This window comes from Drosophila mauritiana, chromosome 3L (genome assembly GCF_004382145.1).
Source record: "Drosophila mauritiana strain mau12 chromosome 3L, ASM438214v1, whole genome shotgun sequence".
Taxonomy (NCBI): domain Eukaryota; kingdom Metazoa; phylum Arthropoda; class Insecta; order Diptera; family Drosophilidae; genus Drosophila; species Drosophila mauritiana.
In genome coordinates, this window is record NC_046669.1 from 24,678,092 (window position 1) to 24,822,270 (window position 144,179).

Sequence of the window (144,179 nt, forward strand, 5' to 3'; positions counted from 1 at the left end):
TTATTAGGCGTGGTGAGGTTCCCCACGATTTTCCAGCAATTTTTCTACACGTGAAAAGTGCTCTGGAGCACTTATCAATTTTGTTATCAACATGAGTTTTGAAGCTAAGTTTGGAGTCGAGGGTTATCCCGAGATACTTAACTTCTTTGCTGGCCTCTATGCGACATTCTGACAGGGTTACTGCCTTCATTCTCTATAGCTTGTACCTATTTGTGAAAGGAACAATAACAGTTTTGCGCTGGTCATATTGAGGCCCAGTTGAATGATATCGCAGAGTGTTTCCTCATATTTACCTCTGGCTCTTATGACAATATCTTCAGCATAGCCTTGGCAAAGTATACCTCTGCGGGTCAGTCTGTCCAGCAACTCGTCTACCAGTAAGCTCCACAAGAGAGAGGAGAGGACACCCCCTTGGGAACAACCCCTTGTGGTAGATACTGTGGACGACTGTCCTCCTGTAGTGGCCATGGCTCGCCTAGATGCCAGTAGTGAATTGATCCATCTGCTGGTTGTTGCATCTAGTCCTCTTTTTGCCAGGGATGCGTTGACCGCCTCATGAGAGGTATTGTCGAATGCACCCTGTATGTCTGAGAAAGCACATAACGCCACTTCCTTATGAGTAAGTTAATCCTCAATAAGGCTTTTCAGGTGATATAGGGCAGTATCAGTTGATCTGCCCACCCTATAGGCATGCTGCATCCGTTGGAGCGGATGCTCTACAAGCAGAGTGCTTCTAATGCTGACATCCACTAGCTTTTCCAACGTTGTTAGCAAAAACGATGTCAAGCTGATGGGTCTGAACGACTTGGGATGAGTGATGTCTTTGTTTCCTGCTTTTGGAATGAAGACCACTTTTGCTATACTCCAGGCAGTAGGTATGTGTCCTAAAGCTAGGCTGATGATCAGTATTTTCCCGATCGGCACTTCGAGCTGATTTAGCGCTCGTTGTAGCAGGATTGGCTGAATGCCATCTGGACCAGGAGATTTGTAGGGCTGGAATGTACCCATTGCCCATCTTAGTCTCTCCGTTGTTACTATTGATTTTGCTTTGGCCCAATCAGTAGCACACGGTCTACTTTGTGCCGTTACCGGGGTATTCCCATCCGTTTGTAGGGTGCTTCCGGGAAAGTGAGTTGCCAGTAGTAGCTCAAGTTTCTCCTTACTTCCTATAGTATAGGAGTTATCCTCCGTACATAGTGCCTGATTTGTATTCAGCTAGTGCAGTGATTTCGGGCGGTGGGCACGCCTCGTCACCGGCAAAGTATACCGATGCCACCACAGTCTTCTTGGCTGCTCCCACATCTTCTACCACGATCGGTACCCAGTCCCGCGTGAGAAATTCTGTAAGTATATAATAATTAATACTTCTACATGCCAGGATACATGCTCTAGGGCTAGAGGCCCGTTGATCCCAAATTACCTTGGCGTTCTTTACGTACAGTCCTTTTATGCCCTGGTCCTTTTATTCCCTACAGGAACCCTGTTATCCAGGGCTAGCCCAAGATGTTGTTTGGTGAACATTCTTGCCAGCACAGCCGAGGCCGCCTTGGCGCGATGGATGTTCACCTGAGCTATCCCTGTACTCCCGACCATTAAGGCTCTATCGTCGGCGTTGCTGATCTGGAGATACCCAGATCACCATCCGCCGGTATCGCTTCTTCCTTACTCAGTAGGTCTAATTCCATGCCTATTTCCTGAGAGGATATCGGGGTCTGATCCCCCATCTCGATGATGGTCCCAACAATATCCTCATCATCCGCCAGATCCTCGCTGGATTCAGAGAGCTTATTGGGTTTCTCCTTCTCCGCGGAGACTGGTAGATTTCGAGGAGTCTCGACCTGTCTCGTGTCGGCTTTGATCGCTTTGGCCTTCTTTAAACCACAAACTGAGATGTCTCCAAACCTGAAGCTCAGCTTGTGGTCACTAGAGATAATCTTGGCCAAGGCTGAGGAGCGAGCCACCACCCTCATTCTTCCTTGATATGAGACGCCAGTTCTCAGTCAGTCAGTTCTCACTGACGACTCCATCTGCTTCGCTGTAAACTTCCTCCACGATGTCCTTGCACCACTCTCCATCGACAAGGCGAGATCGCAGACGAAGACCACATCACCCTGGTGGATGGGCTCAGTTCTTCGGCACCACTTCACGCGGCGCACAATCGTAGGCAGGTACTCCATGACTCATCTCCTCCAGAAACGGTCTCGCAGCATGCAAGCAATCCTCCACTGCTTTCTTGTAGAAATCCCCATGGACAGCTCCTAATCCAATCCAGGCGTATCCAGCAGATTGGCTACTCCCTTGAGTAAGTCGTTCGGCGTCAACGGCGCCTCCTGTTCGGCATCCACAGGGACATGGGTGAGCGGACGCGAATTCACATCATTCTCAGCTTCGCACTGCACCATGCGCTCCCATACTCCGCCCTCAGACGGGTTTACTGGGCAATTGAAAATCCATTCGATGCTTCTGCTTGACAACTCACTCTGAATCTTCTCCATCTCGAGCACGTCACCAAAGCGTCTGGCTTCCCTGTCAGCTCAAACGAAGTTCTTGCCGTTGTCGCTGCGCAGTCTATGTACTGGCCCTCTACGGCAGACAAAGAGTCTGATCGCAATTATGCAGGAATCCGCCGACAGGTCATGCGCCATTTCCAGATGAGTCGCTCTTGTCGTCAAGCACGTGAACAAGACGACCCAACGCTTCTCCTTGTGACAGGACACAGTCACCAACAGTGGCCCAAAGTAATCCAATCCAGTGTACTTGAATGGCCATCCAACCGCATAGAATCTGTCCTCTGGATTCGGTCCCATTACAGGCGGCTTCGGCCGCGCTCGCAGCGGTTGGCAACAAACTGCTTATACCGGCGGTGGGTGCTGCCGATCCATCTTAGCACCGTCCTTGAGTCCGTCCATAACACCAGGTCCGTGATGGCCACACTGTGCTCCTCCTTGACGGTTTTCATCAGCTTAGTTTCGAGGACTGCTGCCTGCAGCTCCAGCCGTGGGATCGTCATTATTCTCATCGGGGCGCACTTCGTCTTTGCACATACGAAGCTCACCAGCACGTTGTCGTCTTCGTATCTACCCCTCCAATATGGCACCGCCGCGAATGCTGCCTGACTAGCATCCACGAAGACGTGCAATTCGACGGCCCGGACTGCTCCTCGCCTAAAATATTGGCGAGAACATCGGAACTGTCCAACGACGTCCATATCTTTGAGCCAAGTCGCAAGTGCTTTGCCTAACTCTGGTAGTGGTTCGTCCCACTGGATCTTCTGCCTCCAAATCTCTCGCAGCAACAGCTTCGCTGTAATCATGAGGCAGCACAGGAATCCCAGAGGATCAAACGTCGACATCACCAGGCTCAAATATTCCCTCTTCGTAGGGGCTCGATCTCCACTCAGAACGCTGCTTGGCACTCGATGATACTCCACGTTGAATCTGAAATCATCCATTGCTACCTGCCAACGCATTCCGAGGATCTTTTGCTCAGCCTCACCCCACCCGATGCTCTGTGGCAACACAACGTGGTTTCCTTCCAGAGTAATCCCGTCTGGTAGCGACGCCCCACTCTCACCGTGGTGCCTTGAAGCATCCTTTGTGCCCGCACATCGTCGCTGGCTGCGACCTGTGGCGCGGGCTTCACTCCAAAGTTCTCCATGTCGAAGTTGTCCTCCACCATCTATTCCATCGCGTCATCCACTGTCACGGCAAGGAGGCAGGACCTCGGTGATGACGTAGTCGATTGTCCACTTACAGGCCCAAACGCAACCCAGCCCAGCTAGGTTGCGGCCGCGTACAGTCCATCTCTAGCGAACCGCCTCGTTCTAGGTGGCAATCCGAGATGTCCGTGATCCAGGCCGATGAGCAGCTTTGAAACCGCGTTGCTGTAGGGCTTCATCGGCAGGCGTGCATCTCTATTCACGCCTTGGACATCCTGTCGACTCAATTTCTGCATCGGCAGACTCAGGCTCGATATCGTATACACGTTTCTCAATACGTGACGAGTGACTTTTCCAACCCCGCTAATCTTTAAACTCACCACGTTGGTAGGCTCTCTGGTTGTTCTACCTCCTAACCATTGGATATTTAGCTGACGACGCTCTCCTTGCACTCCAGGATCTCTTCGCAGCTCGTCATCGATCATCGTGACGGAGGAACCATCATGTTATAGCGCTTACGTATCCACTTTCCGCCCAGTTCAGTAAAGCATAACTGGCAGTATACGGAACAGTAGCGAAAGCATCCTGTCCGGGCTGCGTCTGTGAACTGTTGGTTGCTGGTTCCCTCCGTGGCGCTTAAAACCACCTCGCTGCTGTGGCCTTCGGTCCTCGTCAGCGCCATGTAGCAGACGGTGATGCATCTTTCGGCATCCATTGATCTGGCACTTACCCTGCATGTAGCAGGATCTAGCGATGTATCGTAGGCATGTGAAGCAGAGTCGGTGGCTCTTCACAATCCTCCACCTTCCCGTTGGCAAAGCTTGAACGAATTCTCTGCAACTCGTGATTCCATGTTGTCCTCCACAGATGGGACAACCTCCATGCCGATCATCCTGTTTATCGCATTCGTTATGGTCGGTACTCGCGTGCAGAACTCGACGCCTCGGTTCCTTTCCCTCGACGTCCAAAACCGTGCATACCACGTTTGCGTACTCCTGTAGCCACGCGCTGAAGTGGACAATAGTGGGAAAGGGCAAAATCGTTGCAGCATGCCTGGCCAAGTCCGCTCGCTTGCTCGTAGGAAGCTTGGTCACAAGTTCCTCCATGAGGGTTGGGTTCTTCAGGTGTTGCTCCGCCTTCGCTGACTACAAGAAGGCCACGAGCCTACTCACTCGGGTGGCGAAAGGAGTGATCATCGCCAAGTTGTGCTCCGAAATTGGCTGCACCTCTCGGACGCTGATCAGCTGGCTGCGTATAAGCTGCTCCGGTCGGACGAACCTAAAGCGCAGCTGTTCCATCACGGCGCTGACATTACCAGGATGAATTAGTAGCGCGTTCACTGTCTCACGAGCATCCTTCAGCGCCTTCAGTAATCTTTCGTTGTTCTCCAGATCCGTGCAATTGTACGCTCGGGTCGCCTCCACGAACGCACAGCTGACGATCGGCCACTCCTAGGCGTGCCCTCCAAATACTGGCAAATCCGGAAGCTTCCTTGGCCCATATGCTCCCTGGGTTCCATTCGGCGTCATCGCGGCGTAGGATCCAACAAGTGGCGATGCTGTTGCCACATTGTGGACGCCCACGCCCGGTAGCACGAATCCATGCACTGGCTGCGCGGAGCTTGTTGCAGACAGTGGCTCCACAAATTGGTTGCTAGTTGCTAGCAATGGCGGTCCACTCCTCGACGGCGGCAGCGTGCAGGCCGCACCGCTTGCACCGACACCGTTATCGGGCACCGACCCGACCCCGTTTTGTAATGCCTCTCCGTTAGATGTGGGTAATGGCGGGCCGCTCTAAGATGGTAGTCGATACGACGCTCCACCAACTGCGCCTGGGCCAACTGCGATTGGCGCGCAATTGACGGTGCTGAGACAGGGCTTTAACCTTTTCCAGCTCCTTCCCCAACGCTGCAATTATCTCCATGAGGTCCAAAGTGAGGGGCTAGTTCCTCTCCGGCGCTGGGCTCGCAGCTGTGACGGCAGTACTTCCACGTTGGAAAGCTACTGTAGGCAAGAAATTCCTGCTCCACCACTCACTGGCTGCTGATCCGCTCTCGTTGTTATAAGGGTGGCGGGAGGGTAACTCCATTCAGCCGGGCACTCTTCCTGGGAGAATGCTGCATCTTCCCCAGCTTCAATATGGCGGCGCTTGTGCGCGTTCCAAAATGGCGCCTCTGCGGCCGTCGATGCTTGGCGCTCCTTGCGCCTCGTGACCGCTGGCTGCGCTCACAAATCCTCCTCGCTGGCCGTCTTTTTTTTTTTTTGTAAATTTTATTAATTGGAATTAAACAAGTTTACTGCTACCTATGTGGCAGCTTTACCAGGTTTTACATAAAATTTTACAGCATAGGCATACCAATATATACATTACTTATACATTACTTTACAAATTAAGCTACTCTAACAATATTTAATTGATTTGTTTTCCATGAACAAATAATTATAATAATCTCGATGAGAGATCGTGTGGGTGGAATCTTTTTAGCCTTTTTTTTTTTTGGGGATGGATAAGCCTTCCAGGGTGTTGGGGTGGGAACCTAGTCGCCGCATATAACTTTCCGCATGGGTCCTCAATACATGGCCTATCTTTGGAATATTTATATCTCTTTCTATATCTCTGGTTCTCATGTACCAAGGGGAGTTACATAGTGATCTTACTACTTTACTTTGAGCAACTCTTATTTTATTCAGATTAGTTCTGGCCGTAATTCCGTATACTTGCAACACATACTTACAAATTGGGCTCAGGATGGATTTATACAGGCGAACATTATTTGCCAATGAGAATTTGTTTCTCGGCGATAAGAGCCACGACATTTTTGCAGCCTTTGAAAGTACTGCTTGCTTGATCATCGTCGTATGCCTTGAAACGTTAGTCCTCTGTCCAAAATGACCCCGAGGTATTTGTAGAAGGTCTGGAGAAGGTGTGGAGCCGAGCATGAAAATTCCTGAGCAGTTCAAAGGCCTTTTTGTGAATGTGACACAAGCAAATTTGCTGCAATAAATGCCGATATTCCATTCCGTTGCCCACTTCTCGAAGGCCGTCACATATTCTTCTAGGCCCCTGGTTGCATCACTGGTTGCTTGTACTCCTGACCATTACCGCGGTGTCATTCGGGTAGGTTGCAATAAGAACGTTTTCGTCTTCAACTTCTGTACAGCACCAGGAATCCGGCATATCAGAAGTATACAGCGAATAAAGAGTCGCGCCTAAAACACTGCCTTGGGGTACGCCTGCTGAGATTGTAAGCGTGAACGATTTGTCTCCATCGACAACCACACTGAACTGTCTGTTCGATAGAAATCTTTTGATAAGAAGAAATAGCTGTGGCGTCAAAATGGTCTTAAGATTACTTAGAAGACCATCATGCCAAACTCTATCAAAGGCTTGTTGTACATCCATGAATACAGCTGTTGTATATGTCGGCGCATACTTTTGTAAGCTGGTGGATGTGCTAGAATATTTCACAAGAATAATAATTCCATCAGCTCGGGGAAATCATTGGTATGTCAGCATATTGTATTATGTGTTAGAATATTCCAGAAGTACAGTAATTTCATCATTTCGGGGAAATCATTGGTATTTCATCATATTACAATATTGCATACTGCGTTGCTATTGGTCGGCTGTATTTTTGTAGCTTTGGCATCTCCCGTTACAGCGCGGCGGCAGCGTGTGGTCGCTGTCGTCGAGTGTGGTTCGAAGGTTAGCACGGAGAAGAAGTGAGTGACACGAATTAATTGTGTGTAGAACTTCGGTGCGTTCGAAACTCGCTGCGCGAAATGGAGAATAATAATTGTGCTCCGACATCAGAAGTGGGATCTGGCTCGCTGCCTAACACTATAGATGGGCCGTGGCGCGTTTTAATGGAAATACAAAATAAAAACTTGATCGAACTTGTTACCATAAAGCAATACAATCAACTGCATCCGAAACAACAAACAAAAATATTGTGGTGTTACCTAAATTCAACGCGGACCTTGAGGGCGCAGACGCAACGGCGTGGTGCTCTACGGCAAATATTATTTTGGCTAACGCAGCGCGTTAGTTATGGCCTTAAGTGCAGCGATGGAAGGAAGCGCGTCGCAGTGGTTTGCTCAAATATGCTATCCGGAAATAACTTGGGCCGAGTTTAAGGAACTTTTCGTGCAACGTTTTGCTAGTGTGGAAACTCCAGCGGCTATGTTTTTAGCAATGCTAGCAGGTTGTCCAACTGACGGCGAATGTCTCTCCAATTATGCTAGTCGCATGATGACGTCGCTTATTACGAAGTGGCGTGAGATGGATGTGGAGGAAATAGCTGTTTCTGTGACGCTTGCTAAGTTGGCTCATGTAGATAGCAGGCTGCAACGATTAACATTTACTTCAAATGTGCGCAGAAGAAGTGAATTACAAACTGGGCTTAAAGCATTAACGTTTAATAAACGAAAGAAAACTCCGCAAGAAGAAATGCGTCCAGCTGACATAAAGCGCCAGCGACTTTCAACAATGAGATGCCATTTCTGTGGAAAACTCGGTCACAAGATGATCGAATGTAGAGCTAAACAGCAGCAGCAATTTTCGTCTAATGCCAAGGACAGCAACGACAGGAACCCTTTTGGTCACCGTCAAAAATCGGATGTGACTTGTTTTAATTGTGGCGAGCGCGGTCATATTTCAACACACTGCAGCAAGCCCAAAAAGGACAAAGGCACGCATCAAGTGAAAAGGTTGGAAGTGTCGAACCCAAGGGAGAGATGATTCATCAAGGCGAGACTTTTTCGACAACGTTTGACTCTGGAGCGGAATGTTCTTTAATTAAACAAAAGCTAAGTAGCAAATTAGTTGGTAAAAGAATTAACAATGTAGTGATGTTAAAAGGTATTGGCAATGGTAGTATTTGTAGCACATTGCAGATACTTAGTAACGTAATAATTAACAATCATTGTATTGAAATATTGTTTCATGTCTTGAATGACATATATTTGAAAAATGACATAATTATTGGTCGTGAAGTATTGTTTCCAGAATTTAATGTTATAATATCACCTGGTAAATTTGAAATTGTCAGAGCAAAAACTGTAAACTATTGTTCTAATGATGAGAAATTTTCTGAGTTAAATACTGATCTTGTTGGTGAAGACAGAGATAAACTAAAAGACTTAGTGGAAAAATACTCAAAATCTTTTATTGCCGGAATTCCATTGACCAGAGTTAGCTCGGGAGAAATGAAAATTAAATTAGTTGACCCAAAAAGAACTGTTCAAAGACGACCATATAGACTTAGTCCAAATGAAAGGGAATTGGTGCGAGACAAAATTAATGAATTATTAGAGTGTAACATTATAAAACCAAGCTGTTCACCTTTTGCAAGTCCCATAATGTTAGTCAACAAAAAGGACGGCTCTCATCGTTTGTGTGTTGATTATAGAGAATTAAATTCTAATACGGTATCAGACAGATACCCCTTGCCCCTTATATCAGACCAAATAGCGAGACTTCATGGAGCGAAATATTTTTCATGTCTGGACATGGCAAGTGGATATTATCAAATTCCATTACACCCAGATTCAGTAGAGTGTACAGCTTTTGTCACCCCAGATGGACAATATGAATTCTTGGCAATGCCGTTTGGGCTCTGAAATGCTCCATCTGTTTTCCAGCGTACAGTGATGCAAGCTCTCGGAGACCTTGCAAATAAATCTGTAGTCGTTTATATGGACGATGTAATGGTGGCTGCTTCAACGAAAAGTGAAGCTTTAGAAAGGTTGCAGATTACTCTTGATTGTCTCACAAAAGCTGGATTATCATTCAATATAAACAAATGTTCTTTTTTAAAGTCAAAGGTTCAATATTTGGGATAAGAAGTGAGTGCAGGTGAAATCCGGCCAAATTCGATAAAATTGCAGCGTTAACTGCTTACCACCTCCTCAGTCGGTCCCTGCTTTGCGACAATTTATCGGATAAGCGTCTTACTTTCGACAATTTATGCAAGGATTTTCTTGTTTTATGAAGCCGTTATATCTTTTGACTTCAGAAAGGAATGAATTTATTTGGAAGCCAGAGCATGAAGAAATAAGACAAAAGGTTATTTCTATTCTTACCCAGAAGCCTGTTTTAGTAATTTTTGATCCGCAGCATCCCATCGAGTTGCATACAGATGCAAGTTCTCGTGGATACGGTGCCATCTTATTACACAAAATTAACAACAAGTCTCATGTCGTTGAATATTTTAGTAAGGCAGCTTCTCCGGCTGAGTCACGTTACCACTCATATGAACTGGAGACTCTTGCTGTTGTTTTAGCAATGAAACATTTTCGCCATTATTTACTGGGTAGAAACTTTGTTGTCTTTACTGACTGTAACTCTCTTAAGGCCTCAAGGACAAAACAAGACCTATCTCCTAGAGTACAGAGATGGTGGTCTTATTTACAATCATTTACATTTGATTTACAATATAGGGAAGGCAAACGAATGGTGCATGTTGACTTCTTTTCAAGAAATGTGCCTTCAGCTGATTTGAGTATAACAACTCCCAAAGTTCTTGAAAAACGAATTAATTTGGCTGAAATATCAAGTAATTGGCTTTTGGCTGAACAGCGTCAAGATTTCGAAATAGTAAATATTGTAAATAAATTGAAAGACAATTCCCTGGCTGAGGACGTTGCAAAAACTTATGAGTTAAGAGGAGGAATATTATATCGAAAAATTCAGCGAAATGGTAGAACTCGATCGTTATCAATTGTTCCCAAGGTATTTAGATGGTCTGTTATAAACCAAATTCATAAGTCAATCATGGGATGGGAGAAGACGTTAGACAAGGCCTATGACTATTACTGGTTCGATAAGATGTCTAAATATATTCGAAAATTCGTTGAAAACTGCATTACGTGTAAAATGTCAAAGACCTCCTCGGGCAAAATTCAAGCTAGCCTTCATCCAATACCAAAAGTAAATATCCCTTGGCACACTGTTCACATCGATATAACTGGAAAGTTAAGCGGCAAGTCTGATCAGAAAGAGTATATCATCGTTCAAGTGGATGCCTTTACTAAATTTGTTTATTTAACTTACACGCATAAAATTGACGCAGAGATTTGCGTAAGTGCAGTGACGTCGGCTATATCTCTGTTTGGAGTACCAAATCGCATTATTGCAGATCAGGGTAGGTGTTTTGCCAGCAGTAGATTTAGTGATTTCTGTGAGCAACAGAAAATAAATTTGCACTTGATTGCGACTGGTGCAAGTAGAGCAAATGGTCAAGTAGAACGCATTATGAGCACCTTAAAAAACTTACTAACCGCAGTCGAGACTAGCAGTCGCTCTTGGCAAGACGCATTAGGTGAGGTTCAGTTAGCATTAAACTGTACGGTTAGTCGAGTGACAAAGGCAAGCCCTTTAGAAATGTTTATTGGCAAAGTTGCTCGGCCGTTGGGGTTGGTTCCACCTTGCGATGAGGTAGATGAGGTTGATCTAGAAGAAGTAAGAGCACGTGCAGTTCAGAGTATTTCAGCTGCAGCAGCATATAACAAGGCGCAATTTGATAAAAACAAAGCTAAAGTTGATAGATGTCAAGTCGGAGGTTTTGTATTGTTAAAGAATGAAGAGAGGCATCAAACAAAATTAAGTCCGAAGTTCAAAGGGCCTTTTCAAATAACTGAATTGTTAGACGGAGACAGTAGCGAAATTGTTGAAGCTGTTGAAAGAGACAGTAGCGAAATTGTTGAAGCTGTTGAAAGAGACAGTAGCGAAATTGTTGAAGCTGTTGAAAGAGACAGTAGCGAAATTGTTGAAGCTGTTGAAAGAGACAGTAGCGAAATGATTGAAGCTGTTGAAAGAGACAGTAGCGAAATGATTGAAGCTGTTGAAAGAGACAGTATGGATGCCTGAAGGGCTAATAATGAAATTTTTAAGTATAATGTAAGCACAAGTGCAAGGCAAATGTCTTCATCATGGCGTGTTGCGCATTACATATGAATAAGAAGAAAATTAATTATGTTAAAGAAAAGAAATTTTTATCGGAAATTTAAATTTGGAAATTTGATTTGTCAATTGGCTAATATTTATTTTATAATGATGTAAAAATAGTTTTACAATAAAATTGTAGAGAACGAATCATTTTGGTAATATTTCACGAGGACGTGTAAAGGTCAGGATGGCCGTGTCGGCGCATACTTTTGTAAGCTGGTGGATGTGCTAGAATATTTCACAAGAATAATAATTCCATCAGCTCGGGGAAATCATTGGTATGTCAGCATATTGTATTATGTGTTAGAATATTCCAGAAGTACAGTAATTTCATCATTTCGGGGAAATCATTGGTATTTCATCATATTACAATATTGCATACTGCGTTGCTATTGGTCGGCTGTATTTTTGTAGCTTTGGCATCTCCCGTTACAGCGCGGCGGCAGCGTGTGGTCGCTGTCGCCGAGTGTGGTTCGAAGGTTAGCACGGAGAAGAAGTGAGTGACACGAATTAATTGTGTGTAGAACTTCGGTGCGTTCGAAACTCGCTGCGCGAAATGGAGAATAATAATTGTGCTCCGACATATACATCTTGTCCTCCATTGCCTCCAAAGCAAAGTATTGTGGTGTAGCTGTTCTGGAGTGCCATGACTTTTTCGGAAACCGAACTAAGCTTGGCTCACGCTTGGAAGTTTGAGGATGCGTTCTAGTATTACCCTTTCCAACATTTTCCCTAGCGAGGGTAGAAGACTAATGGGCCTATATGCACCTACCTCAGTGGGTTGTTTTCCAGGCTTCGGAATCATCGTTATGATTGCTGATTTCCATTTGCTTGGAAAGTGTCCCAGCCTTAGAGCGCTATTGAACAATAGGACTAAGAAAAGTACAGCTTTGATGGGAAGGAGTTTGAGCGTTTTGTTATCTAGGAGGTCCCCACCAGGCGATTTTTTAGGTTTGAGCTTTTTGATTTGCGTTACTACCTCTTCCAAAGTAAAAGGGTTTGTGGGAAGGGCCATTTGAAAGGTTTGGTCCGAGAGTGTTTGCACCCTGTTTCGGTGTTCTGCCGGAGTAAGATTCCATGGCTTAAATCTATCCTCTAAGCTGTTTGCAAAGATATCGGCCTTCTCCTGACTGGAGCCGCACCAACCAACAGCCGGATGTCTGATGGGAGCCTATGGAATAACTTTTCTTTTAAGGTTATTCGTGAGTTTCCACAGCGAGTAGTCGATGCATCAGGACTTGCATTTTCCAGCATTTGGTCAAAGTAGTCTTGTTTGTTTTTCACCAGAACCTTGTTAAGACGATTTGATAACCTTTTGTAAATGTTGTGGGCGCGTGCGTCTCCTGTTCTGGAAAATTCTCGTCTACCTCTTCGTTTGAAATGTATGAGAACTGAAGCGTTTTGTGGAAATATACTGCGTCTACTCTGGGTAGGAGAATTTCTGCTTCCTGGTGTAGCAAGTGTCGCAGCCACGTGAATTTTGTCCATGAACATGACTATAGCATCTTCGATGTCTTCTGGATAACTTATGTCCATGTTTAGGGTAATGCTTTTGTCTAGGACCTTCCTAAATGTTTCGACAGAGGAGCCGGGAGTTAGTAAGGATTTCTTTCTGGACTTATATTGGGGAGTGTGGCTTAATGTTGCTACTATAGGTAGGTGATCAGAAGATAGATCGTATTTTTTTTCAATTGAAAGTTTATTTATTGGCACCCCATTTACGATAAAAAAGTCCAAAGCTGTTGGCGTCAGTCTAGTGTTAGATGAGTAAAAGGTAGGTTCACCTGTAGCTAGAACTTCGCTAGAACTAGTTATGATGGCCTCTTGTAGTCGTTTTCCTCGACTGCATAAACTTAGGTTGCCCCACCATTGGTGCTTAGCATTGTAATCCCCTCCTGCTATACACTTGGGGCCCAATGTGATCAGTAGCTGATCAAAGTCGTTTTTAGTCCAACGCTTATTTGGAGGAAGATACAGAGAAGCTATTTTGATAATACTACCAGTCGTTGGTACATCGAGACTGGTGACTTGTAAATCAGTGCGCATTGTTGATTTATTTTGACTGTGGCGAATATTGAAGATTGCAGAACCGTCTTTTGCGGTGTTACTTGGATGATTGGCATAATATTGTTCATAGCCAGGAGTGTATACTTTTAGTCCAGGGCGCATATGAGTTTCAGTAATTAGCATGATGTCTGTAGAGTGGGCAATAAGAAAAAGTCAAAGTTCTTCTTTCTTCTGTACTAATCCTCTTGCGTTCCATAATCCGATTTGTAAGTTTAAGACTATAATTTTTTAGAAATCAGAACGTGGACTAGATCACCAAAAGCTTTGTTGGACTCAATTGTTTCCATGACTAATTTAAAAAGTTGATCCAATTTGGCGTTAATGTCCAAGATTGCCTTCTCGAGAGTGGCAAGGTTCCTGTTAGAGTTGTATTGCTCCCCAGTATTTAGAGTGATTGTGTTCTTAGTAGGAACGCTGTAGTTGTTTTCAGCTTTAGTTAGTACATGGACGATTTCATTATATCTGTTAATGGTGTAGTTGGGTGGTCTAGGCCCTGGCTTTAATTTTTTACTCAATTCTATTCTGACTTTGCAGCCTTTAAAACTGGCAGGGTGAGTTTCCATGCAGTTTGCACATACTTAATGATTGTTTAGGTGTGTCTCACATGATTTAGAACCGGTAGGATGCTCACCCACACAATTCCCGCAAACTGGGCTTAAATGACAGCGATTCCGGGTGTGGCCAAAATTTTGTCAATTGCAACATTGAGCTATGTCCTTGTTGCGAGTAGCCTTCTCCACTGTAACCCTGTGCCTTCCAATACGGCTTACTTTTAGAGACTCGGCCACATTCGGAGTCGGCTTAAGATTTACAAAGAACAGATTTTGTCTAGTTTGTGCGATAATGGCTTCTTTGTCGTCATTAGCTTAGATTTTATTCCAGCCAGGCTTCCTTGCGGAGTAGATGTTCAGTACAACGAAACCTTTGTCTGTGAAGCAGCGCTCTATTTCTTCTCTTGGGACAGTTGAGTGTATGTTCTTCAGCACCAGCCTATATGGTTTTTCCTCACAGAGTTGATGATGCCAAAACTGGCAATTCAGAGCAGTCAAGTTACAAACCACACTTCTGAATGACGTTGCATCTGCTGTGTAGATTCGAGAGATTCCTGATCTGGAAGTACGTATGTCATATTTTTCTTCAGAGATTACCTGGTTGAGGGTGCTTTCTAGCTTACTGATACTGTTAACATTAGGAACACATATTAGAGGAGGTTTTGGAGCTGCCTTTTGACGCGGCTGGTCACTATTTGAGTTGTCAGCGCTAAATTCAATTGATTCCTCATCAGTATCCATATCATCGGTAAGGCTTATTTCTTCAGCTAAGGGTGCGAAACGGTTGTTGCGCAGACTAGTTGAGGGCGAAGCTTGTTTTGTTTTTCCCATAGACGCACGGAAAATAGTTTCTTTGCTTTTTTTAAAAATGGTGTGGTTTCTTTTCCAGAATCGGTAGGGTTTCGCTTCCTGCGTCCAGAAGGGGGGATGGTCTGAAACGACCACCCAGGACGGGAAACCTCTGGTGAAGTAGTATAACCTGTGGACATAACTGAAGCAGTTCTTGTCGAAGCAGTACTTGTCGGAGCAGTACTTGTCGAAGTTCCCACAGTGTACGTTGATGTTGTTGAACAAATAAGAGAAGTGGTAACTGTATTAGTTACTGTTGAAGCAGAGCTGGTTTTACCAAGACTTCCTTGTGAAAGGCCATAAGAATCGTATTGCCTTGTGGCAATCATGGCTCGTATCTCTGATGGAGTATGTCCAGCGATTTTCTTCATCTTCTCGAATCGGTTCAGCTCTTCCGAGAGCGGTGGACTAAAAGGTGTGTTTTTATCCATTTAATAAATAACGTAATTTTCAACTCGGAAAAAATAGAAATCATTTTCTTATCTCGCGCCGGCCTGTGCGTTAACAAGTGAGAGACAAGTGAGCCTAATGGGCAGGGTCGTTTTCAGTTTCGCTCTGGTGTTTACTGTTTTTGAGAAGTCCACAGAGAGATGGGCCCAATGGGCACAAATTGCAAGTTTAACGCACCTTATCCACTGTTGTTTCTTATTGTCCATATGGCGACTGTGCAAGGCAGAGTCCAAAGTTTAGAATGCGTGCTGTTTTGCACAGCAATGACTGCAGGTTTGCGACTAAAGTTAAAGAGATTTATAATCTTATTTTCGAAATTTTTATTTGATTTTGATTACCGAACTTTACTGACGTATCGATTACTGGCCGTCTAAGGCGTCACTCCAGCTCCTAGCAACTCTCTAACTGGCCGTCACTCCAGCGGAAGTTGCCCTTGCAGTCTCCCTCGGACTGCGAATAAAAGATGTCGTCGCTCGATTGGAGTTGCCTTCAACGGCTACTCCCCTTGGATCCCGAAGGAAAGGAAAGATTCTTCCTGGCTCGCTCGTTTTATTCTATGATCGTTATTTAAGATTATTCAGTACAAATTATTCTAATCTTATCTTACCGGAGTTTGCCCTCCAAACTCTCGATCGACAATGGACGCTACGTTTTTCGCGCCACGCGATGGCGGCCATTAGTGTGCCCGCACACATTTATTCACCAAATCTTATCACTATCAGGAAATACTGACTACGCCGTTCGATCCGCGACACTTAATATTCCTACTAAATTTTCTGGTGTATAATATTCGATATATTATGACTCATGTATTGTATACCTCTCCGTAGATAATAATAGTTGTTGCTGAAACTAATTTAAAGGATTACGGTTCTCTTGTATTACATTTTCGAAACTACTTTCAGCAGAATGCTGTGTATTTTTGCTTTATTGTTCTATATCGCTGTTTGTAATATTATTTATTTCTACGACATTTGTTGTTCCGGGCTTATATATTATTTTTGGGGTGAAACTGTCGATGAAAGGATACCATCTTTTCATTTCTACATTTGGGTTTTTATCTGAGATTGTAAAAGATAAAGATTGATGGTCTGTTTGTATTTTTATACCGATTACTCCATATAAATATTTTCTGAGATTTTTAAGAGCCCAAACTATGGCTAACAATTCTTTCTTATGTGTTTCGTAAAGTTGTTCGGTTTTATTTAAAGTTTTAGATATGAAAGTAATTGGTTTATCACCTGTGATAAAACCTTGCAACATTTAATGCGTCTGTTGTAAAGGTAAATTTTTTTGTTATAAACTGGTTCTAATTCGTAATCCTAATCCAATCAACCTCGGCCATAACCTTTTTTTAGAAACTTCTTGAACTTTCAATTATGTTTATTCTTAAAGCTTTATGCTGAAAGAATTTCACTGCATTGTGAAATTGAGATATGCTGACTCATGCAGTTTGGCAAAGGGAATGACAAAAACACAGACAAAGGAAATGCTGCCGAGATTGGAATTTGATATTAGTTTATAGTTTAGTTTTAGTTTAGTTTACTGGGATAGAGTGTTTTGTTTACGGGGGGATAACTCTTCACTTTCAAAAATCACGCGCCCGCTTCATTATGAATTTCGTTTAAACGCTCTCTTAATTCTGTTAAAAATTCTTCCTCAGTATTTGGTTGTTCTAGTTTTGGCCCTTTTTGTTTGGTTACAAATATAATATATATGAATTTTATTATTAATGTAGTAATCAAATACAAAATGATTAAAAATTGATTGAAATTGATATTTTCCAATTGTAAATTTCATTAAATGGTTTAAAAATATTGATGTTGTCAAGAGTAAGTTCTGAGTTGTTGGATTTTATATAATCTGATATTTCCAGATTCTTAAATTGGTTAATGGTTATGTACTCAAGTATTTTGTTTTCCAAATTAGTGTATGAAATATTATTTATTGTACAATTTTTTATTTATCGTAAACAATTGTGCCGTTTAATGTTATTAAATATGACCCGCCAAAATGAGAATTGTTTAAAATATTATTTCCATTAATATTCCATTCCATTTTGTTGTATTTCTGTCTATTCTTCTTATATGACGCATTCCTCGTTAGGGTTCTGATCTAAAAAATTATCTTCATCAATGTTATTTATTCTCTTACATTTCTGGGCTGGTTGACTTACGGTCCCAGTTGCTTTCCTTTTTAATGGGATTTGCGGTTCCGTTTTTTGTGCTAGAAATCAATTAAAACTATTTCTTTGCGAAAAATTAATTTAATTCTGTCTGTTATTATTATACCACCATTTATACATAGTTATTACTCTGACGATTGTAATTTTTATTCGGACGATTTTGGAACCTTATAGAACTATCTACCTACATTGGTTCTGGTGGGGGTTGTACATTAAAATTGTTATTTGAATTCCAATTATTATTTTGTCCAAAGTTCGCGTTTGGCGGCCAATTATTATTCGAATTAATTTTTATTCTATATGATGTATTATTATTCTGTCTGGGATCTACTGTATTAAATATTATGTTGTTTCCCTGATTTTTATTTTCATTCCTAAGTCCTAATACCTATTTGCAAATTGGGCTCGAAAGTTGTTTTTTTTTATATATACTTTGTAATCAATTGTTAGTATTCATAATAATTTATACTACAGAGACTTATAATTTCTAGCGATAGAAATATCTAGAGATATGAATTAAATTAAGCCATTATTTTTTATATTATTATATATTATTATATTTTTAAGGCCTAAGACTCCTTCTAGTCCTCAGTCCCATTACACGTCTCCTCGTAAGGAGTTTTCTAGCCAACTGTTTCGGGTGGTTTCCCAATTTGTTTGTTTATGACATCGCCTGTCCGTGGTACTTTTCGCTCTTGTTCAATGTCTTTGTTGCGGATGTACCAAGCCGCTCCAGAGAGTTTACGCAAGATTTGCATCTGCGCCACACGAATTTTGTTGACGTGCTACCTTGCCTACCTACAGCCTTATAAATTGTGGCCTTAATTCTGATTCGAGAATATGGATTGGTCTTTTATCGTTATAAAATTCTTTCCAATCTGGAAATAATTGCTTAAAAGTTTAAAACTGTACCATGGTTTGTTAGGGCATCATGTACTGCCCATGGTTTTATTACGTAGAATTGTTAAAGCGATAAAGTATTGTTCGTATTGTTTGTATTTTATATAGACTCATGGCAGTTTCTGCCGCTTTTCTTCAGCCTACATATTGGGTTATTTCACCTGTGAACTTTGGTAATGATCTAACTACCTCTAGGGTAGTTTCGGATTTTATAATTGGGTCAATTGTTTGGATTTTATAGTCTTTCACTTAATTTATGCTAGCGTTTAACTGCTCTTCTATCCCTTCAATTTTTCTGGTCACTTCACCCAATTGTACATTTATTAATCGGTTAATTAATTCCAATGTCAGATTGGTGGCGCTGGATATCCCTCCCGCAGAAAAGCTTGGTGCTGAACCTGTGGTTGCCATTTTAAAATTTAAATTTTCAAAACTATTTATTAAATTTTCCAGACGGTTTTCTTTAATTAATTGTTAAAATTGAATTTTGTAATTTTAAGATTTATAGTATTCCCTGTATCTTGCTCTCATTTTCTTAATTTAATATTATTTCTGTTCACGATACTTTCCGTTGGAATCTTCCTTCCGTTTAGTTGTCCTGATTACTTTCTGTAGGGGTCTTCCTTCAGTTAAACTGTCCAGATTATTATGTTTGAGTTTTCCTTCAATTTGTTGTATTTAGTTGTAGGGAGGGATTGCATCAGCTCTTCCTTCTTGGTGTTGATTTTTTTTTTTTTTAATATTTTTAATTATATTTTTAGTTTGGTTTTTTTTGTGTTTCTTATTGCGTTTGATTTTTATTATTCTTGTGTTCTTGTTATTTGTATTAAGTATTCGGTCCAAATTTTTATTTATTAAATTCTTAATTGGATTATTGCATTTATTAATTTCCAATTCAGTTTTACCACAATCACGGTCACAGTAGTTAGATGTCGTTGGATTATTGTTGATGTTTTGATTTTTCCACTAAAATTATGAGTTGTTGGCTGCGCGAGTTCCATTTATCGATAATTTTTTTTTGGTGCCAAAGGCAATGACATAAACAAGGATAAAGGAAATGCTGCTCAGATTGGAATTTTAAATTTGTTTATAAACTGGGGTAGAGTGTTATGTTTATGGGATGGATAATATGCACGTCAATTTGCCGCATCAAAGGAAATCCTAGTTTTTAAAATTAAAAGTGACTCAATCGGTATCCGCCCGAAGAGCCCATGTGTCCTTATTGTATTAAATACTTTAATTAAACGCCAGCTTCTCAAAGTGAGAACACGACTAAGCTATAAAATAAAATATCAAAACGCACAGTGTTGTTAACAAAAGACATTATACTCGGCTTACTGTAGCAGTCTGTGAACAATAATAGCAATCCGCTTAAACAAATACAATTACAAAAACGTTTTGTAATCAAATAAAACGAATATGGCAATATCCGTTGATAATCTATCCCAACATCTTCGATAATTACGCCGAGTGCCGAAGATCTCTGGAAAGCAAAGTAGCCTTAGTTCGTTTATTAGACGAATTGAATACCTGCTCAGCCTATACCCAACAAACGTTACTCGACAGAAATCAGTTCAGTTCAGAATTAAAAGTGATTGTAGATGCCGAGAAGGTCTGCCAACCAGGATTTCACAACGAGTGGTCAGGATGGAGAATTTGGAACTTAAAACAAAAACCCCCTTGGTGGAACGCTTGAGACGTTTGTACTGTACACGCTACAAAGGTATTACCGCCAAAAAAATGGTACGGCCACACTTTTGAAAAATGTTTTGATAGTTTGTAATTTTTGTATTAGTTTTGTAAATTTGTATCGATTTGACAAAAACTTTTTCCACTCCCATTCTAACGCCCAAAATCCGTCCAAAACTGACACTCATGCACTTCTAAAAAATGTTTGGATTTTTCTTCGTTTTATAAACCGCATACCATGTGGGCCTATAGCACATCCCCCACTTCAGCAGCGTCGCTCGGCGACAATTCATGAGTGTCAGTTTTGTACGGATTTTAAGCGTTAGAGTGGTGGTGGCCAATAATTTTTTGGCGAATCGATAGAATTTTAAAAGACCAAGTACTGCAAGTACCGTTGGAGCGAGGCGACCGAGTGTGGATTGAGGGTTCGTATAGGCTGTTAGAAGACGAGCAGGACAGTATGCTTGAGTGATGGCCTGTGAATAGTTCGAAACGCGCTACGCTCTAATGGGAGACGAAGATAAATCGACATATATATATTCTTGACCAGGATCAATAGACGAGTCGAACTAGTCATGTCTGTCTGTCCGCCTGTATGAACGTCGATATCTCAGAAACTAAAAAGATAGAATGTTGAGATTAAGCATGCAGATTAAGCAGCTTCCAGCGACACAGACGCATTTCAAGTTTATTTCCAAATGTTTCCACGCCCCATCTAAAGACCAGAAGCCGTCAAAAACTGCCACGCCCACACTTTTGCAAAATGTGTGAGGAGTCTTAAAACTCCCCACAAATCGAGAGGAGTTTGGAGCGGTGTGTCTGAAGGATCGAGATGCCACGTCAAAGCGGCAAAGGACAGGGTCTACTTGTCTGAGACGTCAAGGCTGAGATCAGGAAGGTGCAGGACAACAGAAGAGGATGTAGAATGGCGCGAGGATGTTTGAGACGCCCAGTCGATAAGCTGAACAATGGCTGAGACTGCCAGGCTGAGAACGAAGGGCGCAGGGTAAGCTACCTATTCGAGGAGACACAGGAGCGGAGGACGGCTGGAATGCAAGAAGAGTCAAGGGCGGTCAGGTCAACGGGAAATATTGGACCTTGGACCCCGGCAAAGCGGAGAGACCGTGAACAAACGGTACCGCGCTGGACCTTGGACTCGAAACGTCCAAGAGCACAAAGGTCAAATGGTAACGCTTCGGACCTTGGACATGCACGAAGAGGACGCACCGTGAACAAACAATAAATTAGTTGGACCTTGTATAACCGCCAAAAACTTCCACGCCTACATTTTTTAAAAATGTTTGGATATTTTTTAATACTTTTATTAGTTGTGTAAATTTCTACTAATTTGCCAAAAAAAAACCTTTTCATACTCTAACGTCCTAAAAGCGCACAAAGCTTTACTTACTTTTGAAAAATTGATCATTTTATTCTACCACTCCTTATTATACCACTCCTCACAATTGCTCCTGCGATCCTGTCAGTGAGGTGCATTGCATTTATTTATTACGTCATATCCAGGGATTTTGTTCGAATCATTTTGCTGAGACTGAATTTGTTTGGTATACATTAAAAATTGCTAATTAAGAATTACGATTTGCTTAGCGTAAGTTAGAACCGGGCATTATCGGACGCTTTTGTATATATATTTTGTAAGTACAGACAATTCTTCTATACATATTTATAATTATTTTCTTCTAGATTACAACTACAGTCCGTCAAAAGAAACCTTTTCTGGCTAAATTTTATTATTGTCTTAAAAAAATGTACCTAGTTACATTTTTAATAAGCGCTGCATGTATCGCCGCATTGTTTACCAATGTATCTCCGAGTGGTGAAACAAAGCTGAAAAAATCATTAAGGTAAATGCCAAAGTATTTAATATAATATATATATATTGATTGATCAAAATGACTTCAAACTTGGTTCAATTAATTTGGATAATTTTAACACCAAAAATTATAAAAGAGGTATATATTTTGGGCGAAACTATAAAAATTGTTCAAAAGGGTGGGCGTGGCAAATCTGGGCGGTTTGTGGGCGTTAGAGTGGGTGTGTCAAATTTACAATAAACGAAGAAAAATAAAAACCTATTTTAAAAGTGTGGGAGTGGCAGTTTTGGACGGGTTGTGGACGTTAGAGTGGTGGTGGCAAATAGTTTTTTTTTTGGCAAATCATAGAAATTTACAAGACTAATAAAAATATGAAAAACTATGACAAAATTTTAATAGTGTTGGCGTGGTAGTTTTTCGCGGTGTGCGGGCGCTAGACTGCGCTTGGCAACATGGGTCACTAAACGTGCGCTGCGTCTATGTCTCTTTAATCTGTATGCTGAACCTTTTATAGTTTCTGAGATCTCGACGTTCATATGGATAGACAGACAGACGTACAAGCGGACAGACAGGGTCAGATCGACTCGGATATTGATCCTGATCAAGAATATATATACTCTTTAGCTATTGAGCTTTTTCAATAGCTGTTGCGAAAAATAAAGACAACCGAATAAAGTTTGTTTATATTACGACACTGTTTATTTTGCGAATTGTTTAAGGCAGCTAGGGCCTAAGCTAAGTCTTTTCCGAAACACGACGAATTGGCAATTGGCGGGCAGACAGCCGAAATGCAGCGCCCAAGCTTAACGTTGGTGGCTAACAACAACAAACAAGGAATGAGCGCCGTACAGATAAGTGCGTGCGAGAGCAGCGGTTTGCACTATGGGCATCGCAACTGCTACCACTGATTAATTTGGCTTATAATATTAAAGAATATCATGCGGCTGCATGACCCAACATCCTCCCCCCATTGGAAGCTTGGCTTCCAACAGAGTCCTCAAGGGGAAGCAGACACAGCTTGTTCACTGCCCGCCTTATTACTCCAGACGCGGTCCTCAATTCTGGAACTCGAGCGACGCCGTCTCTGCCAGGAATCAACTGCATGACTCTCGCCAAAGGCCATCTCATTGCGGGTAGATTATCGTCCTTAACAAGAACGACGTTGTCCACGGCTACGCCAGGCTTTGGGGTGCGCCACTTGGAACGCTGCTGGAGCAACGTCAAGTACTCTTCCTTCCATCGCGACCAAAATATTTCCTGAAGAAAGGAGATGCGCTGCCAAGAGTCAAGCCGATTATAGTTTAGGCCCGTTATATCTGGCTCGTCAAACGACGAAGGCGGACCACCATTGAGAAAATGCGCCGGAGTGAGGACATCCAGATCGGCAGGCTTCTCTGAAATGGGAACTAAAGGTCTGGAGTTAATAACTGCCGAGATGTGGCACACCAGCGTCCTCAGCTCGTCGAAGGTCAGAACCGCCGTACCCACAGCGCGGTAGAAATGATGTTTGGCCGTTTTCACCGCTGCTTCCCAAAGTCCACCGAAATGGGGCGACCGTGGAGGGATGAACCGCCAGTCAATCGTCTCCGAAAGGCAAAAATTCTGAACGGAGCCTTGATGCTCGCTGCTGAGAAATAACCTTCGAAGTTCCAGAAGTTCATTTTTGGCGCCGACAAAGTTGGTGGCGTTGTCTGACCAAATTTGCTTCGGCTTCCGCCGGGTGCATATGAACCTCTTGAGTCCGCACAGAAACGCAACTGTCGAGAGATCCTTGATCAGCTCCAGGTGCACTGCCTTGGTTGCAAAGCATATAAATACGCAGACGTAGCATTTAACCGCGGGCTTGTTGCGACTATCCGATTTGTGAAAGAAGGGTCCACAGAAGTCTATACCAGTCACCTCAAAAGCGTGAGATCCTTCCAAGCGCTCCTTGGGAAGGTCCGCCATTATGTGCTCTATCAGCCGCGGCTTACTCCGAAAACATCTGATGCACCTGTTCACGGCCTTGGTAACCGTCTTCCTCCCCCCAATAGGCCAATATTGGGATCGAATTGCACCCAGAAGAGCCCGAGGTCCGGCATGAAGATTGCTTTCATGGTAATGCGAGATAATTGCTAGAGTCACCGGATGGGACCTTGGAAGGATTTTCGGGTGGCGGCCATCAAAGTCCAATGACGAATTCCGGAGGCGACCGCCTACTCTAAGAAGTCCAAATTGATCCAGGAACGGCGAGAGCGATGATATGGGACTAGACGACGAAACTCTTCCCAGCGTTTTTAGTGACTGCAGGTCCTCCCATAAATGCGCGCGCTGCACCAACCGCAGCATCATATGAGTACCCTCTTGAATGTGTGCGACGGTGAGCCCAGGATGACGAATTCCATTACAAAATTTGTAAATGTATGCAAATACTTGTTGCAGTGAGGGGTAAGAATTTGCGAATTTGGAGCTAGCAATTACATCCACGTACGGCGACTTTACGATGAACACACTTCGACGAAGCTCAAGCACCGGTTTGTCAGGACAAACAGCTGTTGGCCAATCTCTTTCAGGCTCCGTAAGATAGGTGGGTCCATGCGACCAGAGTGACGATTCGCTAAGCTCAGACGGCAGGGATCCTCTGGATAAGATGTCAGCCGGATTTAACGCTGTTGGAACAAAACGCCAAGCCGTGACATCTGTCAGCTCCTGAATGGCAGAAACCCTATTTGCCACAACTATGTTTTCCTTGCTGGCTGAAGAAGGAACGCGTGAAGCTATTAAGGCGCTACCGCAAGGGCGCGCGCAGCCTCCAGACACAACCCAGCCCAGGCGAGTTTTTTGAAGCAGGGGTAGTCCTGGCAACAACTTTATCTGACCTACGCACAGCAGCTCATAAAACAGGCTAGCTCCTATTAACATGTCAACACGCTGAGCTTTATGAAATTCCGGGTCGGCGAGCTGCAGGTTTTCTGGAATCTTCCAGTCCCCAATGTCCACATTAGAACTTGGCTGGCGATCCGTGATATTGGGAGCGATAGCTGCTGTTATGTTCGTTGAGAAGTCCGAAGTGACAGACCGAATCGCAATTCCTACCGAGAATCCATCAGTCGCGAAGTTGGAATCCCCGATTCCAGTGACGGAGCCGGACGACTTCGACCTCTTAAGTTGCAGTTGATTTGCAAACCGAGAGGTGACCAAGTGCAGTTGAGAGCCAGAATCTAACAAGGCCCTGCAGGGAACGAACAGTCCCAATCGATTCTGCACTAGAACGGTTGCAGTGGCTAGCAGCACAAGGTCACTACCGAGATCCTGGGCAATTAGAGTAGAAGAATTCGAAAGCGGGGCAGAAGGCTCAGTGTGGGAGCTTGAAGACACCGGAACACGTGGCTGCGAGGAAGGCCGACCATCTAGATAGAGCAGCGTATGATGCCTGATTCCACAGGTGCGGCAGCGGCTCGAGCTGCATTGCCGTAGCTGATGACCTGCCTTTAGGCAATTTAGGCAAAGTGCTAGTCTCTTTGCCTCGCGCAGACGATCTACTGGCGCTAAGTCTCTAAATTGCGGACAATTATATATGGCATGCTCTGCACTATGGCAAAGCATGCAACCAAGAGAATTTTGGGTGGTAGCAACTAGCGTCGAGCGATTTCTGCCCACCTGAACGCCTGGCGCATAGGTTGCCATGGCGCAATCCACGGCCTCCAAAGTCCTACATCGCTGTTCCAGGAATGCAGCCATCGATTCCCACGACGGAATAAGGTTGGCAAAGACCGGATCCTCCAAGCGCTCCTCCCACTTAGCTTGACTCGCCGCATCCAGCTTTTGCAGCAGCACTTGCACTATGATGCAGCCAGCGATTTGCTCAGTGGTGCCCAAACCCTTCAACGCACGAATGTGAGCGTTAAATTTGTCCGACAATTCCCGAAGCGATGCCACTGAACCATTCCGTACTACCTTTAAACCCAGAATCTCGGTGATGTGCGCCTGAAAAACGAGACGCCGATTATCAAACCTTTTTTGAAGCAACTCTAAAACCGCTTCGTAATTGCTGTTTGAAATCTCCAATGATCGGATAGTTTCCAGCGCTGTATCCCTCAAACATGACCACAGATTTTGAAATTTCTCAATGTTGGAGAGGTCCGGATGGCTGTCGATTATGCTCGTGAACACGGAGTAAAAATCCGCCCAGTTTGCGTAGCCTCCGCCAAACGTTGGCAGCTGCACAGGCGGCAACGGCATCGGCCTCGGCCGCGGCTGCGTTTGAGGACCACTACACTGGTGGGGCACAACACCTTCGCGTTGAGTGCGGCGCGAAATGCACATTGCGTTTGGCTATTTCCGCGCGCACACTAGCCTTGAATTCAACGATGAATTCATCGAAAGACTCGCTCATTTCACTGCCAATTTCGTCGAAGTCCAATTCCTCCAGTTCTGTATGCAGAACATTGAAGGCACTTTGCAGCTCATCAATCTGCTCCAGCCTCACCGTAAGAGTGGGTTCGTCGTATCCGCTTAGCGTCTCATTAGACAGCGACGTTTGTAGTCTCTGCAACCTGCTGAACAGCGCATTGGCTTTGCGCTTTAAAAAGGTCACCCTGTTTTTTTTCTCCTTCAGCGGGCATAGCAACAAATCGCCTTTAATTCGGTTCAGCCGGAAGATGAGCACAAAACAAATGCCGAAAATGCAAGCGGAGTCAATGCACGTAACGATATATGTAGCAATGTATGTATATATGCAATGCTAGCTCGCTTAAACACAGCCACTATCACCGAAATCTCCACTCACTTGTCCAACCGATTGCGATTTAATGTATTTATGTTTATTTATAAACGGAATAGTGCATTAATTAATGCATGCAAATTAACACTATCACGTCGGGGTCACCAAATGTTTAGCTATTGAGCTTTTTCAATAGCTGTTGCGAAAAATAAAGACAACCGAATAAAGTTTGTTTATATTACGACACTGTTTATTTTGCGAATTGTTTAAGGCAGCTAGGGCCTAAGCTAAGTCTTTTCCGAAACACGACGAATTGGCAATTGGCGGGCAGACAGCCGAAATGCAGCGCCCAAGCTTAACGTAGGTGGCTAACAACAACAAACAAGGAATGAGCGCCGTACAGATAAGTGCGTGCGAGAGCAGCGGTTTGCACTATGGGCATCGCAACTGCTACCACTGATTAATTTGGCTTATAATATTAAAGAATATCATGCGGCTGCATGACCCAACATATACTTTATATGATATATGCTACAATATTTCTTGACCAATCATAATATCATGCTTTAAATATTTGTCCAGTACGACAAGAAATATTATTTCTAGATAAAGCTGCGATATTTGAATAGCGGCTAAAATTTGTAGATGGCTCTTTACAATATTATTACACATTCCTCTTAGTATCACAAGTTATTAATTCTTTTTCTAGCAAGTTTAGTTGATAATTTTTTATTCACTAAAGAACACCGGCGTCCGAGTCAAAAAGAGCGGAAAGGGCTCACCCATTTGATAGAATATGCCATTGGGCATATCTCTTCTTCGATGTATTGTTTCCATGGGCATTACCCTTGGGACATACAGCCACTTGTCCAACTTCCTCACATTTGTAGCATCTAGTGTTGGCATTCATCATCATTCACTCCAGACACACTGCTTCCACTGCACTTGTGAGGACACAAGATGCAAAAACCATCGATAATAAAACCATAAAAGTCGATAATTTTTTTTATATTTTATTAGATTTATTGCTATTCTTCAACTTCCTCCTCTAAAAATATATTAAAGCAATTGAATTCGTTTCCACTTCCACTTTTTCTTCTTCAATATTAGAATGATAACTTGATTTATAAAGTTCTGCATCCGGATTTTGAAGAATAACTATTACATCTTTTGGGAGGAGTTTCTTTTTTCCAAACTTACTTCAATCTCTTAAACAAAGACTTGAAAGCAAGTGATTAGATCAATCCATTGCTCTATTGAAAACATCTGTAATGTTTGCTAGTCGGCTACATTTCCTGCGTGAGATTTTCTATCGTTCTTGTAAAGTTTGTTGCGCGCTTCTGACGCGTTTTCTCCAAGGACACCAACAGGACCAATAAATTGGTTTATAATTTGATATCCATGTACCAATATTTTGTGGACAGTTGGTGACATTGGGTACCAAGAATATTGTTCTATGTATAAATTAAAAGTAGAATGGCATAGAGTTTTGTAGTTTTGTGTGTCTGAGCAAACATTTAGAACTTCCTCTTGCATTACAAGTATGCGGCCAGCTGTATGATCTAGCAAATCTTGCAACGATACTTCTGCCCTTGTTTCAGAAATTTTAAGTTCGGATGGCCTGCATTTCAATTTTGCTTCTGCTACTTTTGAATAAGTAGGGAAAATATTGCATCCTTGCTGGTTATTGAGCTCTTCTATATTATTATATTGCTGCTTTGTAAATATATTTTCAATTAAGAAAGCTAAAGCATTATCAGCACTTATTTTAATTGATGATTTATCTCAATTTTTTTTATATCATGTATGTTTTCGCTGCTTATGCTTTTTTTTAATACAATGGCCGTTTCTGCCTGCTTCGTTTTTTTTTTTTTTGCGGAAATTGAAGCAGCATGTACGAGAAGTGGCGTTGAATGCCCTTGTTCTGCAGCCAGCTTATTCGCTAATTTTCTTTTAAGTTAAGGCCCTGCATCTTCATATGTTAACTGTTTTCGACCAGGTTTGCACAGTTTCATTTCTGGCCGACAACAATTTTAGACGCAAGTTACAATGAATAATTTCATTTCAATCGCTCCAACATTCGATTGCATTTCCTTAAGTGCTTGTTCACATAAGCAATAAATTGGTTCACTTTCTTTATAATCTTTTGCTCTTTAGTCAAAAAGTTCTCTTTTATATTTAACAAAATATAATTGTTAACAGCGTCTGCATCGCGTTTTTTGTTGCTCCAAACATCCAGCATCACTGCATGACTAACCTCATACACACCTACAACATAAAGGGTTTCGCAAAAAGGGGCAAAAAGGTGCAAAAAACATTAATACCATTTGCTTCCACATATATTTGTTAAAAACTTATAACTATAACCTTGGTGCTTCTTTGTGCCATACAAAATATATATTCCACAGAACACTAAAACGTTTGTTAGTAAACAATTAAAAATACTCACAATCAATACATTGGACAATTCAACAACAACACACAATTATCGGAAATCATGTATTAACGATTAATTTACATACTCTGACTGGTTTTTTCCATAATTAAAAATAAACTCAAAGTTTGCTATAAAGACAATATTTGCTGTGTTGCCTGCCCAGACTTCAACGTCGTACAGCCATTCCTGTACCAAATTAAAGCTCTCGCCTCGGCACCCCACTACGCAATTTTCAAATCCTTCATCATCGATCGAGGCTGCTGGTCATGAACGCGGTTGTTCCCCAAGGAAGTCTAATTGATCCCTTCCTGTACACCCTATACACAGCAGATATGACGGTTCCGTCCCACAGTACTCCCTCGACCAAGGTACTAGTGGCTTTATATGCTGACGACACCTTAGAGCATTAAAATTATTGTTTTTTCCCCAAATTTCTACCAAATTCCTGATATTAGTGAAGAACACTTTCAAACCGTCCCGGGGAACACCCCTTCGAGCACTCGGGGAGCAAAACTTCCCATCGATTAACAGAAGCGGAAGATGCTGGGTTAGGAGATATGAATACACTGGGAGAATTCCTCTGCTGAAAAAATAAATAAAAAATATAAAAATGTTTGCTTAATTCCGTCGGACCTAACCTGCATGAATGATACCAATTACTGTTGTATTTTTAATTTTGTTTAACATTCACCGACTATCTCTCTCCGATTGCGTATGTCTCTGTGCGCTTGGTTTATCGCCGTTACATTGATCTTCTTCACCTTCTTTATCTTATCTTCTTGATCTTCTTTTCAACGCGCACGTGCAAAACCAAAAACACATTTTCAATATCAATAAATTTGTTTACCATCGATTTGCCAGTCTCAGCGTTAGCCCCAACGCTAAGAAAAAAGACCCTTTCAGAAATTACCAGTTGATTTCCTAGACCTCCCTGAAACACAGTCCAAGAATCCGAGATTTTTAGTTGTCTCAGGCTTATCCAAGCTCTCGGCAAGCTCCACAACACTCTTAACCCTGTCAAAATCACCATTTACGCACCATGTCTTATTAACATTCAAAAAAAAAAAACGAAATTGTTGGTGAACTAAAATCTCAAAATGTACATAGCGTATTTAAATTCACCAAAATGATCGACGGCACCCCCAAACCTTTTGGAAAAATTCTCGTAACGTTTGACCGTTTCACTCTTCCCAGTAAACTAACGGTTTCCTGGCACACAGTTAAGGTGTCAGAATATATACTTAACCGGATGAGATGTAAGTCTTGTCAATTATTGGGCCATCAAAGCACTACAAGAACCCACCCGCTGTGTATCATGCAATCTCACCCCCCACCTTCCCGTGCCCAGCACTCGCATTTTCTGTGCAAACTGCACCGGCGAACACCCAGCTTCTTCACCCGAAAATGAGAAACAATTTAAAAATTTCTCAAAAGTGTGTGCGTGACCGGCTTGGCGGCTTTAGGGCGTCAGAGTAGGCGTGGCAAAAAGTTTTTTTAAAATGAATAGAAATTTACGCCACTAATATGCTGATGAAAAAATATCAGTTTTGTGGGATTTTAGGACGTAAAAGTGGCCGTGGCAAAAAGTTTGTTGGTAAATCTATAGAGATTTACAAGACTTATAAATATTTTAAGAAATATCAACACATTTAATAAAAGTGTGGTCGTGGCAGTATTGTTCCGTTTGTGGGCGTTAGAGTGAGCGTGGCAACATGGGTCAACAAACTTGCGCTGTGTGTCTGTTTCTCTGGAATCTGTATTCTTTATCTCAACCTAGTTTTAGCTTCTATAGTTCCTGAGATCTCTACGTTCATACGGACAGACGGACATGGCTAAATCTACTCGGCTATTGATTCTAATCAAGAGTATAAATTCATAATATAGTCGAAAACGCTTCATTCTCTTACATACTTTTCAATGAATCTAGTATACCCTATTACTCTACGAGTAACGGGGGTTTTGTACCGGCGACTGAAGCTATTATGTTAGCTTAGGGCGACCAGAGACATGCTCTTAAGGAAAGTAGTCATAGGAAGGGTAGGGCAATCCGCGAACACAATTACACCAATGTTTCGCTAGAAACAAATGCCTTTCCTCTTTTTCTAGAACTATCTTTTTCCGAATATATTAATTCCTTCCTCCGATTTTGTATTCTAGCTCCTATATTCTTTTGTCGCAAGCACACTCAATCCTCTAACATATTCATTAATCTTTCCATCACCCCCAAACGGCAACGAGCTCGAGACAGATTCTAAAGCGTGCACCAGCCAGTACAGGTTCCCGTGTCTTCCATCAATTTATTTCGTTACACATAAAGCGCACAGCAAACCAAAATAACATGAAAATTTGGTAGGTATTTTTTGTACAAAACAACAAACATAAAAATTGAGCATAACCGAATAAGTAAATCGGTTTAAAACATTTTAGAATATTCATACCCCAATATGGGTCTAATAGATTCTAAGAAAGTGGACTCCCGATCTAAAAATAGTGAATACCTTATGAGGTATAATTATTATATATTATTATAATTATATATTTCCTTAGAAATACAAGACAAACAATTAGTTTCCAAAAACGAAAAATAGAAAACGATTTAAGAAGATTTATAAATATTTATGTTAAAATAAGGAAGAAAAATTATTTAAGTGTTGAAATTGTAACTGAATAAATAAAAAAGAAGAAAGAAAGGTATAGTCAAGTTCAAGGACTCTCAGATGGCCGTTACTCCGCTAGTCGGAATGAGAACACGGAATTTCATCACGTTTCAGGGTTATCGTTAAATATTGGGGAATGAAATGAGAAAAAATTTAAAAATTCTTCAAAAGTGTTGGCGTGACTGTTTTGGCCATTTTTTAGGTCAGTGTGTTTTTGGTATATCTATAGAAATTGGCAAGAGAAACAATAAAAAGAAGAATAAGAAAATATTTTTAAAATTATTTTTAAAAGACCAATAATATGAAAAATTTCAAAACATTTTGCAAAAGTTTTTTTTTTTTTTTTTTTGGGTGTATTTTTATTTTAATTTTTTTTTAATTTAAAACTGTCTTTCGCGGACAATCATTAAATTTGAGGACTAAACTTAACTGTAGAGAATTAATGGATTACATAATTTGTTGAGAAACTTTAAAATAACTGTCGATATTGTATGTATGATGTATATCATCATGTATGTATATCATTTAATTTTAATGTGCGTGTCTAATCCCAGAGAGGTCCAAAGGGTGGGATCGGTGCAACCTCCTGGTGCGTTTGACTGGAGTCCAGCAGGTTTTGTGCCAGGTTGTTTGGGTGGTCTTGAAGCCTCTGCATGTACTGCCTGCTGCTTTTCTTAATCTCATCCTTCACCCAGGGGAAGCTGAGGACCTCGTGGATAGTGGCATTATCGTGGAAATGGTGAGCGTTGGTGACGGTGCGGAGCGTTTTGTTTTCGAAGGTCTGGATAATGTTGATGTTACATTTCGATGCAGTGCCCCACAGTTGAATGCCATACGTCCAGATTGGCCTTATGATCGCTTTGTAGATAAGGAGCTAAGTGGAAGTCGGTAGCTTAGATCGTCTGCCAATCAGCCAGTAGAATTCACGGACTCGGTTCTCCGCCTGTTTCCGCTTCTTTAGCAGGTGTGGTCTCCATGTAAGTCTCCTGTCCAGTGTAAAGCCAAGATAATTTGGATTGGCTACCTCTGGGATTGGGGACCCGTTGAGACTGACTGGAGGGCAAGTGCCGCGCCGAGTTGCGAAGGTGGTGGCGGTTGACTTGTCGCTGTTTACCGATATATTCCATCTCTTGTGCCACGTGTTTAGTAGATCTAGTTGCTCCTGCATAGTCTGGGAGGCCTCTGCTGGGGTATCTGCTGTTGTTAGGAACGCAGTATCATCGGCGTAAGTGGCTGCCATAATGTACTGGCTCGGTATCACCGGCAGGTCGGCCGTATACGCATTGTAGAGGAGCGGACCGAGAACGCTTCCTTGGGGAACTCCTGCACGGGCTTCTTTGACGCCTGAGCGCGCTTCTCCACACCTGACGGCGAACCTTCTGAACTCCAAGAACGACTTCAAGAACTTGAAATATGGCTGGGGCAGGCCGTTTTTGAGCTTCAAGAGGAGACCGGGGTGCCAAACACGATCAAAGGCTTGCTTAATGTCCAGCATTACTGCTAGGCAGTATTTCTTATTCTCAAAGGCGTCCAGGATATATTGCTTACTCGGTGGCCTTGCTCTGGTGTCCCGTGGCGGCGCCTAAAGCCAAACTGGTGATCAGGGATCAGACCAGCCTCCTCAATCACCGGCAATACTCTGCACAAAAATACTCTTTCGAGTATCTTGGAGAGTCCTGGCAGTAAGCTAATCGGGTGGTAGGAGGCGAGATTGGCTTCATGTTTACCAGGCTTCAGGATCATAACTACTTCGGCGCGTTTCCATGATGAAGGGAAGTGCCCCAATTGCAAGCACTTATTTATTATGGTCGTGATTAGTGACTTGCTAATAGGGGGTAGGAGCTTTATAGCAATGGCATTGATGGCATCATCGCCGGGAGCCTTGTGGTTACCCATTGCCGCTATTAAATTGCTGATCTCCTCTTCCGTGGCTTGGGGTATCGACTCGGAGTCAGAGAGAGGTTCTGTCAGGAGCCTGGCTATTTCGGCTGCTTCATTTGGGGAACATCCATTGGCTGGTGTGAAGACTTCCTTCAAGTGCTCGGCGAATGCGTTGGCTCTTTCGGTCTCGGTTCTGCACCATGAGTTGTCTTGTCTTCTGATGGGCGGGATCCTCTTCAGTGGCCTCTTGATGCGCTTGGTAACATTCCACAGGTTGTGGTGGGGATCACCCGGCGCGAGATTACCAACAAAGCTGTCGAGGGCCTCCTTCCTCAGCCTAACCAGAGTTTCCTTCAGCTCCTTGGTGGCTCTGTTGAGAGCTGTTTTGTCTCTAGGGTTCCTGGAGAGGAACCAAACCCGTCGGAGACGCCTTTTCTCTGACTTAAGCTCATTAACCCGCGGATTCCAAAAGTGGAATCTCTACTGCTGTCCCTCGGGTGGTTAAAAATCTTGGAGCAGCGTGAGCTGCAGCCTCCTGAATTTGCGAGGTGAGGTTCGCAACGGCCGCATCGATAAGTTCAGGGGTATCTAATGGTGGGTTAGTGACTGTCGTGTTGTTCAGCCAGTGGTGGTATTTGCTGATGTCGAACGTTTTGAAGATTAACTTTTTACCCGCGGATCTCAACATGGCTGAGGCGTAGACCGAAACGGCAATGGCACTATGGTCCGAGAGAAGGTCTTCCACCTCTCTGGTCTGGATTCTTGCCGGGTCCAGGCCGCCAGAGATCGCAAAGTCCAAGATGTCTGGAGTTTTTGCAGGGTCAGTGGGCCAGTATGTTGGCGTTCCAGTTCCGTGGCAATTGAGGTTGCGGGAGATAACCTGCCTGCACAGCGCGCGTCCTTTTGGATTGCATACTCTGGAACCCCACCAAGTGTGCTTGGTGTTAAAGTCTCCTCCTATGACGAATTTGGGGCCGAGGCTGTCCAAAAGCGAAAAAAGCAATCGTCCGTGGCTCTAAATCTGGGTGGGCAGTAGGCAGCGGCTTAGGTAATGTCTCCGTGGGTGGTGCTTACCGATATTCGGGCGCATTGCACCCAATCCTCTTGAATGGGTGGTTGGGTGTCGAATTTGATGCTGCTGCGAATAAGGATGGCGGCGCCGCCGCGTTCTGAACCATTTGGGTGGATGGCTGACACGAGGTCATACCCCTTTAAGGTGAAGTAGGACGTTGGTTGGTCTTGCAATAAAGCTCGACCTCGGACCTGTTGTTGATCAGGCCGTTTGCGTTCCAGATGGTGATGTCTAGTGCTGTTTGCATAGGGGCTTGCAGACGGTTGCCATCATCTGATTCATTTGACTCATTACCTTCTCCATCATCTGATTCGTTTGACTCATCGCCTTCTCCATCATTTTTTCAAACATGGCTTCCATTCTGCCCATTATTGTTTCCATCAGGTTGTCAATATTGGCATGTGTTTGAGGGATGGCATGAGTCTCATCAGTTGCCTGCTTGGCTGCGTTGGCAAATCTAACGTTAGGAGAAACCTTGCTGCTGCTCACGGTGTACTGGGCGCGTGGAGCTGAAGCCAGCTTTGAAGCGAGCATGCTTTTGACCTTCTTATATGCGGGGCAACCTTTATATGAGGCTGCATGTGGTCCTTCGCAGTGCAAGCAATGGGCCGGCTTATTATTATTTTTACACTCAACAGTTGGGTGGCCGTCTCCGCACTTGACGCACCTGTGTTCTAGGTGGCAGTACCGTTGTGTATGTCCAAATCCCTGACAGCGATAGCAATGAGGCACGTCATTAAACTTTATCGGTGGCTCGATTGTCACCACTGATCTGCAGAGTCGCGTAACTTTATAGGCCTCCTTGTTGTTCTTGGCCGGCTCGAGATTGGCGAAAAATATGTTAAGAGGCTTTTTGGTACTTCTTTGGGTGGGGTTGTAGAGGTCTCTGACCTTGTGTCCGTGACGGTTTAGCCCATCCCGCATTTCCTCTGGGTCCGTTGAGTAGTGAAGACCTTTGATGACTACTCTATAGGTACGTTCGTCTCGGGGCTGGAAGGTTTGAAAGCTTTTTGGGTACAGTTGGTCGGTGTACCAACCACTGCACGTGGCTGCTGCTGTGTTAAATTGCTAAAATGCGGGCTCAATATGAACAACACAGATAACACGCGGCCCGCAGGCACGTCTGCACTCGTTGCGTGTTCGATCGCGACGATATGCTAAGGTGAACACAAAATTAACTTCGTAAAAAAGTAAAGTACAATATGCTAAAATGAACACAAAATTTACTTCACAAAAATATTGACAATTTTGCAAAAGTGAGGGCGTGTATTCGCCCTACGACGAATAACCCTACAGACATGGAAATTAAAATTGTTACTATTTAATTATTTAAAAAAATAGTTTTTATTTTTTAGTTTTCAATATTTATTCGGTGATAGACTTTTTCTAGACATTTGTTACTAGCTTATCTTTGGATTGAAGCTGTTCATGATCTCGTCCTTATTCAAACTGATTCAGACTTATCTTCTAATTCTTAATCCTGATCCAATCGACCTCGGCCAGAAGCTTTTGATTCGGGCCTTTTGAACTTTCAGTTTTTTTTTTGGATAAAAGCTTTATGCTGAAGTTATACACAGCATTGTGAAATTGAAATTTTCTGACTGATGCAGTTTGATTGAAGCACAATAAGTTAATCATGGCTTGGTCTCCAAGTGGAGGTTGAGAATGCTATAGTCGGTTTTCCCGACTATCAGATACCCGCTACTAAGCTATTGTGAGTGCGATCGCGAAATTTCATCATTTTTCTGGGATATCGACAGATAAATAAAATGAGAAAAAATTTAAAAATTGATCATAAGTCTGTCCGTGACCGGTTTGGCGGCTTTAGGGAGTGAACGTGGTAAAAAGTTTTTGGACAAACCGATAGAAATTTACAAGCCTAATAAAAATATTTAAAAATATCAACTTATTTTTCAAAAGTGTGAACGTGGCAGTTTTGAGCGGTTTGTTAGAGTGGGCGTGGCGGCATGGGTTAACAAACTTGCGCTGCGTCTATGTCTCTAGAATCTGTACGCTGAATATAGCTTCTATAGATCCTAAAATATCGACGTTCATACGGACAGATGCTCATTGCCAGATCGACTCATCTATTGATTCTGATCAAGAATATAAGTTATTAACTGAAAAGAGCACTTGATGTATTTGATTCAGCAACTAAGTGATTTTACATAAACAATTCCCTAGCAACAATGTTGACGCATCCAAAATGAGTTCAGCGCTCCGCTCTGAAAACATTGCCGCATTGCGGTGCATTGAATGCTGAGTCGGCGTGTTGCATTGTAGCTAGGGTAGACTTATGCTTTAAAATATTTGTGTACTTCAGTTCTGAGCAAGATCCAAAAGCTTATGCTTCGGGAATAAATCATTGCTCTAAATAAAACCTTGCCTATCATTGATATAATTACTGAGCTACAAGGCGTGCAATTGGGGAGTAAAGTAACTCCCCAACGCACAGTGGTACCGTATGGTTGTATGGAGCGGCGGCCATAAATACTTCCAGTATTAAGATTTTGTTTCAGGCATCGAATAGAGCTTATGAAAACATGCGAAAAGATTTTGAGATTGGGGCCCTCCAAATCCATTTTTTCGGCAAACAAAATATACTTCCCCCCGTATAAGTATGCAGCATTTTTTAAATCAAATAAATATTTTTAAAATGTGGTAAGAACATGTTTATGATTTGGCGCAATATACCTCCCCCAGGGAAACCCCAAACTCCACTATAACCAGAAACAAATATAAACAAAGTGAGGAAATGTTAAATTGTTGCAATTTTTATTAATTTAAATGAATGATAATGAACAATATGATAATAATTATTACCCCTCCTCTAGTAAGGCATATACAGACTCAAATAACGCTGACTTATCCTTTTTCCAAGCTTTCTGTGTCCGCTTATAAATGAGTCGGACCTTATTAGAAGTGAATTCATAATGTCTGCATTTGTTGTAATGCGTGACACCTTCCGGCTGTGATTAAGTCTACATTTTTTTAATTCTTTATTGTTAGATTCCTCCGAAAGTTCTCCTCCGAAAGTTCTCCAATTGACAATAACGCATGCTGTATTACTGCAGATCCATGAATTAGCACCTTATGGACTGTAGCTGGCAAATAGTACCATTTATACTCATTGATCAACTCCTTGGCTGTATCGAGGGCATATGTATTAAATTTGTTAATATTAATGTTATACCCCGATGCAATAGCTTGTAGTATTGTGGCGCAACGATTTTCATTTATTCCTGTAATTTTTGAAGCCAATTTTGGATTAGAAAAAAATTTTCTTGCCACATTTCCGTCGTTGGAAGAGCCTTTACCACCATTTATAGGCTTATCTACTATGATTCCCATTTTTTCGCGAAATTTTTTCTGTATTTTTTGCTTTCTTTTCATTAGAACCGCTAACCTGCCATATTTTTATTTCGGACTTATAGGAACAATGTAAAAAATACTCGAAAAATCGAATTTTTGGATGAAGTGGAGATAAACCAAATTCAAAATATTCAGTTTTTACGTCTTTACTCATACATTTTGCCAAGTTATTCATTTCTGTGGGACTTGCTCCACATAAGTAACATTTCATGGACGAAGATTCACTTAAGGCGTTGCATATTTTCCCATCCACCATGGTTGTAAGCTATGATCAACATTTATCTTTTTATCATTTATATATACTTCTTTTGGGTTTAGAAGGTTTATTTTTTCCTTAAAATATTTTTCCTCTTCGATTGAAAGTTTTGTTGTCCCTTTTTTAAATTGATCTGTTGTTTTTCCAAATTATTTGTTGGTTATCTTTTGAAATTAATTGGGGTACGTAAGATGTGACAAATAAACTTTTATCCTGTAAATCATTATTGGAAAACTTTTGATTATATTCGCTATGACCGGTACTTTCATCAAATCCCCACTTTCCAATTAATAAAAGATTTTTAACATAATCATCAGTGAGTGTTTCGACTACCTCAGCTTGAAGCTCCAATATACTTGACGCTGTGTTATTTAATAAACTCTGTAACTCCACCTCAGCGTGAGATTCATCAACGAAAATATTTTCAGGGTATCTCATTTTCTTTGAATGTAGTACACTTTGATAACTTGGAAATAAATCAAAGCCTATTTTGGCGTTTACAAAGTTTCTTATCAAAAGATATTGGTTTTTAGACAAGCTTGCCTCAATTAATAGTGAAATTATTTTAATCGGACCTGCTGGCAATAATATTTTTTTTTTTGAAATTCATTGAGTAAAGCAGATACAGCGATCTCATCTATTTTGGCCAGTTCAGCTTAACGGCGTCGCTTTGATCTTGATGATGACATCGAGAAATCTACTTTTGGACGGCCACGATGATCACTTTCCATAATTTTCTCAGATATATTATGGTTGCATTTTAATAAAATTGATTTCTTTTGATTCAGCCATTCACATTGGTACTTAAGGAAGGAAGCTTTTTTCCGATTGTAGCGAGTCCAAAAATAAACAATTTGTTTACAAATTTTTTTGCACACATTTAGTTAATTCAGTTACTATAGGCATGTGTCCGCTATTTTCAATATTACATTTCACAATATTGATGACTTCTTGTAATTTTTCTCCGTGGGTACCTTCTTTGTGCACCATAAATCAAAAATATATATGTGTGAAAACACACAGAGCTCTGAATCGTCTTCCATAGGCAAAAATAAATTTAAAAAGACATAACGACACAAACGCGAAACACAAAAACAAAGACACAAACGGACTTCACTGGGCAAACTTATGGTAACCCAAAAATAACAAATGGGCGTTTAGTAGATTCAATATTACAAGCACATCCGCAAGTTTCCGCAGCTGAACTCAACACTTTTATTATCTTAAAACTATGCTTAATTTAATATACAAGAAGTCTAGCTCTGCATGTTTGAGTAACACAACTAAAAGTTTAAGTAAACATGAAAATACGCACAAAAAAAGACGCTAAAAAGGCCATTTGAAGATAATAATTTTACATAACTTAGTTAACTGATTAGTTAATTAATAATTTTTGTATACAAAGTCAATAACTTCTACTTTAAAATCCATTTTAAATTATTTAAATCGAATGTCCTCACTGAAAGTATGATGCCTTTGAAGTTTGCGTTTGGAATGCAGAAATTGGAGACAATTTGGTTACTTTATGCGTAAATATATTTAGATGGATTTTTTTTATTTTTGGACTCTGACGGAACCACATTGCACTGTGTATTTCTTTGGACAGTGCACTATGGTCCGGAATTCGTTTTTTTTGGCATAAAGTCTAAATTTTTATGTCAATATATCGTCCTTTAGCAATTATTTTCTAATAGAAAATTGATCATATAAATAAAACCCAAAAACAAAATTGACCGGAAGCTTCACCAAATCGTTTTATAAGCTTTTAAAGGTGAAGTGTTAAACAGCTGATTGAGAGAATGCAATTCCCGCCAAATTATTTGCTTACTTTTTGACGTGGTACGATCGTTAATACGAATCCATAAATTATAGTAAAATATGGAAAATAAATGCCAAGGTATGATGTTTTTAACGTATGTAGGTAATATATGTGTAGTTGTACTGTTTTTGTGTTGTGTAACGTTCAATTTTTATAAAATAATATTAATAATTTTCTGACAATTTCTGACAAAAGTTAAAAACGTCAGTTTGTACCTTTAACTATTGTCTTTGACGGTAAAGTAATATCTTTTGCCCATTTTTGCTCGTTTTCTTAAAAATTTGATTTTATATATGCAAGTTCGAGTTTAGACATAGCGACCTCCTGGACATTTGGAGGCGTAACAATAGGCAAATAAGTTATGTTTCAGATTACGTTTATTCCGCAATCAACAACAATAATCTGGAATAGAAAAAGACAGAAGAGGTTGACAAAAAAAAAATAGTAAATTTTGAATTATTTATTAAAAGAAAACTGCCCGAGTGTAACAGACAACTAGACCGATTTATTTCCAAACATACATGCTTGAATCCGTTGTTTTGAATTTGTTTTAAACGTTTCATACAGAGCTGAGATAAAAAAGTGGCATATAAAAGGAAAGGACAAGGTTCAAATGAATATTCGAAAAAAAAATCTAGGAGGAAATGTGCAGAGAAATGGGCCTTTCAGTAAGCATGCCGAATGGCAGCGGCAATAGCAATGATGGTAATATGGCAAAAAGAGCTTTCGCAAGTACCAAATTCTCGTCGATAACCAGCATAAACGAAAATCTTTTGAAAAAGCTTACATTATTTTAATATCAATATCGTCCAACTATTTTATAAATTCCGACAAATTTCGTTCTATTTGCGATATAACTTTTCAATTCAATATGCAAACGTTTCCATGGTATCCTATGTCACCAACGATCCATAAAGTACTGGCCCACGGATTTCAAATCAATAATTTGGCGTTGGTTCCACTTGGATGCCTAGGCGAAAAAGCGAGTGAAGCCCGGAATAAACTTTGCAAAGGACCGACTATCACATGCAAGGAAAAATAGTCGGATCAGCTCATCAGAGCTATTGATTCCTCGGACCCACTATTATCAACAATTTGTTTAAAAGAAAGAGAGAGAAAAAATGGGAAAAAACACTTCCGAAGGCAGTAATAAGTCCTTTGGAAATACAGTCTAATTTTAAACCTTATCCATGAGAAAAAATATTGGATTCACATTCTGATTCTGATTCGAGTTCAGATTCGGAAATTTATAATGTAGAACTAGAAGAAGAAGAGGGCGATTATTTTTAAAACAACAATATACACACTTTTATTTAAAAAAAAAAAATGAAATTTCGTTGACCCCTGAGTCATACCAGTAGTTAATATGGGAGGCAAGAGAGGGCGTGGTCGCACAGACTCCAAATTTGTGCAAACTATTTGTGATTTAACAACAAAATGTACAAAGTTTAAAGTCTGTAGCTGAATTTATCGACTTTATGCCAAAAAAATCGAATTCTGGACCACACTGCAGTGTAAATTGAATCTTTGATAGAAAATCGTATCCAAGGAGAGCATCATCTTCCCTTTTTTTAATCCGCTACCACGATGAAGTTTTGAACAGTCTCCATATCGTCTATTTAAACAGCTTCAGTGAAATATCCCAGCGGCACCGTGCTCGCCTTGCCCAGTCCACGCAACAAAGAACGACATGGACTTAGCCCAACATCTTTTAGCCTCATGTACACAGAGTGCTTCACAACCGTAACATCAGCACCCGTGTCAACCAGGCACGCAACTTCAATACCATTTAGTATAATGTTTTGCAGCCGGTTGGAATCCCTTACCAATTGCTCCAATTTCATTAACTGCGGGCAACTTGTTGATATATGAACCACAGCACCACACTTAAAGCACTTCGTTCCAGCATTCCAATCATTCTTCATCTGTTCAGACGATCCACAATTGAAGCAACGAGCCGTCTTTTTACTGTTGTTATAATGCTGTTGCTGACTACTGTTGTAAAACAGCTTTTTTGTCTTGCTTTCATCTACTAATTCCAAATTTTAATACCGCTCTTTAAGTTCATCATATGTATTACAGGTATGCATTATAAATTTGTATTCGGCTTTGAAGCTCAGGCCATTCACAACATAACGTATTGCAGAGTTGGTTTCAACTTGGCCCAGCGCGGCAATTTTCTTCATCTGCAGGACGTATTCATGGAAACTCTCAGTTTGCCATTTTTTCTTATTTGCCAGTTTCTCGTTTACTTCTGCACTTCCCAATTTTCGTTTGAACTCAGTTAAAAGCGCTGTTTTCAATTCTTCATACGAGCCTACCAGCTCCGATTCCAAGAACAACTGTGTTGTCTTTGTCATTTTTGATCGCGCTTGCGTATATTTTTGCCTCTCGTTTAGCCCATACGCAGCAGCATTCAACTCGAAATTCGCAATCCAATTCTCGACAGGCACCGACTCGCCGTCAAAATCTGCCACAACTTTAACGAAGCCCTCCATTGAGACTTTTGGAGTATTGTGTGCCACTTCATCAGCTTGAATTTTCAAACTCAGCAGTTGAATTATTTGTTGTAACTGTACCTAATTTTCCATCACTGCTTCTTCTTCTTTCCCTTGTGGTTGTCTTTTTTTTTTTTTTTGTAATTATAATTATTTTTTTATTGTCTTCGTGGGTTTATTTGTCCCGACGTTTTTGGTGTTTCACCGTTACTTTCTTCTGCTTCTTTCGTACCTTTTCTTCTTGCAGATGCTTCTGAACTTAAAGCACTTGGCATTTGACCGTTACTTTTCTTCGAAGCCAAACATACACATAAATTTTTTAGTTTCTGTTGCAATTTTAAACTAAGGCGAATTATTTACACAGTTACACCTTAATTCGGAGGTTGAGCCCCCAAATGTAATATATATGTAATATTTATTTATTATAACAAAGTTAAGTTTAAGAGAATTGACAAGTGTGTAATAATTGACAAGCTGAACTTCACGCAACACTACTTCTACTTTCAACGACTTTTCGACTTGACTAATCGTTTCTGAAAAAACCGACCGATTTATTCGCTTTTTCACAACTCTTGTCTTTTGTGCGTTCTTTTCGACTTCTCTTATGCAACTTCACGACTTGATTATCGATAGTTTCCTGCAGTGTTGCCGCCTGTGCTATCATCATCATTGTTTAGAAAAATTAGTTTTGAAATTTTTGAGTCGAACTAATGTCCCGTAAGTTGACTATGGACAACGCTAAGAAAGAAAAGAATATCGGAGAAATAGTTTTCACGTCTTTATTCTTTTGATCTCAGCTTAAGACTAAAAATCAAATATAAATTGGATTGAGGAGAAGCCTCAGTATTTGAACAATATTTGTATTTCGGGAGAGCCTCGCTATTGGATTCTTAAGATTAAGAGAAGATTCAAAGAGATCAGTCAAATCTGCTTAGGTCAGGCTTTGGGATATTAACAAGAACGGCTAAGTGCCGCTGCCAAAGAAGTCTTTATCAGAAACGGATGCTGCGCAGCTGGGATACATTATGGTATAGTTGTTTGAAATAATTAAAGTGTTCGGCTTGGACCACCCAAATATGTTACTATATTTACGAATTCAGACCGAGAGTTAAAAAAAAAGAACACAGTAGGGTTTTTTATGTATTATTAAACGTTTTTTTTTTTAATTCCAATAGAGGAAGAACTAGAGCCTTTGGATTATCACTAGGTTGGATAATGGACTTCGAAGTTAAAGTGGGCTTAGCAGTGTTATCGCGATTGATAACATACTCAGAACTGAACTACTGAATGGGGACCTGTTTGGGTTTATATAGGCAGATTGGGATAGCTTAAGAGCGAAGTTTATGAGAATAAAGTTATCAACGTCTATTCTCCCGAAAAGAGAGGTGTCTATTCTCCCGTTAAGAGAGGAGCTCCCGAAAAATAGAAGTAATTTGAGAATCCTGAGACGATTGTGTGGGCGGAAGTTTTTGTTATTTCAGTTGGCTCGTCAAGTGATCGAATGTTTAGGGGACGTGGACGTTGGTTCGCCCCAGAGTCTAGACTTTGGACTTCGGACTTTTGCACTTTGCTGTGCGTAAATGACAGCTAAGCATAATCGAAGGGCTCTCGATCTTTGACATTAATGTGTGTGAGTGATTGTTTACAATAGTGTGTGTGGTTGTGGTTGGGAAGTTGTGGGTGTAGATATGTTACTTCCCCATCCTTAAGAAAAAAGCCTGTCCAGGGGCGTTTAGATTAGTGTATAATATTGGTATTGGAATATGGGTATTGGAGTGTTTTTTTTTTATTTGAAAGATATTATTCGTCGGATTGTGTTGTTCGATTATTTCCTTTGTCTGAATGTATTCGAGTGGTTCGAGTTTTGTTACATTATTGTTAACATAGATAGTTTGAGTATAGTCTAACATTGTGTTGGTAATTAATATTTCTTCTAATTTGACAGAACAATTAAATGCTTTTATCATATTATTGCCTTCTATTATATTTTCTCTATTGATACAGTTTTGGTTTAGGATAGTCTTGGGAAGGTTCCAAGTTGTGATTATATTAGGTTCTACATATTTTATTTCAAAATCAGAATGTGTTTTACTGTATCTACATTGTGTTGGGACCTGGTTTAGTATACCAATTATACACTTATTTACAACTAAGCTTTGAGAACTTGCCGTGTATGCTTGATTATTGTGTGAAAAATATTTGTCATGTATTGTTTCGGTTAGTATGTAACTTTTTCCGTCTGGGTAGGGTATTATTTTAAAAACAGGTGTTTTGGTTATTTCTCTTGGAATTTGGGATATTATCAGGATTTCGTTTGTATCAGATTTAAGCCAAGCTGAAGTTTTAATATTAAGAAGTTTTTCAGAATTGACGTGAATTAATGAGTCGTGTTTTAAAAGTTTTGGATTAAAGATACCTAAGCGTGTCAGTTGCAAACCAAGCTCTATGTCTTCAATATATTCAGTGAATTGTTGTAAGTTGAAAATTATTAGATTTATCATTTGTTCTCCTTTAAAGTTATTATTTAGATGGTTGGTCAATTCGATTCCTTGGTTAATGACTTCTATTACGTGGTTAAGTTCGCTTATTTGTACATTATTTTTAGAGATGTCGGCTATTTTTTGTTGTAATTCTTCTTTATCTTCTTGATCTAAGGTACCGAATAAGTATTTGTAAATTGTTCCCATAAAGTTAACAAGACCGCGTTTACTACGTTTTACAATTCGTATACCGTTCATTTCTCTGTTAAGTTTTTCTACTAGATACTGTATTTGTGGTGAGTTATTAAAATGTTGAGTTTGTTTAATAAGTTCTTCATAAGTATTTTCTGTTTTAGTTAAGTTAATAGATAAGTGATGATATTCGTGGTTTATCGGTAAATCTATTGATCCGGTTTGAAAGATTAGGTAACCGTTTTTGGCCTGGATAGGTGTTACTTCTAGGTATTGTGTGTTAATTGTCGATAGGAGGCATAACATGAGTATCATGCTCGGGAGTAAGCCTGGAATTATCGTTATTATATTTACTTTTATTAATTTTCTTTTTCTTTTTAAACTTAGACTTATAGTGTGTTATATTTCTACCTCTATTTGTTTCTTCGAAATGTTTATCATCTATTTGTCTTAAATTTACTGTCTTTTTGAATGGGTTAGTCGTTTTTGATCTAACTAGAGGGGATTCTTTGAAGTTTGTGTCTATGTTAAAGTCGTGTCTATTTTCATTGAGTTTGTCAATTTTGTTTGCTTTATTTTGTTGAGTATTATAGGCAGGGGTTCCTGCAAATGAAGATGTCTGATGCGGTTCGACCAGTTGTGTTGTGTTTTGTTTTGTGATTGTCAATGTAAAGTATTTTTTTAAATTTTATTATTATTAATTTTATTATTTTTATTATTATTCTTAATTGTTCATTAACGGTTTCAAGTTTAAGTGCAATGCACATGAAGGCGGAGTCTTTGTCGGCTTTTATTTCAATGGGTTTACCCATATCGTTGAATATGCGTAAAATAGCTCTTTTAGTTTCAAGCCAGTCTCTACTATTTACTTCTATCAGGGAGGCGTATTTAGAATAAATGTCAATGCATGATAGGAATTGTTTATTGTTTACTAAGTAAAAATCCATGACATACTTTTCTCTGGGACTAAAGGATTCTGGGGTTGTTTCAAGAATTAATTTTGTGTTTCTATGTTCAGTTTTAGCGATGTTACAGATTTTACATTCGTTTATGATGTTTTGGATAAGTTTTTGGTAATCAGGGTAATAGTAAAGTTCTTTGAACTGAAGTGTAAGTTTTTCTATACCAGGGTGTAATAATTCTTTATGTGTTTTGAGAATGATTTCCTTGAATTGGGCGTATGTTTGAATGTCTATTAGTTTTCTGCTGGTTTTCATAGTTTTAGTGAAACTGTCGGGACTTATGATTTGAATATACGCATTTTGAAATATTTGAAAGTCGATCTCATCAGGAAAGTAAATAACACTTTTCTTAGTGCAAATGTATTCTTTAATGATATCTTTAGCAAGGGTATCAGTCATTTCTTTATAACTGATTTTAATTCTGGTTTTATGGAAATATTTTATTATTTGGACGTCGTCAAAATTGTCTTTTATGAATTCGAATTGTCTGTTATAATAATTAAGAGGTCTTTCTGTTATAGAAATGTGATTTTGATTGTCTTCTTGTGCACTGTGCACAGTAGCTGTTGTGAGCAGGGAAACTGGGTCATCTTCTCCTAGGAAGTTTTCCTTAATTTGAACTCTAGATAGGGCGTCAGCTACATGATTTTCTTTACCGGGTAGATATTGAATATTATAATCGTATTCGTTAAGTTTTATCTTCCATCTCTGTAATTTCATATTGGGATCTTTTATGTTATTTAGCCATACAAGTGGTCTATGATCACTTAATATGTCGAACTTTCTACCGAATAGGTAGGACCTGAAATATTTTGTTGCCCATACTATAGCTAATAGTTCTTTTTCTATAGCCGAATAGTTAAGTTCATGTTCGTTTAGAGTTCTGCTTGCATAGCAGATGTGTTTATGTTCTTGGGATAATACAGCACCTATGGCTATATTACTAGCGTCTGTTGTCAGTGAAAATTTCTTTTCGAAGTTGGGGTATATTAGGATTGGATCGGACTTGATGAGTACTTTTAGTTTCTCAAAGGCGGACATGTAATCATTATCTTTTGTGTCAATTACTGCTCCTTTCTTTAATTTGGAGGTCATAGGTTTTGCTATTTTTGTAAAATAGGGAATGAACTTACGGTAGAATCCGCAGAGACCAAGGAATGCTTTTATTCCTTTTGTGGTTTTATAAATAGGAAAATTAATAATTGCATTTCTTTTGTTAGGGTGTTATGTGACCGAGAAAATCTGTTTCTTTCTTCAGAGATTCACATTTATCAAGATTAGCTGACCGTAGAATATCAAATACTTTTTATGTAGTGAAATAAATGGTAATATCATCTAAATAAACTAAACAATCTTTATAAATGAAGTCTTCTAGAAGATTGTTCATGCAGCGTTGAACTGTTGCCGATGCATTTTTCAGACCAAAAGGCATACGAGTATATTCGTAATGTCCATGTTTGTTGAAAATGCTGTTTTGGATATTGATTGCTTGTCCATTTGAATTTGATGGAAACCTTTAGCTAAATCAATGGTTGTGAAGTATTGACAGCGTCCAAGTCTAATTATGTCAAATATTTCGTCCATTACTGGAATAGGGAATTTGTCGTCGATGGTTATTTCATTGAGACTACGATAGTCTATGACTAATCGAAATTTTGGTTTACCAGAAGCATCACTTTTCTTTGGCACAATCCAAATTGGAGAACAATAGGGGGACTTAGATTTCCTAATTATTTTTTGTTCTATCATTTATACGGATTTTATAGATAGGGTCTTCGTGTTTTGTATGAATGGCATGTTTAATCGTACTTGTGAAGGTCAAAGTTTCACCTTCTTTGTACTGAATATCACGGTATTCAAGCAAAACGTGGGAAAGTTGCTCCCTTTCTTCTGTATTTAGATGTTCTAATATACGTGGGAAAGTTGCTCCCTTTATTCTGTATTTAGATGTTCTAATTTGAATACGTTCGATTTTCTTAACTCGTCATCTAAGGCGTAGTTAGAGGATGTTACTAGAAGGGCTTCTTCTATGTATGGTGATAAGAGGGTTTTCCTCAGATTTAAAAGTCTTGGGACACTCATGGGTAGTCTTGGACTCTTCTGAGTTAGACGATCTGGGGCACTCATTGGAGACCTTTGACTCATTTGGTTTTAAGTGGGTTTTCCGCTTAATTTTCTGGAGGTTTTTCTCCTTTTACTGCGTATGTAGAGGAGTTTCCTCTGAATTAGATGATTTGGGGCACTCATTGGTAACCTTTGACTCATCTGATTTTAGGTGGGGTTTCCGCTTAATTTTCAGGAGTGTTTTCTCCTTTTTTGGTGTGTGTAGAGGGGTTTCCTCTGGGTTAGATGACCTGGGGCACTCATTGGTAGCCTTGGACTCATCTGTTTGGATGTGGTCGTACCACATTTTAAATGTGTAGCTATTTATAGTGACTGTTTGTGTTGAATAATTAATTTGAGTGTTAGTTGGTTCTAAAAAGCTTCTGCCTAATAGTAAGTCATATTTTTTTTCTGAAAAGTTGTGAATATAGAATGTTTCTTCAATAGGACAAAGTTTGCTTGACTGCAATGAAACGCTTTGGTTCAACGTTATAATGCCATTAATAGTGTGGAGTTTTACTTAAGAAGGTTTGATTTGGAAATTAAAGAAATTTTGTTTCATAATATTAATTGACGAACCAGTGTCTACTAAACATTTGAGAGTAATATTATTCATTGTAATTTTTAAGAATGGGTTTTCTCCTCTTCTGAATCGCTTTGTGATTCCGAGGCTGGTTGAAGACAATTTTCGCATCCTGTATCCATTCTGTATTGGGCAATATTACTTTCTCTCTGTCGTTTGACGGGAGGGTCTGGGGCACTATTACTTCTTTGTTGAAAATTTACTAGATTCTGGACTCTACCTGTATTTAATTTTTATGTGAGTTCTCTTGCAAACTTTGGATTTGGTTCGCAGGGTCTCGTAGTAGTGCTTGGATTTGACTTAATTGTATTATGCATAGCATTGTTCACAAATTTTGATAGTTTCCTTATTCTTAAAGGTTTGGGGTTGGATTGTGTTAGGATTGGAATTATCTTGGGGTCTTGTTCTATCAATTAAATTTATTTCTTATACACCTTCTTGTTGTGCTATTTGTTTTAGTTTAGATACTGTCGTAATGTCAAATCTAGCAAGAGTTATAAATAACCTATCGGGCAATTTTCTCATGATTACATCTTTGATTGTATTATTTAATGCATTTGTGTATAATACGGTATTATTGATATCATTTTCTAGCATATGTTTATTCGATATCGTGAATGATTCTATTTCTAATTCTTCGACGCACTTACGGATACTTCCGCTGAAGGGTGTGTTGTAAAGACGACGGAGTAGTTCTTCACATGGTGTTTGGGTTTTATATTCGCTGATGACCGCATTCATTAGGGTTGGCCAGGTTGTTGCTCCGGATAACTGGGATACTCGTTGAGCATCTCCTGCAAGTTGCATCTCAATTGCGCTGAAGAATACATGCCTTTGCCTGGTTTCCGTTGATGGATAGAGCTGAAGTATGAACTCGATCCTTCGGATAAAGTCACTGAGTTCCTGGGTATTACCGCTGAATGTTAGTATTTGCCTGATTTGGCTTAAGGCTTCATTCCGATAACAGTTTGACTTGCTCGGTTGCCATGGTTGATGATTTTATTTTTATTTTTGTATTTACACTTTTATTAACCGTATGCAGTAGGTTTGACTATTGTGTGTCAACCACCGATAAGTAATTCTTTTGCGGATAAAAGGAGTTAATTGTATTATGATATTATGTTCACTTTAGCTCCGATTCTCGTGGCTCAATCGTAAAAGATACGCTTGGTCGTACAAGAATCTTTTGTCACTAGATTGATATTTGTAAACAACTCGCACAATATTTCCTTTTTATCCTACCGACTGCGCCATTTACGAATTCAACCCGAAAGTTCATAAAAAGAGGACACCGTTTTTTATATGTTTTTTATGTATTATTAAACGTTTTTATTAATTCCAATAAAGCAAGAAGTAGATCCTTTGGATTAGACTAGGTTGGATAATAGACTTTGAAGTTGAAGTGGGCTTAGCAGGGTTATCGCGATTTATAACGTACTCAGAACTGAACTACATGTTTGGGTTTATATAGGCAGATTGGGATAGCTTAAGAGCGAAGTTAAAGAGAATAATGTTATCAACGTCTATTGTCCCGAAAAGAGAGGTGTCTATTCTCCCGTTAAGAGAGAAGCTTCCGAAAAATAGGAGTAATTTGAGAATCCTGAGACGATTGTGTGGGCGGAAGTTTTTGTTATTTCAGTTGGCTCGCTAACTGATCGAATGTTTAGGGGACGTGGACGTTGGCTCGCCAAAGAGTCTAGTAAATGACAGCTAAGCTTAATCGAAGGGCTCTCGATCTTTGATTACATTTCGTATTTAGACATTAATGTGTGTGTGTGATTGTTTACAATAGTGTGTGTGGTTGGGGAGTTGTGGGTGTAAGATGGATATGTTACCCTACATATGTATATATATATATATATATATATATAGATACAAATAAAAGGATACGACGAATTGCAGTGAATCTATTTAATCAACTGTTTCGTATACAAACTTAGTCCAACGTTAAAATCAAAGTTTTTCTAAATAAAAAGACGATTAAAATATCGAGACCGAATTCTCTTCTTTATTGTTTGGTGCTCAGCTAAAGATTGAAAATTAAATGTAAGTGAAATTGAGCAGAAGCCTCTGTGCTTAAGAAATATATTAGTGTATTTTGGGAGAGCATTGCTATTGTATTCTTAAGTTGAGGAGAAGCCTCAGAGAGAGCAGGCAAAACTGCTTAGGTTAGGCTATGGGATTTGTTTACATGAATGGCTTTGCCGTTGCCAAAGAATTTGGAAAAATTTGGCAGAATACACATACAACATGTACACCCAAATACACCCTACACTACTGCGGATGTACCTAACAGATACTAGATAAGAATAAGATTGTCATATGATCCTCAAAACAGGGTTGAGTGGAAATATCCCAACTCCAGATAAGTCACCCACTGATAGACTAAACATCCGTCCCCTAATTTAAACATTCTTTGCTTAAGCCCTCACCCCATCGTCACGATCCCACGTACTTATTAACTATATTTATATACTTTTAACGGTACTTATTATGCGTACATTAAAAACGATTTTATATTTTGATTCAAACTTTAGCTCCCGCAACGATAACACCACACCGGTCTTGGACGAAAAATATATCCGATGGACGAACATTAACGAGGAAGTTGATGAGGTAACCCCAATGATCATATTCCATCTTCAAAAGCTCCGAATCGAACATTTCCAGTTACCCGACATAAAAGAATATATTTGCATAGTGAGTGTTAGTTAAGTTATGAAATTCAGCATCTTAATTACTGAGACAACACTACTTTCAGAAACCATTCTTTATTACATATAAGGTTGGATTGTACCTTACCGATGGAATAGTATATAATCTTAGAAGTATAGCTCGAAATGGAAATGCCTTTATGACATATCAAAAAAAAACATTTCTATGCCGGTTTTATTTAAAAATAAAGAAGCTACAGGTAACTTTTTTGAAAAACTTGTATTTTTTTTACTTGCATACATCTTACAAAAATATAAATATTAATTAATTAATAATATTATTAATATTACTAATATTAATATTAGTAAGGAAAATGAAATGTTACAAACGGGTAACAACGGGTTGGACAGTTATGCGATTTTCGAATCTTTTTAAAGAATTTTAAAAATTCTAACCTTTCTTAAGAATTTTCCGAATTTTCCCTTTACATGATTATTTGGGGGTGTGAGTTGCGCTAATCTTGGTTTTTTTTACAACAGCATGAAATCTCATTCGGAGGCTCCGACTTTGGCAAATCGCTACCAAGCCCATTAATCGATGTTGCCGAATCTTAAGACAGATTCGAAATCGAGGAAAACGAGAATATATTTAAAGAAGCATCTGGAGCATGTGGAAGGCTTTTCAGAAGACGGATTCCGTAATCGAACAATGCTGCGAAAAATTTTCAGTCGGAATTAGAGGAGCGTGCGATTAGTGCGATTAAACATGCCACATATGTCAGCTCCCAAGTTTTTATGTCAAAGTGTGGACTGTCCAGGCTTCTATGACGCTTTCACAAGCCTCATACACAACAACAACAATCTGAGTAATTTGAAATGTTCGGACTTTCTCAAAGAGTCGTTGCCATTAGGGCGCGATGAGACAAATTACGCCGTGACTTGGGGACTTATGATTAAAAGGTGTTTGCCTGGCTGCATTAGGCCGCTTTCAAGCCTTGGAGCATCTAAGTTGCCCAAGGAGACCCACAACGCTTGGTAGCACCATCAAGGAAGCGGTACCACCGTTCCTACTTGTAAGGATTTAGAATCATTTTTGAAGTATCGGCTGGTCATAATGGATAAGATTGACAACCGTCGTACGACTCTTATTTGAAATTTTGCCCAGGCTCTACCGACCCGAGCAAACAAGGTCGATTGCATAATGCACAGAAGCGCTCGTTGCGCAACCTTTCTGGCCTTGGACTGCTACAAGAGAAAGGATGTAGTGAACAGGGAAAAATTATGTATTAATTGCCTGAGCAAATAGCATACGCTGTCACGCTGAACCAACATAAAGAGCTGCCAAGTTGCCAGTATTGGCTCACAAACAATCCTTGAGCCGCGCAGCCGTCGTTCAATCCCTGTAGTTGAATAGGTCTGCCAGCCGATCATTTATTTTTGGGGTGTGTCCCGGATGCAGCCAATAAATTTTAAAATCTATAGTATTATTAACCCATATATCTCTTTAGTGGTTGATTCAGCATATGTTCTCAAATCGTTCATTTCCTGCCTGCCTTAGCTTTTTATTAGAGCCCTCATTAGCAGATTCTGCTACGCGCGGTCGAAGTTAATCGATATTATTTTAGGAGTGGACATGTTGGCGCAAATCATGTTGCCCGACACCAGGATCGGTTTGCCCGGCGAGCCCTTAGCAGAGTACGCACATCGGATTGATCCTCTCTGAACGTGCGGGAGGAGTGAGGGAGTCCACCGAGTGGCGCTGTCATCGATTGCTTTTGGACACTGAGGCATTGCTAAAGTGTTCTGTGAGTCGGCTCCAGACCGTCCTACAAAAACAGACGACGACCTCTGGTGCGAGTTCTTTTTCCAGAAGATTCAAAGGCGTCGATCGGATTGCGTCCATATTGGCATATAGCCCTGTGGTAGGCAATGAAAGATCGGCGTCCATTTCCTAAGGCGGAGGAAGTGTTGTTAAATCACAAATAGTTTGCTCACAGAATTTGGAAGTCTGTGCGAACACGCAAGAGAGGCCTCCCATATTAGCTACTAGTATGACTCAGGAGTCAACGAAATTTATTTTTTTTTTTTTAAATAAAAGTGTGTATATTGTTGTTTTAAAAATAAACTCGAATCAGAATCAGAATGTAAATCCAATATTTTGTCTCATGGATCAGGTTTAAAATTAGACTGTATTTCCAAAGGACTTATTACTGCCTTCGGAAGTGGATTTTCCTATTTTTTCTCTCTTTCTTTTAAAGAAATTTTTGATAATAGTGGGTCCGAGGAATCAATCGCTCTGTGGAAAATATCACTCATCCTATTGATCCGACTATTTTTCCTTGCATGTGATAGTCGGTTCCTTTTGTAAAGTTTACAAAATGCGAGTTTCACTCGCATTTTCAGTTTCCTTTTTAATCTTTCTCCTGCATTTTGGTAAGATAAGTTTCGGCGTCCCATTTGCTGGGGTGTCTTGGAGTTTTCAAAATCACTAACAAGAATTATTATCTTAGATGCCATCCACTTGGTATGTTTGGAAATAAATCGGTCTAGTTGTCTGTTACACTCGGGCAGTTTTCTTTTAATAAATAATTCAAAATTTACTATTTTTTTTTTGTCAACCTCTTCTGTCTTTTTCTATTCCAGATTATTGTTGTTGATTGCGGAATAAACGTAATCTGAAACATAACTTATTTGCCTATTGTTACGCCTCCAAATGTCCAGGAGGTCGCTATGTCTAAACTCGAACTTGCATATATAAAATCAAATTTTTAAGAAAACGAGCAAAAATGGGCAAAAGATATTACTTTACCGTCAAAGACAATAGTTAAAGGTACAAACTGACGTTTTTAACTTTTGTCAGAAATTGTCAGAAAATTATTAATATTATTTTATAAAAATTGAACGTTACACAACACAAAAACAGTACAACTACACATATATTACCTACATACGTTAAAAACATCATACCTTGGCATTTATTTTCCATATTTTACTATAATTTATGGATTCGTATTAACGATCGTACCACGTCAAAAAGTAAGCAAATAATTTGGCGGGAATTGCATTCTCTCAATCAGCTGTTTAACACTTCACCTTTAAAAGCTTATAAAACGATTTGGTGAAGCTTCCGGTCAATTTTGTTTTTGGGTTTTATTTATATGATCAATTTTCTATTAGAAAATAATTGCTAAAGGACGATATATTGACATAAAAATTTAGACTTTATGCCAAAAAAAACGAATTCCGGACCATAGTGCACTGTCCAAAGAAATACACAGTGCAATGTGGTTCCGTCAGAGTCCAAAAATAAAAAAAATCCATCTAAATATATTTACGCATAAAGTAACCAAATTGTCTCCAATTTCTGCATTCCAAACGCAAACTTCAAAGGCATCATACTTTCAGTGAGGACCTTCGATTTAAATAATTTAAAATGGATTTTAAAGTAGAAGTTATTTACTTTGTATACAAAAATTATTAATTAACTAATCAGTTAACTAAGTTATGTAAAATTATTATCTTCAAATGGCCTTTTTAGTGTCTTTTTTTGTGCGTATTTTCATGTTTACTTAAACTTTTAGTTGTGTTACTCAAACATGCAGAGCTAGACTTCTTGTATATTAAATTAAGCATAGTTTTAAGATAATAAAAGTGTTGAGTTCAGCTGCGGAAACTTGCGGATGTGCTTGTAATATTGAATCTACTAAACGCCCATTTGTTATTTTTGGGTTAAGTTTGCCCAGTGAAGTCCGTTTGTGTCTTTGTTTTTGTGTTTCGCGTTTGTGTCGTTATGTCTTTTTAAATTTATTTTTGCCTATGGAAGACGATTCACAGCTCTGTGTGTTTTCACACATATATATTTTTGATTTATGGTGCACAAAGAAGGTACCCACGGAGAAAAATTACAAGAAGTCATCAATATTGTGAAATGTAATATTGAAAATAGCGGACACATGCCTATAGTAACTGAATTAACTAAATGTGTGGAAAAAATTTGTAAACAAATTGTTTATTTTTGGACTCGCTACAATCGGAAAAAAGCTTCCTTCCTTAAGTACCAATGTGAATGGCTGAATCAAAAGAAATCAATTTTATTAAAATGCAACCATAATATATCTGAGAAAATTATGGAAAGTGATCATCGTGGCCGTCCAAAAGTAGATTTCTCGATGTCATCATCAAGATCAAAGCGACGCCGTTAAGCTGAACTGGCCAAAATAGATGAGATCGCTGTATCTGCTTTACTCAATGAATTTCAAAAAAAAAAATATTATTGCCAGCAGGTCCGATTAAAATAATTTCACTATTAATTGAGGCAAGCTTGTCTAAAAACCAATATCTTTTGATAAGAAACTTTGTAAACGCCAAAATAGGCTTTGATTTATTTCCAAGTTATCAAAGTGTACTACATTCAAAGAAAATGAGATACCCTGAAAATATTTTCGTTGATGAATCTCACGCTGAGGTGGAGTTACAGAGTTTATTAAATAACACAGCGTCAAGTATATTGGAGCTTCAAGCTGAGGTAGTCGAAACACTCACTGATGATTATGTTAAAAATCTTTTATTAATTGGAAAGTGGGGATTTGATGAAAGTACCGGTCATAGCGAATATAATCAAAAGTTTTCCAATAATGATTTACAGGATAAAAGTTTATTTGTCACATCTTACGTACCCCAATTAATTTCAAAAGATAACCAACAAATAATTTGGAAAAACAACAGATCAATTTAAAAAAGGGACAACAAAACTTTCAATCGAAGAGGAAAAATATTTTAAGGAAAAAATAAACCTTCTAAACCCAAAAGAAGTATATATAAATGATAAAAAGATAAATGTTGATCATAGCTTACAACCATGGTGGATGGGAAAATATGCAACGCCTTAAGTGAATCTTCGTCCATGAAATGTTACTTATGTGGAGCAAGTCCCACAGAAATGAATAACTTGGCAAAATGTATGAGTAAAGACGTAAAAACTGAATATTTTGAATTTGGTTTATCTCCACTTCATCCAAAAATTCGATTTTTCGAGTATTTTTTACATTGTTCCTATAAGTCCGAAATAAAAATATGGCAGGTTAGCGGTTCTAATGAAAAGAAAGCAAAAAATACAGAAAAAATTTCGCGAAAAAATGGGAATCATAGTAGATAAGCCTATAAATGGTGGTAAAGGCTCTTCCAACGACGGAAATGTGGCAAGAAAATTTTTTTCTAATCCAAAATTGGCTTCAAAAATTACAGGAATAAATGAAAATCGTTGCGCCACAATACTACAAGCTATTGCATCGGGGTATAACATTAATATTAACAAATTTAATACATATGCCCTCGATACAGCCAAGGAGTTGATCAATGAGTATAAATGGTACTATTTGCCAGCTACAGTCCATAAGGTGCTAATTCATGGATCTGCAGTAATACAGCATGCGTTATTGTCAATTGGAGAACTTTCGGAGGAGAACTTTCGGAGGAATCTAACAATAAAGAATTAAAAAAATGTAGACTTAATCACAGCCGGAAGGTGTCACGCATTACAACAAATGCAGACATTATGAATTCACTTCTAATAAGGTCCGACTCATTTATAAGCGGACACAGAAAGCTTGGAAAAAGGATAAGTCAGCGTTATTTGAGTCTGTATATGCCTTACTAGAGGAGGGGTAATAATTATTATCATATTGTTCATTATCATTCATTTAAATTAATAAAAATTGCAACAATTTAACATTTCCTCACTTTGTTTATATTTGTTTCTGGTTATAGTGGAGTTTGGGGTTTCCCTGGGGGAGGTATATTGCGCCAAATCATAAACATGTTCTTACCACATTTTAAAAATATTTATTTGATTTAAAAAATGCTGCATACTTATACGGGGGGAAGTATATTTTGTTTGCCGAAAAAATGGATTTGGAGGGCCCCAATCTCAAAATCTTTTCGCATGTTTTCATAAGCTCTATTCGATGCCTGAAACAAAATCTTAATACTGGAAGTATTTATGGCCGCCGCTCCATACAACCATACGGTACCACTGTGCGTTGGGGAGTTACTTTACTCCCCAATTGCACGCCTTGTAGCTCAGTAATTATATCAATGATAGGCAAGGTTTTATTTAGAGCAATGATTTATTCCCGAAGCATAAGCTTTTGGATCTTGCTCAGAACTGAAGTACACAAATATTTTAAAGCATAAGTCTACCCTAGCTACAATGCAACACGCCGACTCAGCATTCAATGCACCGCAATGCGGCAATGTTTTCAGAGCGGAGCGCTGAACTCATTTTGGATGCGTCAACATTGTTGCTAGGGAATTGTTTATGTAAAATCACTTAGTTGCTGAATCAAATACATCAAGTGCTCTTTTCAGTTAATAACTTATATTCTTGATCAGAATCAATAGATGAGTCGATCTGGCAATGAGCATCTGTCCGTATGAACGTCGATATTTTAGGATCTATAGAAGCTATATTCAGCGTACAGATTCTAGAGACATAGACGCAGCGCAAGTTTGTTAACCCATGCCGCCACGCCCACTCTAACAAACCGCTCAAAACTGCCACGTTCACACTTTTGAAAAATAAGTTGATATTTTTAAATATTTTTATTAGGCTTGTAAATTTCTATCGGTTTGTCCAAAAACTTTTTACCACGTTCACTCCCTAAAGCCGCCAAACCGGTCACGGACAGACTTATGATCAATTTTTAAATTTTTTCTCATTTTATTCCCCAATATCTAACAATAACCCTGAAACGTGATGAAATTCCTGATAGTCGTTGAACTTGACTATACCTTTCTCTCTTCTTTTTTATTTATTCAGTTACAATTTCAACACTTATATTTATAAATCTTCATAAATCATTTTCTATTTTTCGTTTTTGGAAATTAATTATTTGTCTTGTATTTCTAAGGAAATATATAATAATAATAATATATAATAATTATACCTCATAAGGTTCACTATTCACTATTTTTAGATCGGGTGTCCACTTTCTTAGAATCTATTAGACCCATATTGGGGTATGAATATTCTAAAATGTTTTAAACCGATTACTTATTCGGTTATGCTCAATTTTTATGTTTGTTGTTTTGTACAAAAAATACCTACCAAATTTTCACATGTTTATAATAAGAAGTATGTCTGTTATTTTGGTTTGCTGTGCGCTTTATGTGTAACGAAATAAATTGATGGAAGACACGGGAACCTGTACTGGCGGGTGCACGCTTTAGAATCTGTCTCGAGCTCGTTGCAGTTTGGGGGTGATGGAAAGATTAATGAATATGTTAGAGGATTGAGTGTGCTTGCTAGAATACAAAATCGGAGGAAGGAAATTAATATATTCGGAAAAAGATAGTTCTAGAAGAAGAGGAAAGGCATTTGTTGCTAGCGAAACATTGTGTTCGCGGATTGCCCTACCCTTCCTATGACTACTTTCCTTAAGAGCATGTCTCTGGTCGCCCTAAGCTAACATAATAGCTTCAGTCGCCGGTACAAAACCCCCCCGCTGCTCACACACTAGGGTACTCAACAAACGTATCAGGTGCACAAGTAAGCTAATAATTTGGTAGGAATTACCTTCTCTCAATCAGCTGTTTAACACCTTTAAATGCTCATAAAAAGATTAAGTCAAGCTTTCGGTCAATTTTGTTTTTGGGTTTTATTTATATGATCAATTTTCTATTAGAAAATAATTGCTAAAGGACGATATATTGACATACAAATTTAGACTTTATGTAAAAAAAAAAAACGAATTCTGGACCATAGTGCAAAGTGCGGGACAGCGGCGACAAGCTGATCACTCGCTCGTTTTTGGGCAGTGCATGCGACGGAGAGATGGAAAACGGAGAAGAGGGCTAAAATCTGTTTGAATTTAAGAACACCGTTCAACCCACGACTTCATTCTAAGGCGCTATCTATTTTACATACACACTTGTACATACAAATTTTTTTTTAATTTTATTATAAGCTAACCTTTAATTTAAATTAAGAGCTAGATAATTAATTGGAGCTATGTATATATATAATATTTGGTGTTTCCTTGCTTTCATGGATAGAGATGGATAGAGTAATCTTGGTAAAGTTACATTATATATGGTGGTACGGATTTTTGACTTTAATGTATTTAAGGATATTTAATATGTTTGATGGTGTGGGATTTGAAAAGAGCTCTTTTGGGATGGTATTGTTAAAAATGTTGCTTCTATGGTTCCTAAGATGGATACAAATGGACAACTGGTGTTCCAGTGATAGGTTGTCGTTGCAGAACGGGTATGATGTCCGTTGGGTTTGGAAGAGGTAGTGCTTGTGTGTTATTTGAGTGTGTCCGAGTCTGAGCCGTGTGATTTATATTTGGTCTCTTCGTGAGATCGACAATTTTTTATCCTATGCAGAATTTTCCTCTTTTATTTTGGTTAGAAGCTTTGCTGTGAAGACTGATGAGACGTCGGGTAGGATGTGCCGTTAGATAAGTTCAGTTTCGTTAGTAATTTCGTTTGAGATTCATCTGTATAAATATAGGTCTAGGAAAAAATTTCGGGGTCGTGAGTGTTGTGTCAATTTTAGAGAGATTGTGGTTGCAGAGACGTGAGGTTCACACGGATAGCCGTTACTCGTAGAGTAAGAGGGTATACTAGATTCGTTGAAAAGTATGTAACAGGAAGAAGGAAGCGTTTCCGACCATATAAAGTATATATGTTCTTGATCGGGATCAATAGCCGAGTCGATCTAGCCTTGTCCGTCTGTCCGTATGAACGTCGAAATCGCAGGAACTATAAAAGCTAAAGGGTTGACCCATGTTGCCACGTGTTGATATTTTTTCAGATTTATATTAGTCTTGCAAGTTCTATCGATTTGCAAAAAATAACACAAACAAAAAATTGCAAAAAATTTACACTGAGTAACGGGTATCTGATAGTGGGGGATCTCGACTATAGCATTCTCTCGTCTTTTCTATTAGTCAAATATTTTTTAGTGTAGTTTGTTATTTTGGGTCTAGTTTTCCAAGCTACAAGTTGGTTTAGGATAGAGTGTATCCCTATACAGTCGAACGATTTTGCAAAGTCTAGTGATAGTATAGATGTATGGTTTCTTCTAGAGATAGCTCGAGATAATAGGTTGTTTATTCAGTAGATTGTCTGAGGCCGATTTCCCTTTCTTGAAACCACCACAGTCTCTTAGCTATTATTTTAATTATTATTAATTTTTGATATGCATGAGTTCAGTGAGTTAGGCCGGTATGAGTTTAGCATGGATTTGTCTGCGTCTGATTTTGCAATTGGTATTATTAGGCTTTTTTTTGTAGGCTTGGGGAATGTCCATTTTTTTTATTATAGCATAGTTAAATCTGTCCAGTCCAGGTTTGTTACCTTTTAGTGTGTTTAGTTTTGCTGAAAATTCTAGATATGTCCGCTCTTTTACTCATGATGTGTGATTTTGAATATTGTTAAGTGAAGTTTGCTTTTGTTGTATAAAGGTTTGGGAAAAGTTTGTGTCTTTTTCGGATAAGTTTTTACAGGAAAGCTCTGCTATTTTTAATTTGTTGGGAGTGCTTGTGTTTGTGAAAGGGTTAAGGATGCTGTGTATGTGAGTTCTGATAAGTTGGTTTTTGTGGGTTGATAGATGTTGCGGGGAGTTGCGGAGTGGTATTTAAATTGGATTTTATTTAGAGAAATTAAACATCTGTTCGTTTTGCCTTCGATTTTCAGAATGGATCTTTATTTCTACTCTCTAGTTATCCTCAACTCTGTTTGTTACATGTTTGTTTACTTAAAGTGCTGATCTGGCCGAAAAGTGGAATTAGAGCGGATGCAGTTCTGTGGTGTCGAGGGGTATCCGGTGAACCCCGATGTTTGTAGTGACTCAGCATTTCAAGTGCCGTTCGATACCAAATACTTGTGGATGTCATCTAAATCTCCGATTGTCAAGAGGGTTCTCGGCGGGGACCGCCGAGGGTAATTGGGGGTTTTGCAAGATGATTTAGTTATTATTAAATGATATTATCGGCTGCTTGATGTGCGGTGGGTGCGTTACCTGAATCGCTGAGTACTTGACTGTCGATAATCTATCGGTTATTAAATGTTGATCTGACAATGCCGTTTGTTTACAGCTGTTAGAAATTTGTGTGCGCTACTTTAAACATACACAACACTCATTAACACCCCGATGGTTCGAATATTTCAAGACGTCGTCTACTCCGGTTTAAGTCGCGACCCATCTTTTGATCCACTTGGGACCTGTAGCATAGTTTCTGATCCACACTGGGGTGCCTGCAATATAAATCTTGTCATTAGCATCGTCTTTGCTTTGTAAATAACATAATAACGTATGCTATTTCGGTGGGTTGAATCTTGTCAAAATAGGGTTTAAGTTCTCGTTTCAGCAGTAGTTCAGAGGGTTAATGGTTGGTGGTCGCATGCGGCGTAATATGCTGATGGTACAAGTATCTGGCCGAGTTTAGATTGATGTCTGCATTACGGTCAAACTTTTTAAGAAAGTTTTTGGTGCTCTGGACCATTCGTTCGGCTTTCCCGTTTGTAGACGGGAAAAAGGAGCAGAGCGAATATCTAATCAGATTCAGAATCAGAAAAATTTGAATTCCGATGTGAACGCCTTGCCATTATCGGAAACAACTTCGTAATTTGGTGGCAATATGGCTTTGTTCAGGGTTGATTTGTAATCCCCGCAAATGAGGACAGAACCATTCTTTGATAACTGGTACAATTGGTGTTGCCCATTCCGAATATTGAACTGATTCTAGAATACTTTGTTTACACCTTGATGGCAAACGGCAATAGGCGTGGTGTCTGATGGTTGCGTATATATATAACGAAACTGGTGGTCCAGTAAGTTTTCCCAATTATGAGCTAAAAAGTTCTTGGAACTCATCTAGAACTGACTGAATATCTGTATTGCTCGCTTTGGAGAATGTTTCCTCGATTCGAATAGCGAGAGCCTAAACCTGTGACAATAACCAGAAACATCGATGACTCCCTTCACTGGAATTGGATTCTTCTGGAAATCGTTTAACTGCAATTCGCATCTATTAAGGTCTGAACTTATATAGTGAAAAGTTGATGCCTTCATAATATTCACAAAAGACAATGAATCACCTTCGAATACACAGGTGCTGCCGTTGAAAATAATGGATATGGACCTCTTTTGGGTTGTCAACGGCAGTATATTATAAATTGCGGTCGATCTGGGTTTAGGATGTTATGGGGTAGGGTGTATCGTCCTTGGGCGAGGCAACGCTCGTCCTGGGACCACCTGTACCGACCACTGACCCTCACGGACACGTCAGGTTCTTGCCTTCCCTTCTGAAGGTCCTTCTGCCGGCCGGAACGGATTTAGGATGTTATGGTGCAGGGTGTATCGTCCACGGGCGAGGCAACGCTCGGCCTGGGACCACCTTTGCTGGCCACTGACTACACTGATCCTTACGACACGCCAGATCCTTCTCCTCCACTCCCAGGATCTCCACTTGCTTGTGGTGATCGTCCTTCCGCGTCCTTCGGGCTTCTTGCCGCCCGATGCTTGCACTGCTCCTTTCCTTCTGACTTGACCGCGCGTTCACACTTCCGAAGTCCTTCCGTTAACACTCCGACGCTCCGCCTTCTTCCGTACGCGATCTCGCTGTCTCACTAACTATCTCCTCTCCTCCGCCCTCAGACCCCGTTCCGACTGCGCGCTGACCGCTCCACTCGCGCCGGTACTCTCCTCGACTATCCTCTCGTACGTACTCCTCGCGTGTTGAGACTGACTGCCCGAGCTGCACTTGCGCCGTCCCTTTATAGGGGGGATCCCGTTATTTCCCCTTTCGAGCACGGCCCGCTCGGGTACAAGGTCCAACAGTTGTACCGTTAGTTCACGGTGCGTCCTCTTTGTGCACGCACCGTTACCGGTCGACCTCTGTGCCCTTGGTCAACTCGAGTCCAAGGTCCAGATCGGTACCGTTAGTTCACGGTGCGTCTTCTTTGTGCCTGTCCGACATCCGCACCGTTACCGTTCGACCCCTGTGCCCTTGGCCCGCTCGAGTTCAAGACCTAACGGGGTACCGTTAATTCACGGGCTCTTCGCTTTGCCCTGGCCGCCTTGCATCGCGGCTGTTGCTGGGCCATTCCCCTACACGAGATTTGTGGGGAGTTTTAAGAGAGATTCCACACACGAAGCGACGGCGCAATATTCTGTCCAATGCAGCTCCAAAATTACAGTCCCATGCTAATGGGGGCAGTGCAGCCATGTAAAATGTAAATATGGAAATGGTAGAATGCGGTAATAATGATAGGCGAATGAAATGATCTGCGAAATGATCTGTCACCAATTTTAGAATATCGCTAAACTCCAGCTCACTCACTCTAGTTGGTCATTTAGCAGCACGTCGGACACGTGAGTAAAACCGTTTTTTTTCGCTCTTTGTTTTTGACCTCATTTGCCAGCAGGAACAAGTTGAAACGCTCTAAGTAGGAGCGTGTGTCCATTAGTCTCGAATAATTAGCGCCTATACTCGCGTCCGATGCAGTATACTTGCGCTCTTCTTTCACGTGCTTATCTCTAAAACCACTCGAAAAGTTATCGCTGTCCTTATTTTTCATGTGATTACGTAAGCTGGGCCATTTAAGTCATTATAATTGATCCCATCCTTGTCGCAACTATTAAATACGCCAAGCTTTATTATAAAATCAGTGGTTTATTTGATGGCTAGTTAAAAAATGATTAGGTAATACTATCGGCTGCTTGATGCGCGGTGGGTGCGTCACCTGGCTCGCTGAGTACTCGACTACCGATATTCTTTCGGGTATCAAATGTTGATCTGACAATGCCGTTTTTTCTTCTCTTAGAGAGTTTAGGTTGATATTCCACCACGGTTGTAGCATACAACCTGCAATGGTAATTTCGCGATCTTGCCACACGAGCTGCTGGGCTGTGTATTTAAGGATAGTCGCACTTACTAGTTCCGGCTGTATGTATGGTCTGTAAAAAGGTGGGGTCCCAAATAATCCTTGAGTTCAGCGCTCGAAAGTTTATAAATCTTAAAAATAAACACGTGCGGAAGGTTAAATCGACAAAGGAAAATAAAAAGGATATATGCGGGAATTATATCTTTTCTTTATACCCTACATTGAGGGATGGTACTCTAGGGTAGCCTGGTAGTTTAACTGAGCAGATGTTGGAGATCAGTTGCCCACCCTACCATGATCACCACGTTCCAAATTAAGGTAGGTTGGCGATCCAAAAACTAGCGGACAACTACTTTATTTTCTCATCCCCTATTCGATGCATGACTCCCAATTCTCTAGCTTTTGTGTTTCTTTTTTCACTATAAGACAATTTAATTCACTTCAAATCGAATCGACATATCGACAAGCGAGGGCTGCTATAATTTATAAATATTAATACTTATAATAACAAGAGAAAATAGAAAGATATATGTGAATGTAAATATTAATGCCGATCTAAAATCTGAAAGAAATTATAATTGTAAAAGCGAAATTAAATCAATAAAAGTAGCACACACCCTCACAAAAGATTTTTTGGACGTGAAGATAATAATGTAAGTGCTGCACCCATTGCCATTTTACCATTATTTATCAAATGAATAAATTTTAAGTGATTTTAAATTAGGTGTTGATGGCAGGTGACTAATTAAAAGAAAAGTAAAAAAATGGAGAAATAGAGAGAAGACTGTGCAGAACGAAAAGTTAAAAACAACGTAAAATAAGAACTAAATATAAGACAAATGAAAATACCGCAACTTTCTCTAACTGCATACAGTTTGAGAGTCATAAGACTATCCCGCACAGCCTCTCAGTTTTGCTTATACTGTAAAATAATATTTGATTATGACCATGAACAAAATATTACAAGAAAAATTATTTTGGAAAAAATAACTAGCTAAATAAGTTTCGTAGAATTTTTGTAAATCCACCGGTGTCTAATATTATTACTTTTCTTTTCCACACATGATGCTTAAATTTATAATGAATTGATTTCATTTAATATTTGTATATGTTTAATAAATTATAACTCGCTTAACGTAATGAAATTATTCGTATATTACCTATACAAATTTGTAGGGATACATTTAAAAATAAAAAAATAATTTTTTTTTTACATATATACGTACAAAATATACAAAATTTAAAAGAGGTAATGCGGTGGCCAGCACCATCTCCCGATTAAAACCCGATTGAAAACCTGTGGGAGGACTTTAAACAATATGTGTCGCAGAACTTCCTGACGTCTAAGGCTCAGATTTGGCAAGTTATGGTCAAAAATTCACTTTAAACGTTGCCAGGACCTGGTGGACGTGGTTGTCGCGTAAGGCTGTGCTGGCTAACAAAGGCTATCCAACACCAGAATTTCTACCTATTATGTTTTTTTAATCTATATATTCGAAACTATTGAAGAAATAAAAGTGAAACATTTGTTGAATTGTTTGAAATTAAATACCTAACGATATTATAAAAAAATTTGACCGTTAAAACTGTAAATCATAGAAATGTTTTATCTTAAACTCACAAGTCCCAAGCACTGCTATTTTTATGAACAGCTGTATAGATACCTAGTCAAATTGTAATTATCCTTTTTCACTTATACCTTTCATTTTTCCATTGTTATTAATAGTATTAATATTTATAAATTGATGCAGCCCTCGTTTGTCGTTGTGGCGATTTGAATTTAAGTTAATTAAATTGTCTGATACTGAAAAATGAAACACTGCAGCTAGATAATTGGGAGTCTTGCATCGAATGGGGTAGAGAAAATTAAGTCGTTATCCGGTAGCTATTTTTGGGAACGTCAACCCACTTTAATTTGGTACGTGGTAATCATGTTAGGACGGCCAACAACTGAGCACCAACAGATAATGAGTAAATCTGCCCGGCTACCCTAGAGTGCCATCTCTTAATGTAGGGTATCAAGAAAAGATATAATTCCCCCACCATTTTCCTATCTATTCTTTTTTACTTTCCCTTGATCGATCTTACCTTCCGCACGTGGTTTTTATTTAAGATTTTTTTTTTTATACTTGCGAGCCCAAAACTCATGGATTAAGTAGAACCCCACAATTTACCGACCATACATACATCCGGAACCAGCACGTGCGACTATCCTTGATATCCGCCCGAAATGAAAACAAATTGGATTTATTTAAGTCAAAACATCTGACCTTTTCGCTGGATCGATTGGGTTTTCCAAGGTATTCCACCCCTCATTCCTTTTGTATTAGCAATCGACTCTATGTTATGGATCAAAGTTATTTTTATAGATTTCTATCCCTAGATCTTATTTCTTAAAGCAGTCACATCTTATTGATGTAGCCGACGCAAAGCCTATCACCCAGCGCTACTATGCTGTCTCGCCAGCAACAGAGAGGCTTATGTATGACGATCAAATGATCGCACTTGGAGTTATCCAAGAGTCGAGCGGTTCATGCTTGGTCCAGTCCGGTCGTTTCGATCAGAAAACCAGAAAAGGTTAGGTTGTGTACCGATAGTAGGAAAGTAAACATGCTTACATTGAAAGATGCACACCCCATGCCGTTGATCCATGGCGTATTATGTCGATTACCAAAAGCAGAATACATTACAAGTCTTGGCAAATCCCTTTTCATACAAACTCAGGCGATAAAACAGCATTTACAGTCCCTGGTCGTCCGCTTTGTGTGTTCGTGGTCATTTCCTTTGGATAAACTAACGCCCCTGGCAATATGTCGCGTTTAATGGAGAAGATAGTACCACTAAAGCTGCGTAATTAAGTTCTTAAATATTAAGACGATATATTGGTCATATCCGACTCATTCGAACGTCATCTCGAGGTGCTATCCATTATTGCAGACCAACTAACTCGCGCTTAAAAGAAAAAGCTAGTTTTGCCAGCGAGAGCTTAAGTATCTCGGAAACTTGATCGGAAAAGGAACTATCAGTACTCAGCCCGAGAAAATCGCGGCAGTAAAAGATTTGCCAATACCACGATCAGTAAAGCAGATTCGTAAGTTCCTCGGAATGACCGGATGGTATCATAGGTTCATAAAACATTATGCAGCAATCTCTACACCGCTGTCAGATACCCTAAAGTCCAAGCACAAATTTGAATGAACAGAGGAGGCTCAGGATGCATTCGACAGTTTAAGGACTCAGATGTGTTCCGCTCCCGTGTTACACTTCCGAAAATTTTCATTGCCTTTTTCAATATACTGTGGCGCCAGTCATACAGCTGTTGGGATTGTATTAATGCAAACAAACAGTAAAGGAGATGAAGTACCAATCGCTTTACTGTTACTGAAAAGGTATGCTTCGCCGCTGTCTTGGAAGTAAAGAAGTTTATGGCTTATGCCGAGGGTCAGGACTTTACAGTTATTACAGATCAGATAAAAATGGCTTATTACCCAGACTCGCTCGTTGCTCTCTCATGCTGCAGGGATTTCAATTTAATATATAAATTAAGAAGATTATGATGGAAGGGGGACTACCCTTCTTAACTGCTGGCCTAGGGACTCAGTCAGTTTTATTTTAATAAAAGAATAACGGCTATTGCCGGAGTTGTTCTCATATGAGCTTGTGCTCTTATTCAATGAGGCTTCAAAACGAACTAAAATATAAAATGATTCTTAAAGCTAACAAAAGAATCGCAGCGGCCACACAAATATGCTGTGATTGCCGTCTGCGCACAAGTTTCCGGCCCAATGCCGGGTCAGCATTTTTGACGTTTTTATATCATATTTCGCACACTGAGACAACTGTTCTAGAACGTTGGCTTGTGTTAACTTATATATATACAGCACCGAAAAGGTACCCAATTTATTGTACCGGATGCTTTATCGCGGACTAATACCGAAGACCTTTCGTCCTTGGCGCTAATAGTCGACTTATCAGCACCAGAATTCACGTCTGCTTATTCTCGTAATAATAATGACGACAGAATACCTCAGAAGGTCAGAATACGTCAAAAGAATTCTGCCTTGCCTGACCTTAAGATCAAAGACTACATTTTTCGTAGGGCTGAGCATGCCACTAGAACCAAAGTTGCAGACGACGCATGCTGGAAGCTTTGAGTACCACGACCTCTGGTGTCATCTGCGCTGGAAGCGTCCCATAGCGATCCACTTCATGCACATGAAGGAAAGAAAAGACACTAGAACTTCTAAGACGGTATTACTTTCTTTGACTCTTTCCCCTTAGTAAATCTGGAAATGTTGGCAGCTTTCTAAATTTCCCTTTTTGAAACAAGTTCGAAAATTTACGGCAGAGGCTGTAATAAGATACTTAGATGAGAATATTTTCCTTTGTTTGGTACGCCGGAAATCGTAGTATCTGATAACGGTGTTCACTTTAAGTCCCACAACTTTAATTATTTTTTAAACAAATATAAAATCCTTCACAGCTATTCCGCGTTCTATTTTCCCCAGGCAAATGCCTTTATTTTTTTCAATAGATCCGTTATTGCAGCCATCAAATCATTAGTGGACCCTAGTCAACGTAATGGGGAAGCAAATTTAAGTAGAATTAGCTGCGCACTTCGATCGAGTTTCTACATAGCCCTTAGAGACTGTTGCGACCCTAGATATGATTCACGATCGCAGCTTAACGACGATTCTTTTGACATTTTAAGAACTAAAGCTAAGGACCCACAACTTACGAACAATTTTCTTAAGGGTTTCAGTGCCAAGCTAGCGCCGAGCTTTATACAAGCCAGAGCCAGAAGGAGATTCGGGAACTATTATTGTGAGCTAAAAGACCTTCAGAGCACCGGAAATATAAGTAAAAGTAAACATCACAACCATCTCTAACTGCATACAGTTTGAGACTTATTAGACTATCCCGCACACCCTCTCAGTTTGCCTACTCTGCGAAAAAGAAAAAATTATTTTGGAGAAAAAAACGAACAAAAAAAAAATAGTATATGCGATACTACTTAATAAGTATCCTAGAATTTATGTAAATCCGCTGGTGTTTATTATTATTACTTTTCTTTTGCAAAGATGATGATTCGATTTATAAGTAATTGATTCATTTCATCTTTGCATATGTTTAATAAATATATTTATTATGTTGCATACGTTTAATAAATATGATTAATAATCATATCACCGTGTTAGCACGGTTTTATGAAACGCAGATCTAAAACCACTAACCTCTTGGAGCTATCTTCTTTCGTAATACAGGGTTTATATCAACCGATATGTATGATCGTATGTATTTTTTAAAGTTCTATGACTTATTTCGACTATACCTACTGTCTGAGTTTGGAGTTTTGTCCAATTTCGTAGCAATATGATGAACTAAAATAATAATTATAAATTCACGCCCTGACTATTATAATTTTTAAAGTATTTAAATTTGTTTGATAAGATCGCCGTTCGAATTAGCTACCGTTTAGATTTTTATATTTATGTTGCTAATTAATTAAGTGTAATATATATAACATTCATTATTTACATAAAACCATAATAAGAAAGCACTGCTTTCATTTGTGTACTTAATGTAAAGCATTGCTCAACAATAATTTTTCTTATATTATTTATTTTTATTATTTTTAAAAATTTTCAAAAACTTTAATGTGTATTTTACAACTATTAAAAAAAAAAGATGGTGCCTTTAGTTTCCCGAAGTTCGAGTCTAGAGTAATAAAATTTTATATAATAAATAAAAATATGAAAACTGTTTATTGCAAAAGTTAGATCTTGAGGCACGAAGTCTGGACACAAGCACTCAACAATCATTGCCTTATTCATTTTGCATACGTCGCAAGCTGAATACTCTAATGATATATATCAAAGTAATTTTTGAAATTTATTTTGGTATATTATGTACATAAATTCGGCTATTACTATTTGTAAGCTATATTTAAATAATAATAACGTTAAGGCAATGCATTGATCAATAATAATATAGATTTAAAGTCTAAGAACTTCTAAGGTGAAGGGCATATTTTGTCAAATTTACAATGCATGAGCATGCGTGTGCACACATACAGTTGTCTGCTGTTTTTTCTGTGTTTTTGTTTTTCTGGTGTCTTTGGTCTGATGGTGGTGAGCGGTAGATGTTACATTTTTAATTTAAAGTTTTTTGCATAAATCAGTGATTATTGAGTGCTTATATTCTGCACCCATGTCCTTAATGAACGTCTTCAATGGACCGTAAGTCAGAATAAGTGGCATTAAGTTCAGCACTAGAGGGCAGCGCTTCGCAATGGCTCTCCCATTGGCTCTAGTTTAAAGAACGGTTTATCCATCGCTTTGACACTATAGAAACACCAGCCGCCATGTTTCTAAATATGTTGTCTAAACGACCGACTGACGGCGAATGTCTTGCAGTCCATGCAAGCCGCATGGTAACAGAACTAACGATGAACAGGCGCCAAATGGAAACGGAAGAAATTGCTGTGTCCGTAACTCTCGCGTTGCTGGCAAATGTTGATAACCGTTTGCAGCGATTAAGTTTTACATCAAATGTTCGAACCAGAGGCGATTTACAGTCCGAATTAAAAGCGTACACTTTTAATAAACGGAAAAATGGTTCCACGGAGCAACAAACCGACACTTATCCTAAACGGCAAAAGCAGTCATCTATAGAGTGTCATTTCTGCGGAAAATTCGGACACAAAATGATTGAATGCAGACTTAGGAAACAACAAAATCAGTTTGCCAACAACAAAGAACGACATGACAGACACGATGATCATCAACGCTGAAAATCAAGGGTAACTTGCTACAAGTGCGGTGAACATGGTCTCATATCTACCCAATGTGCAAAGAAGGAAGATGATGGGAGCGAAACATTCAACTGAGAAACGAGTGGATATGTGCGCCGTTGTCAATCCAAGAGGGAACTAGTACCAGATGGGTGAGTCCGTTCCATACTTTTCTTTTTGATTCCATATTGAAAGAGGGATTAGCGGATGTGTTCATGGAAGGATGAATTAGTAGTGCTTTGCTTATGAGTGGTATAGGTAACGGCTTCGTGACAAATTCTAGCCGTAAAGATTTGTAATTTTGATTTTAATTTTATTCGAAATACGATTCAATGTGAGCGACCGTATCTTGCTCAAGAGTGAAGAGCGGCATCAAACAAAGCTAAACCAAAGGCTTGGGGGCCATATGTGATGGCGGAAAAGCTTGATGGTAACCGATATGTATTGAGATCTTTGACAAGCAAAAGAACGTATAGTAGGCCCACGAATAGTTATGGTCGGTGCCTGTTGAGGTAGACGCAGACCAATGCGAAATATCGCTGACTGAGGCACTCGTAGAGACCAATGCGAGAGATCGCCGACTGAGGCACTCGTAGAGACCACTGCGAGAGATCGCCGACTGAGGTACTCGTAGAGACCATAGACTCTGAGTTAATTTTTCACAAGGCTACAGCTACACAATATGGTTATCTGCGCAGTGACCATGTGGCGGGGGCTATGAGGGTCCGGAGGGACCATGTGCATTGGAGTGGACTGGAGTAGGTCTCCAAAATGTGTTGGTAGTGCGTGTAGAGTTAAGAACTACTCATATTTCTGATTTTGTGAAGAGAGATTGAGTCAGTCAGTGATCGATCATTGAGCAGAACAGACATGCCTCGCTCACGCGCCAGAAAACGTTGTGCAGACAACGAGAATAGTGAAGAGGAAGAAGGGAAGAAAATTTATTATATATAATAATATATGTAATAATCGGTACCCAGGGAACACCACGAGGAGGCCATTACAATTGTAATGGGGTCCTATATTTATATGACCTTCGAGTTTATTTTTCACTACTTTACTATTGCAACAAAACGACTTTAATTGAATATAAACTCGGTTATATAGCGAAAATTTCAAAAATCGAGCAGTTCTGCTTATAGTCAACTTTAAGCAAACGGATTAAGAAGAAATTAAAAGAAAACCAAAAGCGAATTTCTTCCCAAATTTCAAATTGTAATATAAGAAAATAATTCAACTGAATCTGAATGTTAAATAATAAAAATCATCATGACTTAATAAATATACTAAATAATAAAAGCAAATGTAAAGGAAAGTATTATAACTACTGTAATTTAAAACGTAAATTATCCAATAAGAATTCAAAAATAGTCAAAAAAAATATACATCATTAAAATAAAAAGGTGTTGACAAAACAAATAAAAATTATAAAATAAATAAAAGTTTGAAAACTGTTTATTTCAAAAGTCATATCTTGAGGCACGAAGTGCGGACACAAGCACTCAACAATCATCGCCTTATTTATTTTTCATACGTCGCAAGCTGAATACTCTAATGACAAGTATTCTAATTGTTGGGTCATGCAGCCGCCAAAACTGTGCAGTAGACTAAGCTCATATTCTTTAATATTATAAGCAAAATTAGGCAGTGGTAGCAGTTGCGATGCCCATAGTGCAAACCGCTGCTCTCGCACGCATTTATCTGTACGGCGCTCATTCCTTGTTTGTTGTTGTTAGCTACCTACGTTTAGCTTGGGCGCTGCATTTCGGCTGCCTGCCCCGCCAGTTGCCAATTCTTCGTGTTTCGGAAAAGACCAAACTTACGCCTTCAATTATCGCTATCGTAAAGGAATAACTATTCGCAAAATAAAAACTGTCGTTATAAAAGCAAACTTTCTTCGGTTTTTTATTATTCGCAACAGCTATTGAAAAAGCTCAATAGCTAAACACTAATACAAAGTCATTTTTGAAATATATTTTGTGATATGTACATAGATTCGGCTATTACTATTTCTAAGATATATTTAAATAATAATAACGTTAAGGCAATGAAAAACAAGAATTATCCACATGGTGCCAATTGATCAAAAATAATATAGATTTAAAGTCCAAGAACTTCTAAGGTAAAGGGCATATTTTGTTAAATTTACAAGGCATGAGCATACGTGAGCACACCAACAGTTTTCTGCTATCACTGTATGCGTAGAAAAGAGCTGTTGGCTGTAGCGCTCTCCGCTCTCTCACTCTGAAAGAGAGCCTGGAGCCACCTCTAGAGCCACGCCGAAAAAATTGTGCGCCAAAAAATCGTATGGCGTTACGTTGTTATGTTATTCTAGTATTTTTGGTGAAACTATATTCCTCCAATTCAAGTCTCATACGAGTCAATTTTGAGCCAGAGTTAGTTTGACTGTAAAATGTTCACAGTAAATATAGGGTCTAAAGTGTGTTATTGGCCAATGTACTGCTTCTAACCCCTGTTCCATCGTGCATTTATTGCTTTCACCCTGGGAGTTGGTGGCCATTATGGTTTTGAGATAAAACTGCGCCACACGCCATTTTGCTCGTATCTGTTGTGATACATCAAGCCAACCTGCGTCTCACCTGCTGTACGACAACGTCACCATCCACGAGGTCCTTGGGTTCCCTTGGGTCAGAGAAGAGAAACCGAAGAGCAGCGATCGGTACATAAAAAGGCTTCATAGGCATCCCAACATAACGGCCATCCCCCTACTGGACAATAGTGAACAACGCCGAAGACTGCGCAGGACTCATTTCCGAGCTTGAGAGCCGCTGAATAAATATCAACAACAATGTAAAATTCACCTGCTAAGTCTATCATATGTTAAAAAATTTAATATTTATCCATAATAAAATAAATATAAATTTAATTTATAAATAAATTTTAAATAATAAATATATAAATAAAATAAAATATTTGAGCTAAATAAAAAAAATCTATTGTGATACAAAATTCTTTACTAAAAACAGGGTATGGCAAGATAGTAGGTTCCATCAGTTGTAGATGCAAAAACGCTTTTTGACAGTCTTCTGTCTATTTACAGGAATCTTTATTTTTACATAACCTAGATATGTGCCGTGAATAGTCGGCGAAGTTTTTAATAAATCTATAGTAGTTACAAAATGTAACAAAACGCCTTGCGCTATCTGCATCATGGGGAACTGGGTCATTTTGGATGATGTCAAACATCTTGTCCTCTGGCAATATTCCTCAATCCGTGCATTTATGTCCCAAAAACTGACTTCACGCATGAAAAATAAATATAAATAAACATATCTAAGGGTGTAATTATACCCGTCACTCCTAGAATAAATGGGTATAATAGATTCTATGAAAAGTATGTAACAGACAGAAGGAAGCGTTTCCGACTATATAAAGTATATATATTCTTGATCAGGATCAATAACCAAGTCGATCTAGCCTTGTCCTTCTGTCCGCATGCACGTCGAATCTCAGGAACTATAAAAGCTAAAAGGTTGAGATACATATTGTTACATACATATACATATATTGTTGGCCCACACTTTTGATAAATGTGTTAATATTTTTCACTTTTTTGATAGTCTTTTAAATTTCTATCGATTTGCAAAAAAAATTTTGTCACTCCCACTCTAACGCCCTAAACCCGCCCAAAACTGGCACGCCCACATTTTTAAACCATTTTTTAAAATTTTTTCAAAATTTTTTTAATTTTGTAAATATTTATAGATTTGCAAAAAAAATTGCCACGCCCTCAAACCGCCCAAAACTGCCACGGTCACATTTCTGAACCATTTTCATTATTTTTTCATAATTTTATTAGTCTTTTAAATTTCTACCGATTGCCAAAAAACTTTTTGCCACGCCCACTCTAACGCCCTAAAGCTGACGAACCGGTCCCGCCCAAACTGTGGAACAATTTTTAAATTAATATGGGCGTGCATTATGGTGGCTCTTAGCTTTTAGGCTCGCTCGGTAGGTCGGGCACGCAAAGCTACCCGTCGGGTGGTTTTTGTCCGCCTTGCTGCTGCAGATTAGGCATTTTGGTGGTGCAACCTTAACCGTTTGCCTTGTGCCGACGCTCACCGCATCTAAGACAGCTGTCTGCCCTATAAGTCGCATTGCAGGGTGCTGCTCGATGTCCGTAGCCCAGACACCTGTATTATGTGGGCTAGACTTCCTGGGTTATGCGACACCTTGACCATCCCACGGTTAAGGTGCCCTGTTTTCGGACAGCTATCTTATCGTTCGCGTTCACCAAACTATCTGCGTCCCATCCCGCATCCTGCGAAGGCCCCTGACATCCTCTGGATTTAACTGTAGGCCTTGGAATTGAGCGACCATGCGACTGTGGAGCTCCTCTGTTGACGTAGCCTCGTTCAGTCCGCTGCAGGATAGTGCTAATCCCTGAGCTCCCGTGCGCACAGAGGCCAAATCCTAGAGCGTCGCTTAAACGTGCCGTTGAGTCTCAAATGCGTATTTTATCTTGACATTCATCCTAGTGAGTATGCACTTCAGATCCTCGTTAGGAGAGCCGTGGTCAGGTTCGAAGACCGATGAGAGGAACCAGCTCCCGCGTTTTGCGATATCACGGCAATGTAGTCCATTGTCTTCTGGCTTTTCGCTGTAGATATGTTCCGCCTAAGCTCGGCATCCAGAGCCTCAGCTTAGGCACCAACACGGTAAGAGGATGATTTTCGGTCTTCCGCGACCTTTGTGCCTCTTCTCCTCTCTTAAAGAATGCTACGCTCCCAAAGTACCAGTATCAAATTAAATTTGACGACTTAAATTTAAATTCAGTTTTAAATTATGCGCCCTACGGTCGCAACTCAGCACTGATCTCACCGTTGATTTGGCAACGCCTCACGCTAAAGATCACCCACTGCGCCAAGTTGGCAGCGCTATCAGCTGTTTTATCAGCTGCAGAAAATTGCAAATTTATTGTTTAGCTACAACCGGTCATTTAACTCGCCTAAGTAACTCGCAAAACTATGGCAATATTTAAATTTTTTCTCATTTTATTTCCCAATATCAATCGATATCCCAGAAAACTGATGACATTTCAAGTTCGCATACAAATTATTTAGAGATTGATCGCACCGTCTTGCGATATGGTCGTCGTCAGGATTCCTCCAGAGGTGAAGGGCTTCCTTCGTTGGCTGCTCCGGGGAGTCCGGGGAGTAGAAGATTATTATTTACGTTGAGAGGAACTGTCCTCTTTTAACTGCCAGCCTTGTGGTCTGGCAGAGTAATTAATAAAAATATGTTTTACGACGCTTAGTCGGAGTTGACGAGCTGCCGCTCTTTATTCTGCAAATTCAAAGTGAAACTTAAAATGATTCTTAAAGCTAACAAAGACTCGCAGCGGCCACGCAAGTATGCTGTGTTTGCCGGCTGCGCACGGGTTTCCGGCCCAATGCTGGGTCAGCACTTTGATATTATGTTTCATACACTGAGCCAACTGTTCTAGTTCATTGGCTTGTGTTAACTACTCCCCCTTCAAGATTCCGGCCGTCCTCGGTTGGTCCTAACTCAGCGATCATCCCGTTTAGTTGGATTGCAGATCTACGCGCTCCGATGAACCGTAGACAGGTGATGCCGATACAAATCATTGCACAACAAATCCCTGCTGCGATGAGTATTATGCGAAGTGAATGGTTAGTATCAATTTCTCCCCCGAACTCTTTGATGAACTCCAAGTTACGTTCACTAAGTTGGTGAAGATAGGGGAGACTCAGAATATTTTTGTTGGCGGTGATATTCAATGATGGGGAACTAGCTACCCCTGGAGCTCGTATTTGGGCCTTGTCGTGATTTATAAAGGTGGTGTCATTTATCAAGTCGCGATCGTTGAAGGTAATGAGATGTGTGCCACGTAGATAGACTTCTGTTCCGTTGTCCACCGTGACCCTTGCTGTCCGGTCATTGATGATGATGATTCCCTCATCCACGCGGGTAAGCGGGTGTAGGTCGCTTGGTTGTGACTCGCAATGCCCTAGAACGCCTGCGTGTAGTTCCCTGGCGCCTGAGCTTTCCGTTGATAGTTGGCAAAAGATAGCCCACGGTGTCGGGGTGCAGTTTTTGATTGTATGAACTTTTTCTCCACACTTTGCCACCATGTTGTCAGTTATTCCCAGCATAACCCCTTTGCAAGTGAGCGGGAAAATAGTGACCTTCTTACAAGATCATTTTATTTTGGGGAATTTGATAATGAAGTGTATTATTTTAGAGGTTTGTAATATTTTTACAAACGATGCGGACATAAGATCCCCTAGGGGGTATCTGTGGGTTCTTTTAGCCAAACTAATTTTGAAGTCTGCGTGATCTAGGATATTTGGACTGACAATATTGTTTTTCGCCAGTGATACAGCCAACATTAAATTTTTTAACTCCATCATTAGTATTCTATTCCTAGCCAGCAGTGTCTTATATAAATAGCCGGTGTCAATTTGGGTATTTTTATGTGTTTGCAAGTGGTTGTTAATTGATTCGACTTTGTAGTCTAGTATTAATTTTGATTTGCCTATTGTTTGACTGTGTCAACTGCCACTCTGTGAACCTAACTCTTTCTAGATCGCCGGCATCCGGCGTCCCCGCTACAACCCTCAGCATTGAGCCCAGAAAATCTAAACTCCTTGCGATTCTGTGGTGGACTCTTAACGAATGCAGCGTGTCCCGAAGGTGCGAGGTGTCCACTTCTAGCAACTTCCTCATGTGAGACTGTGAAAACATCTCGTTCATGCTGCTTGTTTCTTTTATTACGCGCATGTATCCCGAAAGATTTGCCGAGTGGGTCACATACGCGAGCTCCTCCCACACCAAGATCTCTCCATCTATGATGGGGATATACCTTGTTTGTGAGTAGTTAGTGATGTGCGCTGACACCAATGCCAGTGAGAGGAGGATGAAAACTCTGCACCTGTGGAAATGTATTTTTTTCGCTTTTTCTTGTTCGCTGAGGTTTATCCCATCACTATTTACTTTTATCCTAAAACTAAAACATCGCTTCTTTGGCAACGGACTTAATGTCTACTAAATAGAAGTTTGCCAAATGGCTGGTGATAATAAAAAATTTAAAATTAAGCGAGAGAGTCATTTTAAGTTGTCCTTGTGGACCACCCTCCCCTCAATGAGGACCGTGGTCCCCAGGTCTGCTTTTATGGCTTTTTCCTCACACAAGGGAGTGAGTTTATTGCCAAGCCTTCTGTTAGTTTTGACCAAAACCTTTTCGCCCACTTCGAAGACTTTGTTTTGTCGAGAAGCATTCTCCCTAGACCTTAGCGCGTCCTTGACCCTCTTAATTTTGTCAGCAATCCGTTCTTGTGTGTCGTCCGTGTATTCTTGTATTACGTCGACTGGCCTCTTATCGGTGACCGAATGGATTGATTTGTTATATCTGGCAGTGGCTACCAAAATTATTTCCACGGTATCACTTAAGCCCTTGTCAATTTTTACGCACCTGGCGAGCTCCAGCAGAGTGCTGTGAAAACGCTCCACTTGCCCGTTTGATACACTGTGAAGGGGTGGCGCATTGGTGATGCTGACGCCGAAATGGTTGTCTAGCATGGCCGTGATCGTGTGCGATTTTAACTATGGCTCGTTGTCGCAGTAAATTACTTTCGCCTTTGGGAAGAAATTCATGACCTGTAACAATGCCGGTTTCAAATCCTCAATTGTTCTTGACGGCACGTGCTGTACGACGTCCAATTTCGAAAACTTGTCAATGCAAGTGAGAAAATATTTTTTATCCGTCGAGAAAATGTCTATGTGTAGCATTTCTCCTATATGAGAGGGAATCGGTGACTCGCCAATCTCTTGTTTCTTCGGATGCCTATCATATTTGGCTTTCGCGCATGTTTTGCAGTTTTGGACAATTTCATTGGCCAGTTTGGCCATTTTTGGGAAGTAGTACTCTGTGAGAAACTGTTTCACATTTTCTTGGGCTGACCAGTGGGCCCTATTGTGTTCTGCTAATATGATTTCCCTTCTTTCCTCGACCCCAAAAATGTCTGTAACACGGTTTTTGCAGTGCCAGAATTTTGTAGTCGGGAATTTCCGAACTAATTCGTCCTGTACCGTTGCTAGCGTGTGCAAATCGCAATGGAGGGCGTTTACGCCCCTGGGGACTATTGTATCCGCAAGGTCATTTAGTAATGACTCCTTATCGGTGAAGTTGATCGAATGTCGTTTCTTGTCTTTAAAGAGAACGAAAGAGCGTTTCAGCGGAAAGCGGGCCTCTTCTAGAACTAGTTGGTTCTGGAAGCAGTTTAGGGGCTTATCCGTTGTTTCTATGGTGTGAGTGAGGGAAATCTCGTCCTGTTCTTCTATGGCATTAATTTGTTGCCTAGATAGGGCATCAGCAACTAAATTTTCTTTTCCCGGTTTATAGACTACCTTCGCACCCGTTTCCTCGAGGCGACCCTTCCACCTTTTAAATTTTCTAACCCTAGAATCTGATACCGAGAATGACAATGGCTGATGATCGGTGAAGATAGTTATATCTTTCACCGCATATAAATAGTGTCGCAGCTTGGCCAACGCCCAAACGATGGCTAATAATTCCCTTTCGTTTGTGGCGTAGTTCATTTCCCTATCCTTTAATGTCCTCGAGATCATTGTAATAGGACGGTTCTCTTGTGAAAGAACTGCGCCAATACCGTAGGCTGAAGCATCCTTCGTTAGATGGAATGGCTTCTTGTAATCCGGGTATCTGAGCATAACATCTTCGGATGCCACTCCACGTTAGTGAAGTTGACGTCGGTGCATTTATGGAATGAAATCTTCTCAACTTCCTTACCCCACTTGAGTTGGGCGAAAGCAAGGCAAAGTGATGCACCGGCCTGTGTTAACAGATCGGCCACGATTATACCGTCGAATGTTGTAAGATCTGGTAGAATGAAAAAGGTCGATGACGGGTAACAGGGATTTTCCCCTAAAAAATTGACGTAGTCAGAATCATACTCGGCAATGGCATCGTCGTCTATTTTCGATGCCGCTTTGGAGGCGGCGGCGGCATATGCTCCTGTGTTTTCTTCCGCATTCTGCATAATGAAGTTAATTTTTTGTTGTTTCCTTACAGCGCCTGTGCGCTCAGAGGTGGCTGGTTTTCTGTTCTGGTAGGCATTTGCCTGGGTCGGCTGCAGCAATTTAGAAAATGATGGATCGACCTCCATAGGCTCTGGTGTGCCGTTGCCTTTGTAATTTTTTGCACTTTGCGGGTCGGCGTGCACCTGTGCCTTATACTGCCTATTAAAATATGGGTTTTTGGTATTATAATGTTGTGGGTCATGGTGGTCGTACCTGTCAAGTTGACGACCCTGCGTTTTTGCAGCAGGTTTGCGATCTTTGTCTTCTTGACTTTTTGCAAAACTGGCTTCAAAAACGTACCTCTCGTGGTTAGATTCCACTTCTTGTGCTAAGGCCAAAGCTGACGGCATGTCTTTCGGCTTTGACGCGAAAAGCACATCGGTGAGGTTACGTTTAAGTCCCGAGATGAAAACACGCAAGGCGTCCTCTCGGAACTTTTCGCACAATGTTTTTGCCGCCGATGGCTCGTGAGACATATGAGCTTTATCTGTGAGTAGGGTGAGTTTTTTCTCGACCTCATCATAATATTGTAATAGGGTCATGTTGTTCCCCTGTCTTAAAGTACTCATGTCCTCTTCAATGACATGCATTGAACGCTTGTCACTGTAAGTGAAATCGAGCCGATTTATAATAGCATCGAAATTCAGTACAGTGCCAAACGAGGATAAAACGTTATTGGCCGCGCCCCTAACTTTGTTCCTAATAATTGTCACTGCCTCGTAATGGCGAGAGATGCCGTTGAAATCTTTGAATATGCGATACGCAGCAATCGCCGCTTGTTGCCACGAAACATACGATTCCTGTGATCCCGAGAATTCAGGCAAATATTTAACGGTATCTAAAGTCATGCTACATGGGGAATTATTAGTTATGACTATGGGCTTGTATGTTCTACCATAATTACGGGGGCCACTGCTGAGGTGGACGCGACATGTGTTGTTGCCAACTGGTTGGCCAGCTCCTGAATTTTCTGACGCATTTCATTTCGCGTGAGTTCATTTTTGGCAGCTTCGTCCGCCAAAGTATTGGCCACAACTGCCTGTATTACAGGGTCTATCGCCATTTCAGGGGGATTCGCGGTTACGCGTCTTAGAGTCTGATAACGAAAATCAAGCTTCCCCTCTGAGTCTGTGGAGTACGGCTTACTATTCCTATACCGTGAGAATGTGGGCTGCATGAGCAGTCCAATTCACTTAGGTATGCAAAAGCTGCCTGTGGTGATAGCATTTGACCAAAGACAAACAAATAAAAAAAAATAAAGACAAAGACTGCAGCGTCGAATGTCGCGCTTACATCGAACGGTAACAAAATACAACAATAACAAATGAACGTATGCGCTGTTATGAAGAATAATTATATTATTTTGTTTTTATTCCCATTGACACGAGACCATGTTTCAGTATACCTGCTGGATTAATGAATTATAAATTTATTTTATTACTATATTTTATACTTTTTATTTAAAAAAAATTTACGTTTCTGTGCAGACTTAAAATGCGTTTAGCATCGGTTCCCACTCACATGATTTTTTTCTGGTGTATGTGTGTTTGTTTGATCACTAATTCCCTTCACTTTTCCCGCGCCGCTGTCATAAATTTTCTCGCTGTGTGGGCGGTGTTGGTGATGGTGGTGGTGGGTGGTGGTTCCTACCACTAGTTGAGCGCCAATTAAGAAGATTATGATGGAAGGGGGACTACCCTTCTTAACTGCTGGCCTATTGACTCAGTCAGTTTTATTTTAATAAAAGAATAACGGCTATTGCCGGAGTTGTTCTCATATGAGCTTGTGCTCTTATTCAATGAGGCTTCAAAACGAACTAAAATATAAAATGATTCTTAAAGCTAACAAAAGAATCGCAGCGGCCACACAAATATGCTGTGATTGCCGTCTGCGCACAAGTTTCCGGCCCAATGCCGGGTCAGCATTTTTGACGTTTTTATATCATATTTCGCACACTGAGACAACTGTTCTAGAACGTTGGCTTGTGTTAACTTATATATATACAGCACCGAAAAGGTACCCAATTTATTGTACCGGATGCTTTATCGCGGACTAATACCGAAGACCTTTCGTCCTTGGCGCTAATAGTCGACTTATCAGCACCAGAATTCACGTCTGCTTATTCTCGTAATAATAATGACGACAGAATACCTCAGAAGGTCAGAATACGTCAAAAGAATTCTGCCTTGCCTGACCTTAAGATCAAAGACTACATTTTTCGTAGGGCTGAGCATGCCACTAGAACCAAAGTTGCAGACGACGCATGCTGGAAGCTTTGAGTACCACGACCTCTGGTGTCATCTGCGCTGGAAGCGTCCCATAGCGATCCACTTCATGCACATGAAGGAAAGAAAAGACACTAGAACTTCTAAGACGGTATTACTTTCTTTGACTCTTTCCCCTTAGTAAATCTGGAAATGTTGGCAGCTTTCTAAATTTCCCTTTTTGAAACAAGTTCGAAAATTTACGGCAGAGGCTGTAATAAGATACTTAGATGAGAATATTTTCCTTTGTTTGGTACGCCGGAAATCGTAGTATCTGATAACGGTGTTCACTTTAAGTCCCACAACTTTAATTATTTTTTAAACAAATATAAAATCCTTCACAGCTATTCCGCGTTCTATTTTCCCCAGGCAAATGCCTTTATTTTTTTCAATAGATCCGTTATTGCAGCCATCAAATCATTAGTGGACCCTAGTCAACGTAATGGGGAAGCAAATTTAAGTAGAATTAGCTGCGCACTTCGATCGAGTTTCTACATAGCCCTTAGAGACTGTTGCGACCCTAGATATGATTCACGATCGCAGCTTAACGACGATTCTTTTGACATTTTAAGAACTAAAGCTAAGGACCCACAACTTACGAACAATTTTCTTAAGGGTTTCAGTGCCAAGCTAGCGCCGAGCTTTATACAAGCCAGAGCCAGAAGGAGATTCGGGAACTATTATTGTGAGCTAAAAGACCTTCAGAGCACCGGAAATATAAGTAAAAGTAAACATCACAACCATCTCTAACTGCATACAGTTTGAGACTTATTAGACTATCCCGCACACCCTCTCAGTTTGCCTACTCTGCGAAAAAGAAAAAATTATTTTGGAGAAAAAAACGAACAAAAAAAAAATAGTATATGCGATACTACTTAATAAGTATCCTAGAATTTATGTAAATCCGCTGGTGTTTATTATTATTACTTTTCTTTTGCAAAGATGATGATTCGATTTATAAGTAATTGATTCATTTCATCTTTGCATATGTTTAATAAATATATTTATTATGTTGCATACGTTTAATAAATATGATTAATAATCATATCACCGTGTTAGCACGGTTTTATGAAACGCAGATCTAAAACCACTAACCTCTTGGAGCTATCTTCTTTCGTAATACAGGGTTTCAAAAATAATCTTCAAACAGATGTCATCTACACTGATTTTAGTAAAGCATTTGACTCTGTTAATCATTACCTTCTAATAAAAAAACTTGATCTTATAGGTTTCCCTGTTTATCTTCTAAATTGTGCAGGACACAACAAGTCCTCTTTAAAAATTCGTTATCTTCTATTTTCCGAGTCACATCCGGTGTCCCACAAGGGAGCCATCTTGGTCCGCTTCTTTTTACCTTATTCATTAACGACCTCCCCTTAATAATAAAACATTCGCGTGTACTTATGTACGCAGACGATGTTAAATTATGCCTCCAGTACAAGGACACTTCTTGCCATTTGGACTTACAATCCGATCTAGACCGATTTCAAATATGGTGCCGTGATAACATATTAAACTTAAATGGCTCCAAGTGTAAAGTTATGACCTTTTGTCGTGCCAACCCAATACGCACGACTTACACTCTAAGTGGGTGCTCTCTGGACAGAATAACACGAGTTGATGATCTTGGTGTTCTTCTGGACCCAAAACTAAAATTTTCTGACCATATTTCGTCTATTGTCAATAAGGCCAGGGGTGTGCTTGGTTTTATAAAAAGGTGGTCTAAGGAATTTGATGACCCTTACTTGACTAAGACCTTATTTATTTCGTTAGTCCGTCCGATTCTCGAGTACGGATCACCTGTTTGGAGTCCACAATACGCAGTCCACTCGGACCGCATTGAATCGGTCCAAAAAACTTCTTACTTTTTGCCTTGCGGCGCCTAAATTGGGATGCAAACCATATATTACCTCCTTATTCCAGTAGACTACTTTTAATTAATTTACCATCCCTAGCTAACCGTAGAACTATGCTTGGAACAGTCTTTATTTGTAAGCTTATTCGTGGTGACTTTGAGCGTCCCGACTTGATTAGTCGACTTAACTTCTCGGTTCCAAGTAGATTCACTAGAAACTATATACCACTTATCTTAAATCATTATGGATCTAACTATGAGTTGCATGACCCTTACAGAGTATTATGTTCTGACTATAATAGACTTTATCCTATTATCTGTAATCTTGACTCTCTGCCCCTCTTAAAGCAATCAATTTTCAATTTTTTAGTACATCATTAGATCCTACTAACACTAATATTTATTAGTCATTTTATATTATGTTCATTTCCTCGTCTTTGTTCTCTTTTCTATAACGCGTCTATCTTCTCGCGAATCGAGCCGTACGATACACGGCAGCGCCATTCGGTCGGTTGGGCGGGAGGTGTGGCTGTGGGACCCGTGCGAAAAAAAAAAAATTATTCGCTAATGCATGGGTTGCAGTTTATAATTACATCGTTGGCGAGTTTAGACATATTTGGAAAATAGTAATACTGGAGGACTTGTTTAACATTATCCTGGGTACACCTGTGGGCGCGGTTGTGCTCGCACGTATTTCTTTCTGTTGTACTACCCCTTCATGACTCAAAGATCTCCCTGAAGTCCAATGTATAAATGCCAGAATTTTATTGGGGTTTAGGGCTGCAATTGTTTCCCGTGGGACTTCAAACATGCCCAGGAGTCTGTTCCTCCTGATGGAAAGCGCCATGCAGTCACATATAAAATGTGCAGAGCTCTCCTCCTCCATGCAGCAGAAGCGACAGAGTTCACTGTCTGCAATGCCAATCTTATGCAAATGACTGCGAAGTCGGCAGTGCCCCGTAAGAAGGCCAGTTAAAATGCGCACGGTGTTTTTCCCGTGTGTCATTAAGGTATTGAATCTTTTATGGTTGTATTCATGAAGGAGAATCTTAGGCTGCCTAAGTCTTAGAAGGTGTTCCCAGAAGGACAGACGTTTTTCTTCCTCTATTGACTTAAGTAAGCCCAGTACTCTGTGGTGACCAACACCACAGAATGGTTCGGGCCCAATTAGAGGGTTCTCTGCCCCTTTCCTGGCTAGGTTGTCCGCTAGCTCATTGCCCGGGATGTTGTTGTGTCCCGGGACCCACCTTATTGTGAGTTTGTTGACAGCTCCTAGTTTGTCTAGGGCTGTCCTCACTTCATTCACTAACTTATATGTTATCTTAGCTTTGCTGAGCGCTTCTATGGCTGCTTGACTATCAGACAGTATAGCAATGTCCTTGCCACTATAGTTCCTTTGCAGATTAAACAGACAATAGCACAGACTTCAGCTTGAAAAATGCTGGTGTATCTGCCCATTGATTCGTGGTATTTTAACCTGGGGCCTACAACCCCCAGCCCACTTCCCTCGTCGGTGAGGGATCCGTCTGTATACCACTTTATTGTTTGTGGTTTCATAGGGTGTACTTTCCCCAGGGTTGTCCAACTGTTTATATTACTGAGATGAGTGCTGAAGTTCTGAGCGAACCTTTGCTCAGCTGGCATCTCATCCCTTGGTTGCATCAGCAAAGGGATATCCCTTTTTAGGCTTTCAGCATCCTTTCTTGTAAGGTTGCAGCCATTTCCTGCTCCTTCAATTCTTATTAGGGTGGCTTTCCGTTTCATTTCAATGACGATATGAAGCGGCGTTACCTCCATTAGTACTTCTAGGGCTGCAGTGGGACAGGTACGCATTGATCCTGTCATGCATATGCAGGCCATTCTGTGCAGCTTATGAAGTTTCACCTTAGTGGTGCTAAGGCATGCTCTATCACCCCAGGCTATTACTCCATAGGTTAGGATGGGTCTGACTACCATGAGGTACAGCCATCTTATTATGCGTGGTGAGGTTCCCCACGATTTTCCAGCAATTTTCCTACACGTGAAAAGTGCTCTGGTGTACTTATCAATTGTGTTATCGACATGAGTTTTGAAGCTAAGTTTGGAGTCGAGGGTTATCTCAAGATACTTAACTTCTTTGCTGGCCTCTATGCGACATTCTGACAAGGTTATTGCGCCTTCATTCTCTGTTGCTTGTACCTATTTGTGAAAGGAACAATAACAGTTTTGCTAGGATTTAGGCTCAGGCCTACTTCCTTGCACCCTTCGCTGGTCATATTGAGGCCCAGTTGAATGATATCGCAGAGTGTTTTCTCATATTTACCTCTGGCTATAATGACAATATCGTCAGCATAGCCTTGGGTCAGTCTGTCCAGCAACTCGTCTACCAGCAAGCTCCACAAGAGAGGCGAGAGGACACCCCCTTGGGAGCAACCCCTTGTGGTACGTGGTACTGTGGTACTGTGGACGACTGTCCTCCTATAGTGGCCATGGCTCGCCTAGATGCCAGTAGTGATTTGATCCATCTGTTGGTTGTTGCATCTAGTCCTCTTTTTGCCAGGGATGCGTTGACCGCCTCATGAGAGGTATTGTCGAATGCACCCTGTATGTCTAAGAAGGCACATAACGCCACTTCCTTATGAGTAAGTGAATCCTCAATAAGGGTTTTCAGGTGATATAGGGCAGTATCAGTTGATCTGCCCGCCCTGTAGGCATGCTGCGTCCGTTGGAGCGGATGCTCTACAAGCAGAGTGCTTCTAATGCTGACATCCACTAGCTTTTCCATGTTTTTTAGCAAAAACGATGTCAAGCTGATGGGTCTGCGAGCTGATTTAGCGCTCGTTGTAGCAGGATTGGCTGAATGCCATCTGGACCAGAAGATTTTCAGGGCTGGAATGTACCAATTGCCCATCTTAATCTCTCCGTTGTTACTATTGATTTTGCTTTGGCCCGATCAGTAGCACACGGTCTACTTTGTGCCGTTACCGGGGTATTCCCATCCGTTTGTAGGGTGCTTCCGGGAAAGTGAGTTGCCAGTAGTAGCTCAAGTTTCTCTTTACTTCCTATAGTATAGGAGTTATCCTCCGTACGTAGTGCCTGATTTGATTCTGGCACTCCTTTGGAGATTGCTCTGTGAAGTCTTGCGCCTTGACATGTGTTTACTATTGCCTCACAGAAGGTTCTATAGTTCCTTCGTTTGGCTTTCCTGATCTCGTGGTTATACATGGTCAGTTTATTCCGGCAGGCATCCCAGTTCCCTTCTCTTTTTGCTTTGTTAAAGAGACGCCTGTTCGTCGAGAGAGACGTCGTTCCATCACGGAGCATCTTTTTTCCCTCTTGGCTCGGCCATGGGAGCAGTTTTCTCTAAACGCGTTAGTAAGACACGAGTTAATATCTTCTACGGCGGCCTCCAGTTCTAGAGTGGTACGGAGTTTCCGAATTACCCTAGTAGCTGTATGGAGGCAGTGAACCCTTCCCAGTTCGTATTCCTGGGATTGAGCATACGCTCGCTACATTTTAGATTTAGCCCTATGTTAAAATGGATAATTCTGTGATCTGACATTGACTCCTCGGGAGATACGTGCCAGTCGCTTATATGCGAGGCCTCCGATCCGCTGGAAAGTGTAATGTCCAGAACCTCGGATCTTACCCTAGTAACAAATGTCGGAACATAGCCGACATTTAGGATTTATATATTGTTATTCAAGATAAATTCTAAGAGTGACTCACCTCTTTGATTCACATCGCTGCTGCCCCATATCACGTGAAATGCATTTGCATCACATCCGATGATGATGGGTGAGTGTGTCCTCTTGCAGTGTTCAGCCCGAAATCACAGGCAAAGAATGCTAGGGGCTAGAGGCCCGTTTATCCCAAATTACCTTGGCGTTCTTCACATACAGTCCTTTTATTCCCTGGTTATACCAGGGTTCCTGTACCATGGCCAGCCCAAGATGTTGTTTGGTGAACATCCTTGCCAGCACAGCCGAGGCCGCCTTGGCGCGATGGATGTTCACCTGAGCTATCCCTGTACTTCCGACCATTATATGATCGGCTCCATCGTCGGCGTTGCTGATCTGGAAATACCCAGATCACCATCCACCGGTATCGCTTCTTCCTTACTCAGCAGGTCTAGTTCCATGCCTAGCTCCTGAGAGGATATCGGGGTCAGATCCCCCATCCATATGATGGTCGCATCAAGATCCTCATCATCCGCCAGATCCTCGCTGGTTTCTGAGAGCTTATTGGGTTTCTCCTTCTCCGCGGAGACTGGTAGATTTCGAGGAGTCTCGACCTGTCTCGTGCCGGCTTTGATCGCTTTGCCCTTCTTTAAACCACAAACTGAGATGTCTCCAAACCTGAAGCTCAGCTTGTGGTAACTAAAGGTAATCTTGGCCAAGGCTGAGGAGCGAGCCACCACCCTCATTCTTCCTTGATATGAGACACTAGCTCTCAGTGTCAAAGTCATTCTGTTTTTTGATCAATTCCATGATCCACTTTGTTGTTTTGTCCCCTGTCCTGGGGCAGAAGATGGTGATGTTGTGTGACGATGGCAAGTCGTCGCCCATCCTTACCTCCAGGGAGACACCGCTCCACTTACTGAGGCTGGGGACTGCTGATTGCAGCCACTCAGCAGTGGTTGCGTTGCGGCAGTCCACTATCCGGTGACCCACCCTGAAGTGGATTCCTCCAAGCTTAATTGGAGAATCCCAACCGGGGAGGACTGTTTCCTCCAGTAGTGCGTCCTCGAGCTGTGAGAGGTTCTCACTGCTGAGGATGACTTTGGGGTACCCCTCTGGTACGACCGCAACCTTAATGGCCAGTTCTTATTCTAATTCTTAATGCATTGCGTCGATTTATACTGACTCGTGGAAAGCCTGCACGCATATGGTCGGACAACGCCACCAATTTTGTCGGCGCTCGAAATGAGCTGGATGATCTTAAGCTTTTGTTTCTGAACACATCACATCAAACTGCAGTACATGAATTAAGCTTGACTGATAGAATTTAATGGCGATTCAGGATCCCTCCTCGATCGCCGCATTTTGGAGGTCTCTGGGAGGCGGCTGTCAAAACAGCAAAGCATAATTTTTTACTGTTAGCCCTGCCGTTTTGCCCGCTGCACGCTACCTGTGCACGCTCATTTGCCACATTGCGGCAATAATTAATTGAAGACCTTTAGTTCCTCTTTCAGAACACCCTGACGACCTTAAAGTACTAACACCAGCGCACTTCTTAGGCACGGCCCCCCTCGCCTTGTTTGCTGAGCCTGATCTAACAAAAGTAAATCTCAACTCATTGGATCGCTGACAGCGAATCACCTACTGACAGCAAATATTCTGGAGCCGGTGGAGACGTGAATATCTAAAGCTCGATGATGTCGTTTTAATAAAAGACGAAAACCTGCCACCCCTCAATTGGCCACTAACTCGAGTAATCAATCTGATACCTGGACCCGATAGCGTCGCACGAGTTCCTGTTCTCAAAACTGCCACTGGAATGTTCAATAGAGCCGTAGCTAAACTTTGCTTTCTACCCAAACAGCAGCAGCTCATCATAAATTTCAGTTATTTTTTTACCGCTCTTATACATTGCTCTGTGCAGCAATAGATTTTTCCCCCCTTCCATTCCCCTTTATGCTATGTTCCTCTCTCTCTCAATAGAAAGCGAGCACAGCTGTTTTAATCTTTATTCTGTAAAACTTGCTAATTTGCCTTCTGTATAGCAAGCTCAGTTACAAATTATGTGTTGATCGCACAGGTACTGCTGTAATAAACCTTAACTTTCAATCGGTTCGGTACGGGCACTGCCGCCGTTCGTTATACCCTACAGCCCTATGCAGCAAATATTATTAATTCAAACTGCCGTGTTTATAAATTGTCACTCCTTTTTTCAAAGTCAATGAAAAAGCTCATTGCCTAAACATATTAACAGACTTAAAATGCGTTTAGCATGGGTTTCCACTCACATGTTTTTTGTCGGAGTGTGTGTCGTTTCGTCACTTATTCCCTTCATTTTTCCCGCGCCGCTGTCTTTTGCTTTGCCACAAATTAAGAAGCTGTGTGGGCGGTGTTGGTGATGGTGGTAGTGGGTGGTGGTTTTTACCACTAGTTGAGCGCCAATTATTTAAAGATTGATCGCACCGTCTTGCGATATTGCCGTCGTCAGGTTTCCTCCAGAGGTGAAGGGCTTCCTTCGCTGGCTGCTCGGGGAGCAGGAGAAGATTATTATTTACGTTGAGAGGAACTTTCCTCTTTTAACTGCCAGCCTTGTGGTCTGGCGGAGTAAGTAATAAAAATATGTTTTACGACCCTTAGTCGGAGTTGACGAGATGCCGCTCTTTATTCTGGTTAATGCAAATTCAAACTGAAACTTAAGATGATTCTTAAAGCTAACAAAGACTCGCAGCGACCACGCAAATATGCTTGGTTTTCCGGCTGCGCACGGGTTTCCGGCCCAATGCTGGGTCAGCACTTTGATATTATGTTTCATACACTGAGCCAACTGTTCTAGTTCATTGGCTTGTGTTAACTTACATGTGGGAATTGGTTTAAGTAAGAATACTCACAGTGGGAATTGGTTAGACTAGGTCTTTCGATTTTTTTACATCGCATCCCTGATTAAATGCAACCCTAAACAAGAGCAATCTATCGATAGAAACGGAGTGTAGAGTGTAGAGTGAAGTCGGGAGTCGAGTGAAGTTGTTGCCAAGAGCGGTTGTTCGTAAATTTTAATAATAAATGTCGTCATAAGTCCAAATAATTAACTGTGAAGTCTTGAAGAACATAAATGATTTGTTACACTTATAAGCTCTATTACTTGTTTAAATAAAACTATATAAACAAGAAGAACTACATATATAGTTAAAAATAAAAGGCTACAACAAATTGCCTTGATTCTATAAATGAACCGTTTCGTATACAATCTTAATCCCACTCCGAAATCAACTTTTTTTCCAAATAAAAAGTACAATTAAAGTATCGAGACCGATTTTTGTTCTTCATTGTTTGATTATCAGCTTAAGATTGAAAATTAAATATAAGTGAAATTGAGGAGAAGGCTCTGAGCTTAAGAAATATGTTAGTGTATTTTGGGAGAGCATTGCTCTTGGTTGCTCAGGAAGAACATTGCTCTGGGATTCCTAAGTTGAGGAGAAGACTCAGCGAGAGCAGGCTAAGTGCCGTTGCTAAAAAAAACACATACTGAGCAGATGGCATACAGTACGAGAACCAATTAAATGCTTTACTGTTAATGGAATTAATGAAATTGGCCGGTTTGGGTGGCGCAAATACGTCAATATATATATACCTCCACATTCACTTTTTCAAGATTCCCCAAAAAAAATATATACCACAATACAGTATACAAATTATACTACACAAATAATAAAAATTTATAAATAATAAAGATAAATATAAAAAATTATTTCGATATAAATATTCATTTAACCAAAAATATTGCCGTTTTCCACTCCTATATACATATGTTGTCTGCGCAACGTTTTCTGGCGCGTGAGCGAGGCATGTCTGTTCTGCTCAATGATCGATCACTGACTGACACAATCTCTCTTCACAAAATCAGAATTATGCGTAGTTCTTAACTCTACATGCATTACCAACACATTTTGGAGACCCACTCCAGTCCACATACATCAATACTAATGCACTAATGTTATGCCTGCAGACATCTACTTCCCCCCGCTCCTAGCCGCGACCGCCGCGCATCAAAAGGAATAGAAAAGGCACCTGCATGGCGCGCGTTACCAAATTGCCTTAGGTCGACACGGTGGCAGGCTACGATGTGCGACCTTACATTTATCTATGTTCATATGAATCCTTGTTATATTTAATTGTATAGATTATTTATTTATGCGGATAATTTAAACGATCGACTGTTCAAGTAGATGGTACAACTCACAATAATAAAGCTTTATTGAAAAACAATTATGTATGCTTCTATGGTTACACGCTAGAGCTTTTTATCCCGTTAGTCGATGCTCACAAAGTAGAGACGAAAGCTTTTTTTTAGATTTTTATGTATGTCACTATTGATATTCTTCGGTGCTTATTATCCCGTTCGTTGATATGCACAAAGTAGAAATGAGTTCGTGATGAAGACAAGGTTGTCGCTGTTATGGTAACTCTGATGAACTTCAAATTTCTTCTAAATAGTTGGGCTATTAATAATATCTTTATGTCTTGTCCTTGTTAGACTTAACTTCTAGTTGACATTTATTGTAGTTTATTTTAACAAGCATTTTGTTTAACTTAATTTTGTTTATGTTTTCGAATAGGTTTGAATTATAGCTTTTCTGATTTGTAGGTAGTTTGTTTACAGATAATGAAATAATCTTAATATTAATAATAATTTTAATTAATACAATTTCTTTTTGCTTGAATATTGGTATTTTAAGAGGAATTTCATTATTCCTGAATTTTATCTTACTTCTAACAATCGGTACAGTTTTTCCGTATTTAGTATAGTGATATTTTGGAATCTTTAATGTTTCTAAAAAAAAAAAATTTTATTTTTGCTTTTAGATAAATTTGAATTTTAAACTTAATAGTTTCCCCCTTTTTTTGTGCTTAACGTAAACTTTTCCACATTTATTAAGATTACATTTATACTAATATTATTTATATAAACAAGTTTATTTAAACAAAATGTATTATAATGTCTCTTTTTTTTGTTTTTAATAATTCAAGTTTATTTGTTTTTATTATTTTGTTGTCAGTTTAAAGTCTTATTTCGTTTAGGTCGTGTTCGATGTTGATGTGGAATCTGGATCTGTAATGTTGCTACCCTTATTGACTATTCTATTATTATTCCTTCTTATCTTTGATTTATGAAGTTTTTGGTTTTTCTTAGTTAGTAACGTTGGGCCTGCGTCAGCGTGAACTATTTCTTGACTGAATCTTGCCCTTAATTTATTCCTTCTATTTTCTTTTCTGTGTATAGTTTGATTTGGGGTAACCGGGAGTGGTTCGTGTCTATCCTCGTTAAGTTTTTGTATTTTAGTTATTTTTGCCTGGTCTACTTGTTCCTTAATTTTAGGGTAAAGGTCTTTACGAAATGTATTTAATTTAGTCAAATAGTCATGATAGTTATCAATTGTAATATTTTTATTAAAAAGATGGGTTCTTCCTGAGAAAAGTTCGAATGGAGTTAATTTAGTAGCAGAATGGACTGCGTTATTATAAGTGATTAATGTTTCTGATAAAATTTCTTCGTGATTACATTCGAGCCTTTCTTTGGACTTTCGATCTATAATGATTCTATAGATTTCGGTCAGTGTGGAATGCAACTGTTCGACATTGCTTGAAGATTGCTGAAACGAAGTAGTGTGTAAATCTATATTATATTGTGAACAAAAACTTTTGAAAAGGTTAGATTGAAATTCGGCACCTTGGTCGCAAATGAGTTCTTTTGGTATGCCAAAACTTTGAATAAATTGCAAAATAGCCCTTGTGGTATTTATACTATCCCTGGTTGGGATCGAGAACATATCTATGTAACCACGTATCGGCCGTTAATAGTATACAAGTCCGTGTGTACTATTTTTAATGGTCCATCCGTGGTTTCTGTTGTTTGATAGGCTTGTTTAGGTGGGTGTCTGTCATACTTCAAGGTTTTGCATACATTACAATTTTGAATTATCTGTTTTATTTTTTTATTCATGTTTGGGAAATAGAACTCTCTTTTGAGTTTTAGTGTCACTTCATCCGCCCCTCTATGATTTGAATTTTCATGTTGCGTACGAATTTTTTCTGCTTGGTTGTCGATGCCTATCAGGTCTGTTAAAAATATCTTGCTTTTAACAAGTTTATAAGTGTTAGTGTGGGCAAAATGTTGTGAGTATGCCTTCTGAATTAAATTAAATATTCTGTCTGTTGTATATACTGCGCAGATTTTGTTGGGTTTTAGAAGAACTTTTAATATTTTGGCTATGCTTCCTAAGTTAAACTCTGGGTTTATGATTTTTCGTCGTCCTTTATTTTTAAAAGGGACTATTGTAAAGGAATCGGAGTTCGGCCCTTCTCCAAGGATCAATTGAAGTCTGAAATCATTAATTGGTTTCTCTGAGATATGAATATTGTCGTTTAGCAGAATAAATGTAGAAATTAACTGTAATGACATTTAAACATTGGAAGCCACAGCGGGTTTTACCTTTCATTTAGAACCTTTCATTGGTTGTTAACGCATCTGCAACGACATTTGGCGAACCTTTTTTATAAACAATTTATAATTCGTATTCTAGTAGTTTAAGTCTCCAGCGGACAAGTTTACTGCCTGGCTCTTTAAAATTCATTAACCAAATCAGGGGTCGATGGTCCGTAACAATTTTGAATTTTTTACCAAGTAAATATGGTCTAAAATATTTAATTGCCCAAATAATAGCCAGCATTTCCTTCTCTACTGTATTATAATTCTGCTCGGTATCGTTCAAAGTTCTGCTGGCGAAGGATACAGGCTTATCGCTTCCCAAACTGCCTTGAGACAGTACCGCACCCAATTGTACATTGCTAGTGTCCGTAGTCAGAATAAATTGTTTAGAAAAGTCTGGATATTGTAGGATAGGATCATTACATAGAAGAGTTTTTCATACTTGGAATGTATCGACGAAATTTTGGTCAATTTTAACTGTATTCTTTCCTTTCAATTGTGCTGTTAAGGCCTTGGTTATCCTTGCGAAATCACGAATAAACTTTCTGTAGTATCCTAGCAATCCTAAAAATGATTTAATTTCCTTCCTTGTTTTGGGGAGCGTAAAATTTTTTATTACTGTTAATTTGTTTGGGTTACGCTTAATGCCATCAGCTGATATGACATGTGCAAGATTTTCGATTTCTTTTCTTAAAAATTCTGATTTTTTGCAGCTTGAGGCTTGTAGACTTTAGTATGCAAGAAATCTTATGTAGGTTTGCATATGCTCTTGCAGCGAAGATGAGAATATTATAATATCGTCTAAATATATTAAACAACATTTGCCAATTAATTCCCTAAACACATTATCCATCACTCGCTGAAATGTTGCTGGAGCGTTCGTTAACCCTAAGGGCATTCTGGCAAATTCGTAATGGCCACCTTCCGCAGAAAAAGCTGTTTTTTCCATGTCTTCGGCAGCCATTTCGATTTGATAATAGCCACTAGCCAAATCTAAAGCGTAGAAATAAGTGGCCTTTCCTAATTTATCTAGAACATCGGTAACAACGGGCATAGAATATCTATCTTAAACTGTTTTTTCATTTAGTTTTCTGAAATCCATCACTAATCTCCACTCTTTTTTTAAGTTTTTATACTGCTTTTTAGGGACCAACCAAACCGGTGCGCTCCATGGTGAATAGCTATCTCTCATAATATTCATGTCCAATAACTTTCTTATTTGGTTTTGAACTTCTATTCTTTCGCAGTGTCGCATTTTGAACAAAGTTTCTTTAATTCGCTATACTCTTCCGTATTAAGGTGTTCTAGATGTAATTGTTTAAAAACATTAGTATCCGGTTTGTCTTGTAATTTTACATAACCGGAAAAGTTAAATTCTATAAAATCGTCATGTTCCCATTTTTCAACTACTATTGGCGTGCCCACGTCGCTATGTTTAAGGGAATCACAGTGATTTACTACTTCGATGTAGCTGATATAATCTGTGCCCTGGTACAACCCTGCAGACGAAAACAAATCCGGAGCAATTTTTTTTGTTCTGTAAGAAATGTGCCGTTTTGCAAATTCACTGTCATTGGAATGATCTTGACATGATCTTGATGATGACACTCCCGGGTTCTAAAACATATAATTGAGGATTCGATTTGTTTTGAAAGCAAATGGGTAAGTAAGTTAATTTCATTCTCAATTGTGATTTTACCAGATCAATTTCTGCTCATATTTGCTGAAGTATGCCAATCACTCCGTCAAAGGGATTGTGAAATCTGAACAATAAAAAGGAAAAAATTACGGATGTGTTAAATTCTTTAAATGCAGGGTATCTGACTTCCTCAAGTATTAAAGATGCGAATTTAAAGCTGTTGTCAAGGTAAGGAGTTGAGCAAGTTTTCTAATTCTAGATGGCGTAGCAAATTCTGGATTTATAAGTGATCTGGAAGCGCCTGTGTCGATAAGAAAAACTAATGGCCGGCCTGCGAGTTATTGTGTTCTCTGTCCGAGGCTTCTTGATGAAAATTTATTAGGTGCTGGAGGTGTTTCAATATTGAAAAGGATTCCCTGAAGTCTATTTTGTTGGTTTGCTTGTTCAGGTTTTTGCATAATGGCCAATCTCTGATCAGAGTTAACATTATTTCGTCTGAAACGTGAATTGCCGTCTCGATTGTTATTTCCGTTATAATTATTACGGTGAGACTTGGTTGTCTGATTTATTCTCTATAGGTCTCCACTGGTCATTACGCTTATATATGAAGGCCGTGCCACTACCTGTATTTTCAAATTTCCTTTTACAGGATAGTGTTGTTACACCCAGTTGAAAGATTGGTTTTTAGTTTTGAATTTACTTTTTATTGATTTGTAGGAGCAGGGAAGGTCCCGCTCCATTCGAAGTTCATTCGTCAATGATCTGGCGATCTAAATACAAAGGTTTCTTAGCCTAAGTCGAGGAGCAGCGCTGCCGGCATAGCTTGCAGCGCAGCGACGCTTATATGCGTTTCCTATATATATATATATATATATTGTCGCCGAGCGACGGTGCTGGAGGAGGGGTGCTATAGGCACACATATTAGCGGTCAGCGCTTGGCCAGCGTGAGTACTGCTGATCATGCAATTAGGTATGTTAGCCCTCAACATACGCTTGGGCTGAACTGTTTATGTACACATTGCAACAGAGTGCTACAATGTGATTGTATATTATGAATACAGTGATTAACCGATATGTGTGTTCTTTCCTTGATAGCAGACTCAAAGGCATCTTTAAGGGAAGTAGGTTTAGCTGACCTAATGAAAGAACCCAGAGGTCCTTTTATACCTGAAACATATGTATTTAAATATATTTTGTTGAATGATTCTTTCTTTGCACTAGCTACTGCACTCGGCAATTCTTGGTTTTCAACCTGATTAAACAGTCTTGTCTTGATTTCCGGAATCGTTTCAAAAAGCTTAGTAACTGACAAATTTTGAAGAGATAAAGAATGAAATTCGTACATTAACGTAGACTCGTCGCGTTTATCGGGAAATGTATTAATCAGGGTTTGTTTGATGTCGCGCCACACAAGTGGAGTACCGGACGATAATAGCGCTTCATTTGCCTTACCCTCAATCTTGTTACGAATAGCTCTGAATAGCATTTTGCCATATGAAGTCATTTCCGTATCCTTTATTATTATCAATATCTTCTCAACGTTTACTATAAATTCCTTGAGTGCTTTAGGGTTACCCTCGTATACTGGAATAAACTCAATTGCATCCGGTATACGAACGGAATTGAATACCTCTTGAGGTGTGGTTACCGATATGGGATCGGTTGTGAGGGATCCCGAGTCGGATGTTATATCGTCCGTTGACAAGTCAGGGTCTAGTCTAGTCATATTTCTGGTTAATATTTGTTTTGTTTTATTTAATTGAGACATTTTCCTTAATTTGTGTGTATTGTGTAGTTTAATACTTATTTATAAAAGACTAACTTAACTAACTTAATATATTTGCAAAATAAATTTTAAGTCTAATGATTAATTATTTTATGGAAATTTAGGTGTCTGTTAAAGAAATAAAAAAAAATGAAAGTACAGTTGAATTGATGTTTTTTTTTTTTTTTTTGTAATGTTGCCTTATTGCGTTTTGTTTTCTTTTGTTTTGAATGTTGACTTATTGCAAACGCCTTATTGCGTCTCCAGATAGGTTATACATTGAATATGTGCTCAAAGCGGTGTGCAAGTTTTGCATACACAACACCCACAGTCCAAACGATCAGCAGCGCAGTCCAACATTCCCCATCTTGCTCTTTTTTCTATATGCGTACATATGTATGTACTAAGTTGTAAGTGTACTGGCATTGTCTGATGGCAGTTGCAGACAGTTTCGGTTCTAACCTTCAAACACGATCACACATGCTCGAGCTAGTACAACGTCGGTCTGACACTTGTTTCAAGACAGGCGAACTGGCTGCATCCAGCCGACCACACAAGTTCGAACGCACACTTACACAATTGCACCGTAACTAATTGCAAGCCACATGACGCCACTTATATACACATTAATTTTTTTTTTATTATATCCCCCTTTTTTTATTCATTTCTCTAGTTTCATATATTTACGTGTGTATATGCACTACGCTTCTTGCCCCACTTAAATACATTTTACATTTGAATTACACATATACACACATATATATTTCTTTTCTTTTCTTGTATACACATACGTATACATGTATGTACATAAGTAATATGCACAATTTATATTTTAATTTCTTTGTTCGCTTACTTTTTGATTATTATACTCGTGGTTCCCTCCTTCCAATGGATATGGAGAACGAGCCGACTGCTACAGTTACCAAATCGCCTTAGGTGGAGGTGGGAGGCTACGATGTGCGTCCCTACACTTATCTATGTACATATGAATCCTTCTTATATTTAATTGTATAGATGATTTATTTATGCGGATAACTTAAACGATCGACTGTTCAAGTATATGGTACAACCAAAGACACTGGAATAACAAGATGCGTAACGGCCATAAATTGGTTTGGCACTATGCAGCCATTTTTTTGGTGAAGGCCAAATTTGCTCTCTTTCCGCTCGCTTACGCAGAGAGCGTAAGAAATCTAAAAATAGAATTTGCTTGCTTGTGTGAGTAAAAATAAGAGACGAGAACGCGTATATGTGTGCGTGTTGTGCTAGAAGTCGATTTTCGGGCCGAAATCAATTCTGATCGAAGAAAAGAATTTACATATTTGGAGTTGTGGCCAATTTCGTAGCAATATGATGAACTAAAATAATAATTAATATAGATAAAAAAAAAAGCTGAATATAATGCGCATTTTAAATAATAAAAATGGTTCATTTACATACATCATATTAAGTCAAATGACTTAATAAGTATACTAAATAAACATAAATTTTCCAAAAAGAAGACATTACATTGAGAAATAAATATTTCATAAAAATAATAATTTTATTAATAAATAATAAAAAATATAATATATCATAATAATAATTCATAAAAAATAATAATACGTAGTAGAAAATAAAAATTAAGAAAATAAATAAAAATATTAAAACTGTTTATTGCGAAAGTCATATCTGGAGGCACGAAGTGCGGACACAAGCACTCAACAATCACTGCCTTATTAATTTTTCTCACGTCGCAAGCTGAATACCCTAATGACAAGTATTCTAATATAAAGTCATTTTCGAAATTTATTTTGTGATGTGCATAGATTCGGATATTACTATTTCTAAGCTTTATTTAAATAATAATAACGTTAAGGCAATGCAAAACAAGAATTTTTCGGATGGTGCCTGTGGGAACCGGTGCGAGAGGAAGATGAGCTCAACTCACGCTCTCCCGATTAATCTAACATAAGCAGAGAGACGAGCGATCGGGCTGGAGAGAGAGAGAGTCAGTCGATCAATGGAGTTGAATGCGAACACACGTATTAGAATAACCATTGTAAACTAATAATAAATAATAAAACCAACTGTGAAATAAAGTGTGTTGAAACGAAGACTAAACTACTGAATTATTACATTGGCGACGAGGTAAAAAAAAAAACAACAACTTATAAATTAATTAAAATAAGAAAAATTCAGTGCAAACCGGCATATGCTGAAATTAGCACGCAACAGTCCCGTTAGTTTGTTCTTTTCGTTCCCTGGCGTTCTTCGTATATATACATATATACATATGTACATATAAATGTAATATCGAACGCGCGAACGAATACAAATAGACAAATTAATGCAAGGGAGAAATAAAATGTAAATTAACATTAAAAAAAAAAAATGTTTAGCGCAAATCTGTGATGGCAAAATTGTCACACAATAATTCGATAATTTTTTTTTTCCTCACTCACTCTCCTTGTTCGTATATACATATGAACGCGCGGGCAAATGCACGCTGACGAACTAATGTGATGAAGAGAAGAAAGAATGAAGGAAAAGAAATAAAATATAAGAATGCTCGCAGGCATTTCAGTTATGGCAGCTCGTATAAAAAAAAAAAACACAACAACAATAAAAGAATGAAAAATAAAAGGAAAGAGAAAACAACTGACAAATTACAGTGACAGTGTCAAGAGACACAGATTTTATTATTGTTCTATCTGACTTGGGTCAGGGGCTGTACTAAATGTACAAGCCGAGTAAATAATTTTGAGCTGACTTAAGTCAGGGGCTGTACTAGATGTACGAGCCGAACAAATAATCATAAGCTGATTTAAGTCAGGGGCTGTACTAAAGGTACGAGTCGAATAATTAGATATGAGCTGATTTGGATCAGGGGCTGTACTAAAGTATCAGTCGATAGGTATGCACATGTATATGTATACCACGGTATATTTCTTGAAAACTATATGTAACTAATTACGATCTGACTAAGTCAGAGGCAGTTGGCCAAAAATATTAAAGCAAAATTTATTTTCAGTCGACCTACAAGCAATGGCAGAGAGCGTAATCAGGCCGTTTCTGTGCGAGACGATTGAGAAGTCCCTGTTGCGTGTGGAATGGGAGAAATGGCTTAGAGCTTTCGAAATATATGTGCAAGCTGAGGAGATCATCAGTTCACCATCCCGGAAAAGAAACAAACTGTTACATCTTTGCGGCCCTCAGCTACAAACGGTAGCATTTTCACTGCCCGGAGCCGTGATAACGGAAACGGCGGCTGGAGACCAGACCGCCACATTTCAGACGTTAGTCGATAAGTTGAATGCGTTTTTCTCGCCGAAACAGAACTCAAGCTTCGAGAGACATCTATTTAGGAACCTGTCTCCTGCAGAGGGGGAGACATTTGCGAAATTTGTATTGAGGCTGAGGTACCAAATTCAAAAATGCGATTTTGGATCCACTAAAGCCGAAATCGAGGAGATCTGTTTAAAGGATAATATCATCGATAGCTGCGCCAACATAAGCCTAAAACGGAAACTTTTGGAAAAAGAGTACAATTTATCGGAGATAATAAATCTCTGCCAAATGGAGGAAGAAATCAACAAAGAGTCCGAGATAATGCGACCACAGCTGAATCTGGAGGGAATAAACAGAATACAAACGAATACAAAATCGTCCAACATGCAGTGGGAGTGCAGCAGATGTGGTCGAAAAGGTCACAACCATAATAGCCCCAATTGTCCAGCCTTAAAACAACAATGCAATAAATGCACACGGTTCGGGCACTTTGCAAACAAGTGCCGAACCAATTTAAAGCGACCAGGAAACCAGAACAACAGCAATGCAACAAAACGACAACGCTCAAACGTGAACCTGGTAAATGAAGGGGATGATAAGAAACCGGCAAATAACTGTTTTAAAATTCTAAGTGACGACGAAGACGAAGTAATCAAATGCCAAGTGGGTGGCCAAGAAATGCCTTTCATCATCGACTCAGGATCACGTTTCAATCTCATAAGTCCGGAGGATTGGTCAGTTCTACAAGATAAGAAAACAACAATTTTCAACGTCCAATGGGACTGCTCGAATCATTTTAGAGCATATGCTTCAGACGAATTACTGCAAATAATCTGTTGTTTTGATGCACCTGTATCCATTGGATCTAACCCGGAGGTAATTGCTCCATTTTTTGTAATTAAAAAAGGAAAACAATCACTACTGGGCAAGGAAACGGCGATAAAGCTACAAGTATTACGACTCGGTTTGGGAGTCCACAGTATAGAGAGCGTATCTCCATTTCCAAAATGGAAAGGATTGCCAGTTAAACTATCCATTGACCCAGACATCAAACCAGTTCAACAACCGATGAGGCGGATTCCAATAGCGTTGGAAGAGAAAGTTATTGGAAAACTGGAGGAAGCGTTAGCGCTCGATATCATTGAACCAGTAATGGGACATTCTCAATGGATCTCACCAATGGTCATAACATTCAAAGAAAACGGGGATCTGTATAGACATGAGACTAGCCAATAAAGCAATTTTAAGGGAGAACTATCCATTGCCTATCTTCGAAACGTTTATGACCAAACTGAGAGGAGCGAAATATTTTTCTCGTCTGGATCTCAAATATGCATATCATCAATTAGAATTGGACGAGGCTAGCAGAGCTATAACAACTTTCATAACTCCTCGTGGGTTGTTCCGGTATAAGCGATTGATGTTCGGGGTTAACTCTGCACCCGAAATTTTTCAAAGAAGACTGGAGGAGCTACTGGCACCGTGCCGAAATGTCCTGAATTATATCGATGATATCATCATATTCGGAACTAATGAAAATGACCATGATAGCGCCGTAAAAGAAATAAAGGATATATTGGAGAAAAACAATGTCCTCTTGAATGTGGAGAAATGCATTTGGAAGACGGATAAAGTTAAATTTCTTGGGCATATCCTGTCAGACAGAGGAATTGAAGTTGATCCGGAAAAAGTATCCACAATCCTTTCATTCAGAAGTCCCAAAAATAAGGAGGAGGTCCGCAGTTTTCTGGGCCTTGTCACTTATGTTGGCAAATTCATACCGGATTTAGCCGACCGTACAGAACCATTAAGACGTTTGCTAAGAAAGGATTGCAGATTTAATTGGGATAAAAATGAGGAAAAAGCATACGAGGACCTAAAATCTCATTTGGCCAAGATACCAAACTTGTCCTATTTTGACCCCGATAACACTACACAACTGATAGCCGACGCCAGCCCTGTCGCGCTCGGAGCTGTACTATTACACTTCACTAGAGACAAGGAACTAAAAATAATTTCGTTTGCTAGTCGGAGTCCATCGGATGTTGAAAAGCGATATTCACAGACGGAAAAAGAAAGTCTGGCCTTAGTCTGGGCTCTTGAGAAGTTTTATTTTTACCTGGCTGGATTAGAAATCGAGCTGGTGACGGATCACAAACCACTGGAGGCAATATTCAAACCAACTTCGAAGCCTCCAGCGCGAATTGAGAGGTGGCTCTTACGCATACAGGCGTTCAAGTTTAAAGTAATCTACAAGGCGGGCAAAGAGAATATTTCAGACGCTCTGTCTCGACTTTGTGAACTGGCTGCGACGAACTCTTCCTGGCGAAATGATGAATATAATGTCTTTCGGTTCATCGAATACTCTGTTCCTGCAGCGTTACACATATCAGAAATATCCCAAGCAAATAGTATGGATGAGGAAATCATTGACGCCATGTCCTGTTTGGAGACTGACACTTGGGATCCATGTACATCAAACAAATTTTACCCATTTCGATATGAACTTTCGACGCTTGGGAAAATTCTGCTTAGAGGAACACGATTAGTCATCCCGGCAACACTTCGAAAGAGAGTATTAGAACTTGCCCATGAAGGTCATCCAGGCGAGTCTGCAATGAAGCGGCGTTTAAGGTCAAAGGTATGGTGGCCACGCATCGCCCGAGACGCAGAGAATTTTGTAAAAGCATGTAGAGACTGTTTAGTAGTCTCTCAACCTTTAGGCCCAGCACCGATGCAGAGAACACCATTTCCAACAAGCGCTTGGATGTCGATAGCCAGTGATCTTTTGGGTCCATTGCCGAATGGAAAATATGTCCTGGCCTTTATAGACTATTTTTCAAGATACATGGAGCTAAAGTTTATGCAATCGATATCCTCAACAGCTATTATTGGGGAAATGAAGGAAATATTCTGCCGATTAGGGTTTCCAAAGTACCTGCGGACAGATAATGGTAGACAGTACGTTAGTGAGATGTTTGAAAATTATTGCAGTTTGAATGGCATTACCCTAATACGGACTCCACCATATTGGCCTCAGGCTAATGGTGAGGTGGAGAATATAAACAAGTCCCTAGTAAAAAGACTAAAAATTGCACACTTAAACAAGAAGAACTTGGAGCAGGAAATTCAGGAGTTTCTTTTAATGCATAACGTCACCCCTCATGGTACTACTGGAACAGCCCCTTCAGAGTTAATGTTTAATCGTTTGATTCGAGATAAAATTCCTAACATACAAGATGTTGTAGGGGCTTTTACTGACTCGGCTGAAAAAGATAATGACCAGATACAAAAGCATAAAGGTAAAGTAGCTGGGGATAAAAAGAGAGGGGCAAAGGATGTAGACATTCAGGTAGGAGATCAGGTACTAATGAAAAACGTAATATTTCCTAGTAAGCTGACACCGAACTTTGACATAACTGAATACCACGTCTTGGAGCGAGAGGGAAATATTGTTAAAGTCTCAGGGAGTGGTAAGACACTTCTTAGGGACGTTAGCCATCTAAAAAAGATTCCAGCTGCCTCGACCACGATGACGGTTCCGGCTTCCACCACGAACTTGGAGAAACACAACCAACACTCGCTGGCCAAATCATCCGAGGAAAACGATACGTCTGCGGTACCTGGGTTGAAGCTCAAGCTGAAAAACATAGGAGGGATGTGGGAACCGGTGCGAGAGGAAGAAGAGCGCAACTCACGCTCTCCCGATTAATCTAACATAAGCAGAGAGACGAGCGATCGGGCTGGAGAGAGAGAGTCAGTCGATCAATGGAGTTGAATGCGAACACACGTATTAGAATAACCATTGTAAACTAATAATAAATAATAAAACCAACTGTGAAATAAAGTGTATTGAAACGAAGACTAAACTACTGATTTATTACAGAGCCAATTGATAAAAAATAATATAGATTTAAAGTCAACGAACTTCAAAGGTGATGGGCATATTTTGTCAAATTTACAATGCAAGAGCATACGTGTGCACACATACAGTTGTCTGCTATCACTGTATTATGTATGCTTCTATGGTTACACCACACTATTCTAGTGTCTTTAGTTACACGCTAGAGCTTTTTATCCCGTTAGTCGTTGCTCACAAATTAGAGACGAAAGCTTTTTTTAGATTTTTATGTATGTCACTATTGATATTCTTCGGTGCTTATGATCCCGTTCGTTGATATGCACAGAGTTGGCATGAGTTCGTGTTGAAGACAATGTTTTCATGTTATGGTAACTCGCGTGCCAAGCAGAAACGCGCAATTACTAGAAATGTCGTTACATTTAAATTATCTGCGACACATACATATAGTATTTTTTGTCTAGAATTGTAAATGTAAATTGTCTAGAAAATGTAACAGAAAACCCCAAGCAAATAACCCACCAGTAGATCAAAAATCCGTTGCCAAATTTTGTCAAATTATTACGATACAAGTCCAGACTCACAAGCTCGAAAACACAAGTTCTCAATTTTAATTATTAAAATCGTAAAAACCCAAGAGCGCTTGTATCTTGGATCCAAAAGCTCATAAGAACTGTCCAAAAGCTCAATAGAAGTATAAAGACCAAAGCCCATATTCAAAAAGCTCGACATCGAAGCTTTAACGTCAATCAATCTAGATCAATACATTGAGTTCAGTTTGAGACCTAAAATTAAATGGTCTGTGTTCTTCAAAATAAAGAACACATTAGTAATTATTCAGATAAATAAAATTATATATTTTTGACTTATGAATAAAGTAAACTTGTAATTGGCGCAGTCGGTAGGAAAAACAAAGAAATCCTTTTAGTACGATGCTGATCAATTATGGGATATGCTATACAACTAGCAATTAAAAACAGTGAATATCTGAAATTAAAAACAGTTATATCTGAAAAAAAATTGATCCGCAAAAGAACCTATGTGCAAGTAGGTCGGAAATAAAATTTTATGAAAAATTTTGAAATTTGTGAACTTTAATAAAACAAAATACCTCCTAAACTGTGTATTGCAACAGCAATAACATGGATGGAAATAAAAACTACACTGGCTACATCATTAAAGGATTATAGACATACGTGACCCTGGTGAGACAACTGGAGGAAGCATCATATCTTGGTAGCATAAGTAAGTTTATAGAAAAATTAGAATTATAATTCTGAAACATTTTTGACAAACTAGAATTAGAGAGCGGTCCTATTGATAAGCCTAATTAGCGTAATAAGCGAAAAGTCATTGATTCTATTTCCAAATTAAAACAAACTGCAATGGAGCTAGGTCTCTATGATGCTAACCTCGAAAGCCAATATTTTATTAAATCGGCAAAGGAACAAGGGAAATATAAATCAAAATAATAATCTAAGATACTATAATAACAGACATCACAATTATGGTACTTATTATTCAGCAACAAATCAAATTAAAAATCAAGTTACGAATAATCAAAACCAGTACTCGACTCGTCCTATACCTGTTAATCAAAGGGGAAATGACCATACTTTTAGTATGGATTTAAATCAAGGTAGACAAAATAATCCTCTCATTTCCTAATCCTCAACATCAAATAAAGTGAATAGTAACAGACCGGTATAAAGGCAGTGAGAAAGTCAGAGTGAACAAAGCAGGATGGACGTCAATTTTCATCAGTCTGCTTCGGATACTCAAGAGACATGGGAAGACGGACTAGTCCCATGTTTTGCGGTCTTGGAAGAAGAAAAAGAAGATTGTATATTATACACTATATAAGGTCCAATTAAATTAAAGAAGAGTATTATGATAAAGCCCACTTCGAAATGTCCGTCTGCACAAAAATCCTATGTCCATAAATACTCCGATACCTATGATTTCCTGTTAGGTCAAAAATATCTCGAGGATACGAAAACTAAGATAGATTATGAGAAGGAACTTTTATCAATAAAATGCCTTGACCCAAAACAAAAAGAAGAATTTGCACCCATGGACCAATCCAACCCGAAACAGCAAAAGGATAAGACTGCACTTGCAAAGTGCCTTAAACGAAAGCTTAAAGCAAAACTTAAATCAAAGTCTAATCAAAATAAACAATCAAAATAAACCGCATCAATAAAATGTCCCACTCCAAGAATAAAAGTTGACACAGCGAAAAAAAATACAAAACATCTTTATCCCAAATCAATCGACGATGATATAGTTAACTTCCCGATATATAATGAATTACGCGAGTATAACGAGTATAGACTCGAACATGTAGAGGAAGTTGAGTAAAGAAGGTCATATACGAGTATAGGGATATTCAGTACAATAAAGGAGAAAATTGGACCTTCGTAAATACCATTAAACATTAAACAAACTCAGCATAAAGATCCAGAATACAGAAAACGTAATAAATATCTCCACATCATTGATTAGGAGGTTATCAAACACATTAAGGAAATGTTAGAACAAGGTATAATTCGTAAATCGAAATTACCTTATTGTTCTCATATTTAGGCGATACCCAAAAAGACAGATGCCTCTGGGAAAAAAAGTTTAGAATGGTTGTGGATTATAGGAATCTCAATGAAAACAGTCAATGACAAGTTTCTTATTCCTAGAATGGATAAAATATTGGATAAACAAGACGATGCCAATATTTTACAACAATTGATTTACGAATATTCACGCATGTCTTTTGTCCCTGCAACATTCCAAAGATGTATGAACAATCTTCTGCAGAACTTAATCTACAAAGATTGCCTAGTATACTTAGACGACATTATAATATACTCCACTTCATTGGTGGGACATATTCTGTCCCTAAGAAAGGTCTTTACAAAACTCAAGGATGCTAATTTAAAGTTTCAGCTAGATAAATATGAGTTTATGAAGAAAGGAAACATTGTAACTAATAAAATCATTTTGCTATTATGTGGGTTCTATCGGAAGTTCATTCCTAACTTTGCCAAGGAAGTTAAACCTATGACCCTTAAACTGAAGAAAAGTGCAGTAATTTAAACCAAATGTAAAGATTATGTTGAGTTGTTTGAACGGTTAAAAGTTTTGATAACTTCGGATCCGATTTTGATCTATCCAGCCTTCTCAAAACCAGTCTCCTTGACAACTAACGCATGTAATTTAGCTATTGGCGCTGTGTTATCTCAAAATCACAAACCCGTCTGTTATGCGAGCAGAACGCTGAAATTACATTAGATTAATTATGCTACAATTTCAAAAGAATTGTTAGCCAATTTCTGGAGAACGAAATATTTCATGTCAAACTTGTTTGGTTGACCATTTGAAATATTAAGTAATCAAAAACCTTTAGTATTGCTCAGAAATTAATAATTAATAAACTTATAATTTAATTAATAAAACTAATAAAAAAAAATTTAAGCGTGACCGCTTTCGCGGCATTATAGCGCTAGAGTGGGCGTGTCAAAAAGTTTTTTGGCACATCGATAGAAATTTATGAAAAAATTTCCAACAATATTTCAAAAATGTGGGCGTGTCAGTTTTGGCCGGTTGTATAGCGTTAGAGTGGGCGTGGGAAATACGTTTTTTTTTTGGCAAATCGATAGAAACCGGCCACGCCCACACTTTTGAATAATTTTAAATTTTTTTTTCACTTTACTTCCCAATATCTTTTGTTATCCCAGAAAAATTATAAAATTCCGCGTTCGCGTATTATGAAGTTTTGCGACCCGTAACGGGTATCTGATAGTCGGGGAACTCGACTAAAGAAATCTCTCTTGTTTATTTTAAACACCTTCAGTAGAGTTTGGGATGGCTTATGTTGGATTCGCATCGCTTGCGTCCTAGACTTGACTCTGTAGGACCCGTTCTGTCATCCCTGACAATCACAATGTTACCGACCTTCAAATTGGTTTCGTCTTGTCTCCATTTGGAAAGTGATTATATGTGGGAGAGCCAGTCTGAACTGAATCGTTTCCAAAACTGACGTAGGATACGTTGTCCGCCCAGGAATGGAGCGTTAAGAGGCTTAGCCTGACTGCTTTCTGCTGGGAGGGCAAGCATCGATGTCCCCGATGAGAAAGTGTGCAGAAATTAGGTCTTGCATATCATCCTTGTCTGCAATTAAAGGACACACTGGTGTGGAATTAAAGCATGCTTTTATTTATTTATTTTGCTGTCATTGGGCTTCCTTGAAAGGAACGATAAAGATCAGTTTTTACGCCTTTAACATTTGCTTCCCAAAATCCTCCAAAATTCGGGTTGTGGAGAGGATTGAAGTGTCACTGAATCTAACGCTTCGTGAGTTCTGGAATTACCTCGTCATTGACTTCTTGGCGGAAGTTTGGTCCACAGTTGTAGAGCCTGATCTGCAGCGATGCAATTAGTACCGCAATCAATGTACATTTCTCGAACCAGTCGTCTTCGGCTGATAAAACGCTTGCTTGCCGTTGACAACCCAAAATGCATTTCTTAGCCTCCCTCGAACCTTCATGATTCCTTGGTCATCCATGAGTGGTGGCAGCAAGACTTGCTTGTAGCCGGCATGCTTCCTCCACAAATGCTGTGCGTTGAACTATTCGGATGAAAGCGAACAGCGCCCTTTTGAATTCTGACACTTGTATTGGTCCGGTGAGTCGTTAATTTCCCTTGCTGCGAGCATTGTGAACAAATCTGTGGATATCACCGGTGCAGATGTAAGTCGCTTATACGAATAAATTAACTATGAACGACTCGAAAGGGGAATCATTGTAGTTATTTGTTCTTTTAGGAATTTGGCAGGATCTGGAGGCGTAATTTTGACTTGGGACCACTGGGTAGGAACACGACGCCACTGTGAGTCCAGTGGATAGTGCCTATTCCATTTGAAACAAATGTCTTACAGTATAATACGATTACGGCGACCAACCAGAAGTCTACAGAAGCGGTTATTTTCGGTACGTGCAGTTGTTTCTGGACTCATGTTACGAATATGGTAGAAAGGACGGCTGCCGGTAGTTCCACCCTAAGTCGACTTGGTTTGACCCGACTGCGTGTAAATTGGCGTGTGTTTTCTCGTGTATGTCCAGAGCTCGAAAGTATACGCACGTTGCATATGCAGAGGACGATCCATCGAAAAACATATGTAACTGGAAAGACTACTTTGCTCAAGTCGAATCCAAGCCAGCGAGCGTATCTGGTAATGAATCATGCCAGTCCAGTGCTCGGTAACTGCCATCGGCTTGCTGAACGTGGAAGTTCTATATATCTTTTAGGAGGATCTCTGACATGACAATCATGGGTGCTAAGAACCCCAATGGGTTAAAAATACGGGCCACGATGGATAACAGTGATCGTTTGGAATGGGTAGAATTAATCTTAAACTTGATTTGGAAGCCATATTAGTCGTTTCAGTTTTGCCAGTACAGGAATGTGAATTAAAAGGTGATTTGCTGCCCATTTCCGGAGCTTCCTGCCAGCTGGCTTAAGGGCTCTTTTGGCATCGTTTCGTACTTAAAGAGCACCGTCCGTGGTTTCATGTCCACTTTGGCGAATGGCAGTATATGGAGCTATTGCGGATCCAAACGTCACTGTAGGGAGTTATTTTATGTTATTTAGAGTCGTTCGAGTGCATGTTGTAACGAGGTGTTTTTCTTACCAAATTTATGATTTGTGTGTTGGCCCGACCAAGGAGAAGACAGAGTTTCAGATTAAAGTCGCTTTATTGTAGTATTTTACAGCTGACTCCTCCTGTGATCGCCGTCCGCTGCGGGGCGTTGCCTTCTTTGTCCTGTGCGTTCTTGACAACGGACCACGTGCCGGCTCGAGTGGGATTAGGATATTATGGGACAGGGCGTATCGTCAGCGGATTAAGGAATCGCTTGGCCTGGGACCACCTTTGCCGACTACTGACTCCACTGTCCCTTTCAAACACGCCAGGTCCTTGTCGCCTCCGCCGAAGGACCACCTGCCTGGGACCACCTTGCTGACCACTGACTCCAATGACCCTTTCAACCACGCCAGGTCCTTGTTTCTCCTGTCCAGGATCGATATCTACCTGTATTGTATCTGACTGCCCGACACTTTCACAGTTTGCTCTTCACTGACTTCTCAGCCCGTTCAAACTCACTGTTTGTCTTCGAACGTTCTATCCGACTCTCCCGCCTTCAGACTCCATTCCGACTGTCCGACTGCGCGGCCGCGTCCTGACCGCGCAACTCGCATCCGTACTCTCTTCTACTATTTTGGTGTACGTATGACTTCTCGCGTATTGTAACTGACTGCTCCGAGCTGCACATACGCCGTCCCTTTATAGGCCGCGGGGATTCCGTTATTTTCCATCTTACGCACGTCGCGCTCAGAAGCAAGGCCCAACTAATGTCCCTTTTAGTGTGCGGACTTTGGATGAGCGCAAAGAGGACGCCGTTCGACCTCCGTGCCCTTAGCCGGCTCGAGTCAAAGGTTCAGCGCGGTACCGTTAGTTCACTGTCTCTCCGCTTTTCCGGGTCCAAGGCCTATTATTCTCTGAAAGAATCGTAGAGGTGAGTACTTGAGTGAGTCGGGCGGTCAGGACGCGGTAGCGCAGCTAAGCAGCCGAAACAGGGTCCGAAGGCAAGAAATTCAGCTAGAACGCGCGAAGGAAGTGACAGTCATATATATATTTTTTTTAATGCCATGCTTTGTTTATTGAAGCTTCTCATTATGAGACTAACAATTTGGTTATTTCATCCATTCTACTCTGCTGTTACTGGCGTTCCCCCATAGCTGGGAGCCGTAGGTCCAGGTCGGTTTTAGGACGGAGTTGTAGAGTAATACCAAAGACACTAAAATAACAAGATGCGTAACGGCCATACATTCGTTTGGCACTATGCAGCCACTTTTTTGGTGAAGGCCAAATTTGCTCTCTTTCCGCTCTCTTACGCTGAGAGCGTAAGAAATCTAAAAATAAAATTTTCTTGCTTTTGTGAGTAAAAACAAGAGACGAGAACGCGTATATGTGTGCGTGTTGTGCTAGAAGACGATTTTTGGGACGAAATCAATTCTGATCCAAGAAACGAATTTACATATTTGGAGTTGTGGCCAATTTCGTGGCAATATGATGATGGCGCGCTATTCTTCCCACCCAAAAGTCCGCGCTTTTTAAAAATATCAAATTGGAAAAGACCAAAAAAAAAAAAATTTAACTGAAAGCTGAATATAATTAGTCTATTAGCTTTCAAAGCGAACGGTCGTGTTTTTTATTTTGTGTTTGTTAAACCAGCCGTGGTTTTTAAATAATTTTCTGTAATTATCATATATTTAAACATAATTATTAAAGATCCGTTCGCTTCGCGAGTGATTCTTCTGTGATTTGTGCAGTAGTTTAAACAAATATACAAAGTAGTTTGCATTTTTCGTCTCTTTGTTTTGTTTACTCCCCCTTTTTGTGCGTTGTTCGCAGTGGTGTTTGGTGTTGTTTTTTTTTTGCATGCACATAAACTGCACTTTGCGCTCTCACTCTCTCTCTCTTTCGCTCTCCCACACAAAATCTAAATTTCTCTGCGTGCAGACTGCTCTCGTGCGGTTCTTTTAACAGCTCGCTTGAAAGTTTTGGTCTTGTGTTTTCGTGCTCGCACAGTGGTCTGATTTCAGTTGAACATGGAAACCGTAAATGTCGTCTGCTTTTATAAAAATTGTTGCCAGGTTATAAAACCTGAGCAGCCAAAAATGACTTGTTGGCTATGTGATAGAATGGTGCATACTAAGTGCGCTGGTTTTAATGGCCGTACAAGTGATGACCTAGCAAAGGGTAAAAATCTAAATTACTGTTGTGATGCTTGCCTTGTGGTTGCGAACGAGATGAAATCGTTTATGCGCCAAACTAAAGGTGGCTTGAAAGAACTGATCAACAGTTTTGGCGTAGCTAGAGATAGTTTTCGTCGAGCCGATGATCTTCTTTCCGCGCTTAATTCACAGTTTAATGGCCTTAAGCTATTAGATGAATCTCCAAAGCGCAAAAAAGCCGCTGGTGGTAGGCTGCCTAAGGCCCCGCAACCACGGGCAAATGATCAACAGGACTCCACAACTGATCAGCTGTCAATCGCAGCAAATCCACATATGCTGCTAAGATCGGTAAAAAAAGATTCGGAGCATTCCGATCAATCAGCTGTGGATGGACCCGACCCTGTGATTGCTAAAAATTCCGAATTGTCTGCACTGGTTTCTCAACCAGTGATTCCACCTGTCTCGATTAGTTTACCACCACAAGAGAACATTGAGTCCGGACTACCGGCACAAGTTGGCGCTTCAGAAATACAATCTGCAGCGCCAAAACCCCTCGCGGTGGTTCCACTAAAGAAACAAATTTTTGTTTCTCGGCTTTCCCCTGATCAAACATCGTCGGATGTATTGTCTTATATACAAGACAAAACAAAAGCCGATAATATAAAAGTGGAAAAATTTAATTTCTCTTATGCTAGGGACATATCATCTTTCAAGATAACTGTCCCAAACGAGCTCTTTTCGACCATATGTTCGGGTGATTTTTGGCCGGATAGTATGGTGGTAAAAGAGTTTGAAGCTAAGACCAAAAATAAGAAAAAGGTGCCCGTGGGAATTAAACTTCCCTCACGTGGCCAGACCACTGCACCATCCGCCTCTTCATCTTCTTTCTCTTCAAAAAACTAACTACAAAACTTACTATCTCCTATCAAAATGTTAGAGGCTTGCGTAGCAAATTAATCAAATTGTATTGTGATAGTCTTTCATTTGCATCCCATATTATAGTGCTCACAGAGACTTGGTTAAAGCCGGAGATACTCAACTCCGAAGTCTTCCCAGGTATGTACACTTTGACCGTCCCTCCAGACGGGGAGGTGGAGTCTTAATTGCGGTTACCTCTACCCTCGCGTCGGAGGAGTTACTTTTGGACGATTCCCGTAACTCGGAATTCGTATGTGTAAAGCTGCCTTTTTCCGACAGATCAGTTTATATTACGTGCTCCTATATTCCGCCATCTTCTGAATTCCCGGAATATCAGAATCATATGTCCGCTATCCAGTCCATCTTGAATAAACTTTCTGACAGGGACCAATTGGTAGTTCTAGGTGATTTTAATATACCTGGCACAATATGGTCCCCAGAAAAACAATCGAATATCCTTCTCCCTTTAGCACAACATGACTTTATTGACGGCTTGCTCGACTTATCACTGTCGCAAGTTAATTATATTCAAAATTCTCTTGGTCGACTTTTGGATCTATGTTTTGTAACAAGTCCTGAAAGTGTGTTTCTGTCCAGGGTAGTACCTCTTACTCAACCTGAAGATCAATATCATCCTACTTTCGAGGTGGAAATCGACTTAGGTACGGTATTAAAAGTAAATTCAGAGAAATCTACAAAGCGAATTCCCTGTTTTCGCAAGGCAAATTTTCGGAGGCGAAACAATTTTATAGCTGGCTTTAATTGGTCCGATCTTTACTCCTGCAACATAATGGCGGATGCGATTAATATGTTTTATACCGCAATTAAATCATTTTTTGACTCTTGTGTTCCGATGTACTATCCGTCAATCTCTAAACCTCCTTGGTTTAATAAAGAGTTGACACACCTAAGAAATGTCAAGTCCAGACTTTATACAAAATTTAAAATACCGCTTCTCAGTCCGTCCTTTCTAAATATGTAAGCGCTCGGTTAAACTTTACCGTGCTTAATGCTCAGTTGTAAGTTACAGTTCTCACAGGATCCGAAACAGTTTTATAATTTCGTTAACACTAAGCGAAAAACAAGTTCTTACCCTTCTTCGCTATTTTTTGGCAATAGCCGATCTATTAGCCAAGTTTTTTCAAACAACATATACTTCGATACCTCATTCCGAACAGACATACTCTTATGCCGTATCTTAGTCGAATCTAATATTTTGCACTAATTAAACGAAAGCTCACTGCTTAACGATCTTCAGCGTGTTAAACCGGTCTATTCGCCAGGTCCCGATGGAATCCCTGGGTGTGTGCTCAGATTCTGTGCGGAAGCCTTGTGCAAGCCTCTACTGAAACTGTTTACCTTATCTTTGGAATCTTCACAATTCCCTCATATATGGAAGGAGTCCTTTGTGATTCCTCTTCATAAAAAAGGTAGCAAACTGGATGCAAGCAATTACAGAGGAATCTCTAAATTTTCGGCTATCCCAAAACTTTTCGAAAATGTTATCACTCCTCATTTGCAGCACCTTTGTAGATCAATCATATCACCGTGTCAACACGGTTTTATGAAACGCAGATCTACAACCACTAACCTCTTGGAGCTAACTTCTTTTGTAATACAGGGTTTCAAAAATAATCTTCAAACAGATGTCATCTACACTGATTTTAGTAAAGCATTTGACTCTGTTAATCATTACCTTCTAATAAAAAAACTTGATCTTATAGGTTTCACTGTTTATCTTCTAAATTGAATTTCAAGCTATCTGAATGGCAGGACACAACAAGTCCTCTTTAAAAATTCGTTTTCTTCTATTCTCCGAGTCACATCCGGTGTCCCACAAGGGAGCCATATTGGTCCGCTTCTTTTTACCTTATTCATTAACGACCTCCCCTTAATAATAAAACATTCGCGTGTACGCAGACGATGTTAAATTATGCCTCCAGTACAAGGACACTTCTTGCCATTTGGACTTACAATCCGATCTAGACCGATTTCAAATATGGTGCCGTGATAACATATTAAACTTAAATGGCTCCAAGTGTAAAGTTATGACCTTTTGTCGTGCCAACCCAATACGCACGACTTACACTCTAAGTGGGTGCTCTCTGGACAGAATAACACGAGTTGATGATCTTGGTGTTCTTCTGGACCCAAAACTACAATTTTCTGACCATATTTCGTCTATTGACAATAAGGCCAGGGGTGTGCTTGGTTTTATTAAAAGATGGTCTAAGGAATTTGATGACCCTTACTTGACTAAGACCTTATTTATTTCGTTAGTCCGTCCGATTCTCGAGTACGGATCACCTGTTTGGAGTCCACAATACGCAGTCCACTCGGACCGCATTGAATCGGTCCAAAAAAACTTCTTACTTTTTGCCTTGCGGCGCCTAAATTGGGATGCAAACCATATATTACCCCCTTATTCCAGTAGACTACTTTTAATTAATTTACCATCCCTAGCTAACCGTAGAACTATGCTTGGAACAGTTTTTATTTGTAAACTTATTCGTGGGGATGTTGAGAGTCCCGACTTGATTAGTCGGCTTAACTTCTCGGTTCCAAGTAGATTCACTAGAAACTATATACCCCTTATCTTAAATCATTGTAGATCTAATTATGAGTTGCATGACCCTTACAGAGTTTTATGTTCTGACTATAATAGACTTTATCCTATTATCTGTAATCTTGACTCTCTGCCGCTATTAAAACAATCGATTTTATCTTTTCTATTACATAATTAGATCCTACTAACACTAATATTTAACATAGTTATTCCTCATTATATTCATTTCCTCGTTCCTATTCTATTTTTTATATCGCGTCTATACTTTCTCGCGAATCGAGCCGTACGATACACGGCAGCGCCCTTCGGTCGGTTGGGCGGGAGGTGTGGCCGTGGGACCCGTGCGTTATAAAAAAAAAAAAAAAAAAAAAAAAAAAAATAATGCGATATTTTAAATAATAAAAATGCTTCATTTAAATGCATCATATTAAGTCCAATGACTTAATAAGTATACTAAATAATTAAAGCAAATACAAAGGAAATTATTATAACTACTGTAATTTGAAACATAAATTTTCCAAAAAGAAGACATTACATTGAGAAATAAATAATTCATAAAAATAATAATTATTTTTTAATTTCATAAAAAAAAAATAATTTTATTAATATATTATAAAAAAAATTATATTTCATAATAATAATTCATAAAAAATAACAATACGTAGTAGAAAATAAAAATTAAGAAAATAAATAAAAATATTAAAACTGTTTATTGCAAAAGTCATATCTGGAGGTCGAAGTCCGGACGCAAGCACTCAACAATCACTGCGTTATTAATTTTTCTCACGTGGCAGGCCCCTAATGACAAGTATTCTAATATAAAGTCATTTTTGAAATTTATTTTGTGATGTACATAGATTCGGCTATTACTATTTCTAAGCCATATTAAATAATAATAACGTTAGGGCAATAGAAAACAAGAATTTTTTACATGGTCAATTGATCGAAAATAATATAGATTTAAAGTCTAAGGATAAGGGTATATTTTGTCAAATTTGTATGGCGTTACGCATCTTGTTATTCTAGTGTCTTTGGTAAGACCCTATCTTCTAGCCTTAGGGGAGAGCGTATACTAAGAAGCCAATATCGACTATTGGCTTTTAGTTTGAGGTGTGTTCTTTTTCCTCGATGTGTCTACGCTAAGTGAGTCGTCTGTCAAGATGAATACCTAGATACGTAACTTCATTTGATTTTGGAATAACAGTGTTATTTAGTATGAGCGAAGGGCAATCTTGTCTGTTGAGGAAAAAAGTTACGTGTTTACATTTCAGTTCATTGACTTTGATTGGCCCAAGTACGCTGTAACTTCTGTAAGTACAACGCATATTGGTTACTTAATAAAATCTCTAACTTTCATAACGACCTTTACATAATCGAAGGTTACTGAAGGATGACTGTCTGGTCACGTAGCACAGTGGTTCCCATTGTATGGGGAAAGCAAAAAAACTTCTAGTTGAGGTAGAAACTTGAAACTTAGCCCAAAATTATATGAAAAAATAAGCCGGATCGGACCACTATAGTATATAGTGTAGCTGTCATATGAACGATCAGTTTGAAATTAAGTGTTTGTATGGAAAACTTTTTTACAATTATTTTGCAACGAAAACTTGAAATTCTACATAGGAAATTAGTATATATATCCTGGGCGAGCTTAGCGAAAATTGTATTTGATACAATTGATATACCATATAGCTGTTATAGGAAAAATCAGTCGAAAATCGTGATTTTGTTTGAAAAATCATTTTGTTGCAAACAAGATTGGATGAGCATTTTTCATTCATTTCATAACAACAACCACAAAATAATTTTTTAGGTTATATACATTGATATACTTATATTTTAATTATTCAAAATTCAAAAAAATATAAAATACATTAATAAGTGTATTTATACAAGCTGAAACAATACATAATTTAAAAAGATTGATCAAGTAAATCAATGGCTGATTTTAAAAGCTTGGACTTGGGTTTTCATGGAAGTTTTCTTTGACCAGTGATAAAGGGGTCAGAGCTCTCTCTCTCTTTGTAAGCATACATCTAAGTTATTCATTTGCGTTGGAGTTGCTTCGCATATATAACACCTGGACACCCTTCGGCATTAGAATTAAACGTTTTCTTAATTTTAAAATGTTAATAAACAATGCACAAAATTAATTATTAAGTTAAGTGGAAATGGACATAGCGAAAACTCAAACGAAAGATAGAAAGAACATCTGCAACTATATACTAAACACAACACTAATTTACGCGAAACACTGAACGTCGTACATATTTTTGTTTTAAAAATATACTAAATACCATTATTTATTATACGAATTCCTTCCATTGCAGAGTAATGTCGATTTATATTGACTTTACGGACAGCTTCACTTGCAAGTTTCTCACGATGCAATATTCAATTGATATCATGTTGTCTCTTTCGATGCTATTCTTTAAGCGGACAGTTAGAGCAAAAAAAAACATGAATATATTTTAATAGCTGGACCAATAATGAGAAAGTAATGATACATTGAGAGACACAATTTAGCGGCACCTCAGCTGTGCCATTATCCTTCTAAGCTCCCACTGCCCTCTCCTGCCCTCTTTATCGCACTTACACCATTGGCTATTATGCTGATCGCAATTAAGTCGCTTATTAGCAATCGCTTTCGTACATATCGCATCGATTCAAATCTCGTTCGCTAAACTTAATAAGAACATTTCGTTCGAAATCGTATAAACCTCATCATTTATTGCTCAAAAACAGCTAATAGAAAAGCGTATTAGCTTAATAATGACATTAGAGAAAACATTTGTGTGCTTTTATATGTTGATAATGTGGTTCTAGGTACCGGAAATATGATAACGATGAAATTTTTATGTGGAGATGGCGAATAAATCTAAATATTACGGCAGATCCTTGGATCCTTGGTCCGTTGGTCGCTGTGGCGGAGTTGGATGGGGGCTGCTGTTGTTGTTGTCAGAAGTCTCAGGAAGAAGAAGGCGTCGGGGTAGCTTCTCTGCACTTGAACTTTATTGGCGTTCGGGGTGATTAATACTAACTTAAAACCTAACAAAAGATTTCCGCGGGACCGCGGAGTGGTGAACCTGCCAGCTGAAAGGAGGTTGAGCGAGAAGGCGAAGAGAACAGAGCGAAAGCTATAGCATTCTTTCTTGTTTTATTTTAAATAAAATTCCACAAAGATATATATAAATCCGTCGCAATGACTAAGCTACAAATAGAGTTTTTCGATCAAAACTTTGGAATTTCGCTTCCACATCGGTGCGCCTAATAAAATATAGTTTCGGTTGAATCTTGTTTTTCTTTTTCTGCATGTGGAAATACAGTGAGCTTGCATGTAAGTGCAGATTCAGCGGTCAACCTTTTTATCAAACGTGTCTATAAAAACTTCATTACGCAACTGTGGTGGTACTATCTTGATCATTAAACGTGACATGATGCAAGGGGCGTTAGTTAAGGGCATAACCACAAACTGACTCTAACGTTCATTAACACAACTACGGTTTTGTTAGATAGGATAACCTGGGCATATGGGCGAACGTGATGATTTAAGTCTATTATGGAGGATAAGAGTAATCTTCTTTCCAATTTGCATTTTTGTTTAAAAAAATTTCCACGAAATTTTATAACGGTTTTTGGGTACTTCTGGCTTGACAAAATAACAAATAATTGAATAGTCAGGGAAGGATGTATGGTTTGATTGTTTTATGCCCTCGATTGATTTTGCATGCGGTGTTCGTCGCTTTGCAGACCATTTGTTTGCGTGCACCTTTCTACGGTGCGCGCCCCTGAAGTTTTTTGAAAAACTGGAAGAACACTTTCTACAATTGGGCTTGTAGGTGTCGGCTTGTCCGCGACCATAGCAGAATATCCTTCGTTCTGCTAAGCATTCCTGATAACGATACCCCTTTGGGTGCAATTCCAACAAGATAAATCTATAGCAGATACAGCCTTGTCCTCATCAAGCTCGCCTTCCTCGGCTGATGTAACCTCGGAATCGGGCTGTAAAATGACATAAACATGTCTTCGAGAATTAGCTCTCGCCAGGACTGGAACAGGTTTGGACTCCGCAACCGTTTGTAAAACAATTTCTCGCGTTCTGACTAAATGACGTAAAGATTTAACACCAGAAGCTTGCTCATATAATAATTTATGCTGAATATCAGTCAAAAGGTTTGATCGCAGAGTCTCCAGTAATGCTGACTCGCTCACTTTTTTTTTTTGTAATGCGTTTCTTTGTTTATTGAAGCTTCTCAGTATGAGACTAACAATAAGTTTACAAATCTTAAAAAGTACTTAACCAACAGTCACTATTGCAACTGATATTCGTTTGTGTGACCCAATAATTATCGTTGGGTTGGCATATCATTACGACGAAGTCGGGTTCGGTAGCAGTGTTGAGTCTCTCGCAAGCCTGTTGCGATATTTTTCCATTTGTTTGGCTATTTCATCTCTGACCGGAGGTGTGAATAAATCCCTATGTAAGTTATCACTTCGAACGTACCACGGTGCTCCGGTGATGGTTCTTAGGATTTTCGATTGGGCTCGTTGGATGATTTCTACGCTGCTGTTACTGGCGTTCCCCCATAGCTGGGAGCCATAAGTCCAGGTCGGTTTTGGGGAGAGAGTATACTAAGAAGCCAATCTAGACTATTGCCTTTTAGTTTGAGGTGTGTTCTTTTTGCCTCGATGTGTCTACGCCAAGTGAGTCGTCTGTCAAGATGAATACCTAGATACGTAACTTGATTTGATTTTGGAATAACAATGCGAATGGCAATATTGTCTGTTGAGGGTAAAAGTTACGTGTTTACATTTCTGTTCATTGACTTTTATTCGCCAGTCAGAAAGCCATTTCTATATATGTGTATGTAGATATAGTGTTGGGCCAAGTACGCTGCCTTGAGGAACCCCAGCTTCAATGATGTGGTCCTCCGACGTAACAGTGCCGCATCTATCTGAAAACACTCTATTGTGCAGGTATCACTTTAAAAGCTTATGGGTGCATTCAGGGAGTGTTGACATAATTTTATGCATTAGGCCATCTAACCAGACTCTGTCAAATGCTTGGGCCACGTCGAGAAAAATGGTAGTACTCTCTCTTTTCGAATGCAGTTCGAATTTCAGTTGTGATTCGATTGACTTGTTCGATTGTTCCATGTTTCTCCTGAAAACCGAATTTATGCTCCGGTATTTTTTTTAAAAGTTCGCAGATAGGGTTTAATAAAGGTCAGCAGACCTTTTCACTTACAGGTCTGTATGATGATGAAACTGTATGATCCTTTCCCGGTTTCGGTATCATAATGATAATCGACTTTTTCCATAACGATGGGAAGTGACCAATTCTATTTATTGCATTGAAGAGCTGGCAAATAGTTTGAACGGCACAAAATGGAAGTGCGATGATCATCTTAGGGTTTATTAGATCGCTGCTGAGGCTCTTATTAGGTTTTAATTCCTTAATGATTTTAGCAATTTCAGTTGGTCGAAATTCTATTGGATTCTATTGGATTACAACTGTTTGCTCTTGTAATACGAAATTATTCGTTGCTGGGTTTGGTTGAAACACATTTTGAAGGTGCTCCGCGAAAGTAGAAGCTCTGTTTATCGCTGCGGACCCATTCACCTGCAGAATTTCTTATTGGCACAACAGATTGTACCGGGGGGCTTAGAGATAGGTGTGCTCTCCATAATGGGTATTTTGTGCTAAAAGGTGATAATTGCTCTATGTAGCGGCGTTGTGCGCATTCCTTCTCGTTGATTAGCCTTTCTTAATCTGCGAGTTGCGTTTTTGAGCCTTTGTTTTGCAAATGGCGATCTATAAGATTGCCATCCTCGTCGTAGGCGGCGCTTTTCCAAGACAATCTGCTCAATTTAAACGTTGTCTTACGTTGCATATACTGGACAGTTTGTATTTTTGGGGTTGAGGCATGGGCTGCTGCAACAAGGACAGACTCCAAAAGTTTAGTGGTGCTTTCTGTGACAGCCTTATTGATGATTCTTGGGTTCAGTTTAATTTGTGAACTTACCAATTTCTACTTTAGCCAGTTAGTTCTATTGGATGTCAATCGACAGGGTGAATTTTTCAGATCCGGACATTGAAGATAATTAAGGAGCACCGGCGAGTGATCAGAAGATAGGTGTGGGAGGGCGTTTATATGATAATGTGAGATGTTTTTTGTAACAGCAAAGTCAATCAAGTCTGGTATCTTTCTGGGGTCCGTTGGCCCATATGTGGGTGTGCCCGGAGAGGCGCAACTAAGCTTGTTGCTTACTTTAATAATTGTATTGTACAATTGTTTTCCCTTAGGGGTTACAAGGCGAGATCCCCAGTGCGTATGCTTAGTATTGTAGTCACCAGCAGTTATTAAGCGATCACCTACGGTGTTGAAAAAATCCAAAAATTGGTTTTTGGATATCGTAAAGCGAGGTGGGCAGTTTACAGCAGCCAGTGTTATTTGTCCGTTACCCAGATGTATATGTAAAGATGTTGCCTGGAAGTAAAGTCGTTGCGGAAAGTATGTTTTATGCAGTTTCTAATCAGGACTCCAGTGCCTCCATGTGCACCGGGTGGTTGGTGTCGTAGAATATATAACCATTTATTTGAAACTTGTACTTGTTTGTAAGATATGTTTCAGAAAGGAGCATTACATCGATTTGTTTGTCTTGGAGAAATTGAGCCATTTCAAGCTTGTGTCGCGAAACGCCATTGGCATTCCATAGAGTTATACGTAAGGGAGCCATTGATTATTTCGACTGCTGCGATACCAGCATCTGCATCAATAGATCCTGATTACGCATAACATTTTCCATGGTTGTTCTCATAAATGTCATGAATTCGGTCATGCTTTGTTGCAAGTTAAAAATCATTGATTCAATATTGCCTTGTGGCTGTCCTGTTGGCTGACCAGCATTTACGTTGTTTTGTTCAGCGAGTGGGAATGGAGTTGTAGGATTTGTAGATGCAAGACCGGATTTAAGCGCAAATGTTACGTTCCTGAGGGTATAATTGTGCTCGGCGTGCTTTGCCCACGCATCATAGTCACTTTTTGGTGTAGCCGATTTTTTAGATCCTTATATACAGGGCAACCTCTGTCAGCTTTGTTTGATGGGCAGTCAAGAGAGCTGTGAAGCTCACCACAAGCTACAGAAACAGTGGGATTGGTACAATAAGTTTTTGTATGACCATATTATTGGCAATTTGTACACTGTACGGGCCCTTTGCGCTTTTGCGGCTCTTCAACAGAGACTCTACGGTGTAAGAGATATGGCAGCTTAGAAATGGGATGACTCTCGTTTTTCTTCAATGCCCAAAAGTCTGGTTCAAGTTCGACCTTGACAAGAGGTCGTGGCTTTTTATCTTTGTTAAATATGTTGATTTCGACTTAAAACCTTGTTCTATTAGGGCTCCTGATATTTCCTCAGAATGTATTTCAGGCTCAAGGCCTTTAATAACTATTTGTAGTCCCTTGCTGCTTTTTAGCTGGTACGTATAAAAGTTTTTCTTGGCATCGTTGACGTATTTGGTAAGCGCTCTGAAGTTTACTTTCGGTTTGACTTGTACTTTTGTTTCATGAATGTTGCCGTTGGTCAGGGGAATTATGTCTTTCCCAATAAGGTTCATTGTTTTGTTTACGAGGGCGCTGCAACTTTATTCTCTAATGTAGGGGGCGGCTTGGGGGTCTTCTTAATGTCTTGGTCAGAATTTGGCAGATCGTCTAAATCATCGGCCAAAAGGGCAAATCGCTTTTGATTGTTGGGCATGTTAGTTTTCTGTCTTGTTATGTAACAATTTATTTTTGATTTATTACCCATTGAAGAATTTTGCGGTCTTAGTTTTCGCTTTATTTGTATGTATCGATCTATACCAGTCTGTAGGTCGATGAACTTTTTTTGCAGAGGGTGTCAGTCAGAAATAACGCGCGGAGAAAGTGACGGTCAGTGACGTGAGCGTTTACGCAAGATAGAATGAGCCAGTGAGTGTCGAGAAGGACACACAAGAACGATAACTGCAAGTGAAGAACGGAGCATCGCATCGATCCACGGAGCAGAAGAACACAAGGACCTGGCGTGGTTAGAAAGGTCATTGTAGTCAGTGCCCATAACTCTGCCCCATAACTCATTCTAGCCGGCAGGTGGTCCGTTGGCAGAGACTTTAAGGGCCTGACGTGGCTTGAAGGGACAGGAAAGAGCGTTGCCTTAACCTAGTGGACGATAACCCCCATAAGACAATAAAGACATGCCATTAGACATGCCTAAGTTGATCACCCTCCTTATCAAGCTCCTTGTAAGCTGGAACGAGTCCGAACGAGTGACGCCATAGTGTGCATGAACTGAAGTAGTGGATTGTTAAAGCATTTGACTACGAGATCCCAGGCAACATTGTACCCAATTTCCCAGATCCTAATTGCGCCCTTCAGGCAATCCTTGTTCGGAAAGTAATAGAGACTTGTTTTCGTGGGTAAGCTGCAATAAGCTATCGTAGAAAGATGCCCAGACATTAAAACTGCCCGATATTCGAGGGATTGGGGAGGCTTTGGTAACGAAATGTTCGAAATAGACGCTGAGGCATAAATGGTACTTGTATTGTGACTCGCATCGAGGCTTGCATAGGGTTTTTCTCGTCTTGTGTTTCAAAAATGCTGCAGTAAATTCTTTTATTTTCTTTAGCAAATTGATTGTGTAGGCTTGTTGTAAAATATGCATGTTGCTGTGGACAAAGCAGACCGACTAATTTTTGGTGATTGAGATTAAATTTATCTTTTGGATTCTAAAGACTCAAGTTTTCTTCTTTACTCATACTTTATGGTTAAGTCTTACTACGCACGTGAAATAATACATCCACAGAAACACTTACCTTTTCCAGTCCGTTGCTTAGCAACTCCTTGTGTCCGTTATTTGTCGCTCCGCTATGTGTGGTTCCGCTATGTGCGGAAATATGTAGCATGAATGTTCAAAATGCAGCTTTGAGTTTAAATGTTTAAATAATGTGACTGCCGAGAATCTGTAGTGAAGTGCCGTAGTGCTGCTGCGTTATCAAGATATAACACTTCGAGAGGTTGACTTCTATAATATTCTGGAACTAATTTATTAATTGAACTTAACACGAAAAACAATTGTATTCAATTTATGTAAAGAAAGAAGAAACGACCAGCTTTTTTGGAGTGTTCTGCTTCTGCCACTCGATGAGGTAGGTGATCGATAGATTATCAATAAGACAATCGAAGTTGTGAACTATCGACCTACATGGTATTTTGCACATCTTTCCTCGAGAAAGGGTAAACGATTCTTCTTTCTTTCATAAACCCTTGTTGCTGGATATCCGTATAACCCTTCTATGTATTCCTGATATTCCTTAATCCAGCCTTAAGTCTGTATGAGGATCGAGGTTTCCGGTAATATTAGAGGTAAAGATTAATGTTGAGCTGTTTTAAAGCAATGAAAGACGAGGCGATTTCGGACGATATGGTTTTATTGGTTTTTTTTTATTCTTAGATAATGAAATAGCTGACAATTACTGTAACGCCTACGCGGTAAAAGTTTTTCTTAATCCTTTTTCATGCCCATTCGAACTCTAACCAATCAAAATTAGTAACTATACTATAGTTACTATATAATATAGATAGAATGAGAATAATCTCTCCTTATAAAACAAAAGAGAATGCTTATATGTGTTTTATAATTAATTAGTTAATTAACTTTTTATTTAACAGTTTGAATACAATATTATGCTAGATGTAATGAAATTCGAAGGATTGGCACGTCTTACTGGAACATTGGATAATACGATTGTGTACGCTGAGCTAGCTATAAATGTGGCAAACTTCAAGCTTCATCTTAACGATTTCCGAATTATTCAGTTCAGGTAAGACAAGAATGTTTTTAGTAGTTATATATAGACATGTAGCCTTTTTCAATCAAAACTATACGCTAATATCAACAGTTTCAGTGAAAAAAAATATAAATAACTTTAAAATGCAAGCTCCCGCAAACTAGATATATCTGTACACAATTTACCTTTTTATACTCGTTACTTGAATAAAAGTATGTAACTGGTAGAAGGAAGTGTTTCCGACCATAACTTCTGCCCTTCTGACCTAGTACTTCTGCAGCCAAAAGCCAATACGATTTATATTTAAGTTAATTAACTGGTCAATCTCATATATTGTTTTGATCTGAACTATGTAAATGTTAATTTTCCCATAAACAAAAAAGGCACATATAATTTTAAAAGATGACAAAGAAGGTGGTCTTAAAGTCACACCTCTATTCTGAAACATTTAAAAATGTTCTCAGTATCAGAAGTTGGGGAGTTAACGCTTATAATGTTTAGGAATATAATAAAAGAATTATTAAGCAAGCGCGCACTGATGCTATTTAAGACCAATGTTCTCTAAAGATTGGTTTTGCACTACGTAGCTATTTTGGTTAAGAGTGTAAAAAAAAATACCCAGTCGGAAGTTCGGAACCTGTCGAGGAAAATAAGTATTACAGAGTGCTTACAATCGTGCACATTCGGGTACAAGCTGAACCATAATCAACCATAACCATAATGTTGAACACCCGAGGCCCAAACGGGCGAATAGACGGCTGCTGACGAGCGTCTCTCTAGTTTGCCAATCTTTAGAAAATTTTCTGAAATTTTGTTGTTGTTTTTTTACTTTCTGAGCTAAGATTGGAAAATATATACATACCTAGTCTCAGGAAAGTTGATGATGTAATAGTAGCCAAATCGGGAAAACTACCGACACATATAGACCTTCCTTTGAAACAATATTTCTTAATCGACTATTTTTGGCCTCATAAGTGACCATGGACAAAGTTCATCGAATGAACAACGTACTTGTATAATCTTTTAAACATAAACTGATTTGCTCAAGTGTATTCTTTGACGTCTTTCAAGCCTTTGATTAACCTAGGGATGCGGAGCCTTGATGAATAAGCTGTCGATTGGCCCTGGTGGATATTGTCGATAGTGGAACTAGCGGCTTGATACACGAAAATGAAGAGGATGAAAGAACACCGATCGTAAACTTAAAACAGAGATGTGTTAAAAATAACGAGGTTTGAAAGGCTCCAATAACTATCAAAGATCCGCGAAATTTATAAGCTCCGGTGGGAACTCACGAAGGAGCTGTGAGAGAAATATTGCGTTGTGTTGCGTTATTCCAGAAAAATTATGAAATTTCGCGTTCGCATTTCCACCAACTGGGTATCTGTTTAGAGGATATGAAAAAATATGGCTGTTCTGAATAAGGAAACGTGTAATACGTTGTTTAAAAAAACCTGGCAAATAGATCGGCTATTGTCGGATCCGATCTTACCGTAGCATTTTCAAAAAATTGCGAGGAAGGGTAAGATATTGGTTTGCGCTGACTGTTTCGGACTGTTTCTTGTGCGAACTGGAACTTACAATGAACTTACAATGAATGCGTTTGGTTGACTAGGGAGAGAATGAATCGATCAAAACCTGAGGAATTCAATGGGATCCGAAGAAGGATACGTTTACGTTTTCGGCAGAAAACCCAATGCTAACACGCATAACAAAGCGGTTAGTGTTATCACAGTTGTCCAGAATTTTCGACCCCCTAGGATGGTTGGCACCTGTAACGATTCAAGGCAAATGTTTCATTCAGGAACTGTGGAAATTACCGATGACTTGGGACGTTGAATTGGAATCCAACTTAGCTAGCTGGTGGATGGAATATGCTAAAGGTCTATCATGTTTAGAAGAAATTAGCATTTCACGCTGGATTGGCTGCTCCAAAGGTATTATGGAGCTACATGGATTCTGCGATGCATCAGAGAAAGCATATGCAGCGGCTGTGTATACAAAAGTAGGCGACAGAGTTACTTTGCTAGCAGCAAAAAGCAAAGTAAATCCTATAAAAAACAGGAAAACAATTCCAAAGTTGGAATTATGTGCTGCGCATTTATTAGCAAAGTTATTAGGGAAAGTGCAGGCTACATGGAGCAACAAGATCACAACGCATGTATGGAGTGATTCGCAAACTACTATTGCTTGGATACAGAACAAGCGCAGCAAAGATAAGTTCGTCAGAACTAGAGTGGAAGAAATAAATAAACTAATTCCCAATGTCAAATGGAATTACGTTAAATCGGAAGACAATCCAGCAGACGTGGCTTCAAGAGGAATATCACCGCAAGCTCTTAAAATCTGTGAAATTTGGTGGAGAGGGCCTAATTGGCTAGCTATAGATGCACAACACTGACCAACTCAAAAGGAATCGGAAACTGTTGTGGTATCTACATTGATAGAATCCGAATATCTTCAAAATCATCTTTTATCGAAGTATTCATCGATCGACAAACTTCTTAGAGTAATGGCATATGTATTACGCTTCATAGAAAGCTGAGAGGAAAATCGCAGCAGCCGTCACATCTTACGGTGGAGGAATTAAAGCTAGCAAAGATTGCCGTGGTAAAGATACAACAACAGCTGGATTTTGGACACGAAGTCAGACGACTCAAAAACAAAAGACCATTAGACCCAAAGAGTAAGTTACAGGCGCTAAGTCCGTTTTTGGATAGTGATGGCGTACTTCCAGTTGGTGGACGGTCAATTTGTAAAGAACACACTCATAGAGCGTTGTCCACCCCAACACACTCTGTCTACTATTTTTACCGGCATGCTCAGGGAAAATGGGCGTGGGTTTTGTGTTGAAATGAACAAGAGTGTCACAGCTACAATACTGTAGACAGAGATACGGTAGATTCAAAAACGATAACCAAACGGTTAAGAAGCGGACAAGAAAGTGTACCTATTGAAGATATAATAATAAAATATAATAATAATAAAAAGATAATACAACCACTGCTTTACATACCCTTTGGTGCCCAACAAGACGCCAGATTAGTTCATTTTGGACCCCATATAATTGAAGATAAAGATAATATTCCGATACATTTTCCTAAACCTAATCCTTAAACTAAAAATTACGTTATTTACGTAAAGGAAATCTCTTATTGAGTAATTTTGCTTATCAACGATAAAATAAAGGAAAAATAATTAAGATAGGAATGCAAATACTGGTATTTAAGTTTACATTAATGCTTTTGTTTGTTTGGCTTACTTTACATTAGAATTATGTATGATTAATGTATATTTAAACTTTAAACTTCTTTAAATTAAGAGATCTAGATATATGATTAATTAAGGCAAGGTATTTTAAGCACACTATTTAGGAATATCTGACTTTTTATATATATGCTTGTGTGTTTTTATTATTTTTGTTCCGTACTCACGCACTTTCCATCGATGTCAGCAGGCCTGATGACTGTTGATGATTTGCTGTAGATATTAATATAAATCGGGAAAATCACATATATATACTTGTCAGATCTCCCACAAGTTAAGCTAAATTAGAATCGTAGAAATTTATAAGTAAATATTTTTAAGTAAAATTAACGGAAATATGAAAAACTATTCTAAAGATACTTAAGACTGGACACGATCATTCGTGTTGCGGCTGCTTCAGGTTCGCAGCATACGCAGCGACAAGGCCAGCAGCCTGGGGCTCGTGTTGTGCGCAAATATTCGGAATGCGCACGGATGAAGAAGACACCAGGCTGACTTGTGCATAAAATGGATGCACAGCGATCTGCTTCCTGCGTGCGGCGATGAAGAGTAGAAAAAAAGAACGCCAACTCTGGGGGGTGGGTTGACCTGCGATCTGTCGGCAGAAGAAGAGGACAGGCCCAGCTTTCCGCTGCACGCGGTGGGTGCTCCTGATGCAAGCAGTTGTAAATCTTTCTGCGATCGATGAAGCCACAGTAAGTTTCACGCGTGGTCAAAAGTTTGGCGAAAAACAATACAAACCGCCTTGGCGACGCAGCCACTAAGACTTCTACCTCCGAATGTGGGACCGGCAGCGACGCAGTTAAAGGAAACTATCACTTGGCAGTATTTGCCTTGAAAAACTATTATCCAAACCACACGATGCTCGTGGATTTTTAATCATGGATTTTGCATAAAGTTAAATTGCACTCGATCACGCCTTCACGAAAAGAGAACGGTAGTATGCAAATCATATGTGACCGTAGCTTGCTACAATCCTACTCGGGAATTTTGTGGTATTTTTATAGGGCAATATTCAATTTTGCCAGGATTTGAATTTGGCTAAAATGGTTCGTTACCAAATAAGTGCGGTAGCACATATAAGGTTGCCATTTGGCTCGACTCCCACAACCACAGATTTGATTTTTAGTCCCTGTGACTAACAATAAAAACTGAAAAAGGAGTCAAAAGCAATTACCAAATGTCCTTGGCATGAAATCTACCAATTTCCTTGCCGTTCATGTCCTCTAAGAGATATATTGATTGACCAATCCTTTCTTTGACTCGGGCCTTAACACCGACAGGAGCGAGTTTCGCGTTAAAATTATTCGCTGCATTACTTAGAACGAAATTTCTTTTAACAACTTCTTGACCAACCTCAAAAGATCGGGGTCGAGCTCGGAGATTGTAAGACTTTTGGTTTGTCTCATAAGCCTTTTTCAAATGTTTGGCAATGTTGGAGCGAATTCTTTGAAATTCGTCAGTCCTTGATAATTTTACGTCACCTTCTGTGAGTAAATCAAGTTTGCGCAACAGTTTGTAGTCATTACCGTGGGATATCATGTGTTTACCGAAAACAACCTGATAAGGCGATATACCAATAGATTGGTGAATCGAGTTACGAAGAGAACAGTTGATGCTACTGAGGAACACGTCCCATTCGCACATGGAGCACATGCACCAGTAAACATATGACGAACGCCATATTTCGAAAGAAAGTCAGAGAAATCACTGCTTTTAAATTGAGTTCCGTTGTCACTCACGACTGTTTCGGGTACACCAAAGCATAAAAATATTTCATCCCGCAATATACTGATGATCACTTTAGTGTTGAACTTTTTCACAGCTTTTAAAAAGGTAAATTTGGAAAAGTGATCCAGAATAATCAGTATACCAATGTTGCCGGATTTCGATCTGGGAAATGGGCCGATGGGGCACTTGTGCTCCCATTGGTGGTTTTAAAGAACGATTGGGATATTTAGTGGTCTGACACGTCTCTCAATTTCGAATGTTATCACGAACGTTGATAACCATGTTTGGCCAGTAAAAACGCCGTCTAATACGCTCTAAGCATTTAGCCATTCCACAATGTGCAGATGTTGGTTGATCATGAGCCGAACTCATTACGCTATGACGCAGCGACTCAGGTACAAGCAATTTCCAGCAATCGTCTGGTGAAACGTCAGTACAATTGGGGAATGTTGCCCGATGATAAATATAGTCATCACTGACTTGAAAATCAGGTAATTTTTGAGACACTAATTTATCTCTGAGAGCAGAGTACTCTTCCGATTGAAATGCACTGGAAGATAAATCAATTTCGGGATGGACTTCAAGGTCTATTGCAGCAATATCGTCAACATCCTCGAACGATCGAGACAAAGCGTCCGCAACCACATTTTCTGTTCCCTTGCGATGCTCGATTTCGAAGGAATAACCCTGAAGTTTGATAGCCCATCTTGTCAATTTCCCGCTTAATCCTGATTGGTTCATTAACCATCGAAGACTTGAGTGGTCGGGGACTACTTTGAAGCTATGACCGTCGATGTACATTCTGAACTTATTAATTGCCAGAACTACAGCCATGCATTCGAGTTCTGTAACTGTATAGTTACGTTGGGCTTTATTCAGCTTCTTAGACATGAATGCTATCGGACGTTCACAACCGGAATCATCACATTGAGCTAGAACTGCACCCACTCCATGTAGTGAAGCATCACACTGCAGGATAAATGGTTTGTCATAATTGGGGTGAATGAGACAAGGAGCAGAGCATAACTTGTCTTTGATATTATCAAAAGCTTCTTGAGCAAGATCGTTCCAACTGAAGGATTTGCCACGTAACAATTCTGTAAGATTGAAAATGACTGTGGAGTAATTAGATATGAATCGCTGGTACCAACCAGTCATACCAAGAAATCGTCCTAGTTGTTTTTGGGTCTTTGGAACCGGAAAGTCTCTCACAGCAGCGATTTTGTTCGGATTAGTAGTGTGCCTTCGCCCACCAGGTAACCGAGATAGTCTACTGTTTTCAGGCAAAACTGACTTTTCTGGACATTAATTGTCAATCCAGCTTTACGCAATTGGGTGGCCACTTCGGAGAAATGCAAAAGATGGACTTCGAAATTGTTTGACAAAACCAGCAAATCGTCGAGGTAGACTAATACATGCGATTTTAATTGATAGGGTATAACGAGGTCCATCAAACGGCACATGGTTTGTGGAGCGTTTGACAATCCAAAAGGCATTCTCTTGAACTGATAAAGGGGCCTATTCGGAACGGTGAAAGCAGTCTTGGCACGGGATTCTTGATCTAAAGATCTTGAGATCTGCCAAAAGGCATCTTTGAGCTCAATTTTGGAAATGCAATGTACCGGTGGAAGACGACTTAGCAGTCCAGCCATAATTGGGATTGGGTATGCGTCCTTTACTGTGACTGCATTTAATTTTCTTGCATCGAGACAAAATCGCACCTTGCCTGGTTTGATATGCAAGGTAACTGGAGATGACCAAGGCGATGAAGGTGCCTCTTCAATGACATCCATCTTAATCATGCGATCGATTTCTATGCACAAAAGTTTTTCTTTAGCAGGCGAAAGTGGATAAAATCGTTGTTTGATTGGTTTCACATTGGATGTATCGATATTGTGCTCTATCAGGTTAGTCAATCCTAAGCCCTCGTTCTCGAACGATGGGAAAAAGTCTATTACTTTCTGCAAATTTAATTTTTGTGAATCAGACAATCGTACGCGAGTAGAGTCTTCTTCGGGTTCAAAGTTGATTTCGTTGATCAAAACTGTTTGCTTAATAGAAATTCCAAACGTATACCAGAAATCCATTCCGCATATTACGCTTTGCTTTATGGAAGGAACTATTAAGAATTCGAAGTTATTATCAACTGAGTTGTAAGTCAAGGGAATTTGTATAGTGCCTGCAACATTTTGCGTTTGGCCATCAGCAGTTCGTACAACCGATTTAAATTTATTAAATGGCTTGCTTGATATTAATTGTTGTGCTAGCTCACCACCTATAACACTTTTGTTGGCGCCACTGTCTAGGAGAGCTAAATGCGATTGACCAAATATGTCAATGTGTGTGAAAGGTCGAATATCGTTCTTATTTTGAACAATTGATGAAATCATAAAACGGTTGAATGATCGTTTACGAATCCAAAACTTTCGAATTCGCCGTGATGATCGGTGTTTTCGATGATGAAGTGAATTTTCCCTAAATATTTGCAATTTACGATTTGCATACTCCAGCACTTGGTTCAGTTTGTATTTTCGAGGTTAACGGCGGACACTCGTTTTGTTCGCATAACGAATGCCCTGCTGAGAGTTTTCCGATGCCGATTTACATTTTGCGCAGTTGGGCTTATACACCTCCGGTGTTCCGCAACCATAACAAAAAATACGGCGTGTCTTAAGGCAATTCTGGTAACCGTGACCCGATTCATCGCAGTTCCAGCACTTAATTTTCTCAGGAGTCCTAACGACACAAATCTCGTCCTCAACATCCTGTTCTTCCTCAGACTGATCTTCGGAATCATCTTCCTGCAGAAATGCGTTAACAAAACGCTTGCTTGTGTTCGGACGTTGGATTGGCTTTGTCCGGGTGCTTCGAAAGAAATCTTCGTGACGATGACATTCCTTACGCAATGTTGCTAAGTTTGGGGTGTCTATGTGCAGTAATTCGTGCTTGATCTCCGGTTTGAGATTATGACGAACTTCTACAGTAATCTCACTGTCCTGCATTGGTTCACGAAGGGAATCTGCAATGGAAAGCATTGCATCCAAAAAATCATCAAAATTTTCTGTGCTACCCTGTTTACGGCGACGCATAGCAATTTTAATTTCACGATCAGATCTCTGATCTTGATATCTTTCCTTTAAACGCCTGCATAACACGTTCCAATTCATGTTATCCACCGATCTGTGAACACGCCACCGATCCGGCTAAGGCCGGACCTGCAAACAGTAAATTAGCGAATTGGGAAATAATTCCGTTCAGGCTTTGCGATGGGAGACAATTTACGCGGTAAATAAAATCCTCAATGGCAATGTCGTTGGCTGAACCGCTGAATTTAATACGCCAATTTGATATAATATTGGAAATCCTATCAGGTCTATCCAAAGAAAGATCACTTCGATCGCTACGAAAGTCTGGTGAAGTCCTAACATGTGAATTGTTATTTCTTTCTGAGTTTATTTCGGGAACGTCTCGACCGAAATTATTTTGTATGTCCTGCTGCAGCTCACTCTGTCCATTATTTACAAATGTGGATTTATTCAATTGAGTGAACGCCATAGTGATTTGTTCTGTCACCGATTGTAGCATGCTTGCTTGAAAGGCCTGCATTGAACTTTGGACTATTTGCTGAACACGGTCTTCTGTCACAACTCTGGAATCTGAACTATCCCCGCTACAAATTTCCTGTTGGGAATTTGGATCAGACTTCCATGTTGTTTGGCTGTATTCCGAGAACCTGAACGGGTCATCATCCTGTTACCTTGAGATTTAGTTGACAAAGGCAAATGAGATCCTAACTCGGATTGAGAACATGGCTGGCCACATATGGGGCATTTGTCATGGTTCTTAAGGTAATTGTCAAGGCAATGTTTGTGAAAAGAATGTTTACAACAGGTTTCAACCAAATCCAGATTACGTACTGGCCCGTTGCAGATGGTGCATGTCACCGACGCATCCGTATCTACGTCAACTAAATTTTCATTACTTTGCATCATCGTTTTCGAAGCTTCTAGAAGAATATAAAAGTCTAACAATTCCTCTCGTTAGAACAAGAAAAATAAGCGATAAGATCAAACGATCAATAGTAGGCAAAAAAGGTAAGATCCAACGATCAAAGATAAGCGAAAAAAGATAATGAGTAATGAAATGATCAACGCTAAGCGACAAAAAGATAAAAGTTAAGCGACCAAAAATAATACCTGCGGGTCTTACCCTGAGTAGCAAAGCAGTAGGTTGTATAATTCAATAGGTACGAAAAGCTAACGGGGTGTGCATACAGAGTTATAAAATAAATGTCATTCATTTATTTATGAACTCTTACCACTTAGAAGAGTAACTAGTCGAATCTATCCAGCTAGAAAGATCTCGATCCTAAATAATAAGAAGGTAATTTTTGAATAGTGAAATCCTGGTATAGAACCGACTTTAAATCAGAACTATAATTCCTAAGAATCAATTACTCAAATTAGAATGTTGTTTTTTAACAATACTGTTCGGTTATTACCGAACTGATAGAAAAAAACATATAAAAGCATAACATTTCCTCCGGTATGGCACCGGAACTCTCCAGAGACCATAAATTCCAGGACGGAATATGAAATACCTAACTGAAACTAAAAGTGGATGGATTGTTTATTAACGGGAAGCTCGGTTGTCAAACGACAAGTGCCTAATCAGGCATCGGGCGGTCCCACGTTTGGGCGCCAGTTATAACTGTAACGAACACACTCATAGAGTGTGTTGGGGTGGACAACGCTCTATGAGTGTGTTCGTTACAGTTATAAATTGCAAAGGATGCTCATAAAGAAACTCTGCAGGGCGGAATTAACATTATGAGAACTTATATTCAGAGGGAGTTCTGGATATTTGGCATACAAAATTCCTTAAAGAAATATTTAAGGGAATGTATTGTATGCATACGATACAAGCAAGAGATGTCCAGTCAACTGATGAGAAATTTACCAGTTTATCGAGTAACGGCTGATTACTTTGCTGCTGTGTCAAATCGAAGCAGTGCTAAGCTCGCGTCCCTTAGTCACTGTAAGAAGCGAAAACGATGGTGAGGACATATTAACGCCGGGTCATTTTCTGGTGGGAAGACCTCTAATTAGAGCTCCTGAACATTTTGACGTAAGTAAGACAATCAGCTCTTTGGATAGATGGGAGCTTATTCAACGCATCAGAGGTGATTTTTGGAAGAAATGGAAAGAGGAGTATCTGGTGTCATTGCAACAGCGAACCAAATGGCTCCAAGAAAAGCCGAATCTGAAGGAGGGACAGCTGGTTCTTATAAAACATGAGAACACTCACCGTGCAAAATGGCCAATGGGAAGAATCATTAGTACGACTATAGGACAAGACGATAAAGTCCGGGTAGTCACGGTTAAAACAAATGATGGGGAAGTAAAAAGATCGCTAAACAAGATCTGTCAACTTCCTGTTAACGAAGCTGGAGCTGCAACTCCATCTAAAACGAAGTCTATGCAAATACGCAAGGACAAGAAGCTTAGGCAGCGCGTTCCAAAGAAAACAAAGGAATCGCACTAGAAGCATAGCTACTGTGCTATGCTGTTTATTGATATTGCAAGCTACAACTGCGACAGAAAATTCGGAACCTCGAAAACAGGCCGAAGAACTTGTGAAAATTTACGACATCGACGCAAAAGCTGCAGTTATGGTGAACAAAATTGGTAAAATTGAAGTCGCCATATCCAGTTGGCAATTATTGTTTTATTATGACATGCAAGCCTGCAATACGGACAAAAATTGACAACATCAAAGAAAAAGACAAAATACTACGGCACCGTACCAACCGAAAGAAAAGGTTTATACTGTTCTTTGATATCGGAAATGCAAATAGAATACAGGAAAATATGCAAACGATCATAAAAAACGAAAAACATCTAATGGAATATGTTGACAATCAGACCTCAGTCATCAATGCCACATTCTTCCGTGGTAAGAACAACTACGATAGAAGCAAACCGGAATTTGGGAAAACTGACCCAACAAGTCAGTATTATTGCAGAAACCATGAAGGAGCACTTTATGGTATATACGGAGTCAATTAAATTCCTTATGTTATCAAATCAAGTGCGAAACTGGATTGAAGAGGCGAAAGCCTACAAGCAACAGCGATCTCAATGATAACGGACATTAGTGAAGGAAGAATCCATCCTACACTAATTGCGCCTAACAAAATGCTGGAGGAGCTCGAAAAAGTTAAGCAAAAATTGGGACGAAAACAAATGCTACCGGGTGGAAATTCAGTTACACAATTACCACTGATCTATAAACTGATGAAGACACAAGCTATGTTGAAGGATAATGTCCTATTCATTGAAGCAAAATTTCCAATATATAACAAACAGGAAACGGATCTCTTTGAAGTAATCCCAATACCACTGTGGACAAACGGATCAAAGCTTATTCCGAAATTGAGTTCTAAATTTTTTGCGTTCAATACAGACATAAACGCATATCACCTAATGTCTGAAATGGAAATTAACCAATGCAGACAAGAGGATTCGACAACATGGCTTTGCGAAAATAATTGGGCATGGAAAAACGCGGATGATCACTCTTGCGAAATATCACCATTGAAACCAAGCAAGGCAAACTCATGCGAAATGATGGAATTCCAAGGCAATTCGTTCATCAAAGAGATAAGTGGATCTGTTGGCTTTTAGACTGTTTCGGAATACAACAGCTAATATAAGATGCAACGAATAGCATCAAGTTATAAGACTGCCCAATCAAGGCATTATACAACTACTTGCAGGATGCACAGCAATATTAGGGGATACAACAATAATTACTCCTCAAAAAGTCATTTCGACAGCGTCTGAAATGTCTATCTTTCCCAGTTTACGAATTATAGACGACAAGGAGACGTGGAACGTGGTCCCGCTGAAGCACTTGATTGTCAACAACACTAATGAACTGCAAAATCTTCAAATGCGCATCAAGACTCTGAAAAAAAGCAAGGAACACATTGATGACTTGATTTTCCACACACGGCTCTAGGGTTGACCACGTTTATCATAATTATATTGGTCATTTATATCCGGAGGCAACGCATAAATGAGAGACGACTACTGGCCGTACACGTTTTTGAGATACGATGTCGTGGTGAAATGTGTCTCCGAAACCAGTATTATGTCCACCTGGTGCTTGAGTGTTTACGGATATTGGGTGCTTCTCTGGCAGGAGAACATTGCCATCATCATCTCCTTGAGCTGGCCGAACAAGGTGCTCATCATCTGTTCTATGCACTTTATCAGCCTTTTCTCCATCTCTGCCTCCAAAACACTAGGGTCATGTAGATTGAACTTGTGGCGGTAGTTGTGCTGGGCACTTTATGGCTTCAATGTAAACTCTACAGCCTTGACCGCACTTGACACAAGGGTGCTGCAGTAGCTCTTAGTATGCACTGAACTAGGGCATCAGATTTAGTAGCACTGAACTAGGGCATCAAATTTCCTGTGCTTTTCTACAATGACGACAGCGTGTCACATCCTGGTTACTTCAAACACCTTCTTGTTATTGACGGCTGGTTCCAGGTTAACAACAAACATAGCCATTGGACACTTGGTAGTTCTAGATACCGCATTCATAAAGTCTCTGGCAGTGTGTCCTCCGTTATGAACTCAGCTTTCGTTTAGAAGTTAATTAAAACACGGAAGGCCCGATTCTCCTTAAGCTGGAACGTGCGGAAAGCCATTTGGTGCTTGTCCATTCAATCACTGCTTTGCAGTAGGTAGAAATATCTTTGGGCATAATTCGAACACACCATCCTCCAGTTGCCTTATGAGAAGCTTGGGGGCATTCTTTTCTTCTTCAGATTCATCCATTATCTCTGTGCCGCTCTCAACAGACAGTGTGGCAAATCGCTTTGGAGTTCTGACTCCTGGGTCCTTGTACTTGTCCTTAACCTCATGGATCTTCTTAGCCGTCTTTTGCGGGAAAATGAAACCACCGTCGACCTCACCACTTTCTGGTTCGGAATAGCTGCTCTACAAGAAAAACTCCGAAGATATTTATTTTTTGTCTACAGTATGAACTTTTTTGGTTTCTCGTTTAAGAACTCCTGCCTCAATGCCTGTAAGATGACTTACATCCATAGGCCGTGGTCTTCCGCGAAGAGGTGTGACATGTATTGTGCTTGATTGAACGCTAAACTATACTTGGGTTTTGATAAAGCCTTTTAAGCCGCTCTCCACTGCACTATAAATTTGAAATGTTTTTTGGCATAAATTAATATCTAGTAAACGATTTAAGATACGATGATAATTTTTTTCTAATCTTATATGATGACCTTTAGAATTATTTTGGAAAAGTGGTTAAACCAGTGGTTGTTCGGCGAGCAGTATTACCAAAATTTGTGCTTCCGAATCCTCCTTGTTTTGGCGATAGCTAGTTATGATAAGTAGGTTTTTGTGGATTGATAGAGGTTGGGGAGTATCGTCGAGTTTGGTATTTAATTTGGATTTTATTTAAAGATATTAAACGTCTGTTCGTTTTGCTTTTGATTTTCAGAATGAATCTTTATTTCTACTCTCCAGTTATTTTCAACTCTGTTGTTACATATTTGTTTACTTAAAGTACTGATCTGGCCGATAAGTTGAATTAGAACGGATGCAGTTCTGTGGTGTCGAGGGGTATCGGGTGAACCCCGATGTTTGTAGGGACTCAGCATTTCAAGTGCCATTCGATACCAAACACTTGTGGATGTCATCTAGACAAGAGGGGTCTCGGCGGGGACTGCCGAGGGTAATTGCTGAGGCGACACTTAAGTCTCTGGCTGACGAAGGGGTTTCGGCGGGGGCCGCCGAGGGCGTATGCTGAGGCGGTAACTACATTTTTCCAAAATAATTGCTGATTTTTCTTTTTCCTTTCTGAATCTATGCTTTTATCTAGGGGACTCGTGACTCTCAATTTTACACCCAGTGTACACCCAGTTTATATCCAGCATGAAGTACAAAAACTATTAGATACCTGTTACTCAGCTAGTGTGAATGCGAACGCGAAATTTCATCATTATACTGGGAATTCAAAAATTCAAAAATTTTTTAAAAAAGTGGGTGTGACCGGTTTGTCGGCTTTAGGGCGTTAGAGTGGACTTGGCAAACATTTTTTTGCAAGTCGATAGAAATTTACAAGACTAATAAAATTATGAAACAATTTCTAAAAATGGTTCACAGGTGTGGATGTGGCATTTTTGTGCGGTTTAGAGTGGGCGTGGCAATATGGGTCAACATACTTGGTCAACTTTCTCTGTATGCTGAATCTCAACTTTCTAGATTTTATAGTTCCTGAGATCTCAACGTTCATACGGACAAGCGGACATGTTCAGATCGACTCGGCTTTTATTAATCCTGATCAAAAACATATATACTTTATATGGTCGAAAACGCTTCATTCTGCCTGTTAAATACTTTTCAACGAATATAGTATACCCTTTTACTATACAAGTAACGGGTATAATAAGAAGTAAAATCGGAAAGAGGGAAATTTAATTTAATTTATTATATTTATTGTACGTACACACACTTGGTTTTTTTTTCTTCGTGAGCACGATCTAAATACTAATGTAAGTTGGATGCGTACATTGTGCTTAAAACTAAGTGTGCGTAGGTACAATAAATATGCGATCCTATAAGTTAGTGTGGCTGCTTGCTACGACTAGTAAAATGATTTAAAATGAAACAAAAATAAAATCAATTAAAAACAATATTTAACTTAACTACCTAAGAAACACACTCCCTCACAAATGATCTTTTGGTCGTGGAGAAAATAATGTAAGTGCTCCTATTACCGTTTTTATTATATATCAAATCAATAAATTTTAAGTGAATTTAAATTAAGTGGTAATGTGAATGGAGGTGAAATAAAATAAATTAAGAAAAGAGAAATAGAGAGGAGCCTATGCAGATTGAAATGTTAAAAACAATGTAAAAAGAAACTCAATAGAAATGAAACCTTCCGCACGTGGTTTTTATTTAAGATTTAGAAACCATACAGCTGACACCCCAGAAGCTCGTGTGGCAAGATCTCCAAATTATCATTGCAGGTTGTATGCTACACACAGTCTTTTGAATGCTTGCTGAATGTCCAAGAAAGGGCTAAAGCGGCTACCGCGTACTCTTTCCTATAATGTAAAGTTGACCACTCTATGAAGTTATTCTGGTGTGGCACACTGAATACGAAATTGGAACTTTGTGACCGCTTTGACAGCAGCATCAACTTTTAGCAGTTTCTGAAGGATTAGCCTCTCCATAATTTTTCAAGGTATGGAAGAAGGCTGATGGGTCTATAGGAGTCCAATTCTGGTTGTTTTTTTTCCTGGCTTAAGCATCATGAATATTGTTTAAGCAGAGATCTTTTTCAATATCATTTGAAGTAACAAAACTTATTGTTCAAATTTTGTTCTTAGTTTTTGTAGTTTCCTTTGACAGCGAAAGGGTCAAGCCAGCGCGAGAAAAACGTTTGCATGCAGGCGAAGTATGTAAACAACTGACTTCAAAACTGAGCTAGTTCGTATCTCCGAACGCTCCGTATACCGATGACTATAACTAAACGTTTGTTTCGATAAATGAAAAAATTAAAGCGCAATAGGAAAACAATGGTTGGATTACGTTAATCTTAACTATAACAATTGGTTTTGATTAATGCTGCTGGCTGCGTGGCCCGACTTCCTGACTTTTGGAAAGTTACCCTCAAGAAAGATGCAGTTGTAAATTCGTATTAAAAATCGCATGGCCTGTTCTTGAAACATTCGGATGGTTTTGTTATCAACCAGGGGCTTTATTTCGTTTTAGCTTACTGGAAAGGCACTGCAATTCTTAAAGAGTGACTGGATCAGCAGGAAGTGTCATTCCGAAGGACGGTTCTAACGAAGCTGGTACTACTTGTAAGTTTTGTATATTTCTTGGTGTAGCATCTGCTTGTTTAAAGTTCGTCAACGGCGTTATCGATACCTTCTGCTCCGTAGCCTCTAGAATTAAACCCCTACCCTGAAAGGCTTCTGGATGTATTCCATGTACATATGTAGATGTAATATTTCTATGAGAGAGGAGGAAATGTTCCCAAAATATATAACAAATTCCCGGCTAAGAAATATTTCATTTTTTTATTTTTTATACAAGAAATATTTCATTTTTTTTACTTTTTATTTTTTATACAAGTCTACAAATTTCAGGATCATAAGCCATATTGATTAATTATGTTAAATAAAACCCTGGCAATCATCTGCAAAACAATAATTAATAATTATATTATACAAATATAATAATTGAAATACAAAGGTGCAGAATACAGGTACATACTGTTTATTACTTTAACTGAAAGACAAAATTTCGAAAAATGGTTCAGAAATGTGGTCGTGTCAGTTTTGGGCATCTCAACTTTCTAGCTTTTATAGTTCCTGAGATCTCGACGTTCATACGGACATGACCAGATTGACTCGGCTATTGATCCTGATTAAAATTGATATACTTTATATAGAGACGCTTATTTCTGCTTGGTACATACTATTCACCGAATCTATTTTACCCTTTTACTCTACGAGTAACGGGTATAAAAATCTAATCCAGCAAGATCCCTTGCTAGATCCTTTTAGGAAATGTCATTCCACTATTCAGAATATTATATTCAATAGTCAATATTTTAATTTATAACGTTAAATTTTCATCGGCGAGTATCAGTCTTGTTTTTGTATGTACAAAAAAAAAAGCCGTGAGAGAAATTTTTGTAGTTTTGCTGATGTGTGGATCAGTATCGACACTCTCCGCCACGGAGTGGCTCTCCGCAAGTTTTGTCATTAAATGTAGCTCATACATTTTTGAAATTAATATTTCTATTACTCTTGGAACTCTTGGAACTATTTAAAAGATAATAACTAGATAACTAGAACTAGAAGTCCCGCCCCACCGACAAGCTCTGCTCATTCCAAACATATTGACAAATAAGACTTCATGAAGTTCATGCAAAATACTTTGCAAGAGCTAATGAAAAACCAAAATATCCTGATACAACTACTTCTATCTTCAAAATCCCTATAATGGGGGCCCAACGTAAATCTCTGTGGAACGAAAATGGCGTTTCACGGCAAACACAAGAACTCAGACAGTTTATTAACGAAAAAATCATCGACGTAATGCTACTATCAGAAATGCAACTCACAAATAAACACACTTTTCTTAGACCAGGATACTTGTTGTGTACTTGTAATCCAGATGGTAAAGCTCATGGAGGCACTGGAATACTCATCAGAAATTGCATAAAACACCACTACTTAAACAATTTTTACAAAAACCACTAAGAATCTACGTCCATAGTCTCACAACTCAACAATGGTTCAATTACTCTAGCCGCAGTCTACTGCCCACCACGCTTTCCAATCTCTGAGGATCAATTCATGGAATTCTTTGACACACTAGGTGAAAGATTCATCGCAGAGGGTGACTACACCGCCAAACACACCCATTGGGGATCTCGACTTGGGAAGCCAAAGGGTGAGCAGTTGTACAATGCGCCTACGAAATCGAAAAACAAGCTAGACTATGTATCCCCGGGTAGGCCTACATACTGGCCAGCAGACCCAAGGAAAATCCCAGACCTGATCGATTTTGCAATTACTAAAAAAAGTCCCCCGCAACATGGACACCGCCGAAGCACTATCAGATTTATCATCAGATCACTCACCTGTTCTTTTAAATA

At 39.6% G+C, this 144,179-nt stretch overlaps 2 protein-coding genes across 2 annotated transcripts; both read left to right on the forward strand.

The window, feature by feature from the left end:
• Nucleotides 1-31,552: 31,552 nt before the first annotated feature.
• Nucleotides 31,553-92,964, forward strand: LOC117139400. The gene is made up of 4 exons (XM_033301667.1): nt 31,553-31,616; nt 51,680-51,842; nt 51,904-52,056; nt 92,959-92,964. The coding sequence occupies exons 1-4, from the start codon at nt 31,606-31,608 to the stop codon at nt 92,962-92,964; spliced, it is 333 nt and encodes a 110-aa protein (XP_033157558.1). The 5' UTR covers nt 31,553-31,605.
• A 7,181-nt stretch (nt 92,965-100,145) lies between these two features.
• Nucleotides 100,146-105,366, forward strand: LOC117141179 (uncharacterized protein K02A2.6-like). Its single transcript, XM_033304516.1, has 2 exons — nt 100,146-100,364; nt 101,248-105,366. Exon 2 carries the CDS (start codon nt 102,724-102,726, stop codon nt 105,214-105,216), a length of 2,493 nt encoding a protein of 830 aa, XP_033160407.1. The 5' UTR covers nt 100,146-100,364; nt 101,248-102,723; the 3' UTR covers nt 105,217-105,366.
• The last annotated feature ends 38,813 nt before the right edge of the window (nt 105,367-144,179 follow it).

What these genes read in the sequence shown, in the direction of transcription:
- LOC117139400 (XM_033301667.1), top strand. An exon ending in TAAAAGAATATATTTGCATA is followed by an intron (nt 51,843 to 51,903) that starts GTGAGTGTTAGT and finishes CACTACTTTCAG; the next exon opens with AAACCATTCTTTATTACATA.
- LOC117141179 (XM_033304516.1), top strand. Translation starts at nt 102,724, where the DNA reads ATGAGACTAGCCAATAAAGCAATTTTAAGGGAGAACTATCCATTGCCT.